The following is a 144,179-nucleotide window of genomic DNA, read 5'->3' as shown; positions in this document are numbered from 1 at the left end:
CCAATTTATTTTGCTGAAGACGCGGTGCTCCTGACCGGGAGGGCGTGTCCTTGTGCCGGACTCAGCAAGCCGGCTATACTCCACTACCAAGGCTCACTAAATTGAAAGCAAGTCGGACACAGCTCCGGAATGTAACACCAGCATTTATTCGAGCTCAACAGCGCTTGCATGCAGTCCGTGAAACGCTTTGGCAGACGCGTTTCTGGCCGGAATGGCCGTCTTCAGTGCCGGTCTCAACGGCTGACAGCTTTGCCATGGAATGAGAGTCCACTCCTAAAAACAGTCTCTCAGCTCCTCCTTCATGACCAGGTGGAAATCATTAATGCCGCTGGGTTCAGGTGAGCTGCATGCTGGAACTAGTAGTACAGCGTGGTGCCTAAAACAGTGGTATAGGTTCCCAGACAATCCAGTGATGCCCCAAAATTCATGGCGCTGAGATACACGTTACCGCAGCCTTCCTGACAGAGTTGATACTGCTCTTGCCGATGTTAAAACCTTATCAGGCAACTCCTCTCTAGTCGCCTCCTCTCTCCCCTCGCGCACATCACAGCCTGGTGGCAGTAGTTTCCGCTTGGGGGGGCACCGCGTTTACACTCCTCGTGTTACACCAATTTATTTTGCTGAAGACGCGGTGCTCCTGACCGGGAGGGCGTGTCCTTGTGCCGGACTCAGCAAGCCGGCTATACTCCACTACCAAGGCTCACTAAATTGAAAGCAAGTCGGACACAGCTCCGGAATGTAACACCAGCATTTATTCGAGCTCAACAGCGCTTGCATGCAGTCCGTGAAACGCTTTGGCAGACGCGTTTCTGGCCGGAATGGCCGTCTTCAGTGCCGGTCTCAACGGCTGACAGCTTTGCCATGGAATGAGAGTCCACTCCTAAAAACAGTCTCTCAGCTCCTCCTTCATGACCAGGTGGAAATCATTAATGCCGCTGGGTTCAGGTGAGCTGCATGCTGGAACTAGTAGTACAGCGTGGTGCCTAAAACAGTGGTATAGGTTCCCAGACAATCCAGTGATGCCCCAAAATTCATGGCGCTGAGATACACGTTACCGCAGCCTTCCTGACAGAGTTGATACTGCTCTTGCCGATGTTAAAACCTTATCAAGCAACTCCTCTCTAGTCGCCTCCTCTCTCCCCTTGCGCACATCACAGCCTGGTGGCAGTAGTTTCCGCTTGGGGGGGCACCGCGTTTACACTCCTCGTGTTACACCAATTTATTTTGCTGAAGACGCGGTGCTCCTGACCGGGAGGGCGTGTCCTTGTGCCGGACTCAGCAAGCCGGCTATACTCCACTACCAAGGCTCACTAAATTGAAAGCAAGTCGGACACAGCTCCGGAATGTAACACCAGCATTTATTCGAGCTCAACAGCGCTTGCATGCAGTCCGTGAAACGCTTTGGCAGACGCGTTTCTGGCCGGAATGGCCGTCTTCAGTGCCGGTCTCAACGGCTGACAGCTTTGCCATGGAATGAGAGTCCACTCCTAAAAACAGTCTCTCAGCTCCTCCTTCATGACCAGGTGGAAATCATTAATGCCGCTGGGTTCAGGTGAGCTGCATGCTGGAACTAGTAGTACAGCGTGGTGCCTAAAACAGTGGTATAGGTTCCCAGACAATCCAGTGATGCCCCAAAATTCATGGCGCTGAGATACACGTTACCGCAGCCTTCCTGACAGAGTTGATACTGCTCTTGCCGATGTTAAAACCTTATCAGGCAACTCCTCTCTAGTCGCCTCCTCTCTCCCCTCGCGCACATCACAGCCTGGTGGCAGTAGTTTCCGCTTGGGGGGGCACCGCGTTTACACTCCTCGTGTTACACCAATTTATTTTGCTGAAGACGCGGTGCTCCTGACCGGGAGGGCGTGTCCTTGTGCCGGACTCAGCAAGCCGGCTATAATCCACTACCAAGGCTCACTAAATTGAAAGCAAGTCGGACACAGCTCCGGAATGTAACACCAGCATTTATTCGAGCTCAACAGCGCTTGCATGCAGTCCGTGAAACGCTTTGGCAGACGCGTTTCTGGCCGGAATGGCCGTCTTCAGTGCCGGTCTCAACGGCTGACAGCTTTGCCATGGAATGAGAGTCCACTCCTAAAAACAGTCTCTCAGCTCCTCCTTCATGACCAGGTGGAAATCATTAATGCCGCTGGGTTCAGGTGAGCTGCATGCTGGAACTAGTAGTACAGCGTGGTGCCTAAAACAGTGGTATAGGTTCCCAGACAATCCAGTGATGCCCCAAAATTCATGGCGCTGAGATACACGTTACCGCAGCCTTCCTGACAGAGTTGATACTGCTCTTGCCGATGTTAAAACCTTATCAGGCAACTCCTCTCTAGTCGCCTCCTCTCTCCCCTCGCGCACATCACAGCCTGGTGGCAGTAGTTTCCGCTTGGGGGGGCACCGCGTTTACACTCCTCGTGTTACACCAATTTATTTTGCTGAAGACGCGGTGCTCCTGACCGGGAGGGCGTGTCCTTGTGCCGGACTCAGCAAGCCGGCTATACTCCACTACCAAGGCTCACTAAATTGAAAGCAAGTCGGACACAGCTCCGGAATGTAACACCAGCATTTATTCGAGCTCAACAGCGCTTGCATGCAGTCCGTGAAACGCTTTGGCAGACGCGTTTCTGGCCGGAATGGCCGTCTTCAGTGCCGGTCTCAACGGCTGACAGCTTTGCCATGGAATGAGAGTCCACTCCTAAAAACAGTCTCTCAGCTCCTCCTTCATGACCAGGTGGAAATCATTAATGCCGCTGGGTTCAGGTGAGCTGCATGCTGGAACTAGTAGTACAGCGTGGTGCCTAAAACAGTGGTATAGGTTCCCAGACAATCCAGTGATGCCCCAAAATTCATGGCGCTGAGATACACGTTACCGCAGCCTTCCTGACAGAGTTGATACTGCTCTTGCCGATGTTAAAACCTTATCAGGCAACTCCTCTCTAGTCGCCTCCTCTCTCCCCTCGCGCACATCACAGCCTGGTGGCAGTAGTTTCCGCTTGGGGGGGCACCGCGTTTACACTCCTCGTGTTACACCAATTTATTTTGCTGAAGACGCGGTGCTCCTGACCGGGAGGGCGTGTCCTTGTGCCGGACTCAGCAAGCCGGCTATACTCCACTACCAAGGCTCACTAAATTGAAAGCAAGTCGGACACAGCTCCGGAATGTAACACCAGCATTTATTCGAGCTCAACAGCGCTTGCATGCAGTCCGTGAAACGCTTTGGCAGACGCGTTTCTGGCCGGAATGGCCGTCTTCAGTGCCGGTCTCAACGGCTGACAGCTTTGCCATGGAATGAGAGTCCACTCCTAAAAACAGTCTCTCAGCTCCTCCTTCATGACCAGGTGGAAATCATTAATGCCGCTGGGTTCAGGTGAGCTGCATGCTGGAACTAGTAGTACAGCGTGGTGCCTAAAACAGTGGTATAGGTTCCCAGACAATCCAGTGATGCCCCAAAATTCATGGCGCTGAGATACACGTTACCGCAGCCTTCCTGACAGAGTTGATACTGCTCTTGCCGATGTTAAAACCTTATCAGGCAACTCCTCTCTAGTCGCCTCCTCTCTCCCCTCGCGCACATCACAGCCTGGTGGCAGTAGTTTCCGCTGGGGGGGCACCGCGTTTACACTCCTCGTGTTACACCAATTTATTTTGCTGAAGACGCGGTGCTCCTGACCGGGAGGGCGTGTCCTTGTGCCGGACTCAGCAAGCCGGCTATACTCCACTACCAAGGCTCACTAAATTGAAAGCAAGTCGGACACAGCTCCGGAATGTAACACCAGCATTTATTCGAGCTCAACAGCGCTTGCATGCAGTCCGTGAAACGCTTTGGCAGACGCGTTTCTGGCCGGAATGGCCGTCTTCAGTGCCGGTCTCAACGGCTGACAGCTTTGCCATGGAATGAGAGTCCACTCCTAAAAACAGTCTCTCAGCTCCTCCTTCATGACCAGGTGGAAATCATTAATGCCGCTGGGTTCAGGTGAGCTGCATGCTGGAACTAGTAGTACAGCGTGGTGCCTAAAACAGTGGTATAGGTTCCCAGACAATCCAGTGATGCCCCAAAATTCATGGCGCTGAGATACACGTTACCGCAGCCTTCCTGACAGAGTTGATACTGCTCTTGCCGATGTTAAAACCTTATCAGGCAACTCCTCTCTAGTCGCCTCCTCTCTCCCCTCGCGCACATCACAGCCTGGTGGCAGTAGTTTCCGCTTGGGGGGGCACCGCGTTTACACTCCTCGAAATATATATATATATATATTTCTTCCAAATCCTTTATTTTCAATAAGCAGAAACCGGCATTTGCATTCTGATTATTTTCTTGTCTGAAGCTTTCGGAGCACCCAGCTCCTTGTCCACAAGCTTTATGAAACTTTGCAGTTGCACTAACCAACAACTTTTTCTGCATTCTTAAATACTTGTATTGCTCTCTGGTGGGCCTCTCAGGTGAGATCAGCATTAACATGCATTCTGGGACTTGTGGTGCTTTTTAGTCCAATTCTTACCCTCTAGTGGGTTCTGCTCCGTCACATAGTATTTATTATATTTTTCATAGACATCCAGTGGGCCTCAGAATACAATTGCCCAGTTTATTTTGTTTCCTAATCTGCTTTTTCTGCTGACATGCTCCGATCAGTTTCAAGCCTTGCGGCCCCACATTTCAATTCAGTGGTGGTGCAATCTCCCCAGCTGGACTGCCGTGATTTATTGTTTCCAAGTTGCCCTCAAAATTGAAAATGCACTCCACTCATGCCTTTACAACGAAATTAGTTTTAAAGGCATACGTGGTAAAGGCACATGCGTTGTAAAATCCTGTGTGGTAATGGTAATGAGTGGTAATGGAACTAGCATTGTAACAGCCACGTTGTAAAAGTAACGTGTGGTAACATCTGTTTTCCTGAGGAAACTAGTGGAGGGTTTCTTGAGTTTAGGATGAAAAAATAAGCCCAGCAGAACTACTTTGAGAATTCGTTAGCGTACAGCCTGTCCCGGTCTACCGCAACTCAAGGATTCAAAACCAGTATGAGAGGAGCAATGGGCCGGACCAGAAAATATGGAACAGGTTGGTATTCAGGAATGTACAGCGAGGGCACACATCCACGGCTCTTGGATATATTTTAATAATCCGGGCAGGCATAAGGTAGGCCTGGTTCAGGATATTAAATTGGATATATTTGAAATGGGAGCCACCAGATACCTTGTGGGGATATTCCAGTATCTTATCCCATTCGGAATCATGCAACTGCCTGGCCACATCTGTATCCCAATTAGCCCGAGAGAGACCCTTGCTTGGTCTCCCTGTTGCATGAAGGCTCTGCACAAGTATTTTATCAATTTGCCGCCAGTCCCTGCTGTGGGAGGTGTCTGGAATGCCTTGGTGGGGTTGGTGCAAGATGACAGATTCGAAATAGGGTGTTTAGTTACTGTCTGATATGTTCTTAAGTGAGGAACTGACCCGGGGAAAGACCGTAGTTTGCTATAAGCACCAGGAAGTCTAGCAACTTATAGTTAACAAACAGATCCCCAGTGGTGAAAATCCTGCGGTCTTCTGGAGTTCTCCGGAATGTAGCCATCTCATGCAAGTGGGGAGGTCCAGCAGGGTGATAAGGGGAGCATAGAGGGTTGTGGCTTTGGTAAACATATGGGTTCTCGTGAGACAGGACAGGGTCATGCAAAACAGGCCGATGAGGCGTCGAATAGGATGAGTGGTGAGGAATAATGAGTAGTGTGGTAAGCCGTCTTTGAGAGTAAACCCCATCTGGGACAGATATCATCACGGTAGTCAACAAAGGTGGGGGCCTTGACATTCATAGTTCTGCCCTCTGGCTCTGAAATCTATTCTGAGTTTTCCGAACACCAGCGTAAAGAAAAACAGAGTTATAAAAGGGTAGTCAGAGGCTGAATAAACTGGAGTATACCACATGGCCTTCGATTGGGTGGGATGCTCATTAAGCTCAATCATTAAGAAGAAGTCACACTTGGAGCGAAACATCTGGCGTGTAGGGTGATTGGTTTCCCGCATCACCTTATAGCCCCAGACAACTTGGAGTTAAAAGAAAGAGGGAGCACGGAGCAGGTTACCTAGTTCATTCAGAGTCTCAAGCCAGATCTTTCGTACATATACAATAAATAAACTGAAAATTTACATATAATGGCATTCAAAGGGATTATTTGCAAGTTTCTAAGTCACTCTTGAACCTAACCAGATTATACTATCTGGTGGTTTGATAAGTCCAGCTGTAGTGCACAGAAGCAAACAAGTGACATCATGGACAAATTTAGAGTTTGGGTGTGTTCATCAGGGAAAAGTGGTTGATTGAGCACATATTTGGGATGTTTGAGGTTGGGGTTTACTGACTTAGAGAAGGTGCTTTGAGTATTTTTTAAAGCCCATCTGCTTGCAATTACACTGAGAAGAGGATGGCTCAGACTGAACGTCCTCCAAGATCATTTGCCTTGTTTCTTGAGTTAGAGGTGAGAGGACGGTTATTCTCTTCTGGCAAAGATGAGTGATTGTGTCTGCCATTGTGTCTGATGACTCAGTGAAGATTGTGTTATGTCTGATACAAGGCAAGTTTTAACCCAGATTTGTTAGTGATTTGAGTCAAAAGAGATGAGTGACAGTGGGCAAGATGGTGTCCTAGGAATTGGCCCTTTTTAGACTACTTGTTAAATTTTATTTGGTTGATAGTGCGCAGTGTCTGATCCATTGGGGCCTAAAAGTGGTAGTGACAACATTTGTTTGTGTTTGTCGCTGGCAAGCACTTTGATCAGGCACTATGTACATATGTCAAAGGCCAACTGTGTTGTTGCTGCTAGTCTTGCTGGGTTTTGTGGACTTTGTGGCATATCAGTAGGAAGAGGTGGTTCTGTAGGAGGCTTTGAATGCTGGCAAGAATATAGCCAACTCTAGTCTACGTTGATTGGCCAGTCTACAGTGATTGGCCAGTGTATGGTGATTGGCATTCCAGTAGAGAGGTTTTATGAAAGAGAAGCATCTGAAACCCGGCCTACTGTGGGAATGCCCCAAGGACGGAGAGGCTGTGTTAGATTAGTGAGTGAAGGTGGTAGCAAGGTGTGGTGCAAGATGGTCTTTGTTGGATTGATTTGAAGATTAGGGCAAATACTTGTTATATTCTTAGTAGTGGGCCATGTTCCAGCCTGCTGATTGTCGGTAGGAAGAGGCCAGTGTGTATTTGGCATGGCTAATGAAGTTGAGAACTTGCTCGCAGGGCAAGTATTGGGTGTCTTGGAGGACGAAGAAAAGACTGGTGAAAGTTTTAAGTATGCAGAGGGCTACAGATTAGGGTTTTTCGACAATTACAATAAATTGTAGAGGCGAATATTTAGATGTTGAGAATGTATATGTTGGGGTGATGAAAATGGAAATACATGTGACAATGGATATGAACCTCAGGACTTCCCTCTGATGAGAAGGGAGTAATGAGGACAGAGGAATGAGATGAGAGGTGAAAAGGTCTTTGGAGACATCGATGACAAGCAGTAAATGATTGATATCTCAACTATGTTCAGCATGAAGACCTTCTGTGCAGTTCAGGGTCAAATTGCTTTTAGGATGCTTGTAGTCTGCTGCTTGAAATGAAGGGAGGATGGAAATGGAGAAGATCAGGGTATTGTTGGTGCAGAGGTGGTAATACAGTGCAAAGGTACCCAGTGAAGTGAAGGAAAAAGAGAAGAGTAGACTGAAAGGTACAGCCTTAGGATGCCTGTGCACGGAGGCAGGCGTGGAGTCAGCTGAGCACCAGGAGTAAAACGGAGACAGAAGGCAGATGGTATTCTAATCTGATGAATATTACGGCTTCTGTGACAGTTCTGAGGTGCACTGGTTGGAGGAGGAGTTTGAAATTTGCATCAGAGATTAAGGTCGCTATAGAGATTCGAGTACCACTTCTGATGGTGTATGAAAAAAATATTGAGTTGGAAATATCTAATGCAGAAATATCAGGAAAAAAATATTGTGACACAACAATATCATGATGCAGAAATATCGCTGTCAAGAATATCATTTTTTTTTTGCTAAGTAATATAGTTTTCAAGAATATCGTAGTGGTAAATATTGTTTTCAATAATACAGTTGTGAAAAATATTGTTTTTCATTTATCTTTTTGTGTGTTAATTTATATATACATTTTTGGGGTTATTATTATTGTTTGTATAATTGGTAATAATAGTTTTAAATATAGTTTGTAATGTTAAGTGATATTATAATAATATTAAGTTATATTGTCAAAGCGGGTAGCTAGGTTTGTAGGGGTGTAGGTTGGCAAGTTAATTAAGTATCATTAACTAATAATTAATTATTAATTTATTAATAATTATATAATTGATTATTCATTATGTAAATTGTGTAATAATTATATTTGTAAGTTATTTGTTAGGTGCAGGTTACTGGGATTGCAGGGCTATAGGGTGGGGCATTAATTAAGTAATAATTAATTAACAATTAATTAGCAATTTATTCATATTAATTTCATTGATTATTAATTATGTACATTTTGTAATAATTATATTTTTTTAATGTATTTGTTATGTGCAAGTTGGCAGGTTTTTAGGAGATGAGGGTGGGAAGCAAATTATTAATTAATAAATGTATTAATAAATAAGTATTCATTGATTAATTAATTAATAGTAATAAATAATTGATCGATTAATCAATGAATGATTAATTATTAATTGATGTTTGATTCGTTTTTAGTTATGCTAACTATGTTACATTTATTTCTTTTAGTTATATTTTAAGTGTTGGCTGCCAGTTTTGTGGTGGCATGGTGTGGTAAGTTAATTACGTAATGAATAATGGGCATTTAAAAAAAATTATATTGAATTTTTAAATAGTTTACTAATTATGTTGATTTTTAGTTTTGTTGGGGTTCATTTATAAAGTTTATATTATGAGTTTAATATTTGTATTAAATTAATAGGGTTATGTTTCATATATGTTATGTGTTTGAAGTGAAATTCTTTCCCTACTGTTGCATGGACTCGAGTGTGTATAGCACATTTTACCCCTCCAGACTCCAACGCTCTTCGTACTGTTGCAAAGACTGGAGTAGGAAAAAGTCAATTGTACCCCTACGGAGTCCAATGCTTTCCCTACGGTTGCACAGACGCAGTGGGAATAGTAAATGTTTATTTTATTTTTTTAAATGTTACTTCTCCAGAGTCCAGTAGGGAAAAACAGTTGCACAGACTGGACAGATTGGAGTGGACATATTAAATTTAACATCTCTGAAGTCCAGTGCTTTCCATACAATTGCAAAGACTGGAGATGGAATAGTAAATTTAACCTCTCAGAAGTCCAATGCTTTCCCTACTGGTGCACAGACTAGAGTAGGAATAGTAAAAAAAAAAAAATCGAAGTCCAACGCTTTACACAGACTAGAATAGGATTAGTAAATGTTACCTCTACAGAGTCCAACACTTTTTCTACTGTTGCAAAGATTGGAGTGGGAATAGTACATTTTACCCCTCCTAAGTCCAGCGCTTTCCCTACTGTTGCATAGATTGGAGTGGGAATAATATAGCTATTATTTAAGGACTTCAATACGTTTTAAAATATTGTTTAAATATATTTAATATTATAATTTGTTTATTTGTTTAATTTTACATTATTTGTATCATTTATAAGTACCTGTCTTTATTGTGTTTTTTAAATGTAATTAATGTGGTAATTTATAACATGTTTTCCATTTGATATGTTAACATTTTTTATGGGTATATATAAATATATATATATATATATATCCAATTCGCCAGTAATATGCACACTCGGAGTCACAGGTATTTCAAATAGGCAGTAGTTTAATGTTCGTAACGCGTATCAACCGAAGTCTTGTTCACACGAACGTACAAACACTTTACATCGATATAAATAAAGTTTGTTGAGGTGAATTCACCCAAAGAAGTGACAACAGAAATAGGACTATACTTTAAGGTAATCTGTTTCGATGCTACAATGCGGCAGACATGTTGGAATGTGCAAATCCACGTTTTATAGATATACTTTATCTAGTTGGTTCTATACCGGCATTCATTAAATACTGAATTGTAGACACCACAATCATATTTCTAATTTTGAAACATAAGGGTTGTACAAATCGCCATATTTTTTATAGCTTGATGTAATCTTCTATTGATACATTTGTTACTATTTTATTTGTATAATTACACAATCGCCACCATTGTTGGAAGTTTTGGTTTGCTCATGTTCATTACTTCAAGCTTGTATGGCGACCAAGCAGTTTTTACAGTATCAGAAAACACCCGTTTCATCATATATATACACGCACTAGTGGCTTTTTAATATACATTGAGTGTCCATTGTTAAGAGAAATTTCATCGGTCTAGTGCCTCAAATGCATGTATTCTTTCCTCTATACACTGGTTTTGCACTGGTCAATACTTGTTGCTACAAATAGATATACCAAAATCGTTTTCTAAATTGATATCCTCACCCCAACTCGTGATATGACAAAGTGTAAGAAATTGTAAAAAGAATTTTTTAGAAAACAAATGAAACCAATTGTTTCGTTGAAACCAATAGACATTTCAATATAAAATTCTCTTATCTGTGTTTTAGTGTTGTCCCGAGCCCGGGGAAGAAAAGGTTAGGGAACCTGTGAGATGATCAACCATTGATTGGGCCCCTTCCTTTCCTCCTGTAAAAGACACAAATAAGAGATATACAACCATTACTTCCTATCTCAGAAGGGAACATATTATCCATATAAGCAAAGTATATCCTGTTCATTCCTGTAATAATGCAACACCTCTTCCCAAATTTCCAAACAATTTTTACTCAATATGGAGATGTGAAGCTAGTTCCTCGTCAAGGTTGTGTCCCCCAGGGAATCTAGTTTCCAAATCTAATATCCATTTCGATTCCCGTTGTCTTAGTCTAAGGTCTCTATTACCGCCTCTTAGCCCTAGAGCTATTTGTTCAATGGCAAAATAACGGAGCAAAGAATTATTAGATTGGTGGAATTCAAGAAAATGTCTCGCAATTGGGTACTGTACATTTACATTCGTAATTGCTCTCAGATGTTCCATAACTCTTTTCTTTACCATGCAGGTAGTGCTTCCTACATACCTACGTTTGCAGGGACATTCAAGTACGTACACAATAAAATTGCTACTGCATGTCAAAAATTGGTTAATTTTCCATTCCTTGTTTCTTCCCGGGATATTAAATCCCTTAACGGAGTGGCTGAATTTGCACGCTCTACAGTGCCCACAGGGGAAGAACCCTTTAAGATCATGAAAACTATTGTTTTTCAGTTCGGTTATATCACCTCTTTACCAGTATATCTTTAAGGCTTCTACCTTTCTGATAGGTAATTAGGGGTCTTTCTCCTATTTCTTTCCGCATAATAGCATCTGTCTGGAGAATCTTCCAATTGTCTGCCAACAGTTTGCTTATTTTCTGTGACTCCGAGTGTGCATATTACTGGCGAATTGGATATATAAAAAATTGCCGGTTTTGGGCGTACCGGCACCTTGCACCAACGGACAACGGGCTCGGTCTCGAAATGACCCGCTTCAGGAAATGAATATATATATATATATATATTTATACATGCACAAGAAGCTCCTTCCGGAATACTGGGACCCTAGGGAAGGTGGCATACACTCCGGCGGAGCGTGCCGGTAATTAATATCCAACCAAGGCAAAAGTTCATATTGTACACTCTCAGGAAGAACCAGGCAACAATCCAGTATAGTGATCCAAATTTAATACCACACAACGCGTTTCGGCGACAGCCTTGTACACGTGAACAAGGCTGTCGCCGAAACGCGTTGTGTGATATTAAATTTGGATCACTATACTGGATTGTTGCCTGGTTCTTCCTGAGAGCGTACAATATGAACTTTTGCCTTGGTTGGATATATATATTTATATATGCTTTTTATAGTAGTAAATTGAAAAATATATATATAATGTCATTTTTTTAATAATAGTGTTACATTATATATGTATATATAAACATAGACACATATATGTTTATATATGTTTAAAAGTATATATAGTATTACATGTTATTTACATGTATTTAATTTACATTAAATAATTGTTATGTATTAAAATATTTAAGTTTTACTATTTAAAACTAAATATCTATTAAAAAATGATATTTTTGTATGTTTTTTAACAATATTAGTATGAAACAATATTTTTGAAAAATATTTTTGTAATTATCTTTATGAGTATAGGAAAATGAAATTGTTGTGATCAATATTTTTGACACGATATTTATGTATCACGATATTGTGGTCAATATTATGTCAGCGATCGATTTCTGATGTGTTGCCTGGTGAGTTGACCATTAAAAAAGGGACACCAATTGATTTTATTTGGATAGAGTTAATTGGCAGAAAGAGTTTTGATTTATAGTATTCTGTTCTGTCGATTAGTGATTCGTGATTGAAACATGTTTTTTCTGTCAGTGGCACAGAGCCAGTTGGATTGACAGTGGCCAAGACATCAAGAAGCAGTAGAGATGCATTGTCTGGACCTTGTATGACTCATCAGACATATGTATCTATGTGATTTGTTAAGCACAAACCTTGCATCGTACCGGGTCAACTACAGGTAAGTAGGGCCTCATTTATGAGGTTTTTCCATAGGGCAGCGCAGCAGGCCTTCCTGTTGCCCTGCCCTACGGCAAAAGAAAAGGGCAGGAATGCGCTGTATCTATCATATATGGTGCATTCCTGTCCTTTTGCCCTGCACTGGCGCACAATGGGCTGCAGTGCACCAATGCAGGTACCTTTGCACCATGATGCAAGGGTGCCAGCACTGCGGGATGATTATTTTTGTGCAGGAAGGGAAGCCTTCCTGCACAAAAACAATCACAAGAGGCTTTTTCCTCTTTTTATGTGTTCTGCATAATGCAGCACTCATAGAAAAAGTAAAAATGAGGAGAAATAAAGATATTTCTCCTTGATGTGCCTCCCTTACGCCTCCCCTGGGGAGGCATACGTTTTTGATGCTGCCTCAGATTTACGATTTCTCGTAAATCTGGAACAGTGTCAAAAAGCCATGGATGTTGCTGGGAACGCGCCCAACAACACCCATTGCACGCCCCTTTAACGCAGAAAACTGTGAAAGGGAACAATATTTACGAGGCAGCATTAAGCCAAAAAAAGTGGCTTATTACTGCCTCGTAAATAGGGAGCAGGCTCTTGCGCCACGGAACATCACAAAAAGTGATGTTCCGGCGGCACCAGGGGCCTCATAAATGAGGGCCATAGAGTTAACAAGTGATTGCAGAAGCAGCTGGGTTATCTGAAGTGGAGAGGGATCAGGCACTCCTGATGGATTCAGTGATGTTATTCCAGATCCTGCGTGCAGAGATGGAGAGCGCCTGTTGCCTTGTCAAATAACCCACGCCACGCTTACTTGATGCATCATGAGGAATTATACATGACTTGGTACTGTTTTATCATTTAACACAGGGCTGCATGCGGAATGCCCCATTGTTGCCTAAAGAGTCTTACGGTAAAAAGAAAACAGACAGAGCATCCTTTAGGCAGGCAGTGGGTAAATGCAAACACCTTGTTTGAGGGACTGTCATTTTTATAGACCATTGGGCCTTGTACTCAGACTGTGTTTTAGGGTCTGTAGTGTTATGAAGTGGAAAGTTCACGGTGCCTGAGTCTAAGAATGTAAAAAAAATTGGTAGAGCTGCTGGAGAAAATATTACCATGGAGGCCCATGTTGGCCGCCATTTCACAGCTCCATTTATAGAATCTTTCTTACTTGGCAGCCACACGCTCGGACCTAAGCCAGCAGCATCGACCCCTTGATTTATTCCCCTGCTATTCATCCCGCTGGAAGTAAGTACCTTACTGCTTCACTATGGCATCGTCCATTAGACATTAACGCTGCTTCTCCCCTCACAGACCTACGTTGGATTTCGTCTAACTCACCTTCTCGATCCCACCCAAATTGCACCACCGCCCGGTCAGTTCTGCCCCTGTGGCATCAATCCAGTAAGTTCTCCTTCACCTTGACCCCTTCATTTTTGCACCGCCACCACGGGCAATTAATTAATTCAGTGTTTTAATTCCCACAGCCCGCCGCTTCCATACGGGACGTGTTTCCTAATTGATTTCCCTGCGAATACTTCCTACGGCGATTTAATTTCCCGGCACAGGCCGGTTCACCAGTAAGTCATTGCACCTTACACACCTTCCTTCCATGTGCCCCGCTTTAATCCTCGCCGCATTCCTCTCTCCCTCTACGCCTGCCTCCCCTGCAAGTTCACCGTTCCTCCTGTGCTAGACACCCCACTTTACATCCTTGTGCACTTGCACGTTCCACCTCGCAGCCTGGGCAGTCCTCCACCGCGCTTGACTTTTACTCGAGCCTTCTCGCAACCCCTCGACATCACTCATTCTTGAGCACCGGTTGTCCTCTCGTGCGCTCTCCTGTCACGGCTGCTCGATCCTTCACGCACCACTGTTTGCCTGAATTGCAACTTCACTCCAACTCTTGCGCAGCTACAATTATTGTCTCCATCCCCCTAATTATGTGCAGTGCAACCCCAGCCACCGGTATTCCTACCTCACTGCCATTGCTCCTTCACTCCTCTGCTATCGCGCTACGCATTAATTAATTGGGTCGCTCTCATCCTTGAGTTCTATAATTTTTTTCAATGGACACGGGTTTACTTTATGTTTTTCCTCATTTTAGATTCAACGTGCTCTCACTTATATGTCCTGATGATGATCTTAATTTGAATAGATCGAAACGCCGTCGACCTCATAATCAGAGCTCCTAGACTGTAATTAACTAATTGGGAGTCTTTGAATATTGTTTTCAATGCAATGTAAAGTTTTATTGTCACTAAGCACTCTCACTTCATGCACTGTCACGTATTTATGTGTGAGCACCAGAACTTCTTTTAAAAATGGATGATATTCCTTTTTATGATGTTAATAAAATGTGATGTCATTCAAAGAAACCTTGTGTCCACACATACATTGCTTACTGTGTCCAATCCGGATCCAGTATTTACTAACTTAATTTGAGTAATACTTAGTCTAGTAATTAGTAGCCTTTGCTACCGGAGGACCTCTTCCGGCCTCACCAAGACCACTGTTTTCCTAAACCCTAGTGACAGATAGTGCAGCCCATGTGCATTGCACGTCGGTTACAACAAATGTTTCCAGGGCAACACTGGTAATTTTCAAAGGATGGAAGGAGGAGCTGCTCACAGTGTGGAGAGTGACCCTCGCACGGGCGTCTTCCCTGGTGCTAGCGCCTGAGTGCAAGGCTTGGTCAGGAATCGGGGGTAGCCACTGCTACCCCAGACATGCCTTTAGCTACCCCCTGCACATGCTTTATTCCCACACTGCTCCTGGCACTTGGGTGAATTGATACAATTTATGGGGATAACTTCAGTGCATGTAAAGTGGGCGGGGCTCACAGCACATTGCTCCGCCCATCTCTTCACCTACTCACACCAGTATGTGGGGGAGAGTATTTTTAAATTCATGTCTACTCTACAAGCAGCAGCTGAGAGGAGCGCACAGTTCAAGTCTAGGCGCTAGTGTTCTTTCTGCCCGGAAACTGGGGTGGCAGAGAGCTACGACTCCCGTGTTTTGTGAGTTTATGTGAGCATGTAATATTACAAAATTAATATACGTTTATATAGAACGTTGTGGTTGTTTATTTACATATATATTGTGCTTGGTTGGCAAAAGAGGCAAATGAACAAAAGCATGCCGGGTAGTTGAATAAATGCCTTTATCGTGTAAAAATATATTATATACATTTTTAAAAAAATACAGCAAGGTATTTATTATTGTGCTCAAGATTTTCGTATGTTTTATACCATAAATGTATGTATTCATTCATGTCTGGTAGTTGGATAAAATAACTAAATAAAAACTTTGATAAAAAAACAACGTTTTATCCAAATTGCATAAGTTTTTTTTTTTACAAAAGTTTTTGTTGCGTGTGCGAGTGTTTGTATATAGGTATGTTTGTGTGTCTGCACAATTTGTGCACAACAGCTGAGAAAGCATTGGGTCTCGCTACTCTGCGAGGTGCGTAATTAACAAATAAAAGTGTGTGTACGCGCATTTGTGTTTGTGTGTGTATATGTGTGCGTGCGTGAGAGACCATGTGAAAGCGTTTGTGTGATCGACCTGTGTTCACATGGATGTTGTGTGAGACAGGCTGGAAGAGAAGAAAGACCAAAAGTGAAAACAAAACAGGAAATTGGAATGCATGGGAGGGGAGAGAGAGACAGAGTGAAAGAAAGTGAAAGCGAAACAACGTGGACGAAACGATAGGAAGAGGGAGCACTAAATATAAAGAAATACGAGAAATTAAGCAATGAAAAAGGGAGGAGAAAAAGAAACGTCTATAAGCGAGTGAGGTATAGAAGGAAGGAAAGATCTACGAGAAAGGAGAGGGAGAGAGGAGATAAAAGAGAATGATGAAATGGGAGGGAAAAGGAAATAGAAATAATAACAGGAGATGAGAAAGGAGGATAGAGGAAGCAAAATAAGGGAGGAATGCGTGTGTATGAGTGTGCGTGCGTGAGAGAGGGTGAAATGGCAAGGCAGTGAGACTTGGGGCATCTGCAGACACTTGACAACTGTGATCAGCTGTTTTAAAGAATGCGCTGACTCTGCTTTGGCTTGATAACGGCCTGCGCAAACACAAAAGTGCCTTCAAGGTCAACAAACTGGGAAGGGCACCCTGCCCTGAATCCGTCAAGATGATAAAACGGAACTGGCAACGGGTTTTACTAATTTAAATACATATTTGGTAAAGCACTGTGCTTTGACTGCAAAGACAACAAACCTGACCATAAACAACCAAGGAGTTCAGCCAAATGGGGTGAAAAACCCTTACCCGGCAGTCTGATCACAGGCCCAGAAAAACACTTGTCAATAAAAATGTTTATAAAAGACTCTTTGCTGGTGTCCGGCGCAGTGCGTCTCTTGCCTAAGCTTAGCTTTCCTTCCCATGAGGCGAAGGGGCAGCAGAGTGCCATCTGCGTGTCCTGTCTTAGAAGTGGAAGAGCGCGAGCTGTCCCTTATTACTCACTGTGCCAGGAATGTGCTGTGGGAGGGGAAGGCGCTACTTCCCCGAGCACCGGTTTATTTTGGTGAGACAAGCGCTGCTCCGGTGCATGCCGGGGACTGTAGTTGTGCGACTTGCCTCCCTACTGATTTCTGAAGGTGGGTGAACTACAAGACCCATTAAAGATGCGGTAAGAGCCCGCCTTTACCACTGCGTGCGATAGGAGGCAAGGGGAAGATGATGAGGTCGAGAAGGCGGTTCCGGGCAGCCCTCATCTAGTTCAGCTGCATGATGGTGCAGCTCTGTTTTCGCCTAATAAACTACTCAGATGGAAAACCCTATTGGTATCATGGGTGGAGGCCCTGCGACAAAGGAAAAGCGACAGCTCACACTTAATTGCTGTGTACATTTCTGTCCCATTACCGTAGCATGGGTTTGTTAGTTTGCTCCGGGTGCTTAATGTGATTAAACAAGAGCCTAGGGAATGTGTGAAAATAGAATGCTGTCCATTCACAAGCTGGTAAATGGAAGCAGCTGACATCAGATTGTCCGGGTGGGCGGGGCCTAAGGGAGACATGGTGGTCACCAACCCCACTTCCAAAAGAAAACCGACGACAATAGATCTCGCAAGTGCGCAGCACATGTGCTGCGTCGCTAGGCGAGACCCAAGAAAACTCACTAGGTGTAAAGACTTTTTTGACACTCTTGTAATTCTTGATTTTTCATTCTCAATGTATTAATTTTTGGGGAGCGTAATTTAGTTCCTATATTTCTGTCAAATTACCATCCAGGTCCTTATACTAAGGTGGCTTTGCTCACAGTTTCTAATTTCATTCTACAAACTTGTCATCAGTAGCTTTTCCCTGAGCTGGTAGTTTTGAATCTGCTTTTGACCCAGTGAATCTTCCTTCTATCTGCTCCTTATCTGAGGGTAGTTCTTGTTCTGTTCTTTCTTGGTTTTCTTCCTGTCTATCCCGGAATGATCATTTTCTAATCCTGCTCCTTTGCAACATGGAGTTTCTCAAGACTCTATGCTTGATGCATTTATCTTTATTATTCATACTATTATATTCCATGGTATTGATATTTAATCTTCTAGTTTCCACACACAAACACTTACTTCTAAGTAGATAATACTCAGGTTTATATCTCATTCCCTAACTCTACTGCTAGTTTTCATGTTGACCTTTGCCTGCTTATAAAATATTGGATAGCAGATCATTTTCTCCATCTAAATGATACAGAAATAGAAATAATGTTCACTCCAGCAACAAGTTGTTATCTCTGCACCTCCTTCTACTTCTGTTTCTTGTTTTTCTAGTGTTGCTACTAAGAGTGGTCATAATCTTGGTATAATAGAAGGGCCTACCCGTTTTTAGAAACACATTACCTTATCTTTCGTACAATTCTAACAGAACGATGTTTAAAATAAACCAGCGAGACACTTGTGCTCCACAAATCAAAGTCTCATGGTTTACCCCTAGCCTCTTTTGTGCTGGTTCTTGTTTCAGCAGCTGCGACCCGTGCTGGTAACAGCAGTGGGGCCATGTGGGGGTTGGGGGGGAGAGGGGGGGGGGATTTTGACAGACGTCGACACAGGAAAATTAAATAAATAATTAATTTTACCTCCTCGTCGTCTGTCGAAATCCCGCTCCCACCCGGCCCCGCCGCTCTTACCTGCACGGAACGCAGTTGTGTTTCAGGTTACTTCTTTGGATCTAAAACTTTGGACTATCTGACCAGGTTGGTTGAAAGTCCCCAACTTTCACTGTGGTTAATTCACATTTGAAGGATCATTTGCTGGACCTGGCCTTACGTGTAATATAATGCTTCCTTCTAGTTGTTTTGCCTTGTGTAGGTTTTCAAATTATTTTTCTCCTGTTTCTCATTTTTATTTTGTACTGAATATATGTTATAGCAGTGCTTTGGATAAAAAATATAAATGTAAATACAGAAAGTCATAAATACACTTTACCTCGGGCCATTGTTCAGTGGGTCATGGGCCGGGTGCTCAGTCCCTGTCATCTTCCTTATTGTAAAGACCCAGAGTGCTTAGGACTTAGGACTAGGCCTGGGCGAAGCACTACGCTACGCTCGCGTAGTTTGCGAAGTTCGCGCTACTTCGCACTACGCGAACTGCACGTAGCACAGTGCGAACACGCGTAGCGTAGTGTTGCGTAGTGCTGCGGTCATTTTTTGCTTGCTCGCGACCGCGAGCAAGCAAAATGACATCCTGGCGAGACTTTTTCCTTGTTCGCGATCGCGAGCATGGAAAATAAACCTCCCGGCGAGATTCCCAACGCGAGAAGGTCAGGTTTCTCATTGCGAGGGGTCGCGTATGCTCGCGACCGCTCGCGATGAGAAACTACCAGTTCGCGTTGAGAAAGCTGCAGCTCGAGTAAAAATCTACTCGAGCAGCAGAAAACTACAGCTCGCACTGTGCAAGATGCCATTTTCAATGATTGCACAGTGCCGGTTGCTTGCCCGCACTGTGCAATCATTGAAAACAACATCTTGCACAGTGCGAACATGTTACTTCGCAGTTCGCGAAGTGCTACGCGTAGCTCGCGTAGTGCGAACTTCACTTTGCGTAGCTTCGCGAAGTGCTACTTCGCGAACTATGCCCACCCTTACTTAGGACCTTCTCAAACACCCACCTATGTGAGTAAACTTACTCGGTTATGTATGAGGCTATTATGAGGTTGAACAACGAAAAACAAACGCACTCGAGTTTGTGAATGAGTTCAATATGTAAAAAACAGGTAGGTGGTGCTGGTGGGTTAATCCTCCTGAGAGAAAAGATAATAGTAAAGCAACTATAGCTCTATCCTCCGTAGAGGGGCGTCCCCCATACGCACTCAGGTGATATAGTTTTCAAATGTGATTAACTTTCATGACAAATTGTATTTCTTGTATTCAAATAAAGTTTTATTCACTTTAAACTTTTGACTTTTTTTCTTGTTCTTCAAAGAAGTCACATTTGTATTTCTGTGATCAATACATGATTATAATAATCCAAGAATCATGGCGATGTTGCAAAAGATCAAGTATGTTTCAAACAGCCCAATGCATTTCGGGCTGTAGCCCGTCCTCATGATAAGTATTTAACCGACGCGTAAAGTTTTGCGAATGACCACTCACCGGAAGTCTCTACCGTGTTCACCGTTTCGAGGATTCTCCTTAGACATTAGACATTGATATACGTGATTTATTGGTCACTCGCAAAACTTCGCGCATCGACAATTTCTCCATGTTCGATATGCAGTAGTGCAAACCTTTTCGCTCCGAGTTGCAACCACCCACCTTTCAACTGATCACGAATGTGAAATGAGATATGCAAGGGAGAGTCCATCTCCACAGTTAATGTGGCATCAGGGAGATCAAGTAGCAGTCTGTTGGATACCTGCCTGCAACTCTCAATGTCAGCAGCCTGCAGAAGCACATATACGTTGGTAAACATTGACAGCTTACACTTAGTGAAAAGTTACCACCAGTCCTCAGTAGATGTTAACCATTCAAAATTTGGAATTCTGGAAAAGGTTAATGTACACTTGTGCATACCACTCGAAGGAGGGGCACACTTTTGCTGATCTCTTTCCCCTGTGACTTGCAAAGGCTCATAAAATGTGAATCGTGACTTGTAATGTCAGTTATTAATTGCAACGTAAACTTTTGTGCATGGTAAATTGAACTTTCCATTTGCAAAGTCAGTGGCATTGGCTTTCCAAATATTCCCTGTATCACTGAACTCAGTGCCCCTGCCTCATATTTCCCTTTGCCGGTCACTCGTACTCGGTGAACCCATCTCATGTTCCCTGCTTCCAGCCTCCTGGACTCAGTGACCCTGGCGGATATCACATACATTCCTGGATCCCATGTTGACACCTGTTATGTGCTGTTATGTTGATTTGTATACCGCACTCATCACCCAAGAGGGTATGCAGGCGAGAGGCTAGCAAGGCCTCTGTCACCGGGTCTAGGGTCTGTATAAGACGGATGGCTATTTTGCTGCATGGCTTAGCTTTACATATATGATCGTTTTACCAATCATGTCTCTTTCCTCCCTTGCACATTCACCACCACTGCAGACACTCTGCCACTCACTGTGAGCCCCAGGATAATCCAACTCCCACAAAGATCACCCATTTAAAAGCATCCAATACCCAATTATGTATATTTGTTCACGTAACAACGTGCACAATACCGAGCTACGTCAGTGCCTCAGGACTGTTCCTACTGCATCCCAGAGCTTTGCCAAAGCATACCCTCAGGTACCGCAGGACATGCAATAATGCACAATTTGGATACCCAAAACATGCATAGGTCGTTGGCCCACAAACATTAAGATGCTGTGTGACAGGTATGTGTGACGTTGTAGCCCCTGTCCAGTAAAAGGAAAACCTGCACTAGGGCTGGACTGTAATTTAAAACCATGCCATGCTCGCTCTCATTACCTCCAACCTGACTATGCAAAAAGCCTATACCTCGGCGCACCTATATCATGATACAGAAAATACAAATAATTCAAAAAGCTTCTGCAAGGTTCCTCCTTCTCAGCCTTCACTCAAGGCAAAATGCACCACTCCAGTCCTGCAGCCACTCCACTGGCTTCCTAAAGCCAGAAGGGTAATAATGTTAAAGGCACTCTGCATTGTCCACAGAGCCTCCCAAGGAAAATGACCGCTATACCTCTAAGTTAAATTCAAACAATATAAACAAAACTGGACACTGCTCTGCAGCCTTGCACCACAAATCATCATACCACCTTATCATATCAAATCCGTAAGAGGCAGTACAAGCCGCCAAGCTCTGGGTATTTCTAAGATAACTACATCATCCCACAACCCTGGGATTGAGCCCAAAAAGATAATTGCACCTTCAAGTTCAATCTACAGATTACTACCCACAGATATGTAACAACCCAACCAGCACATTACTTTCTATATGAAGGTAAGCTAAGAAAGCTGACCGATGGTGAGCCTGGGTATTATAGAGTATTGTCAATTCATATATAACTCTGCTGCCCCACATTAATACTAATACCGTAAAACCCAGCAGCCAGTAGCCAAGTACAACTTAATCAGTTTACACTCAAATAGGACATATATGCTACGGGTCTTGTCCATCATTCAGTACTCTATCACACAGTAAATCAGTCATGACTAGCTGAACAGGCTGGAATAACTGAAGAGACCTGTCACACACTGCTGGCCAACCGAAGAGCTGTAATCTAGTCACCACTGCAGGTTCCAACAAGCTGCACACTATGACCGATACTTTACATCTTACAATGACATTCAGACATGGGATGATAAGAACAATGTCCTCTCCGCAGATCTCCTTTGCAATTTCTCTTCAAGTATGCCAGTTCAGGACCAAAACAAACATTTTAAACATAATAGCAGGTTGGACAACCTAGAGCATCAACTAAGTAGTCAATTATTATAACAAATACCTTAAGTGGACCCGTAGAGCTGTTCAAAGCTGCCAGCCAACTGAAAACCACAAACAACACGTTTCTCTCTCACACTGCTAACTGCTGCATCCTGTAACACAATCACCGCATCTCAGTGGTCATCACATGCGACATGGAAACACTTCCTACATAGAATCAAAAAAATAAAGTCAACATCCCTCTAACCACACACTCATAGGCATAGCTTGCTGTCCGTCCAGGCAACAGATTCAGCCCCCCAATGTAGGGGTGGTAAGCGCAAAATAAATTCTGCAATACAACACAATACAACATGTAAAGCTATGCACTGCGGCTGTACTACAAGCAAAGCTGTTCAGTAAAGACATGAGCTGGAGTAGAATAATAAGTAATGTGTTGCACCGGAGTACGACCGCAAGCAAAGACTTGCACTGGAGTATGACCGCAAGCAAAGCCTTGCACCAGAGTATGACCACAGGCAAAGCCTTGCACCGGAGCATGACCGCAAACAAAGCCTTGCACTGGAGTATGACCGCAAGCAAAGTCTTGCACCGGAGTATGACCGCAGGCAAAGCCTTGCACCGGAGTATGACCCCAAGCAAAGCCTTGTACCGGAGTATGACCACAGGCAAAGCCTTGCACCGGAGTATGATAATAGGCAAAGCCTTGACTCGGAGTATGACCACAAGCAAAGCCTTGCACAGGAGTATGACCACAAACAAAGCCTTGCATCGGAGTATGACCACAAACAAAGTCTTGCACCGGACTATAACCGCAATTAAAGGCTTGCACCGGAGTATGACCGCAATTAAAGCCTTGCACCAGAATATGACTACAAACAAAGCCTTGCCCCAGAGTATGACAGTAGACAAACCTTGCACCAGAGTATGACCACAAGCAAAGCTTTGCACAGGAGTATGGTCACAAATAAAGCCTTGCACCAGAGTATGACCACAAACAAGCCTTACACCGGAGTATGACCGTAGGCAAAGCCTTGCACCGGAGTATGACTACAAACAAAGCCTTGCACCGGATTATGACCGCAAGAAAAGTCTTGCACCGTATTATGACCACAAACAAAGTCTTGCACAGGAGTATGCCCACAAACAAAGCCTTGCATCAGAGTATGACCGCAAAGCCTTGCATCAGAGTATGACTACATGCACTGGGGCTGGAATAGAAGTAAAGCCATGCAAGTGCTGAAATAGAGGTAAAGCCATGCAAGGGGCTGGAATAGAAGTAAAGCCATGCACTGGGGCTGGACAACAAGTAAAGCTGTGCAATGGGGCTGGAATGCAAGTAAAGCTGTGCACTAGGCTGGACTACAAGTAAAGATATGCACTAGGGCTGTACTACAAGTAAAGCCATGCACTGGGGCTGAACTACAAGTAAATCTACATACTAAGGATGAACTACAAGTGAAGCCATGCATGCGCTGCATCGCATTTGGCGATGCAGCGCGCGCAACGAAATTCGTTTTATTAATTTTTTTCGTACCTTTCCTGAAATCGGCCGTTTGCCTCATTTTGCAACCCCCCACCCTGCCCCTCCTCTGCGCCACGTCACCGCCCCGGTAAAGCGCCCTACACGGGCCGTCACTGGCAATGGGAACCGACTACATGCATGGATATGCCCGGGGGCTGGACTACAAGTGAAACCATGCACTGGGGCTGGACTACAAATGAAGTCATGCACTGGGGCTGGGCTACCAGTGAAACCATGTACTGGGCCTTGGACTACAAGTAAAGCCATGCACTGGGGCTGGACTACAAGTGAAACCATGCACTGGGACTGGACTACAAGTGAAGCCATGTACTGGGCTGGGCTACCAGTGAAGCCATGTACTGGGGCTGGACTGCAAGGAAAGCCATGTACTGGGCCTGGGCTACCAGAGAAGCCATGTACTGGGGCTGGACTACAAGTAAAGCCATAGTCTGGGGCTGGACTACAAGTAAAGCCATGCATTGGATCTGGGCTACAAGTGAAGCCATGCACTGTGGCTGGACTGCCAGTGAAGCCATGTACTTGGGCTGGGCTACCAGTGAAGCCCTGAACTGGGGCTGGACTGCAAGGAAAGCCATGTACTGGGCCTGGGCTAGCAGAGAAGCCATGTACTGGGGCTGGACTACAAGTAAAGCCATAGTCTGGGGCTGGACTACAAGTAAAGCCATGCATTGGATCTGGACTACAAGTGAAGCCATGCACTGGGGCTGGACTACAAGTAAAGCTATGTACTAGGGATGAACTACAAGTAAAGCCATGCACTGGAACTGGACTACAAGTGAAGCCATGCACTGGGGCTGGCCTACAGGTGATGCCATGCTCTGGACTAAATGTAAAGCCATGTACTGGGGCTGGGCTGTCAGTGAAGCAATGTACTGGGGCTTGGACGGCAAGTAAAGCCATGCACTGGAGCTGGACTACAAGTGAACCATGCACTGGGGCTTGGACTACCAGTAAAGCCATGCACTGGGGCTGGATTACAAGTGAGTCCATGCACTTGGGCTGGACTACAAGTAAAGCCATGTACTGGGGCTTGGACTACAAGTAAAGCCATGCACTGGGGCTGGACTACAAGTGAAGCCATGCACTGGGGCTGGGCTACTAGTGCAGCCATACACTGGGGCTGGGCTACTACTGCAGCAATGCATTGCGGCTGGACTACCAGTGAAGCCATGTACTGGGGCCAAACTACTAGGGCAGCCATGCACTGGAGCTGGAGTACCAGTGAAGCCATGCACTGGGGCTGGGTTACCAGTGAAGCAATTTACTGGGGCCTAACTACAAGTAAAACCATGCACTGGGGCTGGGCTACCAGTAAAGCCATGCACTAGGGATAGACTACAAGTGAAGCCATGCACTGGGGCTGGACTACAAGTGAAGCCATGTACTGGGGCTGGGCTACCACTGAAGCCATGTACTGGGGCTGGACTACAGGTGAAGCCATGCACTGGGGCTGGACTACCAGTGAAGCCATGTACTGGGGCAGGGCTACTAGCGAAGCCATTTACTGGGGCTGGACTGCAAATAAAGCCATGTACTGGGGCTGGACTATAAGTGAAGCCAAGTACTGGGGCTGGACAACAAGGGAAGCCATGCACTGGGGTCGAACTACTAGACAGCTGTCTGGGAATCTGCCGGTACCTTGCTCGATCTTCGCTTGCAGCCATCTCCGCTGGACGGTTACTTAGCTGCTGCTGCGTCCTACTTGTAGGTGGATTAAATGTTTATATCCACTTTGGACATTCCGTCACGCATCTTTTGGGCCCCACATTTGAGTGGAGTGAGTGGCCCCCACGAGGACCGACTATATACTTGGAATATATATGGAATCTTCCAGCAGTTAGCCTTGGTCCTAGTTTCTAGGGCGCTGAGATTATTGTTTCTCGATTTGGGAATCCGGCTGTACTATTTCAGTTGGCTCGGGCCTAGAGCCCACCGAGTAGTCGTGTTCTACCTAATCCTTTGCTGCCGAATTCTCGCGGTCATCTATTCCAGGCACGTCCATCCTTGTTTCTGTACATTATCAGGGCGCCCTAAAGAAGGTGAGAGCCACATTGGGGTCAATCACCGAAACGCGCGTCGGCGCTGGAGCTCTTCTAGGAAATGTGAAGTTCTCTCTTGTCCCCCCCCCCTCCTGAGAAGGAATTGTGATTTAAAACATGAATTGTACCATCAACTGATTAATCCTTTCATATGTTTATTTAACTAATTTATCTTACCCACTGTATCTATTGTCGATATCACAAAGTTATATATTCATTTACATCCTGTGTGGGGGTATCTGCTTGTGTGTATATATATATATATATCTCTTGCTAAATATTTAACCCTGATTTTGTAGGACATACGAGTATGTGTGGGTATGTTTCTGTTTGTTTGAACGAATGTGTGAGTGTGATGTAGGATGTGCTTGGATTGTTGGGATATCATTTTTATTATGTTTTTAAATAAATTGCAAAAATACAATAAATACATACATTTTGATATGTTTGGTATTTAACCCTTTCAGTGCTCATGACGGAATGGTTCCGTCATGAGCACAAGTTCTAGTGTGCGCATGACGGAACCATCCGTCATGAGCACATGCTCCGGAAATCCCTCTGCTGCAGACAGCTCAGGGATTCCCCTTTTTTTTGCCTGGGGAGGTGGGTAAGAGCTTCCCCAACCTCCCCCAGCCGATTTTTGCATTTCATTAAAATGACAATCGCACTCATGGCGCGCTATCGTCATTACAATGAAATCGAAACCGAAACTTAGTTTCAGTTTCTCAGTTTTGGTGCTTGTGGGACTATTCTCAGCCCCCCGAGCACCGAAAAAGATGGGAGGGGTATCGTTGGAAAGGGGAGAATCTCCCCTTTCCAATGGTACCCTTCCCTAGTGGATCCCTGCTTGAGGATCACCCCAGGAGGGTGATCCCTAAGCAGGGATCCACCCACTAGCACCAGAGAGAGGGGAGTGGCCCCTTGGGCAAGGGCCTTTGCTCCCTCCATTTTCTTTTGGGCACAACAGTCTTTCTGCCCCCCCCCCGGGGGGCTAATGTGGGCAGTAGACCCCAATCTGCCCCCCGGGGGCAGGAAGCCCACTCAAAACCAGGGATTTATTTTTATGACATTGGGGTGGGGGCTGCCCAAAAAGGGCATGCCAATGCCCCTCAGAGAAATGTCAGTCTTTCTGCCCCCAGGGGTCAGACAGGGCAGTAGCCCCCAATCTGCCCCCCTGGGGGGCAGAAAGGCCACTAGACACCAGGGATTTTTTTTATTGTTGTTGGGGTGGGGGCTGCCCAAAAAGGGCATGGCAATGTCCCCACCCCCCTCCACAGAAATGTCAGTCTTTCTGCCCCCCCTGGGGGGCAGATGGGGGTAGTAGCCCCCAATCTGCCCCCCCGGGGGGGCAGAAAGCCCACTAGTCACCTGGGATTTTTTTTTATTGACGTTGGGGTACGGGCTGCCCAAAAAGGGCATGGCAATGCCCCCCACAGAAATGTAAGTCTTTCTGCCCTCCCGGGGGGTAGATGGGGGCAGCAGCCCTCAATCTGCTCCGGGGGAGGACAGAGCCCACTAAAAACCAGGGATCCTTCAAAAAAGTGATGCAAAGGCGGCGCAAATCTGGCGTAAGGGGCTTATAAATTTGCCCCTCAGTCCTATACACTGATTTATACACGTATGATTGATTGTCTCTGTGTAATGTGGGTGTGATGCAAAGTTCTCGGACACCCTACACTGGTATGAGTGGCGCTATATAACTAATTCAATGCATCTGAGAGAGTGTGGGTATGGAGACTTGATCACTGTTAAAGGGTGCTCGTGAAAGAATCCGTGGTGGAGGTGGTCACTGGGGGGGGGGCAACAAACATTGTCGCACAGGGCGCCACCAGCACTAAAGCCGGCCCTGATAGAATGCACCTCACTGGTACCAGTTTAACACCTAAATATGGCAATAAGCAACAGAAAGGTGACCAGTCAACCTCTGCAAAAGACCACTGTGAATCAACAAATGTTACTGTCTTTTTAGTAGATTTTGAGCTAGAAACCTTTTTTTTTAATCGGCAGAGTTTGCAGAAAAAATTTATTATGTGGCAAATACATAACGATGAGAAAAACACAGCATCCGCACAATCACATAATTCCAGTAGACCTGCCCATAGGTCACTGCGGAAGGAATTATTCTATCACTTGTGACCATCTACATAGTTATGAATGTTGTATGAATTAATGTGATGATTTGTAGAATGTTCTTTCATTTGCCAATCACAAGCTAAAACCTTTCTTTTGTAAACATTTCCCATTAATTTATATTTCATGTAATGCTGCAAGTTAGTAATAGCCTCAAAGCGGGAAGAAAATAAAACAGACCTGAGTAAATCCATATCCTAATTATATACACATTTGTACTCACTTTTCAGGGAGAAGGAAATCCTTTGTAAAGCGTTTCTGTTATGTCACTGTTTTCAGCTTCTAGGAACCTTGTGATGGGAGCCTGCAGCCTCTTTAGTGTGAGTGAGTGAGAGTTCACAATGTCCATGCTGTTCATTTGTACATCATAGCAGCTAAAATCCTTGCAGAATTTCACACCACTCCCCAGGTCTGAAACTTAGGTATCTCAATGGTGTTAATATTTAAATAACACGAAGGCACAGCCCACAGGGATTCACTCCCAGTGAAACATTAGGGTGAAAAACGTGTGTTTTTCAAATCGGAATAGTCTAGGGTGGTCCAGGGTATTCCCGCGACAGGCAAGGGCCCAAAACGTATTGAGGAGACATCAAAATGACCTATCACAAAACAACCTGGTTTTGCAAGAAGGGTCACCTGGGTTTTTGGAACCAGGCTCGGCGGTCATCTTGGCAAACCACCAAACCCACGCATTTCTGAAAACTAGACACCCGGGGGAGTCCAGCCAGATATGGCTTGCGAGGGTCCCCAAACGTTTTCCTACTGTGAGAAGTTGGCCTGGTATATGATGTTCACTAGTTAAAGTGACCACCTTGTACCATGCCAAGCAACCCTTATGGTGTGGTTGTAAGTCAACCTTTTCGGACTAGCTGCCCTAGTGGTAGCGTAGGCTAAGCAGTCTTTGAGGCTAAACTCGTGAAGCGTGTTAAGCCAGCTGTTTTACCAAATGCAACCCCCTTTTATACCAATGAAAGGACACCACACAGATATATATTCAAAATATATATGTATTTATTTCTCAAAGTAACCCCTAGTCTCTTTATGAGCACAGGAGCACAGGAGCACAAATCATTGGAGTCACCTGAGCGATTCCTTTGCCTCCCAAGCCCTGTGTTAAGTCCACTGGGGAGATCCAATGGGGTAAACCCATTGTCAGTCCCCAATAGCCTTAGTTTAGCTGGGCCAAGTATAACACTTGGCACTGGGCTAGTTCTCCCTTCATCATCACTACTTTCTGTATCAGCACCTTTATCACTCTCATCCTCTGTGGTATTATTGCCATCTAAGGGGTGACTATTGGAACTGGGTACCTCTGTAGCATCTTCAGAAGGGGGGCCTCCTGTTCCTGTCCCTAAGGGGGCTAACTGGGAAGCTTTCTTGAGCTCTCTCTGATTCTCATCATTTTGTAAGAGTTCTCTGAGCTCAGCAGAGGTAGGGTTCTTGGGCTGTTTAAGGCCTCTAAGAGTTGCCAAATGCCTGAGCTCATTCTGATTAAGGGTAGCAAAGATGGATGGTGCCCTCTGGGGGTCACTCTCAACAGAGATGGGTACAGTGGACCCCTCTGCCCCAGCCATTGCTCTTAAGTGTGGGTGGATGTGTTGCAATCTACCTACACTTGGGTTTACCTACTAAACCTATCTAGTAGTTGTAGTCAGGGTGTGCTACTCCCTTTGCTCTACAACAACTAAGTTCAGTAGAACCTATGTATATCTAATCTTGTTTTATATGTACCTACAGGGACCTATGTGATCTTTCAATTGGTAACCAAGAGATTACAATGGTAAAACACAGCAAGCTCAAATCCAACCGCTGCTCACCAATGTGAGAAGTTGGCCTGGTATATGATGCTCACTAGTTAAAGTGATCACCTTGTACCATGCCAAGCAACCCTTATGGTGTGGTTGTAAGTCAACCTTTTCGGACTAGCTGCCCTAGTGGTAGCGTAGGCTAAGCAGTCTTTGAGGCTAAACTCGTGAAGCGTGTTAAGCCAGCTGTTTTACCAAATGCAACCCCCTTTTATACCAATGAAAGGACACCACACAGATATATATTCAAAATATATATGTATTTATTTCTCAAAGTAACCCCTAGTCTCTTTATGAGCACAGGAGCACAAATCGTCAAACAAGATTACAGTTGAATACACAGAAGTTGCACTTTATATGGATAGGCCCTGGTGGCCGCTCAAACCATATACTAAAATAGTGGTATAAGTACCACGAACAGAAAGGGGAAAAGGCCTAGGGCCTCTAGAATCGCTGGGCCTACAAGGAGCTAACTTCAGTTAGTGACCAGGAGGTCCACGGGTTGCGTGTGCAGAGCAAATAGTCACACGCGTGCTCCCATAGGTTTTCAATGGGTGCGTAAAAGTTACAAAGTTACTGCAAAAAGGATCTTCCGGATGGACTATGAACTCAAGATTGGAAACACAGACACTAGAGATGATTCTCTACACTTGGGCACCGGAGTGCCAGCTTTACCTCACCCACAGGAAGCGGGTGCATAGGCCTCGAAGTGCGTCGGGTTTCTTCTATCTGTTCAATGGAGCCTGTGGATAAAGATGCTGCAGGCAGTCGGTCCGGAAGGGATGCGTGGATCCAAGGGTGGATCGGAGTTGTAGAAGACCTGTAAGCAGAGGGGACAGTGTTCACAGTCACTAGCCAGTGACCAGCGTGGCACCAGGTGGGTACCAGGCGATGTCGGGTGCAAACAGGAAGAAAGGTGTAGTTTGTCTCTGCAGCCACGTGGTCCCTGAAGGTCGACGACGTCCAGGAGTCGGTTCACGAGCTGTCCCACGCAGGCTCTCGCAGTCGGCGGTGTCAGCGACTTGATTGAAGCAAACAAGCCTTGGCAAAAGCAATTGTTGTGGGAAACGAAATAAGCTGATGGTTCTGACCAGCAAGGTCAGAGGGACTGCTCCTTTGGAGGGGAGCAAGGGCCAGTCTGGAGCAACCAGACCAGTGGTGTAGTTCTTGAAGTTCGTCGCCAAGATGGCCACTAGCCAGCGGGCCAGCAACCGGTTAGGCGCGTCGAGTGGCAAAATGCAGAAGGGCCCCACGCAGATCGTGGAGATGCTGGAGGGCTCACCTTTGGTGCAGATGCTGCTCGGATGTTGGGCTTCTCAGATCCCAAAGCACAACTTGGAGGGAGCCTCGGTTGTTGCGCTTGCAGCTTGTCGTGGTCTTTTCAAGATGGCTGGCTCCATGTGTCTCGGTGCCTCCACGGGTCTCCTCTTTTCAGGGACTGTGGATCGGGCGGTGAGAGGTCTGGAGGTCCAGATCTTGTCAGTCTCTGGGCTCGGGCTCCGGCGGGAGGCGGCGGCAAAGCAGACATTGATTCGCTGGATGGTGCTTGCGTTAGCAAGGTGGTCACTCCCTGACCACAGGGGAGATTTCCTTCAGTCTTCTGTGCAGCAGAATGTCAAAGTTCCCGTCTTCTTCTTAGTTTCAAGTTGATTCCAGGATGTCCGAAGTCTTAGGACACAGCTCCTACCTTTAAGCGGATTCTAGGGGCCGGACTACCTGCTAGGTCCCTCCCTAAGGGTGGGACCAGGAAGGGGGGTGGTTACACCCCCAATCCTTTGTCCAGCTCGCCCCAGGCCCGGGACTGGTGTGCCCCAGGACCGGATTGAACTGGCATATGCACCGAGGCTCCTTGTGAGCCACAGGCATGTCTGGTTTCTTTCAAGCCCTACCTGACCAATACACAAAATCCTGTCTGGGGTGGTGCACGCACCTCCCCTGGCAGGAAACCCTTTGTCCACACCTCCCAAGCTGGAAGGACTCCCAGCAGCAGGAGGGCAGACTTGTGTCTGTGGTGGCAGCATCCATTTTGTGGAGCTGAGGCTATGTCTGATTTTACCCGGGTTTCAGGTACTGTACATGTCGTGTCCCTCTAGAAGGGTGGAATGCTAACCCCGTCGCCAGAATTGGCGAGGGGTTAGTATTCCAATTGGTATGACACCTTACTCGACATGTTTTGATAAAGCCAAACCAAAGATAGCATTTAACCGCGAGGTTCATAATGCACTTAAGAGTATATGGTATGACGATATCTGGAAACAGTAGAAGGAAGTGGTTCCGACCACTGCAGACAGGCTCAGCTCATGCCAGAGCACCATCTCACATGGAACCAAGCACTCTGCCTTCAGGATTGTTAAGGCCTGCCATAGGAGTGACTTATAGATTACCAGGTGTCCCATTTAAGGTTAGGTATAGGTATACTACACCTAAGTAAGAGGTGGTTACACCAACTTACCCCAGCTGAGTGATCAGCCAGTTGTGTCACATTTGTTAGGCCAGGCCAGGGGTGGCACAATACATGCTTCAGCCCCTGGTAGGCCTTAGATACACCAATGCCCTGGGTACCTAGTGTACACTGGTACAGGGGCTCACAGGGTGATCCACTTCCAATTGGTTATGCACCTAGGGTGCATAGTGTAAATTTAGTAGAGAGAACAGCAGGCTGGGGGTCTGATTGGCAGGCCCACAGCCTCAATATGTCGAAAACCAGTGAAGCAAAAAGCAAAAATTTGGGGTGACCATAGGATAGCAGACCCTACTCTCCTACACCTACCCAGAATGCCCTGCAAACCTCAAATTTAGCTGAAAAAACTAAATTTTCCACATATTTTTGGGTGGAATCACCGTGCCGGCACAAATGTCCTACCTCACAGCGTTCCCCTCAGTCTCCCAAGTAAAATGATACCTCGCTTGTGTGGGTGGGGCAAGGACCTGTGACTGGGAAGAGCCCAAAACATAGGGAATAAAGGTATAGCAACGAGAATTCTAAGCGCTACATTTAAAAAAAAATAAGTTTTTAGCCAATTCTGCATTGGACACCCACACAAGTGAGATATCATTTAACTCGGGACATAAGGAGAACTCTGTGGGGTAGGACATTTGTGCCGCCCGGTGATTCCACACAAAAATATGTGCAAAATGGGGTTTTTTCAGCTAAATTTGAGGTTTGCAGGAAATTCTGGGTAGGGAAACGGTAGGGGATCCACACAAGCCATACCTCCTTGGACTCCCCAGGGTGTCTAGTTTTCAGAAATGTGTGTGTTTGGTAGGTTTCCCTAGATGGCGGCAAACACGGGGCCAAAACCCCAGGTGCCCCCCCAAAACCAGGTAGTTTTGTTATAGGTCATTTTGAAGTCTCAACAGTACGATTTGGGCCATTTCCTGTTTCAGCCACTATGCCTATCCACACAAGTGAGCTATCATTTTTATCGGGAGACCTGTGGGAATGCTGGGTGGTAGGAAATTTGTGGATCCACTCAGATTTCAGAACTTTCCCACACAGAAATTTGGGAAAAAAGTGATTTTTTCAGCAATATTTGAGGTTTGCAGCGGATTCTGGGTAGGAGAATATTGGGGGACCCATGCAAGTCATACCTCACTGGACTCCCCTGGGTGTCTAGTTTCCAGAAATGTGTGGGTTTGGTAGGTTTCCCAAGATGGCCACCGAGCCCTGGGCCAAAAACCCATGGGACTCCCCTTGCAAAACCAGGTTGGTTTGTGATAGGTGATTTTGATGTCGCCTCGATAGGTTTTGGGCCCTTGCCTGCCGCGGGTCCTTGACCCACCCACACAAGTGAGGTACCATTTTTATTGGGAGACCTGAGGGAATGCTGCGTGGGAGGAAATTTGTGGATCCACACAGATTCCAGAACTTTCCACCACAGAAATGTGAGGAAAAAGTGTTTTTTTTTAACAATTCTTTAGGTTTGTAAGGGATTCTGGGTAACAGAACCTAGTCAAGTCACCCTATCCTGGATTCCCCTGGGTGTCTAATTTTCAAAAATGGTATAGGTTTGCTAGGTTTCCCTAGGTGCCGGCAGGGCTAGGGTTAAAAAACTACAGCTAGGCACTTTCCAAAAAAAGGGTCATTTTTGACTGTGAAAATGTGGCGTGTCCACGTTGCGTTTTGCACCGTTTCCTGTCGCGGGCACTAGGCCTACCCACACAAATGAGGTACCTTTTTTTTCGGAAGACTTTGGGGAACGCGGGGTGGGTGAAATTTTGTGGATCCACATAGATTCCAGAACTTTCCACCACAGAAATATGAGGAAAATATATTTTTAGGTTTGCAAGGGATTATGGGTAACAGAACCTGGTGAGAGCTTGTCAAGTCACCCCATCCTGGATTCGCCTGGATGTCTAGTTTTCAAAAATGTATAGGTTTGCTAGGTTTCCCTATGTGCCGGCAGAGCTAGGGTTCAAATACTACAGCTTGGCACTTTGCAAAAAAAGGGTCATTTATTTTTATTTATTTATTTATTTATTTAGTTAGTTTTATAGAGCGCACAGCTACCCACCTAGGGTTTCCCAGCGCTAAAAAACCAGACAGAGGACCCTGAAAGTAAAGAAGAGTAATTATTGATTAAATAGCCAAGTTTTTACAGATCTACGAGAGTTCAAGAAAGAGGGGTCCGTGCGAATGGCAATTGGAAGAGAATTCCAGAGTAATGGATCTAAGTAGGCAAAGGAGCGGCCACCCATTCTAGTCAATTTGACTCTGGGCACCATAAATTGGCCCTGGGAGGCCGAGCGCAGTGCCTGAGAGGGTATGTAAGGATGGACCAAAGATTGTAAGTATTTAGGCGACGAGCCACTTTTAATTTTATGCATAAAACTCAGGGCGATGAACTTCACACGGTTAGCAATCGTAAGCCAGTGAAGTTTGTGAAGAGCACTAGAGCAGAGGTCTTCAAACTTTTTGATGCCGAGACCCCATGTCAAAATCTTTTCGGCGTAAGGATCCCCTGCGGACAAAAATTTCTAGAACTTGATACACCTCATCATTGACAACTATCGATAACCATAAACGCCCCCAATTCCCACAACAAATTATATTTACAGTGGGAAAATATTAAACAGTGTTTAGCATAGCAAAGGTTAGTGATCGTGGGGGCGTGGTCAAAGGTGTGGCTAAAAACAAAGGGCCTCATTTATGAGGAATTGGCGTAGGGCAGCGCCGCAAGTCTTCTTGCTGCGCTGCCCTATGCCAATGTGAAAGGGCAGGAATGCACCATATTATTAAATATGGTACATTCTTGCCCTTTCCCCCTGCGTTGGCACACAAATTTCTGCCTTGTGCCAACATAGGCAGGATTGTTTTTGTGCAGGAAGGGGCACCTTCCTGCACAAAAATAATCCAGCGAGGGACTTTCCTCTTTCTGTGCGTGCTGCAGAATGCAGCACACATGGAAAGTGGAAATAATGAGGAGAAATTAAAACAGTTCTCCCTGTTATGCCTGCTGTGTGTAGGCGTAAGGTTTGGGCGCTGCCCCAGGTTTACATGGTTTTGTAAATCTGGGGCATTGTCAAAATCCATTGGCGTTGCGTGGGAACACCCACCGCAATGCCAATGGTACACCTACTTGACACAGAGTAAGGCATCGCAGCAACTTGCACTGCTTTGTCTTACTCCATATCTATGAGGCCATGCAAAGCCATGCTGGGTGACTTTGCAGTGCCACATAGTTATAATTGAGAAGCTTGCGCTGCCGGAGCTTTATAAAGTGATGCTCCAGCGGCACAAGCGTCTCGTAAGCCCCAAAATATTTTTAAGTCATTTTTTAAATAATATTTTAGGATAAAATGGAGCTTTCAAAATGTAGATTTTAGTAATACCAGTACATAAGTGATGCAATTTGTTTTTTGTTTTTTTGCATAACTGTCCCTTCAACCCTCCTCAGGGGTACTAAACACTGTGTAAATACAGTTACAATTAAAAGCACGATTTCACAGCCCAGGTGTTAACTCTTCCTACTACCAATGAAAAAAAAACAAATCTTTGCAATCACAATGCTTGGAGTGATTACTGCTCCCAAGCACCCTTTACGTTTGCATTTTAACACATAGCTGCATTTGCATCTTCAGCCAAGCAGGCCTCCTGGTGTGAAGGATTGTTTTACTTGTCTACCTGGCCTCTATTTTTTCACAGCACAGGAGACGCAATTAACTTCAGCAATTAACTTCAGCAGAAGCATTTTCAGAATGAAGCACCCGGACCGTTTTCTTTTTCCAAACGGAAAAGCACATTTTGGATTTCAGGCAGAAGTGAGGCCTGGAAATGTGCGACCCCCTTTCCATGACTCCAGGGCCCCCCTGTGGGTCGCGCCCCACAGATTGAAGACCTCTGCACTAGAGGTAGAAGAGATTTTGGGGAGGTGGCATAGAAGCCTAGCTGCAGAATTTTGAATCACTTGAAGCTTTCGAGTAACATCTTTATTTGATCTCAGATAAAGAATGTTTCCATAGTCCATTCTAGAAGTCACAAGAGCCTGGACTACGGTTTTCTGGACGGAAACCGGAAGCATCCAAATGATTTTCCTCAACCATTTTAAAATAGTGAAACAAGTGGCCGCCACCTTCACAGCCTGATGTTTCATAGAGAGATTATCATCAATCAAAACTCCCAAATTGCGGACTAAAGCAGAGGGCTGAGGAAGATCACCCATCTCACATGGCCAGTGCTGAGGACCCCAGAGATTTTTATTTTTCCCAAAAATGAGGACGTCGGTCTTTTCGCCGTTCAGCTTAAGAAGATTGTCATGCATCCATGATGCGATGTTTCTTAGACCAGTCTGAAGGACTGAAGAGTCGCCAATCTGGCCCGAAGAAAGGGAAAAAATGATCTGGGTGTCGTCCGCATAAGAAAACAGAGACAACCCAGATTCCTCAGCTATCGTTGCCAAAGGTTTAACATACAAGTTAACTAAAAGGGGACTCAGGATGGAGCCCTGAGGCACCCCATGGGCAGCAGGGTAGATTTTAGAGGAGGCCCTAGCTGAAAAAACTTAAAATGTCTGCTTAGCAAGAAAAGATGTAATCCAATCCAACGCAGTGCCCGTAATGCCAAAAGATTGCAAGGAATTTAATAATACAGAGTGGGACACCGTATCAAATGCCGCGCTCAAATCGAGCAATATCAGGGCTACGGTGTCACCACTATCCAACCGCTGACGTAGTACCTCTGATACTCCAAGCAGAGTTCTCAGTGGAGAAACCTGCCCTAAATCCAGACTGAGACGGATGTAGAAGGTTAGGAGCATCTACAAACAGATTAAGTTGTGGATTGACATGTTTCTCCAAAATTTTGGAGTAAATAGGAAGCAGGGAAATGGGTCTGAAATTAGACAGCTGTGCGGGGTCAGCATTTGCCTTTTTCAACAAAGGGAGGACCATCGCATGCTTCCAATCTGAGGGGACAGTTGCTTCTAGAATAGAGGCATTTAACAGCTGCATAATGAGCATCAGAGAGAGTTGATCCAATTGCTGAAATACATATGCAGGAATAGAATCGCAAGGGGAACCAGATTTAATACTGTTAAGAATTTTTTTTAAAGAGTTAAAATCCGGCAATGTCCAGGTCGCAAGTATATTGGGGTCAGTAGCTCTATGCTCGAACCCAAATTTAAGAGAGGATGTAACAGATGCCACTGTCTGAGCAGTTTGCATTGCAAAATATATTTGTTCAACTTTATTCACGAAGTAACTAGCAAGGTTGTCACACTGTTGTTCATTAAGGACAGAAGGCTTTGAGTGTGTATCTGACCCAGCAAGTTTTTTAACCATACTGAAAAGTGTACGTGGGCAATTTGAGGCGTTGGAAATAGTAGAGGATACATATTCCTTTCTGGCCAATTTACAGAGAGCTTGATATTGTTTTAAAGCTAATTTATAATTGGATTTTGATTCTTGTGAATAGCTCCTTCTCCTGCTCCTTTCCAAATTTTTACACTTTGTTTACTCAGTCCTTAATTGTTCCGTAAACCAAGGAGCTGGGGGAAGATGGATATATTTCTTTTTTGTACCTAAAGGAAGACAACAATCAACAGCAGTTAAAATCCATTCAACAATCACGCCAGCTGAATCCGTTGATATATGTTCAACAGTAGGGATATTATTAGTAAGGGTCCTGTTAAACAATGTAAAATCCTATTTGCTCCAATTTCGAATTCCTTGAGGATTACTCACCGGAGTTATGATAGGAAACTGATAAAAGGAACACTGAAATTTGGTAGCGAAATGATCAGACCAGCATAAAGGAAGAGCGGAATCACATTGAATGCAGGCCAAAATAGAAAAAATAGGATCCAGCAAATGACCAGCGACATGCGTGGGGCCACTGTTACTAAGTGAAAGATTTAAAGCTGCAAGATCCGTGATCAGTGTGCGGCTAGTCGTACAGTTCAAATTTTCGAGGTGTAAGTTAAAATCACCCAATAAGATAAAATTTGACGTATTAAGAAGATATGGCGCCACTAGCTCAGGTAAGGACAAAGCCCAAGCATTAGCAGGTCCAGGGGGGCGATAAACAAGAATCCCTGACAAGGTAATTTGAGGTGTCAACGTGATTTTGAATAAAGCTGCCTCAGAGTTTAAAATGACTAAGTCTTCTCATTTACAATGATATGACTTATCATAAATTATCGCAATTCCTCCACCCTTTCCACTGATCCTGTCTCTTCTAGCTATGGCGTAATTGGACGGTAAAGCCACGGCCACGTCAGGGCCCGAGCTGGAGTGTAGTCAGGTTTCAGTAAGAAAGAGTGCATCAGGATGTTCACTATTTAAGAGGTCAAATATGTCCATCTTGTGTTTAGGTAGTGAATGACAGTTCACATGCCAGAATGTAAAAATTTTGGTGGCAGGGTTCCTACCCGACAGCCGAGCAGTCTTTCTTAAATAAGGGGGAGGGGGAGAACTGAATGGAGTGGCACAGCTTCTATCTATAGGAAGCGACGTGCAAAATGAAAAATTACAATAGCGACAACAGAAGGCATCATTAAAAGCAGAGTGAATAGTGCAATTTGAATCAATGCATGGGCGATATTTTAAACTTTTTTTCACTGTGAAAATGTTGTGGTTCCACATTGCGTTTTGGGCCGTCTCCTGTCGCGGGCACTAGGCCTACCTACACAAGTGAGGTACCATTTTTCTCGGAAGACTTTGGGGAACGCGGGGTGCATGGAATTTTGTGGATACAGTTAGATTCCAGAACTTTCCACCAAAGAAATGTGAGGAAAATGTGGGTTTTTTGACAAATGTTTAGGTTTGCAAGGGATTCTGGGTAACAGAACCCGGTGAGAGCCAGTCAAGTCACCCCATCCTTGATTCCCCTGGGCGTCTAGGTTTTAAAATTGTATAGGTTTGCTAGGTTTCCCTGGGTGGCGGCAGAACTAGGGTTAAAAAACTATAGCTAGGCACTTTGCAATAAAAGGGTCATTTTTCACTGTGAAAATGTGGTGTGTCTATGTTGCGTTTTGGGCCGTTTCCTGTCACGGGCACTAGGCCTACCTACACAAGTGAGGTACCATTTTTCTCAGAAGACTTTGGGGAACGCAGGGTGGATGGAATTTTGTGGATCCACGCAGATTCCAGAACTTTCCACCACAGAAATATGAGGAAAATGTGTTTTTTTTAAACACTTTTTTAGGTTTGCAAGGGATTCTGGGTAAGAGAACCTGGTGGGAGCCAGTCCAGTCACCCCATCCTGGATTCCCCTGGGTGTCTAGTTTTAAAAAATGTATAGGTTTGCTAGGTTTCCCTAGGTGCCGGCAGAGCTAGGGTTAAAAAACTACAGCTAGGCACTTTGCAAAATAAGGGTAATTTTTCATTGTGAAAATGTGTTGTGTCCACGTTGCGTTTTGAGCCGTTTCCTGTCGTGGGCACTAGACCTACCCACACAAGTGAGGTACCAGTTTTATCGGGAGACTTAGGGTAACACAGAATTGTAGAGCAACTGTTATTATCTATTGACTTTCGATGCATTTCTGCCTTCCAAATGAAAGACAATGTGTAAAAAATAAGTCATTTTGAAAAATGAAAAGAAATGTAGGTGGTACCAGTTCCTAAAGAGAAGTAAAGGGACAGCAGCCTGTTACGGTTGCAGCGAACAAGGAAAAGTAATGGGTGTTTCTCCACAAGGGGTGAAAAGTATAGCGGTGGGAAGTGGTACTCCAATATATGTGTGCCCTCACACACCTTTTCAGGTGTCGAGCGTCATCATTGGGCACTGCTCCTCGTGGGGGTGGCGCTGCAGTCCCTCATGGGCCCTACAGGAGGGCTCTCTGTCGGAGATCTTTTAAGGAGTAGCCGCAGTTGTGCTTGAGGGTGTGTGGGCCAAGTGGTGATAGTGAGTGTTGTTAAAATAACCCATCGGTACCCTAGTCGGTTTATTGGTGAGCCCTCTGGGTTAGGTTAAAAAAACAGTGCGGGGATGGATATGCACTTTATGCCAGTTTGAGAGGGGATTCAGCAAATATAGTCCCTCTACACTCAACCCGTGTGGTGGTGTTCTAATAGAGATAAAAGGTAAAAATGGTCGACATGTTTCGCGCTCTACATGGGTCCCTAATGGATCCCGCAGCGCTTCATCAGGACCGTCAACAAATGGTGAGAGAAAGGTAGAATCAGGGAAAGACACCCTGTAATGCTACTAAACCTGTAGATGAGGTAGCGTAAACCTAGATAGGTAATGAGTAATGTATTATGCGTATACTCTGTTTTCAAACCTGGTGGAGACAAAAAAAGGGGGGGGAGAGAAAGGACATAACTAATGTCAATAGCAAAGTAAAAGAAAACATGCTAAGGTACATCAAAGACTGCACGGAGATACGGAACTATCAGTAGCGTCCAATGTGATGGGTGTATGGGTGTTAACAAGCGTAGTCGGAACGTAGATGAAAGAGAATCGCTCAAATGCTCGCACACACCCTAATGTGGATGCATACACATGGATTGCTGCCAAGGTGTGTTACAACGTGATAGAGTCTAGGTGTGTCAGGCTGGGGTAGTGCCCTTGAATAGTTTGCACAAAAAGATCTCCTGCATGCGTGGCGTGCTAGGAGAGATCGCTGCCCATTGGAATACCAAGGTATCTGATTGTTCATAACATAAGGAGCGCAGGTAGTGCTGGACTGTGAGGGAAGGATATCAAACTGACAGGTGGATACGTAAGTAATCCAAGGTGATGGTGCCCCAGTATGATACTTAAATGGAACGATACAAGGGAATGCTGTCAGGGGTGAAAAGAACTCCGACTGAATCCGATACCATGTAGTGTGCGAGAGTAAAGAAGGGAAAGCTCTAGGCTTGTTACACCGTAAACAAAAGCGGTATTGGTTTTGTAGTCGTAGGGGCTGTCTATACAGTATGTAAAGCTGCAAGTAGGTGGGAAGGATGTTGAATCCTAGCACCACGAAGTGGTGCCTGGGCAGGGGTAGACAGTCCGTCAGTAATGGTGAGGTGGGTATCAATGGCAGGGGTTAACATTCGAACAACAGCCCGAGGCGCCGTGAGAGGTGGGACCCACAATGGAGCAGGAGTAAGGCACTAAATACGTGCAGTGAAATGGCACAGATGAATAAGTGCAAGTGAGTGGGTAATTACAATAAACACAGATCATACCAATCCCAGGATAGGGTAAGGATTCGTCGGCGTAGAGAGGTAGAGTGGGGCGGGAAAGCTGTGAAGGGAAAGGGAAAGGGAAAGGCAGAGCGAAGCTGCGTTGGTTAGGAAGCAACAAGTATGTCGTGCTAGCAACGGTATGGCTTACCGATTCTTCGTGGGATAACAATCCTCGGTCGACTTACTTATCACCACTCATCCAAAGCCTGGAGACCTAACAGCTTTCCAGTCCGCCGGTAACAGTCTTCGTGTTAGCCCCTGTAGGAGAGTAGGGTCTGCTATCCTATGGTCACCCCAAATTTTTACTTTTTGCTTCACTGGTTTTTGACATATTGAGGCTGTGGGCCTGCTAATCAGACCCCCAGCCTGCTGTTCTCTCTACTAAATTAACACTATGCACTCTAGGTGCATAACCAATTGGAACTAGATCACCCTGTGAGCCCCTTGTACCAGTGTACACTAGGTACCCAGGGCATTGGTGTATCTAAGGCCTACCAGGGGCTGAAGCATGTATTATGCCACCCCAGGCTTGGCCTAACAAATTTGACACAACTGGCTGATCACTCAGCTGGGGTAAGTTGGTGTAACCACCTCTTACTTAGGTGTAGTATACCTATACCTAACCTTAAATGGGACACATGTTAACCTATAAGTCACTCCTATGGCAGGCCTTGACAATCCTGAAGGCAGAGTGCTTGGTTCCATGTGAGATGGTGCTCTGGCATGAGCTGAGCCTGTCTGCAGTGGTCGGAACCACTTCCTTCTACTGTTTCCAGATATCGTCATACCATATACTCTTAAGTGCATTATGAACCTCGCGGTTAAATGCTATCTTTGGTTTGGCTTTATCAAAACATGTCGAGTAAGGTGTCATACGAATTGGAATACTAACCCCTTGCCAATTCTGGCGACGGGGTTAGCATTCCACCCTTCTAGAGGGACACGACATGTACAGTACCTGAAACCCGGGTAAAATCAGACATAGCCTCAGCTCCACAAAATGGATGCTGCCACCACAGACACAAGTCTGCCCTCCTGCTGCTGGGAGTCCTTCCAGCTTGGGAGACGTGGACAAAGGGTTTCCTGCCAGGGGAGGTGCACGCACCACCCCAGACAGGATTTTGTGTATTGGTCAGGTAGGGCTTCAATAGAATCAGACATGCCTGAGGCTCACAAGGAGCCTCGGTGCATATGCCAGTTCAAACCGGTCCTGGGGCACACCAGCCCCGGACCTGGGGCGAGCTGGACAAAGGATTGGGGGTGTAACCACCCCCCTTCCTGGTCCCACCCATAGGGAGGGACCTAGCAGGTAGTCCGGCCCCTAGAATCCGCTTAAAGGTTGGAGCTGTGTCCTAAGACTTCAGACATCCTGGAATCAACTTAACTACAAGAAGAAGACGGGAACTTCGACGCTCTGCTGCACAGAGGACTGAGGGAAATCTCCCCTATGGTCAGGGAGTGACCATCTTGCTAACGCAAGCACCAACCAGCTATTCGACGTCTGCTTTGCCGCCGCTTCCTGCCGGAGCCCGAGCCCAGAGCCCAACAAGACCTGGACCTCCAGACCTCTCACCGCCCGATCCACAGTCCCTGCAAAGAAGGAACCCGTGGAGGCACCGAGACACGTGGAGCCAGCCATCTTGGAAGACCGACGACAAGCTGCAAGCGCAACGACAGTGGCTCCCTCCAAGTTGTGCTTTGAGTACTGAGAAGCCCAACACCCAAGCTGCATCTGCACCAAAGGTGAGCCCTCCAGCATCTCCACGATCTGCGTGGGGCCCCTCTGCACTTTTCATCTCAATGCGCCTGCCCGGTCCCTGGCCCGTTGGCTAGTGGCTATTTTGGCGACGAAACTTGAAACTAACGACACTGGTCTGGTTGCTCCAGACTGGCCCTAGCTGCTCTCCAAAAGAGCAGCCCCTCTGACCTTGCTGGCAAGAACAATCAGCTTTCCTCTCTTTCCACGACTCCTGCCTTTGCCAATGCTTGTTTGCTTCTTTTGAGTCGTCGACACTGCCGACAGCGAGAGCCTGCTTGGGACAGCTCGTGACTCGACTCCTGGATGTCGTCGACGTCCAGGGACCACGTGGCTGCGGAGACAAGCTACACCTAACCACCTGTTTGCACCCGACATCGCCTGGTACCTACCTGGTGCCACGCCGGTCACTGGCTAGTGACTGTGAACACTGTCCCCTCTGCTTTCAGGTCTTCTACAACTCCGATCCACTCTTGGATCCAACGCAGCTCTTCTGGACCGACCGCCTGCAGCATCTTTGTCATCAGGCTCCATTGAATCGATGGAAGAAACCCGACGCACTTCGAGACCTATGCACCCGCTTCCTGTGGGTGAGGTAAAGCTGGCACTCCGGTGCCCAAGTGTAGATAATCATCTCTAGTGTCCTTGTTTCAAATCTTGAGATCGTAGTCCAACCAGAAGACCCTTTCTGCAGTAACTTTATAACTTTTACGCACCCTTTGAAAACCTATGGGAGCACGCGTGTGACTTTCCTCACTGCACACGCAACCCGTGGACCTCCTGGTCACTAACTAAAGTTCGCTCCTTGTAGGCCCAGTGATTCTAGAGGCCCTAGGCCTTTTCCCTTTCCTGTTCGTGGTACTTATACCACTATTTTAGTATATGGTTTGAGTGGCCACCAGGGCCCATCCATATAAAGTGCAACTTCTGTATATTATAACATTGTCTTGTTTAACGATTTGTGCTCCTGTGCTCATAAAGAGTCTAGGGGATACTTCGAGAAATAAATACATATATATTTTGAATATATATCTGTGTGGTGTCCTTTCATTGGTATAAAGGGGGGTTACATTTGGTAAAACAGCCTGCTTAACACGCTTTACGGGTTTAGCCTCAAAGACTGCTTAGCCTACGCTACCACTAGGGCAGCTAGTCCGAAAAGGTTGACTTACAACCACACCATAAGGGTTGCTTGGCATGGTACAAGGTGGTCACTTTAACTAGTGAACATCATATACCAGGCCAACTTCTCACATTGGTGAGCAGCGGTTGGATTTGAGCTTGCTGTGTTTTACCATTGTAATCTCTTGGTTACCATTTGAAAGATCACATAGGTACCTGTAGGTACATATAAAACAAGATAGGTATACTTAAGTTCTACTGAACTTAGTTGTTGTAGAGCAAAGGGAGTAGCACACCCTGACTACAACTACTAGATAGGTTTAGTAGGTAAACCCAAGTGTAGGTAGATTGCAACACATCCACCCACACTTAAGAGCAATGGAGGGGGCAGAGGGGTCCAAGGTACCCATCTCTGTCGAGAGTGACCCCCAGAGGGCACCAACTCTCTTTGCTACCCTAAATCAAAATGAGCTCAGGGAGTTGGCAAATATCAGGGGCCTTAAACAGCCCAAGAATCCTACCTCTGCTGAACTCAGAGAGCTTTTACAAGCTGATGAAGATCAGAAAGCTCTCAAGAAAGCCTCCCAGTTAGGCCCCTTAGGGACTGGAACAGGAGGCCCCCCTTCTGAAGATGCTACTGAGGTACCCCTTTCCAATAGTCACCCCTTAGATGAGATTCATACTACAGAGGATGAAAGTGAGAAGGGTACTGATACAGATGGTAGTGAGGATGAAGGGAGAAATAGCCCAGTGCCAAGTGTTATACGTGGCCCAGCTAACCTAAGGCTACTGGGGACTGACAATGGGATCATCCCATTGGATCTCCCCAGTGGACTTAACCAGGGGCTTGGGAGGCAAAGGAATCACTCAGGTGAATCTAATGCTTCTCATGCCTCTAGAGGCTCTCAAGGTCACTCCAGGAGAAGGATGACCACCCCTCAGAGGAGGGAACATGAGGCCAGAATGCAGGAAGCTCAGCTGAGAATCAGGAAACAGGAGCTAGAAGTAGCTCTGATGGAAGAGAAACTGAGTAAGGCTAGGCAACCTAAAGAGAATGGGTCTATACCCACTGGTGGCAGCATTGTCCCTAAGGACAAGGATAGGGTCTTTGACAATAGGAACGTGTCCAAGGTTGTGCCCCCCTACAAAAGTGGGGATGACATCCACAAATGGATGACTGCTCTTGATAGAGCCTGCAAAGAGCAGCAGGTTCCTGAAGACCAGTGGGCAGCAATCCTCTGGCTCTCCTTCGAAGGAAGAGGCAGAGACAGACTCCTCACTGTTAGGGAGGAGGATGTCAGAAACTACAGAGTCCTGAAGAGTGTCCTAGTTGATGGGTTAGGCTTAACCACTGAACAGTACAGGTTAATGTTCAGAGACACCCAAAAGACACAGACTCAGGACTGGTCTGAATACATTGAATGTGCCACTAAGGCTTTGGAGGGTTGGTTGCTGGGAAGTAAGGTATCTGATTATACAGGACTGTACAATTTGATGATGAGAGAACAGATTTTAAATAACTGTCAGAACCAGCAACTGCATCAACACTTGGTTGACTCAGATCTGACCTCTCCCCAAGAATTGGGAAAGAAGGCAGACAAATGGGTCAGAACCAGGGTTAAGCAAAAGAACCAGAACCAGGGCCAAGGGGGTGATCAGAAGAAAACAGACCAAAAGGGTGGAGATCAGAAATCTAAAGACCAGAAGTCTTCAACAGGGCCCCAAACTAGTACTAACGAGGGTGAGTCCCAGCCAAAAGGGAAAAAGAAAGAAGGTCCAAAGAAACCCTGGTGCAAACATTGAAAGAATACAACTCACTGGACTAGTGATTGTAGGAAGGGTGGAGCCCCCAACACTGTTGCCCCTAAGGCACCTGCTCCCAGTACTACTGTTAGCAGTGTTGGTCCCCAAACAAAGGGTGTAGTGTAGTGGGAATCACTATGGGAACTGAAGGAGATTCTGACTTAGACAGAACCCTGACACAGGCAGTCTTGATCTGTGATGGGGACATGGATTTGTCCCTGACTGTGAGCCCCAGTAACCTGGGCAAGTACAGACAGACTCCTTTAATTAATGAAAAAGTGGCTCAAGCCTACAGGGACACATGTGCCAGTGTCACTATGGTGACACCAGGCTTTGTGGATCCTGGACAGTACATACCAGGTGAGAATTACCTGGTGACCAATGCCAGCAATGCCACTACTTCACATAGTGTGGCAGTTGTTAACTTCTCATGGGGAGGGGTAACTGGCCTAAAAAGGGTTGTGGTTAGTGCAGACCTCCCAGTAGAATGTTTGTTGGGCAATGACCTAGAGAGTTCTCTATGGTCAGAAGTGGAGTACAGGACACATGCAGAGATGTTAGGTATATCACCACATGTCCTTGCTGTGACCAGGTCACAGGCCAAAAAGTGCCTCACTGAACCTCAGGTCTTGGATCCTGGAACAATGGACCAAGCACCTACCAAGAAGAAGAACAGGAGGGTTAAGGCTGTGCCTTCCCCCCTGCCTCAAGGTGATGATCAGCCTTCCCAGGAAGATGATCTAGAGGACCCTGAAGGAACTGTCCCTGAAGAGCTTGAACCTGATCAGGTTGAGTTTCTGGGGACAGGGGGACCTTCCAGGGCTGACCTGGGGCAGGCTCAGTTAACCTGTCCATCTCTTGAACCCCTCAGACAACTGGCTGCTGCTGAGGCTGCTGGGAATGCTCAAGGTACCCATAAAGTGTATTGGGATAAAGGGCTCCTTTATTCAGAGGCTAGAGACCCAAAACCTGGTGCAACCAGGAGGTTGGTTATACCTCTGCAATTTAGGGGCTTCCTTCTTACCTTGGCCCATGATATTCCTCTAGCAGGACACTTAGGCCAGAACAAGACTTGGGACAGGCTTGTCCCTCACTTTCAATGGCTTCACATGAATGAAGATACAAAGGAGTTTTGTCGCTCCTGTGTGACCTGCCAAGCCCGTGGCAAATCAGGTGGCACAACAAAGGCCCCCCTAATACCACTACCTGTGGTGGGGGTCCCCTTTGAAAGAGTGGGAATAGATATAGTGGGTCCCATGGATCCTCCCACTGCATCTGGGCACAGATTTATACTGGTGGTAGTGGATCATGCCACCAGGTATCCAGAGGCAATTCCCCTTAGGACCACTACAGCTCCTGTTGTGGCCAGGGCCCTGCTGGGAGTATTCTCCAGAGTGGGGTTTCCTAAGGAGGTGGTTGGCTACAGCCCCTTTGAATTGTTGTTTGGGCACCCTGTAAGAGGCCCACTGTGTTTGGTGAAGGAAGGATGGGAGTTACCTCTCAAAAAGCCTAAACAAGACATAGTGGACTATGTACTTGGTCTCCGCTCCAGGATGGCTGAGTATATAGAGAAGGCATCCAAAAACCTTGAGGCAAGCCAGGCCTTACAGAAAGCTTGGCATGACCAAAAGGCTGTCTTGGTTGAGTTTCAGCCAGGACAGAAGGTATGGGTGTTGGAGCCAGTGGCCCCAGCAGCACTCCAAGACAAATGGTCTGGACCCCATACAATCCTGGAAAAGAAGGGAGAGGTCACCTACTTGGTGGACCTAGGAACTCCCAGGAGTCCCCACAGGGTACTCCATGTTAACAGGTTAAAAGCATATGTTGACAGGGCAGACATGGGCTTGCTCATGGCTACAGATGAGGGACAGGAGGAAGAGAGTGACCCTCTCCCAGACCTGTTGTCTCAGAACCCTGAAGATGGTTCAGTTGAAGGAGTGACCCTTGGAGGCAACCTCACTGAGCATCAGCAGATTGAATGTAGACAGGTTCTACAATCATTTCGACACATGTTTTCCTTGATACCTAGTCAAACTGACTGGTGTACCCATGTGGTGGACACTGGTGACAGTCTGCCTGTAAAGAACAAACTTTACAGACAACCTGACCACGTCAGGGACTGTATAAAGGCTGAGGTACACAAAATGCTGGAACTGGGTGTCATTGAACCCTCAGAGAGCCCCTGGGCTAGCCCAGTGGTTCTGGTCCCCAACCTCACACCAAAGATGGCAAGAGAGAGATGAGGTTCTGTGTGGATTACAGAGGACTCAATGCTGTCACTAGGACAGATGCACATCCTATTCATAGGGCAGATGAGCTCATAGACAAACTAGCTTCTGCTAAGTTTTTGAGCACATTTGACTTGACAGCTGGCTATTGGCAACTCAGATTAGCTGAGGAGTCTAAGGCCAAAACAGCATTCTCAACCCCAGGAGGGCATTATCAATTTTTGGTGATGCCCTTTGGTCTGAAGAATGCACCTGCCACCTTCCAAAGGTTGGTGAATCAAGTCCTTACTGGGTTGGATAACTTTTGTGCAGCATATCTTGATGACATTGCTGTCTTTAGCCCCACCTGGGAGGATCACCTGATCCACCTGAAGAAGGTACTTGAGGCTCTGCAAAAGGCAGGCCTCACTATCAAGGCTACTAAGTGCCAGATAGGGCAGAGTAAGGTTGTGTATTTGGGCCACCTTGTGGGTGGAGGCCAAGTTCAACCACTGGAGAGTAAGATACAATCCATCAAGGACTGGTCCCCTCCAACCACCCAGACTCAAGTTCGAGCTTTCTTGGGCTTGACTGGGTACTACAGGAAGTTTGTTAAGATCTATGAGTCCATTGTGACTCCTCTTAATGATCTGACATCCAAGAAGATGCCCAAAAAGGTTCAGTGGACAGTAAGCTGTCAAAAGGCATTTGATGACCTGAAGAAGGCCATGTGCTCTGCACCTATCCTGAAAAGTCCCGACTACTCCAAAGAGTTTATTGTCCAAACAGATGCTTCTGAGTTGGGTGTGGGAGCTGTGCTGTCACAACTTAATGTAGATGGTCAAGACCAACCCATTGCTTTTATTAGCAGAAGGTTGACCCCCAGAGATAAGAATTGGTCAGCTATTTAGAGGGAGGCCTTTGCTGTGGTGTGGGCCCTGAAGAAGCTGAGGCCATACTTGTTTGGCACTCACTTCAAGATTCAGACCGACCATAAGCCCCTCTTGTGGCTAAATCAGATGAAGGGTGAAAACCCCAAACTGCTTAGGTGGTCCATTTCCCTACAGGGTATGGACTTTACAGTGGAGCACCGGCCAGGTACAGACCATGGGAATGCAGATGGTCTCTCCAGGTACTTCCACTTAGGACATGAAGACGAGACTGGTCAAGGCTAGTTTAAGGTCCCTGCGTTTGGGGGGGGGGGGGTTGTGTAGGAGAGTATGGTCTGCTATCCTATGGTCACCCCAAATTTTTGCTTTTTGCTTCACTGGTTTTTGACATATTGAGGCTGTGGGCCTGCTAATCAGACCCCCAGCCTGCTGTTCTCTCTACTAAATTAATACTATGCACTCTAGGTGCATAACCAATTGGAACTAGATCACCCTGTGAGCCCCTTGTACCAGTGTACACTAGGTACCCAGGGCATTGGTGTATCTAAGGCCTACCAGGGGCTGAAGCATGTATTATGCCACCCCAGGCTTGGCCTAACAAATTTGACACAACTGGCTGATCACTCAGCTGGGGTAAGTTGGTGTAACCACCTCTTACTTAGGTGTAGTATACCTATACCTAACCTTAAATGGGACACATGTTAACCTATAAGTCACTCCTATGGCAGGCCTTGACAATCCTGAAGGCAGAGTGCTTGGTTCCATGTGAGATGGTGCTCTGGCATGAGCTGAGCCTGTCTGCAGTGGTCGGAACCACTTCCTTCTACTGTTTCCAGATATCGTCATACCATATACTCTTAAGTGCATTATGAACCTCGCGGTTAAATGCTATCTTTGGTTTGGCTTTATCAAAACATGTCGAGTAAGGTGTCATACGAATTGGAATACTAACCCCTCGCCAATTCTGGCGACGGGGTTAGCATTCCACCCTTCTAGAGGGACACGACATGTACAGTACCTGAAACCCGGGTAAAATCAGACATAGCCTCAGCTCCACAAAATGGATGCTGCCACCACAGACACAAGTCTGCCCTCCTGCTGCTGGGAGTCCTTCCAGCTTGGGAGACGTGGACAAAGGGTTTCCTGCCAGGGGAGGTGCATGCACCACCCCAGACAGGATTTTGTGTATTGGTCAGGTAGGGCTTGAATAGAATCAGACATGCCTGAGGCTCACAAGGAGCCTCGGTGCATATGCCAGTTCAAACCGGTCCTGGGGCACACCAGCCCCGGACCTGGGGTGAGCTGGACAAAGGATTGGGGGTGTAACCACCCCCCTTCCTGGTCCCACCCATAGGGAGGGACCTAGCAGGTAGTCCGGCCCCTAGAATCCGCTTAAAGGTAGGAGCTGTGTCCTAAGACTTCAGACATCCTGGAATCAACTTAACTACAAGAAGAAGACGGGAACTTCGACGCTCTGCTGCACAGAGGACTGAAGGAAATCTCCCCTATGGTCAGGGAGTGACCATCTTGCTAACGCAAGCACCAACCAGCCATTCGACGTCTGCTTTGCCGCCGCCTCCTGCCGGAGCCCGAGCCCAGAGCCCGACAAGACCTGGACCTCCAGACCTCTCACCGCCCGATCCACAGTCCCTGCAAAGAAGGAACCCGTGGAGGCACCGAGACACGTGGAGCCAGCCATCTTGGAAGACCAACGACAAGCTGCAAGCGCAACGACAGAGGCTCCCTCCAAGGTGTGCTTTGGGTCCTGAGAAGCCCAACACCCGAGCAGCATCTGCACCAAAGGTGAGCCCTCCAGCATCTCCACGATCTGCGTGGGGCCCCTCTGCACTTTGCATCTCGACGCGCCTGCCCGGTCCCTGGCCCGTTGGCTAGTGGCCATTTTGGCGATGAAACTTGAAACTAACGACACTGGTCTGGTTGCTCCAGACTGGCCCTAGCTGCTCTCCAAAAGAGCAGCCCCTCTGACCTTGCTGGCCAGAACAATCAGCTTTCCTCTCTTTCCACGACTCCTGCCTTTGCCAAGGATTGTTTGCTTCTTTCGAGTCGCCGACACCGCCGTCAGCGAGAGCCTGTGTGGGACAGCTCGTGACTCGACTCCTGAACGTCGTCGACCTTCAGGGACCACGTGGCTGTGGAGACAAGCTACACCTAACCACCTGTTTGCACCCGACATCGCCTGGTACCTACCTGGTGCCACGCCGGTCACTGGCTAGTGACTGTGAACACTGTCCCCTCTGCTTTCAGGTCTTCTACAACTCCGATCCACTCTTGGATCCAACGCAGCTCTTCTGGACTGACCGCCTGCAGCATCTTTGTCATCAGGCTGCATTGAATCGATAGAAGAAACCCGACGCACTTCGAGACCTAGGCACCCGCTTCCTGTGGGTGAGATAAAGCTGGCACTCCGGTGCCCAAGTGTAGAGAATCATCTCTAGTGTCTGTGTTTCAAATCTTGAGATCGTAGTCCAACCAGAAGACCCTTTCTGCAGTAACTTTATAACTTTTACGCACCCATTGAAAACCTATGGGAGCACGCGTGTGACTTTCCTCACTGCACACGCAACCTGTGGACCTCCTGGTCACTAACTAAAGTTAGCTCCTTGTAGGCCCAGCGATTCTAGAGGCCCTAGGCCTTTTCCCTTTCCTGTTCGTGGTACTTATACCACTATTTTAGTATATGGTTTGAGTGGCCACAAGGGCCCATCCATATAAAGTGCAACTTCTGTATATTATAACATTGTCTTGTTTAACGATTTGTGCTCCTGTGCTCATAAAGAGTCTGGGGGATACTTCGAGAAATAAATACATATATATTTTGAATATATATCTGTGTGGTGTCCTTTCATTGGTATAAAGGGGGGTTACATTTGGTAAAACAGCCTGCTTAACACGCTTTACGAGTTTAGCCTCAAAGACTGCTTAGCCTACGCTACCACTAGGTCAGCTAGTCCGAAAAGGTTGACTTACAACCACACCATAAGGGTTGCTTGGCATGGTACAAGGTGGTCACTTTAACTAGTGAACATCATATACCAGGCCAACTTCTCACAGCCCCGTATATGTAGTTGCGATTAATGAGGTAGGAGAACGTCATAGAGTATGCGACTACGGGGTAATAGGGAGGGTCTGTAAAGGGGATACGGAAACCAGCGGCCATCTTGGAAGGGTGTATATTGTGGGTTGAGAAGTCAGTTCCTATGTAAGTCGTAATGACACGTCGTGATAGCACCTTGAATAAACAGGTGAAACGGAACCGGCCAGTCACAAAGGAGCTATTGAGTGCTAGTAATCTTAAGGTGGTCGGGCAGAGAGAAGGATAAGTGTGTCATACCAACGTAGATACTTTGATCCCACACACTTATCCTTCTCTCTGCCCGACCACCTTAAGATTACTAGCACTCAATAGCTCCTTTGTGACTGGCCGGTTCCGTTTCACCTGTTAATTCAAGGTGCTACCACGACGTGTCATTACGACTTACATAGGAACTGACTTCTCGACCCACAATATACACCCTTCCAAGATGGCACCTGGTTTCCGTATCCCCTTTACAGACTCTCACTATTACCCGTAGTCGCATACTCTATGATGTTCTCCTACCTCATTAATCGCGACTACATATACGGGGCTAACACGAAGACTGTTACCGGCGGACTGGAAGGCTGTTAGGTCTTCAGGCTTTGGATGAGCGGTGATAAGTAAGTCGACCCGAGGATTGTTATCCCGCGAAGAATCGGTAAGCCATACCGTTGCTAGCACGGCATACTTGTTGCTTCCTAACCAACACAGCTTCGCTCTGCCTTTCCCTTTCCCTTCACAGCTTTCCCACCCCACTCTACCTCTCTACGCCGACGAAGCCTTACCCTATCCTGGGATTGGTATGATTTGTGTTTACATACTGTATAGACAGTCCCTAAGACTACAAAACCAATACCGCTTTTGTTTGCGGTGTAACAAGCCTAGAGCTTTACCTTCTTTACTCTCGCACACTACCTGGTATCGGATTCAGTCGGAGTTCTTTTCACCCTTGACAGCATTCCCTTGTATCGTTCCATTTAAGTACCATACTGGGCACCATCGCCTTGGATTACTTACGTATCCACCTGTCAGTTTGATATCCTTCCCTCACAGTCCAGCACTACTTGCTCTCCTTATGTTATGACCAATCACATACCTTAGTGTTCCAATGGGCAGCGAACTCTCCTAGCACGCCACGCACGCAGGAGATCTTTTTGTGCGGACTATTCAAGGGCACTACCCCAGACTGACACACCTAGGCTCTATCACGTTGTAACACACCTTGGTAGCAATCCATGTGTATGCATCCACATTAGGGTGTGTGCGAGCATTTCAGCGATTCTCTTTCGTCTACGTTCCGACTACACTTGTTAGCACCCATCCATCCATCACATGGGACGCCACTGATAGTTCCGTATCTCCGTGCAGTCTTTGATGTACCTTAGCATGTTTTCTTTTACTTTGCTATTGACATTAGTTATGTCCTTTCTCTCCCCCCCCTTTTTTTGTCTCCACCAGGTTTGAAAACAGAGTATACGCATAATACATTACTCATTACCTATCTAGGTTTACGCTACCTCATCTACAGGTTTAGTAGCATTACAGGGTGTCTTTCCCTGATTCTACCTTTCTCTCACCATTTGTTGACGGTCCTGATGAAGCGCTGCGGGATCCATTAGGGACCCATGTAGAGCGCGAAACATGTCGACCATTTTTACCTTTTATCTCTATTAGAACACCACCACACGGGTTGAGAGTAGAGGGGCTATATTTGCTGAATCCCCTCTCAAACTGGCATAAAGTGCATCTCCATCCCCGCACTGTGTTTTTTTAACCTAACCCAGAGGACTCACCAATGAACCGACTAAGGTACCGACGGGATATTTTAACAACACTCACTATCACCACTTGGCCCACTCACCCTCAAGCACAACTGTGGCTACTCCTTAAAAGATCTCCGACAGAGAGCCCTCCTGTAGGGCCCGTGAGGGACTGCAGCGCCACCCCCACAAGGAGCAGTGCCAAATGATGACGCTCAACACCTGAAAAGGTGTGTGAGGGCACACATATATTGGGGTACCACTTCCCACCGCTATACTTTTCACCCCTTGTGGAGAAACACCCATTACTTTTCCTTGTTCGCTGCAACCGTAACAGGCTGCTGTCCCTTTACTTCTCTTTAGGAACTGGTACCACCTAAATTTCTTTACATGTGTCTTTAGGAGCATTGGTCCAGGACCTCTTTCTAACAAGCTCCTTGTCCCCCTCTCTTCAATTGTGATTACATTTTGAAAAATGACCTATACTTCTCATGCTTATATGGGTATTCCCAATTTCGGAAATGTGCAAATATCTACTATTTCTAAACTCTATATTTTGTTCCCATTTCAGAAATACATAGTTGTCTGTCATACCGATTTTTCCATGTATACATTTTCCCAGAATAATTGCTATATACCTGGTACATAATAAAAAACCATTGCAAGTCGCTGCTCAGTTATTGGCTCTGGGTTCGTCGGGTTCTTGGTGAACCTACAAATCCTATATGTCTCCACAACCAGAAAGGTCCAGTGGATGTAACGGTATGTTGCTTTCAAACAGCTTTCATAATTAGAAGAAGTTACAGGTAAAAAGGTTGACACCTATGGCTGTTTTTTTCAACTAATTTATAATTTTTCCTATAATCAACGGTTAGTTTCTATGAAGAAACCTTGAAGGATCCACACAAATGACCCCTTGCTGAATTCAGAATTTTGTCTACTTTTCAAAAATGTATAGCTATCCAGGATCCATTATTGCTTTCATACCCATTTCTACCATTAACTGGAAAGCACAAAAAATAGCAAAAATAGTCTGTGTCCCAGACAAATGCCAAACTGTGTAAGATATTTTGATTTTCTGACAAAGGTCTTATTGTCCCTGAAAGCTGGGAAGATGGTGATTTCAGCACCACAACCCATTTCGATGCCATTTGAAGGGAAAAAAAACAGACGCTTTCATCTGTAGCCCTTTTTTCCCCCAAAAAACAAAATTTATCTGTATTTTGGATACTTCCTGGGTCCCCTCCAGGGGAATCCACAAACCCTAGGTACCTTTACAATCCCCATGATGTAGGAAAAAAAGGACGCAAATTTGGCGTGGATACCTTATGTGGTCAAAAAGTTACAGTGGCCTAAGAGGGAACTACCCCAAATAGCAAAAAAAGGTTTAGCACGGGATGGGGGGGGGGGGGGGGGGGGGAGGCCTGGCATCGAAGGGGTTAAAGTTTTGCGTATTATATTCTGGAAATCCAGTGTTTCAGGTGTGTTGAAATGTATCAGTGACTATTAGCACTATATGACTCTGTACACAAGCAGAGAATTATTGTTATGAGTGGCTTTCTGTTTTTCTCCTGTTTTCTCTGTCTGTTATTTGCTTCAGGGGCCCCCTTCCGTGTGAGTGGTTGAACTACTAATGCAGCCACGCACTGGAGCTGGACTACCAGTGAAGCCATGCACTGGGGCTGGGCTACCAGTGAAGCCATGTATTGGGGCCGAACTGCAAGTAAAGCCATGCACTGGTGCTGGGCTACCAGTGAAGCCATGCACTGGGGCTGGACTACAAGTGAAGCCATGCACTGGGGTTGGGCTACCAGCGAAGCCATGTACTGGGACTAGGACTACAAGTAAAGCCAAGAACTGGGGCTGCATTACAAGTGAAGCCATGCACTGGGGCTGGACTACAAGTGAAGCCATGCACTGGGGCTGGGCTACCAGCGAAGCCATGTACTGGGCCTTGGACTACAAGTAAAGCCATGCACTGGGGCTGGACTACCAGTGAAGCCATGCACTGGGGCAGGGCTACCAGTGTAGCCATGTACTGGAGTCAAACTACAAGTAAAGCAATGTACTGGTACTGGGGTTGGGCTACATGTAAAGCCTTGCATTGGGGCTGGGCTACAAGTAAAGTCAAGCACTGGGGCTGGTCTACCAGTGAAGCCATGTACTGGGGCTGGACTACAAGTAAAGCCATGCACTGGGTCTGGGCTACGAGTAAAGCCATGTACTGGGGCTTGGACTACAAGTGAAGCCATGTACTGGGGCTTGGACTGCAAGTAAAGCCATGCACTGGTGCTGGGCTACTACTGAAGCTGCATACTGGAGATGAACTACAAGTAAAGCTATGCACTGACGCAGGTGTAACCAATTGACGGCCTGTGTATCCACGAGGCACAGTTTAAAGCTTGGCTTTTTGGCAGAGTTCAAAGAAACAAGGACATACCGGGTGAAACACTAATATTTGGTGAACATTAGTTGAAGACCACTACACTAGAGCTTCCTCGCTAGTGAAGCGCCTCTCCTTCGATGCTGTGGAAATTCGTGTGGATTGGCCCAGCTGCAGAGTGTGACTTTCCACACCTGGACCTGGTGTTACAGTCTCAAAATGCCACCCAGATATTTTTTTATCAAATCTCTCTGGCCGTCACCTTGATTGAAGTCCTACAAGAGGAAAAGACTAGTCCAAAAATACAAACAGAATGCATCAGACAGAGCCTTCCCCCCGTTAATCCAACCCAGCACAGAGGATATATATCACTTACTACCTGCCCACTTCTCTGGACACGTGGCATCTAGACGAATAGAACCTACAGAGATAGGGTTATACTTTTTAGTAAGGTTTAGATCCGTCCAGTTTAATGCAGGTTTCTCATGCAGGTTTGCCCAGTAGCGTCCTCCATATATGGAGTTCGACTAGGGTCTTAGGAGCAGGGGTGGTCACCGTGAGCTACTACACACTTAAAGAGACAGAGGTTATTCAATTCATTTTGTTCCAGAAATGGCGTGCAGCTTAAGCATTTTTCTCACGGCAGTGAGCAGTAGAATGTGTCTGCAGACATGTTATCGGGCACAGAGAATTTTGAAAGTAGAATTTCTGGTGACTGGGAACGAGGTGAAGGCTTTCTGCGCAAGATGGATGTGGCTTTGAGAGTCTATGAGAAGGAGTTGTAATTACCCTGGAAACTGAATTCTTTGGAGGCGGCTCATACCTGAAATTGATACTCCATGGTACAAACCATTGCCATAATCGGTTGTGACACAATAACGGAAGTAGTTGCCTGGACTTTCTGAGGGAATGTCAGGTGTGGGACAATATCTCCTAGACGCCTCATGGTAGGATATGTTGCTTTTACTACTTGACTTACTAGTGATGTCATAGATAAGGCTGAGTGTTTTTACTTTCGTTGAGGTTGTTGGAGGTGTTCCTAATACCTCAGAAGGGTTTGTTAACGGGTCATAGGATTCCCACTCTCCAACCATTAGGATCTCAGTTTTGGAGGTGCCAAGTCTGAGATGATTTGTTAACATCCAGCGGACAATGACTTTAAGGCAGTCACCTAGTTTTGAGGTTCCAAGCGCGTTCTGGTTTTCCATTGTGAGAATGATCTGTGTGCCTTTTGTGTAGTTATAACATCTGAGTAGAAAGGAATTGATGAGTTCGGATGTTATATAGTTGGCTACCAAGAGGCTCCAAGCCATGAAAACCAAGTTAGATCACACAAAAACATACCAATTTTACAGAACTCCTTACACACACCCGAATGCAGCCCTGATGGATCCAAAGCTTCCTGATGACTCCGAAGATTCTATGTCTTGAATGACAACTTGCTCATGCCATTTTAATAGTAAAACCGATCTCAGAGTATCTTTAGGCCGCAGGGAAACTGGAAGATAACTCTCCTAAGAAATGCTCAACCATATCAGTAAAGCACTCCGCCATCATTGTCTCTAACACTGGAATCACGCGCCCGCAGACCAATGATTTCAAATCCCCTCCAAACTATTAAGACCACAGAAGATCCTGTGACAATAATCAATCATTGTGGCTACAAACTGCCTGCTTGTGCATCTACACCCAGTGAAATGGCACTGTTATATTGTTATGTTATCTGTATTTGTAATGCACCATAACCCGCGAGGGTATCCTGGCGCTGAGCAGGTGAGTGTGCCTAGCCATCCCTATGGTAGGTTGGTTAATTCAAAAGCCTGGTCTTCGGAGTCTTGCAGAATTCGAGCGGAGGAGGCTCTGATGTGGAATTGGAGGCTGTTCCACTCTTTAAGTGTGATGTAAGAGGAAGCTCGCCCTCTTGATTTGGTTCTGTGTATGCGTCAGATGTGTGTTAGTAGGAGTCCTGTGGAGCGGACGTGTCTGGGTGGTTGGTGGAATATCTGACTATTCATGGAGGTGGGGTGTGAGGGTATAGTGCCTTGAATGTGTGTGAGGAGTTTGAAATGAGCGTTTTTGTGTATCAGGAGCCAGTGGAGATCCCACAGGTGAGATGTGAGTCCTGTGTAGGAGGTTGAGGATGAGTCTGGCTGCCTGGCAACAAGTAGAGATGCTACCACCTAGCAATGGGGCTGGAAACTCCTATCCAACCTTGTAAACAATCAATGTCATGTGTAACCCCTGCTGCTGTTGGACACACTTTATGTCCTCTTGTGGATATGCTCTGAGCCGGGAGTTGCTGCACACATACCTCAGCTTTCTGCTTCCTGCCAGAGGGTGTGAACTGAAATAATATCCCTGCTGTAGGTCTTCCCACCTTCCACACCAGGGGCCACTTCCAGGGAGCCTGGGCCCCTGGCCCAAAGATAAAGTGTAGTCTGGGGGTCTTCTGGGTACTTGGCAGCGTTCTAGGGGCAGTGAGTTAGCTGTGCTGATCCTGTGAGGGGTCCAGCCATCCCCTCTGCATCGACCACCGGAAAACAAAGCGGGTCTGTCCCCAGCTGCAGTGACCCGCAGGGTGCCCGGCTGCGTGGGCAGAATCCACCGCTCAAGATAGTGCCAAACCCCTGCTGAGCGTTGCCCCGGAGGCCTGCGGTGCCCACTTCGACCCCGAACTCCTGTTTCAGCCTGGCATGGGCACCCCTGCCCTCTTACACTGCACAGCGACAGTGGCCCCGGAAGGCTACGGGCGCTGTGTCGTGCTGGCTGGGGCTTTTCTCTATCGCCCCCTTGGCTTGGAGCACTCGACGCGGGCAGAGGGCGATGGTGGCCCTGGCAGAGGTGGAGGGGCACAGGTGCCATTGGCAAGGTCGCACTTTTCGAGAAAGGGGCCGGGTGGACTAGGGACTGCGCTTCCCAAGGATGGACTAAGTTTCCCGGAGGAGAGCTGGGTGCGGTGCGCGAGTACCCGCTGGAAAGGGTGGTGGGTCCACTCCAGGCCTGGATCCAGGAATGTTTCTCTGGGTCGGTGTGAGAAGTTGGCCTGGTATATGATGTTCACTAGTTAAAGTGACAACCTTGTAAATATGCCAAGCAACCCTTATGGTGTGGTTGTAAGTCAACCTTTTCGGACCAGCTGCCCTAGTGGTAGCGTAGGCTAAGCAGTCTTTGAGGCTAAACTCGTTTAAGCGTGTTAAGCAAGCTGTTTTACCATAGGTAACCCCCCTTTATACCAATGAAAGGACACCACACAGATATATATTCAAAATATATATGTATTTATTACTCAAAGTATCCCCTAGACTCTTTATGAGCACAGGAGCACAAATCGTTAAACAAGAAAGTATCACAATATACAGAAGTTGCACTTTATATGGATGGTCCCTGGTGGCCGCTCAAACCATATACTAAAATAGTGGTATAAGTACCACGAACAGGAAAGGGAAAAGGCCTAGGGCCTCTAGAATCGCTGGGCCTAAAAGGAGCTAACTTCAGTTAGTGACCAGGAGGTCCACGGGTTGCGTGTGCAGTGAGGAAAGTTACACGCGGGCTCCCTTAGGTTTTCAATGGGTGCGTAAAAATGTAAAAGTTACTGCTAGAAGGGTCTTCTGGTTGGACTACGAACTCAAGACTTCAAACCTAGACACTAGAGATGTTACTCTACACTTGTGCACCGGAGTGCCAGCTTTATCTCACCCACAGGAAGCGGGTGCATAGGTCTCGAAGTGCGTCGGGTTTCGTCTATCTGTTCAATGGAGCCTGATGACAAAGATGCTGCAGGCGGTCGGTCCAGAAGAGATGCGGTGGATCCAAGGATGGATCGGAGTTGTAGAAGACCTGTAAGCAGAGGGGACAGTGTTCACAGTCACTAGCCAGTGACCGGCGTGGCACCAGGTAGGTACCAGGCGATGTTGGATGCAAACAGGTGAAGAGGTGTAGCTTGTCTCTGTAGCCACGTGGTCCCTGAAGGTTGACGACATCCAGGAGTCGGTTCACGAGCTGTCCCACGCAGGCTCTCGCAGTCGGCGGTGTCGGCGACTCAAAAGAAGCAAACAAGCCTTGGCAAAAGCAGGAGTTGCAGGAAGTGAAGAAAGCTTGTAGCTCTGACCAGCAAGGTCAGAGGGGCTGCTCCTTTGGAGGGAAGCAGGGGCCAGTCTGGAGCAACCAGACCAGTGTCGTAGTTTTCAAAAAGGGTCACCAGGATGGCCACTAGCCAACGGGCCAGGGACCGGTTAGGCGCGCCGAGTTGCAAAGTGCAGAGGGGCCCCACGCAGATCGTAGAGATGCTGGAGGGCTCACCTTTGGTGCAGATGCTGCTCGGGTGTCAGGCTTCTCAGGACCCAAAGCACAACTCGGAGTGAGCCTCTGTTGTCGCGCTTGCAGCTTGACGAGTGTCTTCCAAGATGGCTGGCTCCACGTGTCTCGGTGCCTCCACGGGTTCCTTCTTTGCAGGGACTGTGGATCGGGCTGTGAGAGGTCTGGAGGTCCAGTTCTTGTCGGTGTCTGGGCTTGGGCTCCGGCGGGAGGCGGCGGCAAAGCAGACGTCGATTCGCTGGTTGGTGCTTGCGTTAGCAAGATGGTCACTCCCTGACCATAGGGGAGAATTCCTTCAGTCTTCTGTGCAGCAGAACGTCGAAGTTCCCATCTTCTTCTTAGTGTTAAGTTGATTCCAGGATGTCTGAAGTCTTAGGACACAGCTCCTAACTTTAAGAGGATTCTAGGGGCCGGACTACCTGCTAGGTCCCTCCCTAAGGGTGGGACCAGGAAGGGGGGTGGTTACACCCCCAATCCTTTGTCCAGCTCGCCCCAGGTCCGGGGCTGGTGTGCCCCAGGACCGGTTTGAACTGGCATATGCACCGAGGCTCCTTGTGAGCCTCAGGCATGTCTGATTCTATTCAAGCCCTACCTGACCAATACACAAAATCCTGTCTGGGGTGGTGCTCGCACCTCCCCTGGCAGGAAACCCTTTGTCCACGTCTCCCAAGCTGGAAGGACTCCCAGCAGCAGGAGGGCAGACTTGTGTCGGTGGTGGCAGCATCCATTTTGTGGAGCTGAGGCTATGTCTGATTTTACCCGGGTTTCAGGTTCTGTACATGTCGTGTCCCTCTAGAAGGGTGGAATGCTAACCCCGTCACGAGAATTGGCGAGGGGTTAGTATTCCAATTCGTATGACACCTTACTCGACATGAATTGATAAAGCCAAACCAAAGATAGCATTTAACCGCGAGGTTCATAATGCACATAAGAGTATATGGTATGGCGATATCTGGAAACGGTAGAAGGAAGTTGTTCCAACCACTGCAGACAGGCTCAGCTCATGCCAGAGCACCATCTCACATGAAACCCAGCACTCTGCCTTCAGGATTGTTAAGGCCTGCCATAGGAGTGACTTATAGGTTAACATGTGTCCCATTTAAGGTTAGGTATAGGTATACTACACCTAAGTAAGAGGTGGATACACCAACTTACCCCAGCTGAGTGATCAGGCAGTTGTGTCAAATTGTTAGGCCAGGCCAGGGGTGGCACAATACATGCTTCAGCCCCTGGTAGGCCTTAGATACACCAATACCCTGGGTACCTAGTGTACACTGGTACAGGGGCTCACAAGGTGATCCATTCCAATTGGTTATGCACCTAAAGTGCATAGTGTCAATTTAGTAGAGAGAACAGCAGGCTGGGGGTCTGATTAGCAGGCCCACAGCCTCAATATGTCAAAAACCAGTGAAGCAAAAAGCTAAAATTTGGGGTGACCATAGGATAGCAGACCCTACTCTCCTACACAACCCCCCCCCCCCCCAAATGCAGGGATATTAAACTAGCCTTGACCAGTCTCGTCTTCATGTTCTAAGTGGAAGTACCTGGAGAGACCATCTGCATTCCCATGGTCTGTACCTGGCCGGTGCTCCACTGCAAAGTCCATCCCCTGTAGGGAAATGGACCACCTAAGCAGTTTGGGGTTTTCACCCTTCATCTGATTTAGCCATAAGAGGGGCTTATGGTCGGTCTGAATCTTGAAGTGAGTGCCAAACAAGTATGGCCTCAGCTTCTTCAGGGCCCACACCACAGCAAAGGCCTCCCTCTCAATAGCTGACCAATTCTTCTCTCTGGGGGTCAACCTTCTGCTAATAAAAGCAATGGGTTGGTATTGACCATCTACATTAAGTTGTGACAGCACAGCTCCCACACCCAACTCAGAAGCATCTGTTTGGACAATAAACTCTTTGGAGTAGTCAGGACTTTTCAGGATAGGTGCAGAGCACATGGCCTTCTTCAGGTCACAATGGACCCATAGTTCTTAACAAACTTCCTGTAGTACCCAGTCAAGCCCAAGAAAGCTCGAACTTGAGTCTGGGTGGTTGGAGGAGACCAGTCCTTGATGGATTGTATCTTACTCTCCAGTGGTTGAACTTGGCCTCCACCTACAAGGTGGCCCAAATACACAACCTTACTCTGCCCTATCTGGCACTTAGTAGCCTTGATAGTGAGGCCTGCCTTTTGCAGAGCCTCAAGTACCTTCTTCAGGCGGATCAGGTGATCCTCCCAGGTGGAGCTAAAGACAGCAATGTCATCAAGATATGCTGCACAAAAGTCATCCAACCCAGTAAGGACTTGATTCACCAACCTTTGGAAGGTGGCAGGTGCATTCTTCAGACCAAAGGGCATCACCAAAAATTGGTAGTGTCCTCCTGGGATTGAAAATGCTGTTTTGGCCTTAGACTCCTCAGCTAACCTGATTTGCCAATAGCCAGCTGTCAAATCAAATGTGCTCAAAAACTTAGCAGAAGCCAGTTTATCTATGAGCTCATCTGCCCTTGGAATAGGATGTGCATCTGTCCTAGTGACAGCATTGAGTCCTCTGTAATCCACACAGAACCTCATCTCTCTCTTGCCATCTTTGGTGTGAGGTTTGGGGACCAGAACCACTGGGCTAGCCCAGGGGCTCTCCGAGGGCTCAATGACACCCAGTTCCAGCATTTTGTGTACCTCAGCCTTTATACAGTCCCTGACATGGTCAGGTTGCCTGTAAAGTTTGTTCTTCACAGGAAGACTGTCACCAGTGTCCACCACATGGGTACACCAGTCAGTTTGACTAGGTATCAGTGAGAACATATGCTGAAATGATTGTAGAACTTGTCTACATTCAATTTTCTGATGTTCAGTGAGGTTGCCTCCAAGGGTCACTCCTTAAACTGAACCATCTTCAGGGTTCTGAGACAACAGGTCTGGGAGAGGGTCACTCTCTTCCTCCTGTCCCTCATCTGTAGCCATGAGCAAGCCCATGTCTGCCCTGTCAACATATGCTTTTAACCTGTTTACATGGAGTACCCTATGGGGACTCCTGGGAGTGCCTAGGTCCACCAAGTAGGTAACCTCTCCCTTCTTTTCCAGGATTGTATGGGGTCCAGACCATTTGTCTTGGAGTGCTGCTGGGGCCACTGGCTCCAACACCCATACCTTCTGTCCTGGCTGAAACTCAACCAAGACAGCCTTTTGGTCATGCCAAGCTTTCTGTAAGGCCTGGCTTGCCTCAAGGTTTTTTGATGCCTTCTCCATGTACTCAGCCATCCTGGAGCGGAGACCAAGTACATAGTCCACTATGTCTTGCTTAGGCTTTTTGAGAGGTAACTCCCATCCTTCCCTCACCAGACATAGGGGGCCTCTTACAGGGTGCCCAAACAACAATTCAAAGGGGCTGTAGCCAACTCCTTTTTGTGGGACCTCTCTGTAAGCAAACAGAAGGCAGGGTAGAAGGATGTCCCATCTTCGCCTGAGCTTTTCAGGTAATCCTTTGATCATACCCTTTAGGGTCTTGTTGAATCTCTCAACAAGCCCATTGCATTGTGGGTGATAAGGGGTGGTGAACTTGTAGTTGACACCACATTCCTTCTACATAGCTGTCAAGTATCCTGACATGAAGTTGGTACCTCTGTCAGAAACCACCTCCTTAGGAAACCCCACTCTGGAGAATACTCCCAGTAGGGCCCTGGCCACAACAGGAGCTGTTGTGGTCCTAAGGGGAATTGCCTCTGGATACCTGGTGGCATGATCCACTACCACCAATATAAATCTGTGCCCAGATGCAGTGGGGGGATCCATGGGACCCACTATATCTATTCCCACTCTTTCAAAGGGGACCCCCACCACAGGTAGTGGTATTAGGGGGCCTTTGTTGTGCCACCTGATTTGCCACTGGCTTGGCAGGTCACACAGGAGCGACAAAACTCCTTGGTATCTTCATTCATGTGAGGTCAGTGAAAGTGAGGGACAAGCCTGTCCCAAGTCTTATTCTGGCCTAAGTGTCCTGCTAGAGGAATATCATGGGCCAAGGTAAGAAGGAAGCCCCTAAATTGCAGAGGTATAACCAACCTCCTGGTTGCACCAGGTTTTGGGTCTCTAGCCTCTGAATAAAGGAGCCCATCATCGCAATACACTTTATGGGTACCTTGAGCATTTCCAGCAGCCTCAGCAGCAGCCAGCTGTCTGAGGGGTTCAAGAGATGGACAGGATAACTGAGCCTGCCCCAAGTCAGCCCTGGAAGGTCCCCCTGTCCCCAGAAACTCAACCTGGTCAGGTTCAAGCTCTTCAGGGACAGTTCCTTCAGGGTTCTCTAGATCATCCTCCTGGGAAGACTGATCATCACTTGGAGGCAGGGGGGAAGGCACAGCCTTAACCCTCCTGTTCTTCTTCTTGGTAGGTGCTTGGTCCATTGTTCCAGGATCCAAGACTTGAGGTTCAGTAAGGCACTTTTTGGCCTGTGACCTGGTCACAGCAAGGACATGTGGTGATATACCTAACATCTCTGCATGTGTCCTGTACTCCACTTCGGACCATAGAGAACTCTTTAGGTCATTGCCCAACAAACATTCTACTGGGAGGTCTGCACTAACCACAACCCTTTTGAGGCCAGTTACCCCTCCCCATGAGAGATTAACAATAGCCACACTATGAGAAGTAGTGGTATTGCTGGCATTGGTCACCAGGTAATTCTCACCTGGTATGTACTGTCCAGGCTCCACAAAGCCTGGTGTCACCATAGTGACACTGGCACATGTGTCCCTGTAGGCTTGAGCCACTTTTGTATTTATCAAGGGAGTCTGTCTGTACTTGCCCAGATTACTGGGGCTCACAGTCAGGGACAAATCCATGTCCCCATCACAGATCAAGACTGCCTGTGTAAGGGTTCTGTCTAGGTCAGAATCTCCTTCAGTTCCCATAGTGATTCCCACTACACCCTTTGTCTGGGGACCAACACTGCTAACAGTACTACTGGGAGCAGGTGCCTTAGGGGCAACAGTGTTGGGGGCTCCACCCTTCTTACAATCACTAGTCCAGTGAGTTGTATTCTTGCAAGATTTGCACCAGGGTTTCTTTGGACCTTCTTTCTTCTTTCCTTTAGATTGTTGGGACCCACCCTCATTAGGACTAGTTTCGGGCCCTGTTGAAGACTTCTGGTCTTTGGATTTCTGATCACCACCCTTTTGGTCTGTTTTCTTCTGATCACCCCCTTGGCCCTGGTTCTGGTTCTTTTGCTTAACCCTGGTTCTGACCCATTTGTCTGCCTTCTTTCCCAATTCTTGGGGAGAGGTCAGATCCGAGTCAACCAAGTGTTGATGCAGTTGCTGGTTTTGACAGTTATTTAAAATCTGTTCTCTCATCATCAAATTGTACAATCCTGTATAATCAGATACCTTACTTCCCAGCAACCAACCCTCCAAAGCCTTAGAGGCACATTCAATGTATTCAGACCAGTCCTGAGTCTGTGTCATCTGGGTGTCTCTGAACATTAACCTGTACTGATCAGTGGTTAAGCCTAACCCATCAACCAGGACACTCTTCAGGGCTCTGTAGTTTCTGACATCCTCTTCTCTAACAGTGAGGAGTCTATCTCTGCCTCTACCTTCAAAGGAGAGCCATACGATTGCTGCCCACTGGTCCTCAGGAACCTGCTGCACTTTGCAGGCTCTCTCAAGAGCAGTCATCCACTTGTGGATATCATCCCCACTTTTGTAGGGGTGCACAACCTTGGACAGGTTCCTATTATCAAAGACCCTATCTTTGTCCCTAGGGACAATGCTGCCACCAGTGGGTATAGACCCACTCTCTCTAGGTTGCCTCGCCTTGCTCAGTTTCTCTTCCATCAGGGCTACTTCTAGCTCCTGTTTCCTGATCCTCAGCTGGGCTTCCTGCATTCTGGCCTCATGCTCCCTCCTCTGAGGGCTGGTCATCCTTCTTCTGGACTGACCCTAAGAGCCTCTAGAGGCATGAAGGGCATTGGAGTCACCTGAGTGATTCCTCTGTCTCCCAAACCCCTGGTTAAGTCCACTGGACAAATTCAATGGGGGGAACCCATTGTCATTCCCCAATAGTCTTAAGTTAGCTGTGCCAAGTTTAACACCTGGCACTGGGCTATTTCTCCCATCAGAATCACTACTACTATCAGACTCATCCCCTTTGCCATTCTCGTCCCTATGCTGATCCTCATGATCTGTATTCTGATTCTCATCGAAGGGGTGACTGTTGGGAAGGGGTGCTTCAGTAGCATCTTCAGAAGGAGGGCCTCCTGTTCCAGTCCCTAAGGGGCCTAACTGGGAGGCTTTCTTGAGAGCTCTCTGATCTTCATCAGCTTGCAAGAGTTCTCTGAGTTCAGCAGAGATAGGGTTCTTGGGCTGTTTAAGGCCCCTAGAATTAGCCAACTGCCTGAGCTCATTCTGGTTTAGGGTAGCAAAGATGGATGGTGCCCTCTGGGGGTCACTCTTGACAGAGATGGGTACGTTGGACCCCTCTGCCCCAGCCATTGCTCTTAAGTGTGGGTGGATGTGTTGCAACTACCTACACTTGGGTTTTCCTACTAAACCTATCTAGTAGTTGTAGTCAGGGTGTGCTACTCCCTTTGCTCTACAACAACTAAGTTCAGTAGAACTTAAAGTATATAACTATCTTGTTTTATATGTACCTAAAGGTACCTGTATGATCTTTCAATTGGTAACAAAGAGATTACAGAGGTAAAACACAGCAAGCTCAAATCCGACCGCTGCTCACCAATGTGAGAAGTTGGCCTGGTATATGATGTTCACTAGTTAAAGTGACCATTTTGTACCATGCCAAGCAACCCTTATGGTGTGGTTGTAAGTCAACCTTTTCGGACCAGCTGCCCTAGTGGTAGCGTAGGCTAAGCAGTCTTTGAGGCTAAACTCGTTTAAGCGTGTTAAGCAAGCTGTTTTACCATAGGTAACCCCCCTTTATACCAATGAAAGGTCACCACACAGATATATATTCAAAATATATATGTATTTATTACTCAAAGCATCCCCTAGACTCTTTATGAGTACAGGAGCATAAATCGTTAAACAAGAAAGTATCACAATATACAGAAGTTGCACTTTATATGGATAGGCCCTGGTGGCCGCTCAAACCATATAATAAAATAGTGGTATAATTACCACGAACAGGAAAGGGAAAAGGCCTAGGGCCTCTAGAATCGCTGGGCCTACAAGGAGCTAACTTCAGTTAGTGACCAGGAGGTCCACGGGTCGTGTGTGCAGTGAGGAAAGTTACACGCGGGCTCCCATAGGTTTTCAATGGGTGCGTAAAAATTTAAAAGTTACTGCTAGAAGGGTCTTCTGGTTGGACTACGAATTCAAGACTTCAAACCTAGACACTAGAGATGTTACTCTACACTTGTGCACCGGAGTGCCAGCTTTACCTCACCCACAGGAAGCGGGTGCATAGGTCTCGAAGTGCGTCGGGTTTCGTCTAGCTGTTCAATGGAGCCTGATGACAAAGATGCTGCAGGCGGTCGGTCTAGAAGAGATGCGGTGGATCCAAGGATGGATCGGAGTTGTAGAAGACCTGTGAGCAGAGGGGACAGTGTTCACAGTCACTAGCCAGTGACCGGCGTGGCACCAGGTAGGTACCAGGCGATGTCGGATGCAAACAGGTGAAGAGGTGTAGCTTGTCTCTGCAGCCACGTGGTCCCTGAAGGTTGACGACATCCAGGAGTCAGTTCACGAGCTGTCCCACGCAGGCTCTCGCAGTCGGCGGTATCGGCGACTCTAAAGAAGCAAACAAGCCTTGGCAAAAGCAGAAGTCGCAGGAAGTGAAGAAAGCTTGTAGCTCTGACCAGCAATGTCAGAGGGGCTGCTCCTTTGGAGGGAAGCAAGGGCCAGTCTGGAGCAACCAGACCAGCATCCTAGTTTTAAAAAGGGTCGCCAAGATGGCCACTAGCCAACGGGCCAGGGACCAGTTAGGCGTGTCGAGTTGCAAAGTGCAGAGGGGCCCCACGCAGATCGTGGAGATGCTGGAGGGCTCACCTTTGGTGCAGATGCTGCTTGGGTGTCGGGCTTCTCAGGACCCAAAGCACAACTCGGAGGGAGCCTCTGTTGTCGCGCTTGCAGCTTGACGAGTGTCTACCAAGATGGCTGGCTCCACGTGTCTCGGTGCCTCCACGGGTTCCTTCTTTGCAGGGACTGTGGATCGGGCTGTGAGAAGTCTGTAGGTCCAGTTTTTGTCGGTCTCTGGGCTTGGGCTCCGGCGGGAGGCGGTGGCAAAGCAGACGTCGATTCGCTGGTTGGTGCTTGCGTTAGCAAGATGGTCACTCCCTGACCATAGGGGAGAATTCCTTCAGTCTTCTGTGCAGCAGAACATCGAAGTTCCCGTCTTCTTCTTAGTGTTAAGTTGATTCCAGGATGTCTGAAGTCTTAGGACACAGCTCCTACCTTTAAGCGGATTCTAGGGGCCGGACTACCTGCTAGGTCCCTCCCTAAGGGTGGGACCAGGAAGGGGGGTGGTTACACCCCTAATCCTTTGTCCAGCTCGCCCCAGGTCCGGGGCTGGTGTGCCCCAGGACCGGTTTGAACTGGCATATGCACCGAGGCTCCTTGTGAGCCTCAGGCATGTCTGATTCTATTCAAGCCCTACCTGACCAATACACAAAATCCTGTCTGGGGTGGTGCTCGCACCTCCCCTGGCAGGAAACCCTTTGTCCACGTCTCCCAAGCTGGAAGGACTCCCAGCAGCAGGAGGGCAGACTTGTGTCGGTGGTGGCAGCGTCCATTTTGTAGAGCTGAGGCTATGTCTGATTTTACCCGGGTTTCAGGTTCTGTACATGTTGTGTCCCTCTAGAAGGTTGGAATGCTAACCCCGTTGCCAGAATTGGCGAGGGGTTAGTATTCCAATTCGTATGACACCTTACTCGACATGTTTTGATAAAGCCAAACCAAAGATAGCATTTAACCGCGAGGTTCATAATGCACTTAAGAGTATATGGTATGGCGATATCTGGAAACGGTAGAAGGAAGTTGTTCCGACCACTGCAGACAGGCTCAGCTCATGCCAGAGCACCATCTCACATGAAACCAAGCACTCTGCCTTCAGGATTGTTAAGGCCTGCCATAGGAGTGGCTCATAGGTTAACATGTGTCCCATTTAAGGTTAGGTATAGGTATACTACACCTAAGTAAGAGGTGGATACACCAACTTACCCCAGCTGAGTGATCAGCCAGTTGTGTCAAATTGTTAGGCCAGGCCAGAGGGGGCACAATACATGCTTCAGCCCCTGGTAGGCCTTAGATACACCAATGCCCTGGGTACCTAGTGTACACTGGTAGAGGGGCTCCCAGGGTGATCCATTCCAATTGGTTATGCACCTAAAGTGCATAGTGTCAATTTAGTAGAGAGAACAGCAGGCTGGGGGTCTGATTAGCAGGCCCACAGCCTCAATATGTCAAAAACCAGTGAAGCAAAAAGCAAAAATTTGGGGTGACCATAGGATAGCAGAACCTACTCTCCTACAGTGGGCCATAATGAAGCATAGGTGGGCCATGAAGAGTAGTTCCGACATATTTTAGGTGTTGGCATCTGTCATCTGTCATCTTTTGACATTTTTAACACAACAACCACCACCCAAAGAGCTTCCTTGGGAAAGGGGGAGGGGAAGGCACTCTCTCCCTCTGAAATATGTAAAATATCACCATCATGGCATTCCCGAAATCACTTGGCAGAGCTTTAACATTGTCACGGTGACTAGGATTAAGTGGAATGAAGGGCCAAACTATACACGTCTAAATTATGCAGCAAAAATGGTAGTTATGCGGCACGTTGCCCAGTATTATTTTCATCCATCTCAGAAACAACATTTTTGATGAACTCTGCAAATTTCGCACATTGTGGCAAATCCAAAAAATCCATAAAGATGTGGTAAACGCTACAGCCAAAGGATTGCCTAAATCTATTGACCCTCACCATTAATGTTTCAGTTGGTTTTTATTAATCATTTGTTCAAGAAATTTGAAAAAACCTAAAGATTCTAATTCCCTTCAGTGTCATTTTTAGCTGCACTTATAAGTAAACCGCCCTTGTAAGCTAACTACACAAAAATAAACTAGTAATATAAACAATAAATAACAGTACCAGGACTTAAAATGTTCCTGTATTGCCATTTTATTGTTCTAATGACGTTTACAAACCACTCAGTCTTCCGTTCATGGCTTATGATGTCACCAGAAAAACTCAATGGCAATATTGGACCATATTACATAGTTACCTAATATGTATCCTATATAGATATTGTATATAATCTATTTTGGGCCAGACATTTTCAATGTTTTAATGAAGTCTACCACATTTTGGCTACCATCCAGGGATGTACATTTGGTTACATACACAAAGGTAGGTGAAACTTAATCAAATATTTCATAGTTTATATGATGAAGACATTTTTTAAACTATATATACATTGTATTGAGTTTATTTCTATGTTCATTCAAACAATTGGTGAATTTTACATGATATCACAAAAGGAAAATATGGAGTCCCTGCAAGATGTCCATATTGCAGTAATAAAATATGGAAATAATGCAGGCAAAATGTAACAATAATCCACACGTACAGTTTTAAGCGGTTTCATCTATGAAATATTACTTGTAGGATACATTTTTTATTTCTCACAAAGACTAAGCATTTAGCTAACAGCACTATGGTACAGGACTTCCCACTCTTTTCACTTAGTCAAGTCCATTATATTCCTCTCCTAGCCCCCAAGATTGTTTTCAAATTTCTTAGGACATCCTCTACCTTTATGTACCACCCTGGCCTCTCCTATGCACCAGTCCATACAATGTCTTGTGGTGGTGGGCCGCCCATCATTGTGCTATCTCTCTCTTTGCTAGTGGTACTCCTAGCATCTTCTCAACTTACACCCAGTATTTTTCTATAATCGAACAACTCCCCAGCGTGTGTGCAAAAGCAGCTTCATGGACACATTATGTTATTAGTTCACCAAACTTTGCACAGCTGAACCCTTGTTTAGTGTGCTGGAGCGGGTTATGCCAAATTTTGTATACCCACCCCATTTTGCATGTTGTTTATTAATAAGATTAATTAATTCATTACAATTGAATTAATGGATTGGAGTGATGTGGAAAATACTTACCAACCTTACTAATATATGAATTATATGTGGGATTTGCATCTGCATGGCTTAATTAATTACGTAAACTAAACCTTGTACGCATATTAATGAGAGACAATTGGGATATTGCATGATATATGTCGCTTTTGTGATGTAATTGTGATTCGTGCTTTATTTGGTAAGTATAAACTGCACTGAGGTGCCGATTCCGATCCTGTAAAACCCGGGTACGAATGGTCGTACGGAGCGTATTCTCCGTACGACTCGTACCCGGGAAATGCTCCTTACAAACCAGCAAGTACGATTCGTACAGAAATACCATTTCCATACGAATCGTAAAAAAGTACGTGCGACGAAAAAATACCCACAATTCCGATCTGGGACATCGCGAACGTGACTTCCGGACGGAGTCAGGCAGCGTTCTACGGACCAGCAAGTACGATTCGTGCCTACGTCACTCCGCACGGATCATTTTTTACGGCAGCCAAAAACACCTGGGAAATTGAGGACGACGCGAAGAAGGAGCAGCGGTATGCGACGGACAGGCATGGACCCCATCCTACGTGTCATCCCGGCCCTCCTAGCCTACGACCTGGTGCACCGAAACCGCCGCGCATGCCACAGAAGGTCAGCACAACACCCAGGGGCAAAGGAGGGGCGAGGGGCAGGAAACATAACCTCTACCTAATTTTAAAAATACCATATACTGTCCATACATTACCTCCAGGGTCTGGTCACTTCAGGGGGCGTGTCCACCAATCCCCGCGTATGCGTACCCGTCACCACTACAATGGTGGTACGGCCCGTAACCACGCCCTCAAAGCATGGGTACGGCCCGTACCACCATTGTAGTGGTGATGAAGGGGTACGCGTGGTACGGGCCATACACACGCTCTGAGGGCATGGGTACGGTGCATACACCTACATCACCACTACAATGGTGGTACGGGCCGTACCCACGCTCTGAGGGCGTGGGTACGCCCCGTACCACCATTGAAGTGGTGATGTAGGGGTACGCGTGGTACGGGCCGTACACACGCTCTGAGGGTGTGGGTACGGCCCGTACCACCATTGTAGTGGTGATGTAGCGGTACGCGTGGTACGGGCTGTACACACGCTCTGAGGGCGTGGGTACGGCGCGTACACCTACATCACCACTACAATGGTGGTACGGGCCGTACCCACGCTCTGAGGGCGTCGGTACGGCCCGTACCACCATTGTAGTGGTGATGTAGGGGTACGCATGGTACGAGCCGTACACACGCTCTAAGGGCGTGGGTACGGCGCGTACACCTACATCACCACTACAATGGTAGTACGGGCCGTACCCACGCTCTGAGGGCGTGGGTACGGCCCGTACCACCATTGTAGTGGTGATGTAGGGGTACGCGTGGTACGGGCCGTACACACGCTCTGAGGGCGTGGGTATGGCCCGTACCACCATTGTAGTGGTGATGTAGGGGTATACGTGGTACGGGCCGTACACACGCTCTGAGGGCATGGGTACGGCCCGTACCACCATTGTAGTGGTGATGTAGGGGTACACGTTGTATGGGCCATACACACACTCTGAGGGCGTGGGTACGGTGCGTACACCTACATCACCACTAAAATGGTGGTACGGGCCGTACCCACGCCCTCAAAGTGTGGGTACGGCCCGTGCCACCATTGTAGTGGTGATGTAGGGGTATGCGTGGTACGGGCCGTACACACGCTCTGAGGGCATGGGTACGGCCCGTACCACCATTGTAGTGGTGATGTATGGGTACGCGCGGTACTGGCTGTACACATGCTCTGAGGGCGTGGGTACGGCGCGTACACATACATCACCACTACAATGGTGGTACGGACCGTACCCATGCTTTGAGGGCGTGGGTACGGACCGCATCACCTGTACCTCTATGGCACCAGTACATTAGTGATACAAGGCTTACACACGCCACAAATGTTGGCTAAGGGCCTGGTGCAGCATATAACCAGTTTATTGGGGTGTGCTCATAGCCAGGACAGCAGTGTACAGCACCAAGGGTGCGGGTGGGTGGGTCGGTGTCTGCCTAGGAGTCCCAGCAGTGGACAGAGACTTGTGAGGGGTGGGTGCAGAGGAATACCAGCAGTGGACAGAGACATGTGAGGGGGGGGGTGAAGAGGACTCCCAGCAGTGGACAGAGACATGTGAGGGGTGGGTGCAGAGGAATACCAGCAGTGGACAGAGACATGTGAGGGGTGGGTGCCTATCACTCCCAGCAGTGGAGAGAGACATGTGAGGGGTGGGTGCATATCACTTCCAGCAGTGGACAGAGACATGTGAGGGGTGGGTGCAGAGGACTCCCAGCAGTGGACAGAAACATGTGAGGGGTGGGTGCAGAGGAATACCAGCAGTTGATAGAGACACGTGAGGGGTGGGTGCCTATCACTCCCAGCAGTGGACAGAGACATGTGAGGGGTGGGTGCATATCACTCCCAGCAGTGGACAGAGAAATGTGAGGGGTGGGTGCCTATCACTCTCAGCAGTGGACAGAGACATGGGGTGGGCGCCTATCACTCCCAGCAGTGGACAGAGACATGGGGTGGGTGCCTATCACTCCCAGCAGTGGACAGAGACATGTGAGGGGTGGGTGCCTATCACTCCCAGCAGTGACCAGAGACATGTGAGGGGTGGGTGCATATCACTCCCAGCAGTGGACAGAGACATGTGAGGGGTGGGTGCATATCACTCCCAGCAGTGGACAGAGACATGTGAGGGGTGGGTGCCTATCACTCCCAGCAGTGGACAGAGACATGTGAGGGGTGGGTGCCTATCACTCCCAGCAGTGGACAGAGACATGTGAGGGGTGGGTGCAGAGGAATACCAGCAGTGGACAGAGACATGTGAGGGGTGGGTGCCTATCACTCCCAGCAGTGGACATAGACATGTGAGGGGTGGGTGCCTATCACTCCCAGCAGTGGACAGAAACATGTGAGGGGTGGGTGCATATCACTCACAGCAGTGGACAGAGACATGTGAGGGGTGGGTGCATATCACTCCCAGCAGTGGACAGAGACATGTGAGGGGTGGGTGCAGAGGAATACCAGCAGTGGACAGAGACATGTGAGGGGTGGGTGCATATCACTCCCAGCAGTGGACAGAGACATGTGAGTGATGGGTGCATATCACTCCCAGCAGTGGACAGAGACATGTGAGGGGTGGGTGCAGAGGAATACCAGCAGTGGACAGAGACATGTGAGGGGTGGGTGCATATCACTCCCAGCAGTGGACAGAGACATGTGAGTGGTGGGTGCAGAGGAATACCAGCAGTGGACAGAGACATGTGAGGGGTGGGTGCATATCACTCCCAGCAGTGGACAGAGACATGTGAGGGGTGGGTGCATATCACTCCCAGCAGTGGACAGAGACATGTGAGGGGTGGGTGCAGAGGAATACCAGCAGTGGACAGAGACATGTGAGGGGTGGGTGCATATCACTCCCAGCAGTGGACAGAGACATGTGAGTGGTGGGTGCAGAGGAATACCAGCAGTGGACAGAGACATGTGAGGGGTGGGTGCATATCACTCGCAGCAGTGGACAGAGACTAGTGAGGGGTGGGTGCATATCACTCCCAGCAGTGGACAGACACATGTGAGGGGTGAGTGCAGAGGAATACCAGCAGTGGACAGCGACATGTGAGGGGTGGGTGCATATCACTCCCAGCAGTGGACAGAGACATGTGAGTGGTGGGTGCAGAGGAATACCAGCAGTGGACAGAGACATGTGAGGCGTGGGTGCAGAGGAAAACCAGGAGTGGACAGAGACATGGGGTGTGTACATCATGATCAGATGAACACAACTCCATGGGTGTATGTACGCATCCCTAATGTTCGACTATGTTGATAGTGCCATAACAACACATCACTGACAGCAGTGTCCCACTCCCATGAGGATGGATGTCTTTCCCCCACTGCATGACACAACACATGTGGGTGTGAGGAGAAATGACACATGCATACCCACCCCTGGCGGATGCAGCACAATACACACACAGAGATCATGCCACAAGACTGTATACTCATGTAAATGCCCACTAAACTAGGAGAGCCAAAGGGAACACACACTGTCACGCACATCCCAGGACTGATAGGAATGTACAGGTGCTGGGACAGCCACCAAGATGTTGCCTCTCATGGAAGGAATAGGGTGGAGTTCCCACAGATACAATGCCCACAATTGTGAGTCAGGTGCGCAAATACCCTGCAGAACAAGTACCAATTGTGTGCTAGGCTGGGATAACACACATGCATAGTGTGGAAAATGGTGAATGTCGCCATTAAGGCATTACAACATACTCAATACACAAGTACAGTGACTAGCAAGGATAGCACAGACGATGCAGCCGAAGACATTGCTGAGCAGGCATGGCCATAGTTGAAGGGATCCGTCACCAACAAAGGAAATGTACACACAGGTCAGCACAACAATTGTGCAACTCCCTGCAGGGAAGATGTCAGGTGCCACAGAGGAAGGAACACTCCTTGGGACAATGTCTCCAAACACAAATAGCACACACGACCAAAGATACTTTGCAGAGACCTTGTGATGGCAGGCAGATACCATGGTCCACCCCATGAACATCAGACTATAACTTTTTCCTGAAACATAACACATTACCACAACCCTAACTCTTGGACCATCAGCACCCACATCAATACCTGAAATGCAATAGTGTTCAAAGTGAAAAGAAAATGCTTTATTCAGCATTAAATGAAAATTTATAAAAGGACACTATTTACAAAGGCACATGGCCAGTCCAGATCAGAAGTCCTTGGGGGGGGAAACATGGCCACGCATCTCCCCTAGCTTGCCTGCACATTAGAACCCTCAGGTTCGTCGACTGGGGGGGGCATCATGTGGGGAAGGACCTGGCACCGCAGGGACAGGAGGTGGAAGGGTAGGTGTGGTGGGTGCAGGGACAGACGCCTCCACCACAGGGGGTGGGGCAGCGCCAAAGGTGGAGGTCAGCTCGGCGCTGCACACTGCTGCCAGGTCTTCCAGCGTATCCCCTCCACCCGAAGAAAACACAGGTTCAAAGGAGGGGGGGGTCGGAGTGATGGGGTGCAGTGCTACTGGGGGAGGGGGTGGAAAGGGGCTGGACTCAACTCCCCTACCCGTGGAGTGCCGTTCCCGTTTGCGGGCTGGAGAGCCAGAGGGGCTGAGGCCCAGCACAGCCAAGTAGGCCTCCTTGTCAGGTTGTGTGGTAGGGGAGCCGAGGGGAGTGCCATTGGAGGGACTGGGTAGTGCAGCATGCGGACTCGGACTGTGGCTGCGTGTATGCCTGTGTGCCCCAGACCCAGTGGGTGTGCCTTCATCCCCCTGAGTGTGCGTGCCAGGAGGAGTGCGCATGCCCTAACGTGTTGGTGTGCTGCCTGTGTCTGGTGGGGTGCGTGCTTGGGAATGTCTGTGTGTGCTTGGGACAGGCATGGGAGTGGAAAGTGTGGATGGTGCAGGGGTAGGGGGGGACGAAGCGCTGCAGGAGACTCACTGCTGCCATCAGTGAAGAGTCCATGGACCTCAGCAACATCCGTTGGTCAGACATCGCTGATGACATGCCCTCCATGTACGAAACCATCTGTGTCATCATTCTGGTGTGGCCATGGAGGACATTCAGCATCAATGTCTGCCCAACCTGCAACTGCCGCAGAATGTCCACAGACTCTGCAGTGAGGGCAGCAGGGGGGACAGGGGCAGGGGGTGCAGTGCCTGGCACGAAGGAGACACGGTGTTGCCTAGCACGGACAGAAGGGACTGGAGCAACTGGGAGGGCGGTGATGGGAATGGAGGGGGCGGTGACAGATGTAGTGCTGCTGCCAGGTGTTGTAGCAGCCTCCGCCCCCTCGAGGAGTTCAGCTTCGGACCCGTCAGCGTTGTAGTCAGTGTTGTCACTAGACAGGTCTTCCGCCTGACTCCCCTCGCCCTCCGTGCCACTTGCTCCCGCAGACTCGCCAGCAGTGGTGGAAGCGGTGCTGGATCCCTCCTCCACGTCCGTGCAGGTGTCTCCCTCGGTGTCCTCCGATGATGCTGTGGGCAAGGTGAAGATACAGAAAATAATCAGTCACCTGTATACATCTGACACATGAGTCCAAAAAAACAGTGCATATCAGGAAATGCATTATGAGTAACATCTAGAATAGTCCGCACATATGTAACCCTGCACTCCCCAGTTGGTTGACCCACCATGCCACTTGGAAACAATGGAGATTATGACACAACAGCAAATAACTTGATATCGAATTATACTGAGAAGCTAGTGTCTGGGAAAAGTTGAGCACAGCAAGACTATGAAGGCATGCCACCTCTTGTTCACTGTGAACGAAACAGTATTGGTGCACCCAAGGCCAAATAACAGACCTCAATGCTGAAGGTGTCCTCACACTCTGAGACCTGTGAGTACTTTTGAAACCCAAACGAAAAACATTGCGATCCCTTGGGACTCACAACACTTTACACAATGTACATGTATAGAATGTGTGAATGTGCCACTTTGTGAACAGAACACACATCTGCCTGTATAACAGACGTCACACAATGAGGTGCACACAAAACTACATTTATACAGTCATTGTATGAGCTGCCAGCCGAATTCAAATAAGCCACTGTAAATAAGAAATGGGGTAACAGTAAGTACATATACGTGGCACCATGGTAGTCTGGATGACTTGACACTCGTAAGTTGGTATCAGCAACAACCAAGGACTTACCCAAATGCAAACACACTGTGGGAACATGGATATGTAGAATCAGAAAACAAGTGGTAATCGAACTGTGCCTTTCTTTAAAATGTGCCAGCGTGTCCACGGAAAGTGTAAATGTACTTTCTTTTGCACGTCCCCGGGAGACATCTGTCATGCAGGCACATTATTGTCCTTCACAACAAACTAGCAAAGTGAGACATGTTGACAAGTGTAGTGAGTGCCAAGGTACAATACTTCTTGACTAACAACTTGAATCATGCCACCTGTCACATGGCCATCCGTACCATGATGACACAGTTGGCAACACATCTGACCCACTGCCTGTCATGTGGAGTGGCACACATGTCCAAACACAGGACAATGCATTAGCTAATGGGCCTGCAATGTGTTGGGATAAGGAACACCTGCACTGAGGAGACACCCTCATGGCAAGCAAGAATGTCCACACAGATGTCAGCACACACAGACCAAACTACGTAGCATCTCGACCACACACTGGTGGCAAAAATGGATGAGCATGAGCCATCCATTTAAAATTTGAGACATGCTGCAAAGCACAAACATTCAACCCTGCACAACATGACTGGGTCACTGCATGTTGAGTGTCTGTCCAGACAATTATCACACACAGGTCAGACCTGGCAAGGAGACATAAGGTTTGGACATGTAGGCCGTGCCCGCACAAACCCCCCATACCTGAGACAATGTTATTGAGACCGATCAAGAAGTTACACCTCTTAATCTGGGTTTACTAAAATGTGCATCAAGAATTCCTAAATGTACTCCACATCACCTTGTGAGGCTGCCAACACATATTTGTGACAAACAACCATCAACAGATAATTGTACATAGACACACAGGCACTGCCCAGTGTGAGGATGCACAAGCAAAATGGGGTCAGCCTGTACAATGGGCACATGTAGCACACTTCAGATAAATACAAATGAGGCCAGAGAACAATGCCACAGAGGCCAACCTATGCTGAACACACAGAGAATGGGCACAGTGTTGGATGACACACATGATTCCGAGGCAAGGGTGTCTTAGGGGACTGTAGTGGGCACACTGCTCCATGGTCCTGGAATGATCTGACTGTAACATGAGCTACCGTCCCGGCACTATGCATATCTCCCACTCATGCACATCATGTCTGAGGCCACAACATCGGTCATGCATGCTGCAAGTCTGTTCATTTGAAAACTCACATTCCTATGTTGAGACTCAGCATCAGTGCCAACTAATATGGACCCCCAAATGACTGAACAGGACAGGGCACAGGCAAGGTAACAACACATGTCTCAGACCCCCACCCACATGATGCAGAAAGCAATGTGCACTTGGATTAACTGGCAGCCTAGATGACCATGTGCAATATTGATTACACACAGACCAGGGAACACATGTCAAGGAGGGGAAGGGAGGAAGAACAGCACTGTTTGACTTTGGGGAACGGGATATGCACTGCACAAATTAACCCTCACAGTGTATCCAGGCGACTGAGCACTTCCAAAAGCTGGTGACACACAACAAACACACATGTACCTACCCCCTTCATGCTGCTGCAACTCCTGTAACCGCCTATCCAAGTCAGGGAAGACCACCGCCAGGACACGCTTCATCTGGTGGGTCAGGCGTCGGTGCCCGCCGTGCTTGCGTGGAGGTGAGTCCTTCAGCTGGCACCGGGCAATCCTCCGGGTCCAGCACCGGATGTCCTGCCAGCGTTTCCTCACTTGGGCTAGGCGCCGACTGCGACCCTCCACCGATCTCACGGCCCTGACGGCCCACTTCCATATCTCCCCCTTGGCGTAGGCAGTTACCTGTGAGGATGACAAAGTGAGACAACATCACTACACCTGCACCATGTCACACAGACATACATTTGAACATCTTTCATATGTTGAACAGGGCCTAGTATGCTGGCAACAAATAGCACCTTTGTCATAGGGACATTAGCCTCTGTGGAAGCCCCAATGCACTACATGGCATTGAAAGTACACAGGTGGCATGAGGGGTGCAACACACTCCCTGATCATGGCACACACTGTGCATCACATGCAACACCAGGCTGATGTACAGCACCTCAAAGCAGTCACATGCCCCAGGCCACTGATGCAACCTCAGCAGAGTACACACACACACACAGGTACAGATCAATCAGCTGCCATTGGCAACAGCGGATAAAAACCTCACTCTGCACATGTGCCACTTGCCTGTGGGGTGTCACAGGTGTGGTGATAGCTCAGCAAGTCAGACACTCCGCACAGCTTACTTCTCACATCAGATGGGTGGAGCTGTTGCCTCCTCCATGCAACACTCCACATAGACACTCACCCACATGACAAGGAACATTCACACACATCAATGTCCAGGGGGCATACACATCATTTGGACACTCTCACCACTCTCACCACAGCTCCACTCAAATCACACACATCTGTGGGTACAGTCACCTGTCACACTGGGGGGGCTCTAAATCACCTCTGGACTATAGAACAAAAATGTCCCAAAGGATTGGGCAGGCTGAATGTGCCATGCACTATGCAGTGAATGGCAAGGGGCGACCCTTGACCCTGTCACCAGGTAGGTCGCCCCCCTAGCCACCGCGTGGTTCTCCCCGAGCTGTGCGCTGTAGCTGCGGTGTGACCGCTGTTGTTCCTGCATTCCTGGTAACTTGTGCCCTGTTAGTCGTTCCCCCCTCGTTCCCCTTTGCATTCTGTATCCCGTAACTGCTTCCCCCCGTTCCCGTTTGCATTCTGTATCCCGTAACTGCTTTCCCCCATTCCCCTTTGCATTCTGTAGCCCGTGACTGTTCTCCCCCTCGCTCCCCCTTTGCCTTCTGTGCCCCACCGTTTCCCGCCTCGACCTCTGCTTCCTGCCGCTGCTCCCTGCGGCCCCACCCCCCGCCACTCCCATTCGCCACCCCGCTCCTGCCTCCCAGCTGCTCCTCCCTCCCATGCCCACTTATATGGAGGCCGCACGTTGGTTAAGGGAGCGACCCTTGACCCTGTCACCAGGTAGGTCACCCCCCTAGCCACCGCGTGGTCCTCCCCGAGCTGTGCGCTGTAGCTGCGGTGTGACCTGTTAGTCGTTCCCCCCTCGTTCCCCTTTGAATTCTGTATCCCGTAACTGCTTTCCCCCGTTCCCCTTTGCATTCTGTAGCCCGTGACTGTTCTCCCCCTCGCTCCCCCTTTGCCTTCTCTGCCCCACCGTTTCCCGCCTCGACCTCTGCTTCCCACCGCTGCTCCCTGCAGCCTGCCCCCCCGCCGCTCCCATTCGCCACCCCGCTCCCGCGTCCCAGCTGCCCCTCCCTCCCACGCCCACTTATATGGAGGCCGCGCAGCGGACGCGCGCAGCGGGCGCACTGCTGGCGTGCCGAAGGCGCGCCTAAGGCAAGCCCGTCTGCGCCCGTCCGCGTCCGGACCGCGCCCAGCGCCAGGACCCCTGGCCCCCGTCGACGCCAGCCCACATGACGGACCTACGACGCCGCAACCCTCAACGCACTCAAACCCGACCGGAACCCTGTCTGCTACCAAGCCACTCCGAAACGCACCCACGGACCCTTCACCTGCCAAGCCTGCAACTTCACCTGCCTCCGGACCTGCGTCGCACCCACCAAGCCGAACACCAGCTACAACCACCTCAAGTGCATCCTGCTCAACACCCGCTCCATCCACAGACATGCCGTCGAACTCTGGAACCTACTCGACACAACATTGCCAGACGTCGCCTTCCTCACAGAGACCTGGTTGAACGCCTCCTCAGCGCCCGACATCGCCACAGCCATCCCGGACGGATACAAGATCTCCCGGAGGGACTGCGTCAACCAGACTGGAGGAGGCATCGCCATCGTACACAAGAACACCATCCGCATCACGACCAACTCCGACGACACCTTCACCGCCGCCGAACACCTTCACTTCCAGATACCCTCCGACCCCAAGACGACCCTCAGAGGCACCCTCATCTACAGACCCCCGGGACCGCGCACACAATTCAGCGAAGACATCGCAGACTTCATTAACCCGTACGCCCTCCCCTCCGCTGACTACATCCTCCTAGGGGACCTCAACTTCCACCTGGAGAACAACAAGGACTGCAACACCACCACCCTGCTGGACAACCTCGCCAACCTCGGACTCAAGCAACTGGTGAACACCCCCACCCACTACGCCGGCCACACGCTTGACCCCATCTTCTCATCCAGCAAACACATCTCCTTCAGCCACTCCACAGGACTTCATTGGACTGACCACAGCTGCGTCCACTTCAGCTTCAGAAAAACCACGACCCACCACCACCCGCAACAGGTTCCCTGCCGGAGCTGGAGCAAGATCACCGCCGAGCAGCTCACCACCTCCCTCAGCCGGAACCCTCCTGCCAGCACAACGGACCCTAACGAAGCAGCCAGCAACCTCACACAGTGGCTGACCGCCTGCGCCGACGACCTCGCACCACTGAAGAACCCTCCCAGCAGACCCGGCAGCAAGAAAGCCCCCTGGTTCACCGACGAACTCAAGGATTCCAAGAAGAACTGCTGCACCCTCGAGAAAGCCTGGCGCCATGACCAGACAACAGACAACATGACCGCCCTCAAGCACACCACCCACAGGCACCACCAGCTGATCCGCACCACCAAGAAGACAGCATACAAAGAAAGACTGGACAACAACGCCCACAACAGCAAGGAACTATTCAGCATCGTCAAAGAGCTCTCCAACCCCAGCGCCGGAAACAACGACATCACCCCTTCACAAGACCTCTGCAACTCACTCGCCTCGTTCTTCCACCGCAAGATCGCCGACATACACAACAGCTTCGGCACACAAACCACGCACCCAACCGCCGAACCAACGCCCCCCACCACAACCCTCTGTGCCTGGACCCCGGTCAGCACCGAAGACACCACCCGCACGATGAACACCATCCACTCCGGATCACCTGCCGACCCCTGCCCCCACCACCTCTTCAACAAGGCCGACTCCATCATCGCACCCCAACTACGGGAGATCATCAACACCTCCTTCCACACCGCCACCTTCCCGGAGAGCTGGAAGAACGCCAAGCTCAGCGCCCTCCTGAAGAAACCTACAGCGGACCCCACCGACCTCAAGAACTTCCGCCCCATCTCGCTCCTCCCTTTTCCTGCCAAAGTCATCGAGAAGACCGTCAACAGACAGCTCGCTGCCTTCCTCGAGACGAATGGCTCCCTCGACCCCTCGCAATCCGGTTTTCGAGCCAACCACAGCACCGAGACCGCACTGATCGCAGCCACCGATGACATCAGATCCCGCTTGACAACGGGGATACAGCGGCCCTCATCCTCCTGGACCTCTCTGCAGCGTTCGACACTGTCTGCCACCGCACCCTTGTACAGTGCCTCAGCAACATCGGGATCCAAGAGAAGGCACTGGAGTGGATCATCTCGTTCCTCGCCGGAAGAACTCAGAGAGTCCGCCTCCCCGCATTCAGATCCGAGGCCTCCGAAGTCATGTACGGCGTACCACAAGGATCATCCCTCAGCCCAACCCTCTTTAACGTCTACATGAGCCCCCTCGCAGCCATCGCACACCAACACAACCTCAACATCATCTCCTATGCCGACGACACCCAGCTGATCCTCTCCCTCACCAACAACCCCGCCACCGCCAGAACCAGCCTCCAGGAAGGGATGAAAGACGTCGCCGAATGGATGAAGAACAGCCGCCTGAAATTGAACTCAGACAAGACGGAAGTCCTCATCCTGGGATCATCGCCCTCCGCCTGGGACGACTCCTGGTGGCCCCCTGCCCTGGGCGCCACTCCCAAGCCAACGGACCACGCACGCAACCTGGGCTTCATCCTGGACTCCTCCCTCTCGATGACCAGATAAGTCAACGCCATCTCATCATCATGCTTCAACACCCTACGCATGCTCCGTAAGATCTTCCGATGGATCCCCACCGAGACCAGGAAGACGGTCACCCAGGCACTCGTCACCAGCCAACTGGACTACGGGAACACCCTCTACGCCGGAACCACAGCCAAACTTCAGAAAAGACTCCAACGCATCCAGAACGCCTCCGCACGACTCGTCCTGGACATCCTCCGACACAGCCACATCTCCAGCCACCTGAGAGACCTGCACTGGCTACCCGTCAGCAAGAGGATCACGTTCAGACTCCTCACCCACGCACACAAGACTCTCCATGACCTGGGCCCCAAGTACCTCAACAACCGCCTGACCTTCTACACGCCCACCCGCCAGCTACAATCGACCAGCCTTGCCCTCGCCACTGTACCACGCATCCGCAGAGCCACCACCGGAGGAAGATCCTTCTCCTACCTGGCAGCCAAGACCTGGAAGTCCCTCCCCATCCACCTTCGGCTGACCAAGGACCATCTCTCCTTCAGGAGGCAACTCAAGACCTGGCTTTTCGAGCAGTAATGGACCCCTCTCCCCCAGCGCCTTGAGATCCTACGGGTGAGTAGCGCGCTATATAAATGCTATGATCGATTGATTGATTAATTGAATGTCACAGTAAGCACAATGCAAGTGAGGAGTGAACACAGGAACTACATCATGCTCTGCATGGGAGACATAAGCCATTCCCCCCCCGGGACCCACTCTAAACAACATTGCATGTCTGTCACACCTGGACACAATGCCAGAAGTGACAGTCACTAAAAAGGTGCACAGTCAAAGATAGTGGAGTCAGCACTCACCTGCTCCCCTGGTCTCCCATACAGGCTGGTGTACTGTGGGAGAATGACATCCAGCAATGCCTCATTCTCCTCCTGGGTGAATGGCTGGGCCCTCTCCACAGACCTTGACATGGTGCCAGAGGAAGGACAGGCAGCAGCAGTGGTGTCGAGTGAAAGGTAGTGCAGGCAAGTGCCCTCTCATGGGTTCTGGCTGACTTATATCTGCCTTGCTGGGCTGTTTCATTTACAGGAGTACAGAGTGATTGGTCAGTCTCATTTGCATGCTACGTTTCCTCCAATCCCTTTAAACATACACCAGTGAGTGCCTTTGCATGGTTCAAATTTTGAGCATATTGTGAAGTCAACAACCACTTTGCAACATTGTATTGAGTTGCCAACTGCCTTCTACAGGCCACCTGATGGAAAACTTTGAACTAGAAAATCGGTATCCATGACAACCAGCATGCATTTAGGCCCTAATACTTGTCCCTCATGTGTCCCTATGTAATTTAGCAATCCACACACAGGTACGGTGCGTTTCACACTTACCCCTACGGCACCAGTTGCACAGTGCGCTTGACACGTACGTGTACGACCAGTGTGTACACGTACGTGTACTACCAGTGTGTACACGTACGTGTACGACCAGTGTGTACACATATGTGTACGACCAGTGTGTACACGTACGTGTACGACCAGTGTGTACACATACGTACATGTACGACCAGTGTGTACACGTACGTGTACTATGGTCGTACACGTACGTGTACGACCAGTGTGTACATGTACGTGTACGACCAGTGTGTACACTGCCGTAGTACACGTACGTGTACACACCGGTTGTACACGTACGTGTACGACCAGTGTGTACACGTACGTGTACGACCAGTGTGTACACGTACGGCCAGTGTGTACACGTACGTGTACGACCAGTGTGTACACGTACGTGTACTACGGTCGTACACGTACGTGTATGACCAGTGTGTACACGTACGAGCAGTGTGTACACGTGCATGTACGACAAGTGTGTACACGTATGTGTACTACAGTCGTACACGTATGTGTACGACCGTAATACATTTATGTGTATGTGTACGACCAGTGTGTACACGTATGACCAGTGTGTACACGTACGTGTACTACGGTCATACACGTACATGTACGACCAGTGTGTACACATACGGCCAGTGTGTACACGTACGTGTACTACGGTCGTACACGTACGTGTACTACGGTCGTACACGTATGTGTATGACCAATGTGTATACGTACGTGTACGACCAGTGCGTACACTGCCGTAGTACATGTATGTGTACACACTGGTCGTACACGTACGTGTACACACTGGCCATACACATACGTGTACACACTGGTCGTACACGTACGTGTACGACTGTAGTACACATACGTGTACACACTGGTCGTACACGTACGGGTACGACCAGTGTGTACACATACGTGTACACACGGGTAGTACACGTACGTGTGTATGGTCCGTACACACACCTGTACTCCGGCGGGAACAACAATGTAATGATACGGACCGTTCACACGCCCTCAGAGCATGTGTACGCGGTGTTTCACAGCTTACACTGGTGATAGGAGGCGCACACGAAAGGAATGGAGGTGTCAGACTCGTGCACGGCTGTACATCAAGTCATTGTCATTGCAGTCCTTCATGTGCAGGGCCTAGGTGTGTCAAGCAGTGATATGGCACATGTTTCCTCATGTTTTCACATAATAGATGTGTGATGACATGTGTACACATGTCATGTGTGATGGGGCAGTATGTGGCACACTTCCCCTTCCCACTTTGCACATGTGTGCATGTAGTACAAACGTGTCAAGCACTGCATCACTGGTATGGCACAGTCACCAACACCCGCAACTGTCCCCTGATGACAGGGACACTAACACCTGACATATATGTACCAGCGTGCCCCGATGTGACTATGTCCTGTGTGTGTCATGTGTTCCCATGAGCTTGCTGTTGGTGTTCCGTCAACTGCATCTGCTGTTGCTGCATCCAACATGTGTCTGTGTGTAGATGGGCATGGCACACAAATACGCACACCATGCCACATGTGGATTCATACGTTACGTGTGTCTGGATGCTTCGAAGATGATTTTTAGACATGAGGACATATCTGCGCCGAATCCATGTCTGTGTTTTCGTTTTTCACGTGCACCCCTTCATCGCTATGTGTGTGATCTGTACATTTTCTATGACATGTGACCTGTGCATCTAGCTTGCCGCCAGCAGTCTGTATGAGATGACATCCTTCAAATGCAGATATGTGGATGTATGTCACTCCTGTGATGTCTCTGGCTGTTCACTTACACTGGCCCACAGCTAGTTTCGGTGCATGTCATGTAGAACTTGACTATCAACGGGTGTAGCTGGCTTGCCGTAGGAGTATCACCTGGCTGGCATACGTGTCCTGGATGTATTGCACAGACCAGACTCTGTATTTAGCAGATGTGTATTAGCAGTTGAGCATGTGCTCAGTTCATTGACACTGATGTTGTTATGTACTCACTCTTCGTTATTCCTTCCATTTTTCTGCAGGGCACCGCCTCTCCCCCGACCAATGCTAGACTTGGGTGCCATGAGGGAACGTGACTGCATAAGACGTTACCGCTTCTCGCAACAGTTGATTGAGAACTTGACCGCAAATCTTGAACAACACCTCCAACCACGACACAGGTATCCTACTGCGCTGACCCCCAAGATGAAGGTGATGGCAGCCCTAAATTGTTTTGCCACCAGTACGTGGGTGGCATGTCACAGACCATGTTCACCCGTGTCCTGCATGATGTTTTAGAAACCATGTTGGAGCACCTGGATGAATTCATCCATTTTCCAACTTGTGAGCAGTTGACCGGTGTCAAGGGTGAGTTCTATGCCCTGGGTGGGATGCCCCATGTCAGTGGGTCTATTGATGGGACACATGTGGCTTTGGTACCCCTACAGGCACAGGAGGTCGCCTATCGCAACCGTAAACATTACCACTCTATAAATGCCCTTGTGGTGTGTCTTGCTAACATGCTGATTTCCCATGTCTGTGCACGTTTTCCAGGATAAGCACACGATGCCTACATCATGAGGCGTAGCAGGGTGCCAGAAATGATGCTGCGGCTGTACAACGAACGAGCATGTCTTGTTGGTGGGTATACACTTTTTGTTCTTTGTTTAGCGCTATTTTTGTATCTTACGGCATCTCCTGACCCACTTCTTTACATGATGTTTCCATGTAGGGGACTCTGGTTATCCCAACATGCCAAGGTTGATGACGCCTCTTCGCAACCCCAGAACAGCTGCAGATCACCGTTACAACAAGGCACATGGGCAGACCAGGCGAGTGATCAAGAGGACGTTTGGCCTCCTGAAGAGCAGATTCCGGTGCCTTCACAAGACAGGCGGGTCCCTCCCATATGCACCGGTGAAGGCCTGCAAGATCTTCCTCGTGTGCTGCATGCTGCACAACATGGCAGTGGAGAAGGCTGTGCCACTCATCCTGGATCCGGATGAGCAGGAACATCCAGCAATGGCGGATGAAGGGCTTGGTCACGAGGCAAGTGAGGATGAGGAAGAGGAGGAGGACGACATCCAGAGTCAGCTCATACGCAACTTCTTCTCATAATGGTGAGTCCATGGGTCTGAGTGTGCATGCCTGGAGCATTGTGTTGCATGTGTTGCAATGTGTGTGTCCAGCTGCTTGTATGCTAAGTGACTTAGAGGTGTGTTCAGATGTGTCACTCGAGTGATGATGTCCTTCCACACATTTTAGCTTAGACACTCAATTTTAATATAGCATGGTGACACACTTATTCCTGTAGAGTAAATGAGCATGCATGTGGATGACAATCTTTTCCCTGACTTCTTGTGTGTCTGTCATCCCCAGGTAGTTTTGCATGCTGTCTGCTCGTGTCATCGTTGGCCTCCCGCTATTCCTCATGAGTATTGCAACGTGTGCTGAATCAGCGTCCCATGCACGTACATGGTGAAAAGTATTTTTGGTTAAGGATTGCTGCACGGCATTTTAGTGTTGGTAGGTGTTTAGAATGTGTGGGCACTGCTCCTGTGCATGTTGTGTTACTATACATACATGTCGACTCACCATGGGGCACATGACATGTTGCATGACTCCCATGTATTGCTAGTCACCCTTCGTAACAGTCATCTGTAATGGGAATGTGGAGTCTGATGAAGGCATCAATGTGTGTACAACTTCCCTCTGAAACATACGGGATGCTACGGGTGGACATAGTGTGGGACATCCCCATGAGAAGATCAATGGGGCAATTGCAGACCCTCCGTGTGCAGCAGGGGGTGTTTGGCTCACCCCCTTCACTTGTGTGCCAGTTCAATGGATTTACAGCATCTGTTTTGTGAAGGGGGTGTCCAGTGTAGGTCCCACATGTTCAGCCAAATTACCTGTGAGTCTGTTCATATTGATGCATTTCCATAGGTGTGAACCTGAGTAATAAAGGTGTTCCTCACCCCTCAAGGTGCCTCATCTCTGTCAATGCAGGTCTCTTGCCACTTTGCATGCGGCATCTCTGGCATAGTTGTCAAAGATTGTGCATATGAGTCTATGTGTAGTTTAGCAACATGTATGCAGTTCTTCAGGGATTAGAATCTCTATTGTGCATGATGTCCATGGTTGTGTATGTATTTGGGCATGTTGGTGACCACAACAGGCCGGCAACACCTGCTGAGGGTGTGTATCCTGTGCGCAGCTCGTCCTTCAGTTTCATGATCCAGTGTCAGTCATCTTTGGTGATTGTGCATCCATTGTCTCTGGGTGTGCCATGGGAAACCGGACACTCCTTCCTTTACATATGCCTGTTGCAGTAGTCCTTTCTGACATCCTTGTCTTTGTGTGCAACTTTTGGCATAGTTTCCAGGACATGCCGCTTGCTGCTGCGGACCCTGCAGCAAGGGCACACAAAGTTTACAGCAACACCTCAAAGTTGCTCCTCCCTTCCTCTCTCCACCCATTCATTTGGCTGGCATTAGCTTGTCTGTGCCACTGTTGCGCCCACGCGGTGCCAAAGGATGGACCGTCAGCGCATGCAACGTGCACATTGCACGACCCTCATGTCCTTACATGACCCACATCACACTACAGTCTGATGTTGCAGCCACCCTCCAAGCATTGTCCATCCAAAAAGCTACCGCCTGCTCTCAGCATACCCTAGGCAGACACACGACACCTTTGCATGATGAGTGTGCAACTCCAACTGCCTACACAGCGCTGCCCCGCCTTCCAGGCCCTGTCACACCAACCAGGTCATGTCCCTCCTACTCCCCACCGGCTCCGTACACCAGCAAGGCCATGGGAGTGGGACTCAAGCCTTCAGCATGTAGTATAGTGGCATCATCTGGCACATGGCCCAGGTATCATCTCTCAGTGTGTCAATCTTCAATGTGTCCAGGTCCCCCTCTCCGGCATCACATGCGCACAGCACCTCATCATCAGCTTGTATGCCATTGACAGCCAGGTGCTCCTCACCCTCACCAAAAACGCAGACATTGCCAGTTCCAACATTCAAGAAGGCATGAGATCCATTGATGAATGGCTGAACATCAGCCACCTGAGGCTGGACTTGTACAGGACTGAGGTAATCATCTGATGATTGTCCCCTTACAGGTAGGTCAACTGCTTGTGTCCCACCCGCAAGAGCTCTGCACATGCACCCAGTGCCCACGCACACAAGATGGTGTGCATCATGGATTCGTCACTCACATTTGCCATGCTAATCACCAGCATCTGTACCTCAGGGTGCAACACCCTCTGCATGATGCACATGATCAACAGATAGATCCACTCCAGTTAAAGACAGACCAACCCCCAGGCCCACGACACCAGCCGTGTCAACTACTGCCCCGCCCTCTATGGAGAAAGTACATCCTAACTCCCGGGAAACTTGTCCACATCCAGGCTGCATGTGCACACCTCAGCTTCAACATCCCGCGCCCCAGCCACATCAACGTCCACCATAGAGAGCTGCAATGGATCACTGTGTGCTGCAGGATGACCTTCAGACTCCTCACCCACACTCAGGAGGCAGGCCACAACCCCAGACCCCAAAGCAACCATGGCCGTCTGTCATCCGAGACCCCATTGTGCAAACTCTGTGCATCCAACCTTGCCCTGGCCACCATTCTTCACATCTACCGTACTCCAGCATGCAGGACATAGTTCTCCCACCTGGCAAGACATACCTGCTACTCCCTCCCCGGCAACAACAACATGAGCCATGACCTCTACGCCTTCAGGATACTCTTCCCAATTGGTCTGTACGTACAGTAATGCATGCCCCCCTTCAGCAGCTTGAGGCCATCACGGGTGAGTATTGTGCTCCATGTCTGTATAGTATGATACATTGTGACCCATGTGTGTCCTGTCCCAGACTCAGATTTCAGGGTATGGATGGCTGGAGTTAGTTCAACACTCATGCATAGTTTGACATTTCCCCACACGTAGGTTGTGTACTAATTAAGATTTATTCTCGGTGGGGGACCTGTTTAGTGTGGACAAATAGGTGCTATAAAGTGTGCATGGCATCCAAAGTTCACAGGGGGAGATGGGATCCTTGTCATTTGGAGTCATCAGAGTCCAGACCACAGTGTTGGTCATCATTGGTCAGACTGTGACCAGCAAGTCCATGTGGCAGAGAATGTCATTGGATGAGGTGCTGCTGTTGCGCAATAGGGCCAGGTGCCAGGCCAGGTGACCTGGGAGATGTGGATGGTCTGCTGCCTCTCACAGTCTTTTCCGTGGACGACCCACCTTCCTTGCGGGACCCTCAGATGCAGGCCTTGACGATGCTTGGGACTCTCCGTCGGACGAAACCTCCTCCTCCTCCCTCCCTGTGGCTGGTGCTGGTCTTCGCCTGGTGGCACAGGGAGGGTCGCCCATGTTGTCGGCGATCCGACGGAGTGAACGGTTTATGTCCGTTTGCACCGCCAGGAGCTCAGCCAGTCTTGCCTCCATCCGTCCTTGGTGTTGTTGTTGACTGGCGTGTTGCTCGGCCTGCTGGTTCTTAATCTCGTTGAGGGTCCCCACTACCTGGTTGATGCCCCTGGTGTCACGCCGGTATGTCTCCAAGATGTGGCGTATGTGTGACTGTAGGAGAGTAGGGTCTGCTATCCTATGGTCACCCCAAATTTTTGCTTTTTGCTTCACTGGTTTTTGACATATTGAGGCTGTGGGCCTGCCAATCAGACCCCCAGCCTGCTGTTCTCTCTACTAAATTAAAACTATGCACCCTAGGTGCATAACCAATTGGAAGTGGATCCCCCTGTCAGCCCCTGTACCAGTGTACACTAGGTACCCAGGGCATTGGTGTACCCAAGGCCTGCCAGGGGCTGAAGCATGTATTATGCCACCCCAGGCTTGGCCTAACAATTTGACACAACTGGCTGATCACTCAGCTGGGGTAAGTTGGTGTAATCACCTCTTACTTAGGTGTAGTATACCTATACCTAACCTTAAATGGGACACATGGTAACCTATAAGTCACTCCTATGGCAGGCCTTAACAATCCTGAAGGCAGAGTGCTTGGTTCCATGTGAGATGGTGCTCTGGCATGAGCTGAGCCTGTCTGCAGTGGTCAGAACAACTTCCTTCTACTGTTTCCAGATATCGTCATAACATATACTCTTAAGTGCATTATGAACCTCGCGGTTAAATGCTAACTTTGGTTTGGCTTTATCAAAACATGTCGAGTAAGGTGTCATACGAATTGGAATACTAACCCCTCGCCAATTCTGGCGACGGGGTTAGCATTCCACCCTTCTAGAGGGACACGACATGTACAGTACCTGAAACCCGGGTAAAATCAGACATAGCCTCAGCTCCACAAAATGGATGCTGCCACCACAGACACAAGTCTGCCCTCCTGCTGCTGGGAGTCCTTCCAGCTTGGGAGGTGTGGACAAAGGGTTTCCTGCCAGGGGAGGTGCATGCACCACCCCAGACAGGATTTTGTGTATTGGTCAGGTAGGGCTTGAAAGAAACCAGACATGCCTGTGGCTCACAAGGAGCCTCGGTGCATATGCCAGTTCAAACCGGTCCTGGGGCACACCAGTCCCGGGCCTGGGGCGAGCTGGACAAAGGATTGGGGGTGTAACCACCCCCCTTCCTGGTCCCACCCATAGGGAGCGACCTAGCAGGTAGTCCGGCCCCTAGAATCCGCTTAAAGGTAGGAGCTGTGTCCTAAGACTTCAGACATCCTGGAATCAACTTGAAACTAAGAAGAAGATGGGAACTTCGACATTCTGCTGCACAGAAGACTGAAGGAAATCTCCCCTGTGGTCAGGGAGTGACCACCTTGCTAACGCAAGCACCATCCAGTGAATCAACGTCTGCTTTGCCGCCGCCTACCGCCGGAGCCTGAGCCCAGAGACTGACAAGACCTGGACCTCCAGACCTCTCACCGCCCGATCCACAGTCCCTAAAAAGAGGAGACCCGTGGAGGCACCGAGACACGTGGAGCCAGCCATCTTGAAACGACCACGACAAGCTGACAAGTGCAACAACCGAGGCTCCCTCCAAGTTGTGCTTTGGGATCTGAGAAGCCCAACCCTCGAGCAGCATCTGCACCAAAGGTGAGCCCTCCAGCATCTTCACGATCTGCGTGGGGCCCTTCTGCATTTTGCCACTCGACGCGCCTAACCGGTTGCTGGCCCGCTGGCTAGTAGCCATCTTGGCAACGAACTTTACGAAATACACCACTGGTCTGGTTGCTCCAGACTGGCCCTTGCTCCCCTCCAAAGGAGCAGTCCTTCTGACCTTACTGGTCAGAACCATCAGCTTATTTCATCTCCTACAACAATTGCTTTTGCCAAGGCTTGTTTGCTTCGATCAAGTCGCCGACAGCGAGAGCCTGCGTGGGACAGCTCGTGAACTGACTCCTGGACGTCGTCAACCTCCAGGGTCCACGTGGCTGCAGAGACAAGCTACACCTTTCTTCCTGTTTGCACCCGACATTGCCTGGTACCCACCTGGTGCCACGCTGGTCACTGGCTAGTGACTGTGAACACTGTCCCCTCTGCTTACAGGTCTTCAACATCTCCGATCCACTCTTGGATCCACTGCATCTCTCCCGGACCGACCGCCTGCAGCATCTTTGTCTTCAAGCTCCACGGAACAGATAGAAGAAACCCGACGCACTTCGAGGCCTATGCACCCGCTTCCTGTGGGTGAGGTAAAGCTGGCACACCTGTGCCCAAGTGTAGTATTACATCTCTAGTGCCTGTGTTCCAAATCTTGAGTTCCTAGTCCATCCGGAAGATCCTCTTTGCAGTAACTTTGTACTTTTTACGCACCCATTGAAACCTATGGGAGCACGCGTGTGACTATTTGCTCTGCACACGCCACCCGTGGACCTCCTGGTCACTAACTGAAGTTAGCTCCTTGTAGGCCCAGCGATTCTAGAGGCCCTAGGCCTTTTCCCTTTTCTGTTCGTGGTACTTATACCACTATTTTAGTATATGGTTTGAGCGGCCACCAGGGCCTATCCATATAAAGTGCAACTTTTGTGTATTCTACTGTAATCTTGTTTGACGATTTGTGCTCCTGTGCTCATAAAGAGACTAGGGGTTACTTTGAGAAATAAATACATATATATTTTGAATATATATCTGTGTGGTGTCCTTTCATTGGTATAAAAGGGGGTTGCATTTGGTAAAACAGCTGGCTTAACACGCTTCACGAGTTTAGCCTCAAAGACTGCTTAGCCTACGCTACCACTAGGGCAGCTAGTCCGAAAAGGTTGACTTACAACCACACCATAAGGGTTGCTTGGCATGGTACAAGGTGATCACTTTAACTAGTGAGCATCATATACCAGGCCAACTTCTCACATTGGTGAGCAGCGGTTGGATTTGAGCTTGCTGTGTTTTACCATTGTAATCTCTTGGTTACCAATTGAAAGATCACATAGGTACCTGTAGGTACATATAAAACAAGATTAGATATACATAAGTTCTACTGAACTTAGTTGTTGTAGAGCAAAGGGAGTAGCACACCCTGACTACAACTACTAGATAGGTTTAGTAGGTAAACCCAAGTGTAGGTAGATTGCAACACATCCACACACACTTAAGAGCAATGGCTGGGGCAGAGGGGTCCACTGTACCCATCTCTGTTGAGAGTGACCCCCAGAGGGCACCATCCATCTTTGCTACCCTTAATCAGAATGAGCTCATGCATTTGGCAACTCTTAGAGGCCTTAAACAGCCCAAGAACCCTACCTCTGCTGAGCTCAGAGAACTCTTGCAAAATGATGAGAATCAGAGAGAGCTCAAGAAAGCTTCCCAGTTAACCCCCTTAGGGACAGGAACAGGAGGCCCCCCTTCTGAAGATGCTACAGAGGTACCCAGTTCCAATAGTCACCCCTTAGATGGCAATAATACCACAGAGGATGAGAGTGATAAAGGTGCTGATACAGAAAGTAGTGACGATGAAGGGAGAACTAGCCCAGTGCCAAGTGTTATACTTGGCCCAGCTAAACTAAGGCTATTGGGGACTGACAGTGGGTTTACCCCATTGGATCTCCCCAGTGGACTTAACACAGGGCTTGGGAGGCAAAGGAATCGCTCAGGTGACTCCAATGCTTCTCATGGCGCTAGAGGCTCTGAAGGTCACTCCAGGAAAAGGATGACCACCCCTCAGAGGAGGGAACATGAGGCCAGAATGCAGGAAGCCCAGCTGAGGATCAGGAAGCAGGAGCTAGAAGTAGCCCTGATGGAAGAAAAACTGAACAAGGCTAGGCAACCTAGAGAGAGTGGGTCTATACCCACTGGTGGCAGCATTGTCCCTAAGGACAAAGATAGGGTCTTTGATAATAGGAACCTGTCTAAGGTTGTGCCCCCCTACAAAAGTGGGGATGACATCCACAAATGGATAACTGCTCTTGAGAGAGCCTGCAAAGTACAGCAGGTTCCTGAAGACCAGTGGGCAGCAATCCTCTGGCTCTCCTTTGAAGGAAGAGGCAGAGACAGACTTCTCACTGTTAGAGAAGAGGATGTCAGAAATTACAGAGTCCTGAAGAGTGTTCTGGTAGATGGGTTAGGCTTAACCACTGAACAGTACAGGTTAATGTTCAGAGACACCCAAAAGACACAGACTCAGGACTGGTCTGAATATGTTGAATGTGCCACTAAGGCTTTGGAGGGTTGGTTGCTGGGAAGTAAGGTATCTGATTTCACAGGTTTGTATAATTTGATGATGAGAGAACAGATTTTAAATAACTGTCAAAACCAGCAACTGCATCAATACTTGGTTGACTCTGATCTGACCTCTCCCCAAGAATTGGGAAAGAAGGCAGACAAATGGGTCAGAACCAGGGTTAAGCAAAAGAACCAGAACCAGGGCCAAGGGGGTGATCAGAAGAAAACAGACCAAAAGGGTGGAGATCAGAAATCTAAAGACCAGAAGTCTTCAACAGGGCCCCAAACTACTGCTAAGGAGGGTGGGTCCCAACAACAAACTAAGGGAAAGAAGAAAGAAGGTCAAAAGAAACCCTGGTGCAATCATTGCAAGAATACAACTCACTGGACCAGTGATTGTAAGAAGGGTGGAGCCCCCAACACTGTTGCCCCTAAGGCACCTGCTCCCAGTACTACTGTTAGCAGTGTTGGTCCCCAGACAAAGGGTGTAGTGGGAATCACTATGGGAACTGAAGGAGATTCTGACTTAGACAGAACCCTGACACAGGCAGTCTTGATCTGTGATGGGGACATTGATTTGTCCCTGACTGTGAGCCCCAGTAACCTGGGCAAGTACAGACAGACTCCTTTAATAAATGAAAAAGTGGCTCAAGCCTACAGGGACACATGAGCCAGTGTCACTATGGTGACACCAGGCTTTGTGGACCCTGGACAGTACATACCAGGTGAGAATTACCTGGTGACCAATGCCAGCAATGCCACGATTTCACATAGTGTGGCAGTTGTTAACTTCTCATGGGGAGGGGTAACTGGCCTCAAAAGGGTTGTGGTTAGTGCAGACCTCCCAGTAGAATGTTTGTTGGGCAATGACCTAGAGAGTTCTCTATGGTCAGAAGTGGAGTACAGGACTCATGCAGAGATGTTAGGTATATCATCACATGTCCTTGCTGTGACCAGGTCACAGGCCAAAAAGTGCCTCACTGAACCTCAGGTCTTGGATCCTGGAACAATGGACCAAGCACCTACCAAGAAGAAGAACAGGAGGGTCAAGGCTGTGCCTTCCCCCCTGCCTCAGAGTGATGATCAGCCTTCCCAGGAAGCTGATCTAGAGGACCCTGAAGGAACTGTCCCTGAAGAGCTTGAACCTGATCAGGTTGAGTTTCTGGGGACGGGGGGACCTTCAAGGGCTGACTTGAGGCAGGCTCAGTTATCCTGTCCCTCTCTTGAACCCCTCAGACAGCTGGCTGCTGCTGAGGCTGCTGGGAATGCTCAAGGTACCCATAAAGTGTATTGGGATGAAGGGCTCCTTTATTCAGAGGCTAGAGACCCCAAGCCTGGTGCTACCAGGAGGTTGGTTATACCTCTGCAATTTAGGGGCTTCCTTCTTACCTTGGCCCATGATATTCCTTTAGCAGGACACTTAGGCCAGAATAAGACTTGGGACAGGCTTGTCCCTCACTTTCACTGGCCTCATATGAATGAAGATACAAAGGAGTTTTGTCGCTCCTGTGTGACCTGCCAAGCCAGTGGCAAATCAGGTGGCACAACAAAGGCCCCCCTAATACCACTACCTGTGGTGGGGGTCCCCTTTGAAAGAGTGGGAATAGACATAGTGGGTCCCATGGATCCTCCCACTGCATCTGGGCACAGATTTATACTGGTGGTAGTGGATCATGCCACCAGGTATCCAGAGGCAATTCCCCTTAGGACCACTACAGCACCTGTTGTGGCCAGGGCCCTGCTGGGAGTATTCTCCAGAGTGGGGTTTCCTAAGGAGGTAGTATCTGACAGAGGTACCAACTTTATGTCAGGATACTTGACAGCTATGTGGAAGGAATGTGGTGTCAACTACAAGTTCACCACCCCTTATCACCCACAATGCAATGGGCTTGTTGAGAGATTCAACAAGACCCTAAAGGGTATGATCAAAGGATTACCTGAAAAGCTCAGGCGAAGATGGGACATCCTTCTACCCTGCCTTCTGTTTGCTTACAGAGAGGTCCCACAAAAAGGAGTTGGCTACAGCCCCTTTGAATTGTTGTTTGGGCACCCTGTAAGAGGCCCACTGTGTTTAGTGAAGGAAGGATGGGAGTTACCTCTCAAAAAGCCTAAGCAAGACATAGTGGACTATGTACTTGGTCTCCGCTCCAGGATGGCTGAGTATATGGAGAAGGCATCCAAAAACCTTGAGGCAAGCCAGGCCTTCCAGAAAGCTTGGCATGACCAAAAGGCTGTCTTGGTTGAGTTTCAGCCAGGACAGAAGGTATGGGTGTTGGAGCCAGTGGCCCCAGCAGCACTCCAAGACAAATGGTCTGGACCCCATACAATCCTGGAAAAGAAGGGAGAGGTCACCTACTTGGTCGACCTAGGAACTCCCAGGAGTCCCCACAGGGTACTCCATGTTAACAGGCTTAAAGCATATGTTGACAGGGCAGACATGGGCTTGCTCATGGCTACAGATGAGGGACAGGAGGAAGAGAGTGACCCTCTCCCAGACCTGTTGTCTCAGAACCCTGAAGATGGCTCAGGTGAAGGAGTGACCCTTGGAGGCAACCCCACTGCCCATCAGCAGACTGAATGTAGACAGGTCCTACAATCATTTTCACATATGTTTTCCTTGATACCTAGTCAAACTGACTGGTGTACCCATGTGGTGGACACTGGTGACAGTCTGCCTGTAAAGAACAAGCTTTACAGACAACCTGACCACGTCAGGGACTGTATAAAGGCTGAGGTACATAAAATGCTGGAATTAGGTGTCATTGAACCCTCAGAGAGCCCCTGGGCTAGCCCAGTGGTTCTGGTCCCCAAACCTCACACCAAATATGGCAAGAGAGAGATGAGGTTCTGTGTGGATTACAGAGGACTCAATGCTGTCACCAGGACAGATGTACACCCTATTCCAAGGGCAGATGAGCTCATAGACAAACTAGCTTCGGCAAAGTTTTTGAGCACATTTGACTTAACAGCTGGCTATTGGCAAATCAGATTAGCTGAGGAGTCTAAGGCCAAAACAGCATTCTCAACCCCAGGTGGGCACTACCAGTTTGTGGTGATGCCCTTTGGTCTGAAGAATGCACCTGCCACCTTCCAAAGGCTGGTGAACCAAGTCCTTACTGGGTTGGATGACTTTTGCGCAGCATATCTTGATGACATTGCTGTCTTTAGCTCCACCTGGGAGGATCACCTGATCCACCTGAAGAAGGCTCTTGAGGCTCTGCAAAGGGCAGGCCTCACTATCAAGGCTACTAAGTGCCAGATAGGGCAGAGTAAGGTTGTATATTTGGGCCACCTTGTAGGTGGAGGCCAAGTTCAACCACTGGAGAGTAAGATACAATCCATCAAGGACTGGTCCCCTCCAACCACCCAGACTCAAGTTCGAGCTTTCTTGGGCTTGACTGGGAACTACAGGAAGTTTGTTAAGAACTATGGGTCCATTGTGACTCCTCTTAATGATCTGACATCCAAGAAGATGCCCAAAGAGGTTCAGTGGACAGTAAGCTGTCAAAAGGCATTTGATGACCTGAAGGAGGCCATGTGCTCTGCACCTATCCTGAAAAATGTCCTGACTACTCCAAAGAGTTTATTGTCCAAACAGATGCTTCTGAGTTGGGTGTGGGAGCTGTGCTGTCACAACTTAATGTAGATGGTCAAGACCAACCCATTGCTTTTATTAGCAGAAGGTTGACCCCCAGAGAGAAGAATTGGTCAGCTATTGAGAGGGAGGCCTTTGCTGTGGTGTGGGCCCTGAAGAAGCTGAGGCCATACTTGTTTGGCACTCACTTCAAGATTCAGACCGACCATAAGCCCCTCTTGTGGCTAAATCAGATGAAGGGTGAAAACCCCAAACTGCTTAGGTGGTCCATTTCCCTACAGGGGATGGACTTTACAGTGGAGCACCGGCCAGGTACTGACCATGGGAATGCAGATGGTCTCTCCAGGTACTTCCACTTAGGACATGAAGACGAGACTGGTCAAGGCTAGTTTAATGTCCCTGCGTTTGGGGGGGGGTTGTGTAGGAGAGTAGGGTCTGCTATACTATGGTCACCCCAAATTTTTGCTTTTTGCTTCACTGGTTTTTGACATATTGAGGCTGTGGGCCTGCCAATCAGACCCCCAGCCTGCTGTTCTCTCTACTAAATTAAAACTATGCACCCTAGGTGCATAACCAATTGGAAGTGGATCACCCTGTCAGCCCCTGTACCAGTGTACACTAGGTACCCAGGGCATAGGTGTACCCAAGGCCTGCCAGGGGCTGAAGCATGTATTATGCCACCCCAGGCTTGGCCTAACAATTTGACACAACTGGCTGATCACTCAGCTGGGGTAAGTTGGTGTAATCACCTCTTACTTAGGTGTAGTATACCTATACCTAACCTTAAATGGGACACATGGTAACCTATAAGTCACTCCTATGGCAGGCCTTAACAATCCTGAAGGCAGAGTGCTTGGTTCCATGTGAGATGGTGCTCTGGCATGAGCTGAGCCTGTCTGCAGTGGTCGGAACCACTTCCTTCTACTGTTTCCAGATATCGTCATACCATATACTCTTAAGTGCATTATGAACCTCGCGGTTAAATGCTAACTTTGGTTTGGCTTTATCAAAACATGTCGAGTAAGGTGTCATACGAATTGGAATACTAACCCCTCGCCAATTCTGGCGACGGGGTTAGCATTCCACCCTTCTAGAGGGTCACGACATGTACAGTACCTGAAACCCGGGTAAAATCAGACATAGCCTCAGCTCCACAAAATGGATGCTGCCACCACAGACACAAGTCTGCCCTCCTGCTGCTGGGAGTCCTTCCAGCTTGGGAGGTGTGGACAAAGGGTTTCCTGCCAGGGGAGGTGCATGCACCACCCCAGACAGGATTTTGTGTATTGGTCAGGTAGGGCTTGAAAGAAACCAGACATGCCTGTGGCTCACAAGGAGCCTCGGTGCATATGCCAGTTCAAACCGGTCCTGGGGCACACCAGTCCCGGGCCTGGGGCGAGCTGGACAAAGGATTGGGGGTGTAACCACCCCCCTTCCTCGTCCCACCCATAGGGAGGGACCTAGCAGGTAGTCCGGCCCCTAGAATCCGCTTAAAGGTAGGAGCTGTGTCCTAAGACTTCAGACATCCTGGAATCAACATGAAACTAAGAAGAAGACGGGAACTTCGACATTCTGCTGCACAGAAGACTGAAGGAAATCTCCCCTGTGGTCAGGGAGTGACCACCTTGCTAACGCAAGCACCATCCAGCGAATCAACATCTGCTTTGCTGCCGCCTCCCACCGGAGCCTGAGCCCAGAGACTGACAAGACCTGGACCTCCAGACCTCTCACCGCCCGATCCACAGTCCCTGAAAAGAGGAGACCCGTGGAGGCACCGAGACACGTGGAGCCAGCCATCTTGAAACGACCACGACAAGCTGACAAGTGCAACAACCGAGGCTCCCTCCAAGTTGTGCTTTGGGATCTGAGAAGCCCAACCCTCGAGCAGCATCTGCACCAAAGGTGAGCCCTCCAGCATCTCCACGATCTGCGTGGGGCCCTTCTGCATTTTGCCACTCGACGCGCCTAACCGGTTGCTGGCCCGCTGGCTAGTAGCCATCTTGGCGACGAACTTTACGAAATACACCGCTGGTCTGGTTGCTCCAGACTGGCCCTTGCTCCCCTCCAAAGGAGCAGTCCTTCTGACCTTGCTGGTCAGAACCATCAGCTTATTTCATCTCCTACAACAATTGTTTTGCCAAGGCTTGTTTGCTTCGATCAAGTCGCCGACACCGCCGACAGTGAGAGCCTGCGTGGGACAGCTTGTAAACCGACTCCTTTACGTCGTCGACCTCCAGGGACCACGTGGCTGCAGAGACAAGCTACACCTTTCTTCCTGTTTGCACCCGACATTGCCTGGTACCCACCTGGTGCCACGCTGGTCACTGGCTAGTGACTGTGAACACTGTCCCCTCTGCTTACAGGTCTTCAACATCTCCGATCCACTCTTGGATCCACTGCATCTCTCCCGGACCGACCGCCTGCAGCATCTTTGTCTTCAAGCTCCACGGAACAGATAGAAGAAACCCAACGCACTTCGAGGCCTATGCACCCGCTTCCTGTGGGTGAGGTAAAGCTGGCACACCTGTGCCCAAGTGTAGTATTACATCTCTAGTGCCTGTGTTCCAAATCCTGAGTTCCTAGTCCATCCGGAAGATCCTCTTTGCAGTAACTTTGTACTTTTTACGCACCCATTGAAACCTATAGGAGCACGCGTGTGACTATTTGCTCTGCACACGCCACCCGTGGACCTCCTGGTCACTAACTGAAGTTAGCTCCTTGTAGGCTCAGCGATTCTAGAGGCCCTAGGCCTTTTCCCTTTTCTGTTCGTGGTACTTATACCACTATTTTAGTATACGGTTTGAGCGGCCACCAGGGCCTATCCATATAAAGTGCAACTTCTGTGTATTCTACTGTAATCTTGTTTGACGATTTGTGCTCCTGTGCTCATAAAGAGACTAGGGGTTACTTTGAGAAATAAATACATATATATTTTGAATATATATCTGTGTGGTGTCCTTTCATTGGTATAAAAGGGGGTTGCATTTGGTAAAACAGCTGGCTTAACACGCTTCACGAGTTTAGCCTCAAAGACTGCTTAGCCTATGCTACCACTAGGGCAGCTAGTCCGAAAAGGTTGACTTACAACCACACCATAAGGGTTGCTTGGCATGGTACAAGGTGATCACTTTAACTAGTGAGCATCATATACCAGGCCAACTTCTCACAGTGACTTACCGGTTCCCTCAGCTGGCTGGTCAGGTTCGCACCTCCGCCTGCCTCCACTCCCACCACCCCTGCCCACACGAGCCTGGCCTGCCATTGTGGGCACTTAGGATCTACCGGACCCCTGAGGGATGGCATTAGCAGGGTTGTCTGCCTCCTCCTGGGTGGCCGGAGAACCTTGTCCCTCCAGGTCAGACTGGCTCAGTTGTTCTGCGCGGGCAGGGCTCCTAGGTGTCTCCTGGGATGTGGCAAGAATGGGGGTGGTGGTTGGCACAGATGTACCTGACGCAGGTGCTGCAGGGGCTTGGGCACCAGAGGGTCCAGGTTGGTTGGGGTCATCCACAGAGTGCTGAGAGTCGTCGCTGCCGGTGGGATCATCTTCCTGCCGAGCCTGGGCCTGTGATTGTTCCCCCCCAGTGTTGGGGGGAGATCTATGACGTTGCCCTGTGTGTGAGAGAGAGACAATGTTAATGCTGTTTCATGCGACATCTATGTTTCATACATGTTCTGGTTGCCACAGTTCCTACAGGTAGTTGTATGTGCCTAGCATTCACATCAATGTTCACTTGTGGATGGGTATGTTGCAGGGGACTGATTGAAATGTTATCCAGTGTCTTTGACATGTCGCATTTGGCCTTGGATGCTTTTTTGGCTGTGGCTTGATCTTGTTGTGACACATGTCCATTGTGAGAGTGTGTAACTCCATTGGCTGCCCCGGGGGTGTGTGCTTGTGTAAGGGGTGAGTGATCATCCATCAGCCCGACGCTGTTCAACATCCACATGGCCCACCTCACACAAGTGGCCCGCCACCACAACCTCAAAAACATCTCCTACGCCGACGACACCCAGCTCATCCTCTCCCTCACCAAGGACCCTCACACTGCCAAGTCAAACATCCACGAGGGTCTGAGGGAACATCGTCGACTGGATGCGGAGCGGCCATCTGAAACTGAATTCAGAGAAGACGGAGGTCCTCATCCTGGGACCCACACCCTCAGCCTGGGACGACTCCTGGTGGCCGATCGCTCTGGGGACATCACCGACACCCACCAAACACGCACGCAACCTAGGATTGATCCTCGCATCCTCCCTCTCCATGTCCAAGCAGGTCAACGGCGTCTCCTCCTCCTGCTACGACACCCTACGCAAGCTCTGCCGGATCTACTGGTGGATCCCGACTTAAACAAGTAGAACAGTGACACAGGCCCTCGTCAGCAGCTGACTGTACTACGCCACTGCACTCTACGCAGGACTCCCATCCACACACCAACGGCGGCTACAACGCCTCAGAAACGCCTCGGCACAACTGATCGTCAACGCCCCCTGCCACAGCCACACCACCCCCCTCATGAGAGGCCTGCACTGGCTCCACATCGACAAGAGGATCACCTGTAAGCTTCTCAGCCACGCACACAAGGCACTCCACACCGCCGGACAAGCCTACCTGCACATCAGACTCAGCTTCTACACCCCCACCCGCCAGTTCCGCTCCGGCATCGTCGCCCTGGCAGCTGTCCCCCGCATCCAACGTACGCCCGCCTGCAGCAGATCCTTCTCCTACCTCGCCGCCAAGACCTGGAAGACCCTCCCAACCCACCTACGACTGACCCAAGACCTACTTGCCTTCAGGAGACTCCTCAAGACCTGGCTCTTCGAGCAGTGGTGGAACCCCCCCCCTGCGCCCTGAGACCCTGACAAGTAAGTAGCACGCCTTACAAGTTCCCTGATCGGTTGTTGATTGCTTGACGGTGCCTGCTGGTGGGTGTGGTGTGATTTGGCAGTGGGTCTCCCAGGTGATGTATCTGTCCCACCATGGCACATGTTGCCATGTTAGTGAGTGTGAGTTCCTGTCCTAGATTTCTGAGCTTGTTGTGTTTGTGTTCGAGTTTGCAGTTGTCACAGGAGGGCCTTGTGCTGCCTACAGCAGGGCCAAGTGTCAGCTACCTTGTCAGTACTTTGCCAGTCCCTGTGCATTGCGCATGGTGCATGGGTATGTACCTGGGCCATATGGGCTGAGGGCAATGGTGTCTGTTTCTGAGTTGTACAATATGTTTAGTGATCCCCACCCTCCCAGCATCCCGGACATCCTGTCTTGGGTTTGTGGTTTGTGTAGGCTGGGACATGGCATGGCCTTGCTTTGTGAATGGGGCATACTCATGTTAGTGGCATGAGCGTTGTTTAGAGTGTGGTTGTGTCAGGTGAGGGCTTGGGGGTAGGTGAGGGCATTTGTTGTAGTTGGGGTGTGGATACCATTCCCCCCATGTTACGTGAGTTGTTTGTGTACTAACCAGGCTCTCGAACTCCTTCGACTCCGTGTACTCCCACCGGCGGAAGCAGTGCCATCACCTTCTCCTCCCTGGGATGGTAATGTACCGGTCTGCGGGGCAGCCCACCTCCTGTGATGTTACTCTGGGCATATTCCTCGTTCATTTTGCGCTTGACAGCATTCACCCGATCGATGATCCTCTGCAACAGGCTAGTTTTTTGAGATATGCTGGTCTGTCTGACCAATGTTCCAAAGAACTGTGGCTCGACTCTGATGATTTCATTGACAAGGATGTCCAGCTCCTCCCTTGTGAACTTTGGATTCTTGTCTGTGGGCATGGTGTGGGGTGTGGGTGTGGATGGTTGTGGGTGTGTGGGTGTGAATGTGTAGGTGTGTGTGTGTATGTGTAGAGGAGGTCTGTGTGAAGGAGGTTGTGTGAAGGTGTGTAAGTTAAGGTGTATGGGTGCAGTTGTTTGTGTGTGATGTCTGTCAGCAGTGGGTCTGTTGCAAAGGCTCATGGTTTGTGATTGTGGGCCCTTTTATTGGTCCATTTGTGGGTGTGGCTGGGTTTGTTCTTTTGGTGGGTGTGTTATAAGAGGTGGTTGTGAGTTTGGGCCTCTGTTTGACTGTTTGGATGTGCCAGGTCAGTCTTTTAGTTGTTTTTTGTCCTGTAGACGTGTTTTGTGGTGTTATGCGAGTCAAATTGACCCTCCTTGTGCTGTTTTACAGTGTCCTGGTTCAGTACAAGTCGTTTTTGCGTATGTAAGGTGCGTCCATAGCTATGTTGTTGTACAGTGATCACATATGAAATGGTGTTGTACGATTCGTACATACGCGATGCTGGGGTACAGTGTTGGGGTACGGTGCGTCCAAGTACGGGGCTGGGGTGGGGGGTACAGGGCATACATACGCGGGTGCTGGGGTGAGGGGTACGACGCTTACATACGCGTGTGCTGGGGTATGGCACGTACATGCGCGGGTGCTGGGGTGGGGGGGGTACGGCGCGTATATACGCATGTGCTGGGGTACGGCACATACAGACGCGGGTGCTGATGTGGGGGGGTACGGCACGGACATACGCGGGTGCTGGGGTATGGTGTGTACATACGCGGGTGCTGGAGTTGGGGGTACGGGGCGTACATACGCGGGTGCTGGAGAACGGCGTGTACATGCGCGGGTGCTGGGGTGGGGGGTACAATGCGTACATACGCGGGTGCTGGGGTACGGCACATACTGGCACAGGTGCTGGGGTGGGGGGGTATGGAGCGTACATACGGGGGTGCTGGGGTACAGCACGTACATGCGCGGGTGGGGGGGTATGACACGTATATGCGCGGGTGCTGGGGTGGGGGGTACGGGGCGTACATACGCGGGTGCTGGGGTATGGCACGTACATGCGTGGGTGCTGGGGTGGGGGGGTACGGCACGTACATACACGGGTGCTGGAGAACGGCGTGTACATGCGCGGGTGCTGGGGTGGGGGGGTACAACGCGTACATACGCGGGTGCTGGGGTACGGCACGTACTGGCACAGGTGCTGGGGTGGGGGGGTATGGCGCGTACATACAGGGGTGCTGGGGTACAGCGCGTACATGCGCGGGTCGAGTGGAGGGGCCGTACGACTCGTACCCCGTGCCCAAGTGTACCCGGGGTAGGGGTCGTACAAAGTTGGCTCCATACGGGACATTTTCCATACACTTGTGTATTCGGGACGCCGGTACGGATCGGATTTGTGCGCTCGGACTTCAGTTTTACGACTCGTACGTAAAACTGTCCGGGGACATATCGTAGACTTTTCCCGAAGCAATTCGTATGTAATTTTTACGGTACGAATCGTACTTCGCCGTTTGTACGGGACTTGTACGACTCGTACGTAAAAAAATACGGATGCGAGTCGTACGGGAAATAATTTTACCCGATCGGAATCGGCACCCGAGTGTTGCTTTTGCTAGATAAATATACACACATATGGGTATTAGCGAGGGAATAACATTTAATTAGTAATTTCTATATATTAATTACGTTTTTGTGTTTCTTTGCTTAAGTTGACCATTCTGGCCTATCGAAATATGGCTGCCTTTGGTGCCTAACCCGACTGCCAACGCTGAACAAGGCTTTGATTTATGTACTAACACTCTATGTTGAATTACGTTGAGTAATATGTTGTTTGCACGGCTTCTGGGATGTAGGAAGTCGGAAGTTTGTAACGGTTCCGTAGAAGGGCAGAGGTAAGCGCTGCTCTCGGGAAAGACGACATTGTTGTTGCCCTGTAGGTACACAGGGGAAATGTGTGACAATTGAAGTTGCACAACGCATTGTCTGGGTTCGATACGGTAGCATCGTCGTGTGTTGCCATTAGAGACATTTACAGTGTGAGAGAAGTGCGTATGATAGCGAAGGTTACCTGTGAAGTTCTGGTCTTAGGTACCAGGGATCCAACTGGCATTCCGATAACGCTTATCACTGGAAAGGTAATAGGCACTCTCTGAGCTTGTTAGAAGGACAAACGAGAGGTAAGCGCTGCTTTGTTAATGTATGACATAATTCTGTAGCAGGACAGACTGTTCGCTGTTCTCGGGAAAGACAGGATTCTGTGCGAATGTACTACATTTTCTTGTGTGAACGAGTGTGAATGTAAAGGCATTCGGGTTGATGGCGAAACTCTGGGTTTATTTCTCAGGAGCATTGTGTCTCCAACTATGTGTCTTAAATGCTAGAGAAACAATGAGCTAATGCTAGTTAGAAGGGTGAAGTAGAGGGATGTGCTACTTTATCAACGGAAGTAATGATTCCGTAGTAGGGCAGAGGTAAGCGCTGCTCTCGGGAAAGACGGAATTCTCGTGAGAAAGGTCTTTTTGCTGTTCTTTGGTTAGCGAAGCGGACAACGGAGATGTTTCTATGTTGTTACTAACAGAAGTGTAGAAATTGAAACAAAAACGTATTGAGCGGATTTGTAAAGGAGGGGTAGACAGAAGCAGGAGCAGGAGCTGCCGCAGCGGCTGCTGATGTCAGAACGACCGCGCTGGGATTGGATAGTCGGTCAGAACTGTGAAACGCTCTGGATTGGTGCGTTAGTGTACGCCGCGCTACAGTTTTGTAAGAAGGAAGTGCAGTATTTGGGACATAACATTGAGAAAGGACTAAGGAAAATAACCATAGACAGAATCAGAATAATAAAAGGAATTAGAGCTCCCATGACTCAAAGAGAAGTGAGAATGTTTTTGGGAATGGTTGGGTATTGTCGTCAGTGGACAAGCAACTCTTCCTCGATCGCAAAGCCTTTGGTGCGATTAACGAGAAGTGATGTAAAAGATCCCCTTGAATTAAACAAAGAAGAATTGGCAGCATTTAGACAATTGAGAGATGGTTTGTGTGAAGCACCTGCATTAGGTATGCCTGACTATGAGAAAGAATTCGAGTTGTATTGCAGTGAGAGAAATGGATGTGCACTTTCTGTGTTGACCCAGAAGCATGGAAAAATTAGAAGACCAATTGCATATTTTTCATCAATGTTAGATCCAGTAGCTGTAGGTTTACCTGGATGTTTAAAAGCGGTGGCTGCAACATGTCGAAGTTTGGAGCAGAGTGAAGGAATTGTGATGGGATATCCATTGAAAATGTTTGTACCTCATGATGTAGCATAGTCGGCTGACAAAGTATGAAAAGGTCATATTAGGTGCGGCTAATGTGAGTCTTGCAAGATGTGTGAATGTGAATCCTGCAACGTTGTTGCCTGATGCTGAAATTGTGGAAGTGAGAGATGAAGTGGATCATGATTGTCTGGATTTACTTGATTTTTGTACAAAACCACGACCAGATATAAAAGATGCACCTTTGCCAGAAAGTGATTTTGTGATGTTCGTTGATGGGTCATGTTTGAGAACAGATGAAGGAGTGCTGAGTGCAGCGTATGCAGTATGCACGGTCGCAGCAGTAATAGAAGCATCATATTTGAAAGGAGTGAAATCAGCCCAAGTAGCAGAACTTGTGGCTTTGACTAGAGCATGCAAGATTGGGAAGAGTGTGAGAGTGACTGTGATAACTGACAGCCAGTATGGCTTTGGAGTCGTCCACGACTTCGGCCAACTATGGCTACAAAGAGGTTTCCTGACCTCGAGTGGAACTCATATTAAGAATGCAGAAGTGGTTGGAAAGTTGCTTGAGGCGATACAGCTGCCTAAACAATTGGCTGTTGTAAAATGTGCTGCACATAGTCAAGGTGGTGATTATATTGCCACCGGGAATAGGTATGCTAACGACATGGCGCAGTATTGTGCACAAAATCAGAATTCGGTCAATCGGGCTAAGGAAAGAGAAATGTCGTCTTGCTCATTGATGTTCACTAACATTGTGGGAACTTGGGAAGAGGTAAGACAATTGCAGGATGAGGCAGGAGATGAGGAAATGAGACAGTGGGTAAAAGCAGGATGTGCCCCAAGGGAAAAGGATCATGTGTGGGTCTATTGAGATGGAAGACCAGTTATGCCTGATAGCATGATGTCTACCATGGCATGGATGTATCATGGCCAGGGACATATTGGGAGAGATACCATGATCAGGTCATTTAAGCAGACCTGGTACAATGCAAAATTCAGACTTGTAGCAGAAAGTCTTTGTCAGAGATGCTTAATATGTCAGCAGTACAATCCTGGAAGGAAGACAGTAGTGAGTCTGGGAACAATAGGTCGAGAAGGAGGGCCTTTCACCAGAATGCAAGTAGATTTCATTGAGATGCCTCCCTGTAACAGACTGAGGTATGTTTTGGTTGTGGTCTGCCTATTCTCCAGGTGGGTGGAAGCATTCCCAACAAGAAGAAATGATGTGTTGACCATAGCTAAGCTACTGCTGAAAGAGTTCATCCCCAGGTTCGGGTTCCCAGTGACAATTGAGTCAGACCGAGGAGGACATTTCCATAATGAGATTGTAGGATTAATTTGTGAAGCATTGAATGTACAACAAAAACTACATTGTGCCTACCGACCTGAGGCTTCTGGTGTGGTTGAACAGATGAATGGTACTATCAAAAATAGAATAGGGAAAATGTGTTTGGCCACAGGAATGAAATGGCCTGATGTCTTGCCTCTAATACTCATGACAATAAGGTCAATTGCAGACCGAACTACAGGCTTGAGTCCTCATGAAATAATCATGGGACGTGCTATGAGACATGTGTTTATACCAGTCAACAAGCTGATGACAATAACTGATGACATGGTGTTGGAATACTGTAAAGGCCTGGCTGATGCAGTTCATTCTGTGTTTCATCACGTTGGACCAGCTGCCACCACACTTAAAAAGAAGCCAGCCCATGATCCGAGCCCAGGTGATTGGGTAAGGATAAAAGTCCACCGAAGAAGAAATTGTTTGGTTCCAAGGTGGGGAAAACCACGACAAGTCATTCTGACCACGACCACATCTGTGAAGTGTGCTGGACTGAAGAACTGCATCCATGCCAGTCATACATTGAGAATTCCAAATCCGGTGGACAGCACAGCAAAAGAATACTTTGATGAATCAGAATCAAGTACTGAGTCGGATGACGAAGGGTCAAAGACACGAGGAAACTCTGAAAGGGGGGAAATAGAACAAAGTTCAGCTTTGGTCCCCAGAAGTAGCTCTCTGAGAAGAAGATTGCAGATTTCTGAATCAAGTGATTCTGGAAACGAGCAAGAGGCGCAGGGTTCTAAGAAAGAACAGAGAAAGAAAAGAGGAACAAGTACTGAAGACACAATAAAATAAATTCGTGAAAAGGAAGTACCAGATGAGAGACTGAGAGAAATTTCACCTGAAGTAACAAATTTAAGTGAACAAGGGACAGGTACAGAGAGAGAGGGACAGCTTTCTGCGGAAGACCCCCGAGGAGGTGTAGGGAACTGCAACATCCAGTTAGGTGAAGGGACAAGTAGCCAGCAGGAAGATTGCATGTCGGAGAGCCTAGGAGGGACAGAAGTAGGGAAAACAAAACAAGTGGTGGAAGAAGAAGATGCTGAAAAGACAAAGCAAGTTGAGACAGAGTCTGAAGAGAGTGAAAATGAAATAACTGAAGGTCGAGTTCTAAGAAAGAGAGCTTGGAGGAATGAAAAGAATGACAAAGGGAGAAAAGTAAAAAGAGTTGCAAGAGATGATGTTTGGCCCAATAAAATAAGGAAACTGAGATACCGACTGACACGAGTGAATTCACCGCGAGCCAAACAGGTGACTGAAGTGACAAGTCAAGAAAAATCAAAAGAAGACGAAGTAACTGAAGACAAAGAGAGTAGAAGAACAAGGAAACCTAACCAGAAATATAAGTAACCAGACGTACGTGGCTCTGCCTGAAAAGGGAGAAGAGGCAGATAGTCAAGGAAATCCAGAGGAGGCTGTACTGAAAGTGGTTGAGGATGAAATAGAATCGGAAATCCTGAGAGTTCTCTTGTCCGACATTGGAGAAGAAGAAACGGAAGTTCAGGAAAATCCATATTTGGATGACGAGAGGAGGTTAAAGAACGATGAGATACCAAACTGAATCAGTTAAGAAAACTACTGATGAAGAAAACAAAATATTGAATCAATTGATAGAGACTGGTAGAACCAAATAGGTGTTAGAACCTTACGTTAGGAAAACTAGTTGTGAAGTAAAAGAGGCTGAGTCAAAAGACACGGTCTATTTTAGCAAAGATGGCTAACATAGAAAGTAGTAAAGGTAGATGTACATTCATGAAAAGATGGTGTAAAATGTGTTGTTGTTGTACAGGATTATGAATGCTTTTATGGAGCATCCTTGCTCTTGTCATTTCTTTTAAGGCCACTATAGATACATTAGAAGGACATAGTGAGAATAAAACTAATATAGGGAAGATTTCAAAGGTAGTTCCAACTAGAATAGATAATAATTATTTGCATAAAGACAGGTGAATAACAGATTTTTCTAATAATGTGTTTTCAAAATTATTGTATGAATATGTAAAGACAATGGACGTACGGTACTGCTACGTATGTATGCAGTTACCTGCATCTGTTTCTGAAGGAGTGACTTATCCTCACCTCCCAGCAACGTATGGAATAACATGTAGTGTAATAGCTAGTTTATTTTATGAGACAGGGAAATTAGAATATTATTTTTCAGATGTAGATAACATTTTTGCGCAAGTGCCTTCTTATAATAAATTGAATAAAGTAAAGCCTGCTAAGGTATTAGGTGAATTTTTCTTAGAAACTAAGGAACTAACATTAGAATATATTTTTAGAAACAATTTGACATGCAGTTTGAAGAAGGAGGAAAATACATTTTTAGACATGGTTGAAGAAAGGAGATTGAAGATGCAAAGAAAAGCAGCAGAAGGGAAATTTGAGAAAACAGTCTGGGATATAGAGAAAGAAAAACATTTGAAAGGAGAAGCTAGTCCAACTATAGCTTTAGATTGGCCTCAGAAAGGAAAATGTTGCATCCGAAGGAATCAAACTGTGTATGATAATTATTTTCTAGGTAATAGTGAGTGCCATGATACATATCGAATCATGGGTGGATGGGGATTTAAAGGTGGAAGAGATCCAGTCTTTCCTGGATTATATTTTATTTGTGGAACAGAGCATATTATCGTCTGCCAGACCATTGGTATGGCACATGTTACGTAGGCCTGGTCTTTCCGAAAAAGTTTCATATAGATAGAGGAGAAGATGGTGTACATAGCTTAAGTAATCATTGTGAGAAGTTGGCCTGATGTATGATGTCACTAGTTCTAGTGTACACCTTATATCAGTCCAAATACCCTTATGGTGATTGGTTGTAAAGTCAACCTTATAGACCAGCTATCCTAGTGGTAGCATGGACAAGAGCAGTCTTAGGCTAAACTCTGAATGGCATGTGAAGCCAGCTGTGATACCATATATAATCCCTTGAATACCAAATGAAAGGACACCACAACAGATATATATATAAAATAAAGTGTATTTATTCTAGTCAAACCCTCAGCACTCTTTATGAGATTAGAGGTAAGTACAACACAGTCTTATTTAAGCATACATTAAGTCACACAGGTAAGTAATACAGTTAGGCCCTAGGGGCCACGCAAACCATGTACTAAGTAAGTGGTATAAGGACCACTGTCACGGAAATAGGATAGGCCTAGGCCAAGGGAATCGCTGGGGCTACACTATACTACCAAAGGTTAGGAAGTGGGAGGCCCACGGGAGTCAGGTGCAGAGTGGAAACACTCACGCGTAATGTGTAAAAGTCGATAGAAATAGTAGTTGTTAGAAATTAACAGTTTAAGGACACTTCTAAAGCAGCTAGAGAGTCGAGACTCGGAAACTAGACCCTAGGATAGTCACTACCCTTGTGAGCACCGAAGTACCCAAGTTACCTAGCCCACAGGCTGCGGGTGCATAGGTGTGAACTTGCGTCGGGTTTCGTCGTGGACTTCTATGGATGCCTGAAGGAAAGATGCTGACAGGCAGTCAGTGAAGAGTGTCCGGTGGATCCCAAGGCTGGGATCAAGAAGAGAGGAGACCTGCAAGCAGAAGGGACAAGAGTCAAGGTCACTAGCCAGTGACCACGTGGAACCAGAAAGGAACCAGGCGATGTCGTGAAGATTGTAGGTGAAGGTGAAGCTTGTCGCTGCAGCCACGAGGACCAGGGAACATCGAGGACGACCAGGACCAGGAGGCGAGCTGTCCCACGAAGGCTCTTGCTGTCGGCGGCGTCGAAGTTGGACTAGGGCTCACCAAGCCTTGGCAAGCGGAACCCACGAAGAACGGAGGACTTGCTTCTGGTGCAGACCAGGAAGGTCTGGGGTGCTACTCTTTTTCAAAGAAGCAGGAGCCAGTCTGGAGGAGCCAAACCAGCGGTGAAGATTTCAGGATGCGTCGTCACAAAGGCCACTAGCCAGCAGGCAAGCAACCGGACAGATGCGGCAAGCAGGAAAATGCAGAAGGGCCCCACGCAGGACTCGTGGAGTGTGGGGGGCTGGTCTTCGGTGCAGATGGTGCTTGGGGGTGGGGCTTCTCAATCCCCGGTGCACAACTTCGAGGGTGCCTCAGAAGCTGCGCTTGAAGATACTAGCCACTTTTCCCAGGTAGCCGGTCCCACGTCTCTCGTCGCCTCCACGGATCTCAGCTCTGCTGTGGATGTGGATCAGGGTCGGAGAAGTCTGGAAGTCAAGGCTCTGGTCGGGCTCTGCAGTCGGTCCCTCGTAGAACTTTAGCAAAGCAAAGGGTAGTCTCTTGATGGTGCCTGTTTGCACAGGGTAGCCACTCCTTGGCCACAAGGGAGATTCTTCAGTCTTCTTCTTTCGTCGAATGTCGAAGGTCCAGAGTTTCTGTTCAAGTTGCAGGTTCAGGATAATCTAAAGTCTTGAGGCCCAACTCCCACTCTTATACTAATCTGGGGGGCTGGGATACCTGCTAGGTCACGCCTTATAGGTTGGACCTGGGAGGGGGTGGTTACACCCACTTCCCTTTGTCCAGTTTCGCGCCAGAGCTGGGGCTGGAGTGCCCCAGCGCCGGTTTGAACTGGACTATGCAAGGAACACCTTGTGTGCCCCAGGCATGTCTCATTCCTTTCAGCCCACCCTGCCCCAATACACTAAAGGCTGTCTGGGGAGGTGCTAGCACCTCCCCAAGCAGGAAACCTATTGTCCAGGCCTCCCTGGCTGGGATCACTCCCAGCAGCAGGAGGTCAGACTTGTGTCGTGGCAGCAGCATCCATTTTGTGATGCTGAGGCTTTGGTCAGAGGCTAACAGTAAAGTATGATTTCAACATGTCTTTCCCTCTAGAAGGGGGGAATAATATCCTCATGTCCAGAAATGGCATGGGGGTATTATTCCACAGTGTTGGACGTCTTACACGACATGTTTCGATAAAGCCAAACCATAGTTACCATAACCGTTTAAGATTATAAGGCACTTTAAGAGTATATGGTAGGCTATATCATAGAACAGCTATAAGGACATGGTTCCGAAAGCTGCAGACAGGCTCAGCTCATGCTAGAGCACCATCTCACATGTTACCAAGCACTCTGCCTCCAGGATTGTTAAGGCCTGCCATAGGTGTGGCTGATAGGTACACATGTGTCTATATGTAAGTTAGGTATAGGAATACTACACCTAAGCAAGGGGTGATTACACGACCTTGCCCCAGCTGAGTGATCAGCCAGTTGTGTCAAAATAGAAGGCCAGGCCAGGGGTGGCATAATACATGCTGCAGCCCCTGGTAGGCCTAGGGTACACCTATGCCCTGGGTACCTTGGGTACACTGTACAGGGGCCAATAAGGTGATCCTATCCAAATGGGTTATGCACCTAAAGTACATAGTATCAATTTAGAGAGAGAACAGCAGGGCTGTGGGTCTGATTAGCAGGCCCACAGCCACATCTAAGTCGAAAACCAGTAGAGCAAAAGCAAAAAGTGGGGGTGAACATAGAAAGCAGACCCTACTCTCCTACACAACCCCCCCAAACTTAGGGACATTAAACTAACCTTGACCAGTTGAGTCTTCATGTTCTAAGTGGAAATATCTGGAGAGTCCATCTGCATTGGCATGGTCAGTCCCAGGTCTATGTTCCACTGTGAAGTCCATCCCCTGTAGGGAAATGGACCACCTAAGAAGTTTGGGATTTTCACCCTTCATCTGATTTAGCCACAAGAGGGGCTTATGGTCTGTCTGAACCTTGAAGTGGGTGCCAAACAAGTATGGCCTCAGCTTCTTCAGGGCCCAAACCACAGCAAAGGCCTCCCTCTCAATAGCTGACCAACGTTTCTCTCTAGGGGTCAGCCTTCTACTTATAAAAGCAATGGGCTGGTCTTGACCATCTACATTCAGTTGTGAAAGAACAGCTCCCACACCTAACTCAGAAGCATCTGTCTGGACAATGAACTCTTTGGAGTAGTCTGGACTTTTCAGAATAGGTGCACTGCACATGGCCTGCTTCAGGTCATCAAATGCTTTTTGACAGCTTACTGTCCACTGAACTTTCTTTGGCATCTTCTTGGAGGTCAAGTCATTAAGTGGTGTCACAATGGACCCATAGTTCTTAACAAACTTTCTGTAGTACCCAGTCAGGCCCAAGAAAGCTCTGACCTGAGTCTGGTTAGTTGGAGGAGTCCAGTCCTTTATGGTCTGGATCTTGCTCTCCAGTGGTGGAACCTGACCCCCACCAACTAGGTGGCCCAGGTATACAACCTTGCTCTGCCCTATCTGGCACTTAGTGGCCTTGATAGTGAGGCCTGCCTTTTGCAGGGCCTCTAAAACATTCCTCAGGTGGACCAGGTGATCCTCCCAGGTGGAGCTAAAGACAGCAATATCATCAAGTTAAGCTGCACAATAATCATCCAACCCAGTAAGGACTTGATTCACCAACCTTTGGAAAGTGGCAGGTGCATTCTTCAAACCAAAGGGCATTACCACAAATTGATAATGTCCTCCTGGGGTCGAGAAAGCAGTTTTGGCCTTTGCATTCTCAGCTAGTCTGATTTGCCAGTAGCCTGCTGTTAGGTCAAATGTGCTCAAAAACTTAGCAGCTGCCAGTCTGTCAATGAGCTCATCTGCCCTAGGTATTGGGTGGGCATCTGTCCTAGTGACAGCATTGAGACCTCTGTAATCCACGCAAAACCTCATCTCTCTCTTACCATCTTGGGTGTGAGGCTTTGGCACAAGGATTACAGGACTAGCCCAAGGGCTCTCTGAAGGTTCAATGACTCCCAGCTCCAACATCTTTTGTACCTCAACTTTTATGCAGTCCCTGACATGGTCAGGTTGCATGTAGATTTTACTCTTCACAGGCAGACTGTCACCAGTGTCCACCTCATGGGTGCACCAGTTTGTCTGACTTGGGGTCAGAGAGAACATATGTCTGTAGGACTGCAGAACTTGCCTGCAGTCCTGTTGCTGATGGACAGTGAGGCTGTCAGAAAAGACCACACCATCAACTGAGCCATCATCAGGGTTATGAGTCAACAGGTCTGGGAGAGGGTCACTCTCTTCCTCCTGCCCCTCATCTGTAGCCATGAGTAGCCCCATGTCTGCCCTGTCAACATATGCCTTCAATCTGTTGACATGAAGCACCCTGTGGGGGCTTCTGGGAGTCCCAAGGTCCACCAAGTAGGTGACTTCTCCCTTTTTCTCAACAATAGTGTGGGGTCCAGACCATTTGTCTTGGAGTGCTGCTGGGGCCACTGGCTCCAACACCCACACTTTCTGTCCTGGCTGGTAAACAGTCAGTACAGCCTTTTGGTCATGCCAAGCTTTTTGGAGTTCTTGGCTTGCCTCAAGGTTTTTAGAAGCCTTCTTCATATACTCTGCCATCCTGGAGCGGAGACCAAGTACATAATCCACTATGTCCAGCTTGGGTTGTCTGAGAGGTCTCTCCCATCCTTCCCTTACCAAACACAGGGGTCCTCTTACAGGATGCCCAAACAAAAGCTCAAAAGGGTTGTAGCCAACCCCCTTTTGTGGGACCTCTCTGTAAGCAAACAGAAGGCAGGGTAAAAGGATGTCCCATCTTCGCCTAAGCTTGTCTGGTAACCCTTTTATCATTACCTTTAGGGTCTTGTTGAACCCCTCAACGAGCCCATTGCACTGTGGGTGATAGGGTGTGGTGAACTTGTAGTTCACACCACACTCCTTCCACATTGCAGTCAAGTATCCTAACATGAAGTTGGCACCTCTGTCAGAAATGACCTCCTTTGGAAAGCCCACTCTGGAGAATACTCCAAGCAGGGCCCTTGCCACAACAGGAGCTGTTGTGGTCCTCAGGGGAATTGCTTCTGGATACCTGGTGGCATGGTCCACTATCACCAGTATGAATCTGTGCCCAGATGCTGTTTGTGGGTCCATTGGTCCTACAATATCTATGCCCACTCTTTCAAAGGGGACCCCCACCACAGGTAGTGGTATGAGGGGGGCCTTTGTGGTGGCACCTGATTTGCCACTGGCTTGGCAGGTGACACAGGAGTGACAAAACTCCTTAGTATCTTCTGACATATGGGGCCAGTGAAAGTGAGGGACAAGCCTGTCCCAAGTCTTGTTCTGGCCTAAATGTCCCGCAAGGGGAATATCATGGGCCAAGGTAAGAAGGAAGCCTCTGAACTTCAGTGGTATGACCAACCTCCTGGATGCACCAGGCTTGGGGTCTCTAGCCTCTGAATACAGTAGCCCTTCATCCCAATACACTCTATGGGTACCTTGAGCATTGCCTTCAGCCTCAGCAGCAGCCAGCTGTCTGAGGGGTTCAAGAGAGGGGCAGTCTAATTGAGCCTGCCTCAGATCTGCCCTTGAAGGTCCCCCTGTCCCAAGAAACTCAACCTGATCAGGTTCAAGTTCTTCTAGGACAGTTCCTTCAGGGCTCTCAGAATCATCCTCCTGGGAGGGCTGATCCACCACCTGAGGCAGGGGGGAAGGCACAACCTTAACCCTACTGCTCTTTCTCTTGGGTTGTGACTGGTCCATAGTTTCAGGATCCAGCACTTGTTCAGTGGTGCACATTTTGGCCTGTGACTTGGTCACAGCAAGGACATGTGCATCTATCCCCAGCATTTCTGCATGGGTCCTATACTCCACTTTAGACCAAACTGAAGTTTCAAGATCATTGCCCAGTAAACACTCTACAGGAAGGTCTGAACTAACAACAACTTTCTTGAGGCCAGTTACCCCTCCCCAGGAGAAGTTAACAATAGCCACACTATGGGAGGTAGTGGCATTGCTAGCGTTGGTCACTAGGTAATTCTCACATAGTATGATCTGTCCAGGGTCCACAAAAGCAGGTGTCACCATTGTGACACTAGCCCCAGTGTCCCTGTAGGCCTGAGCCATTCTTTGGTTGATAAAAGGAGTCTGTCTGTACTTGCCCAGGTTACTGGGGCCTACAGTAGAGGACAAAGCTAAGTCCCCATCACAGATCAGAACAGCCTGAGTAGGTATTCTGACTAGGCCAGAATCCTCCTCAGTTCCCAGGGTTAACCCTACTACACCCTTTTGCTGGGAACCACCACTTACAGCTGAACTAGGGGGTACAGTTGCCTTAGGGGCAATGGTGGCTGGGGGCTTATCCTTTTTGGTGCACTCACTAAACCAATGTGAGTTGGACTTACAATAGTTGCACCATGGTTTCTTTTGGCCTTCTTTCTTTTTTATCCTTTTTGGGACCACCCTCCCCCTGAGCCTTTTGGGGGCCTGGTGAAGACTTCTGGTCTTTTTGTTTCTGATCATTACCCTTCTGGTCTGCCTTTTTCTGATCACCGCCTTGGTTCTAGGTTTTTCTGCTTAACTCTAGTCCTGACCCATCTATCTGCCTTCTTTCCCAATTCTTGGGGAGAAGTCAGATCAGAATCAATCAGGTGTTGATGCAATAGCTGGTTTTGACAGTTGTTAAGGATTTGCTCTCTCATGATCAAATTATACAATCCTGTATAGTCCTTAACCTTACTTCCTATTAGCCAGCCTTCCAGAGCCTTAGTGGCACAATCTACAAAGTCAGTCCAGTCCTGAGTCTGTGTCTTCTGGGTATCCCTGAACAACAACCTGTATTGTTCAGTGGTTAGGCCAAACCCATCAATTAGAGCACTCTTCAGGACAGTGTAATTATCTGCATCCTCATCTGTGAGAAGTTGGCCTGGTATATGATGTTCACTAGTTAAAGTGACCACCTTGTACCATGCCAAGCAACCTTTATGGTGTGGTTGTAAGTCAACCTATTCGGCCTAGCTGCCCTAGTGGTAGCGTAGGCTAAGCAGTCTTTGAGGCTAAACTCGTGAAGCGTGTTAAGCCAGCTGTTTTACCAAATGTAACCCCCTTTTATACCAATGAAAGGACACCACACAGATATATATTGAAAATATATATGTATTTATTTCTCAAAGTACCCCTAGACTCTTTATGAGCACAGGAGCACAAATCGTTAAACAAGAATACGTTAGAATACACAGAAGTTGCACTTTATATGGATAGGCCCTGGTGGCCGCTCAAACCATATACTAAAATAGTGGTATAAGTACCACGAACAGAAAAGGGAAAAGGCCTAGGGCCTCTAGAATCGCTGGGTCTACAAGGAGCTAACTTTAGTTAGTGACCAGGAGGTCCCCGGGTTGCGAGTGCAGAGCAAATAGTCACACGCGGGCTCCCATAGGTTTTCAATGGCTGCGTAAAAGTTACAAAGTTACTGCAAAAAGGATCTTCCGGATGGATTATGAACTCAAGATTGGAAAAACAGACACTAGAGATGATACTCTACACTTGGGCACCGGAGTGCCAGCTTTACCTCACCTACAGGAAGCGGGTGCATAGGCCTCGAAGTGCGTCGGGTTTCTTCTATATGTTCAATGGAGCCTGAAGACAAAGATGCTGCAGGCGGTCGGCCCGGAAGAGATGCGGTGGATCCAAGAGTGGATCGGAGTTGTAGAAGACCTGTAAGCAGAGGGGACAGTGTTCACAGTCACTAGCCAGTGACCAGCGTGGCACCAGGTGGGTACCAGGCGATGTCGGGTGCAAACAGGAAGGAAGGTGTAGCTTGTCTCTGCAGCCACGTGGTCCCTGAAGGTCGACGACGTCCAGGAGTCGGATCACGAGCTGTCCCACACAGGCTCTCGCTGTCGGCGGTGTCGGCGACTTGATCGAAGCAAACAAGCGTTGGCAAAAGCAATTGTTGTGGGAAACGAAATAAGCTGATGGTTCTGACCAGCAAGGTCAGAGGGACTGCTCCTTTGGAGGGGAGCAAGGGCCAGTCTGGAGCAACCAGACCAGTGGTGTAGTTCTTGAAGTTCGTCGCCAAGATGGCCACTAGCCAGCGGGCCAGCAACCGGTTAGGCGCGTAGAGTGGCAAAATGCAGAAGGGCCCCACGCAGATCGTGGAGATGCTGGTGGGCTCACCTTTGGTGCAGATGCTGCTCGGGTGTTGGGCTTCTCAGATCCCACAGCACAACTTGGAGGGAGCCTCGGTTGTTGCGCTTGCAGCTTGTCGTGGTCGTTTCAAGATGGCTGGCTCCACGTGTCTCGGTGCCTCCACGGGTTCCTTCTTTTCAGGTACTGTGGATCGGGCGGTGAGAGGTCTGGAGGTCCAGGTCTTGTCAGTCTCTGGGCTCGGGCTCCGGCGGGAGGCGGCGGCAAAGCAGACGTTGATTCGCTAGATGGTGCTTGCGTTAGCAAGGTGGTCACTCCCTGACCACAGGGGAGATTGGCTTCAGTCCTCTGTGCGGCAGAGCGTCAAAGTTCCCGTCTTCTTCTTGTAGTTAAGTTGATTCCAGGATGTCTAAAGTCTTAGGACACAGCTCCTACCTTTATTCGGATTCTAGGGGCCGGACTACCTGCTAGGTCCCTCCCTAAGGGTGGGACTAGGAAGGGGGGTGGTTACACCCCCAATCCTTTGTCCAGCTCGCCCCAGGTCCAGGGCTGGTGTGCCCCAGGACCGGTTTGAACTGGCATATGCACCGAGGCTCCTTGTGAGCCTCAGGCATGTCTGGTTTCTTTCAAGCCCTACCTGACCAATACACAAAGTCCTGTCTGGGGTGGTGCACGCACCTCCCCTGGCAGGAAACCCTTTGTCCATACCTCCCAAGCTGGAAGGACTCCCAGCAGCAGGAGGGCAGACTTGTGTCTGTGGTGGCAGCATCCATTTTGTGGAGCTGAGGCTATTTCTGATTTTACCCGGGTTTCAGGTACTGTACATGTCGTGTCCCTCTAGAAGGGTGGAATGCTAACCCCGTCGCCAGAATTGGCGAGGGGTTAGTATTCCAATTCGTATGACACCTTACTCGACATGTTTTGATAAAGCCAAACCAAAGATAGCATTTAACCGCGAGGTTCATAATGCACTTAAGAGTATATGGTATGACGATATCTGGAAACAGTAGAAGGAAGTTGTTCCGACCACTGCAGACAGGCTCAGCTCATGCCAGAGCACCATCTCACATGAAACCAAGCACTCTGCCTTCAGGATTGTTAAGGCCTGCCATAGGAGTGACTTATAGGTTAACATGTGTCCCATTTAAGGTTAGGTATAGGTATACTACACCTAAGTAAGAGGTGGTTACACCAACTTACCCCAGCTGAGTGATCAGCCAGTTGTGTCAAATTTGTTAGGCCAAGCCTGGGGTGGCATAATACATGCTTCAGCCCCTGGCAGGCCTTAGATACACCAATGCCCTGGGTACCTAGTGTACACTGGTACAGGGGCTCACAGGGTGATCTACTTCCAATTGGTTATGCACCTAGGGTGCATAGTGTAAATTTAGTAGGGAGAACAGCAGGCTGGGGGTCTGATTGGCAGGCCCACAGCCTCAATATGTCAAAAACCAGTGAAGCAAAAAGCAAAAATTTGGGGTGACCATAGGATAGCAGACCCTACTCTCCTACATCATCACTAACTGTGAGGAGCTTGTCTCTACCTTTCTCAGAGAAGGAGATCCTCAAGATAGCTGCCCACTGACTTTGGGTTACCTGCTGTACTTTGCAAGCCCTCTCCAAAGCAGTTATCCAATTGTGGATGTCATCCCCACACTTGTAGGGAGGGACAATCTTGCTCAGGTTTCTATTATCATAGTGCCTGTCTCTATCCTTAGGGATATTGCTGCCACCAGTGGGTTCTGACCCACTTAACTTTTGCTCTCTAGCCAGAGCAAGCTTTTCCTTGGCAAGGGCAAGTTCTTCCCTCTGAATCCTCAGATTAGCTTCCCTCATTCTGGCTTCATGCTCCTTTCTCTCAGGGGAAGTCATTCCCCTGTGAGAGGAAACACTAGAGATGCTAGAGACATGGGAGTGGATGGATTCCCTTGAAGGGGATCTGTCCCTCCTGCTTCTCTGTGTAAGCCCACTTGGGGGTCTGTATGGGGGGACCCCATGCAAACTCCCATGTAAGCTTAGGTTAGCCTGGCTAAGTCTTCCTACTTGGCACTGGCTGTCTACCTCTTCATCTGAAGTCCCATCTGACTCATCTGTGGTGGGTAGACCCTCCTTTGTACCTAGGGTACCTGCCTGAGAGGCTTTAAGAGCATCATACTCCTCTAGGAGTTGTCTTAGCTGAAGGAGGGTAGGGTTTGCACCCTGTTTGATTCTTCTGGAGGTACACAATTGTCACATCTCCTGAAAAGTTAGGGTATCATATCTAGAGGGGGTCTTCTGCAGACCTGACCCTCCTGAGAGAGCATCTACTTGATCTCCTCCCAGAGACATGATCTAGTGAGGGTGTGGTGTGTCCACCTACCTACACTAGTTGTTTCTACTAAACCTCTCTGGTAGTTGTAGTCAGGGTGTGTTACTCCCTTCAACCTACAACCACTAAGTCCAGTAGGACTTAAGTATTATAATCTATGTTATATGTACCTAGACAATATCTGTGTGATCTTTCAATTTAGTATCTCAAGATTACAATGGTATTACAACAGCAAGCTCAGATCCCAACTGCTGCTCACCAATGTGAGAAGTTGGCCTGATGTATGATGTCACTAGTTCTAGTGTACACCTTATATCAGTCCAAATACCCTTATGGTGATTGGTTGTAAAGTCAACCTTATAGACCAGCTATCCTAGTGGTAGCATGGACAAGAGAAGTCTTAGGCTAAACTCTGAATGGCATGTGAAGCCAGCTGTGATACCATATATAATCCCTTGAATACCAAATGAAAGGACACCACAACAGATATATATATAAAATAAAGTGTATTTATTCTAGTCAAACCCTCAGCACTCTTTATGAGATTAGAGGTAAGTACAACACAGTCTTATTTAAGCATACATTAAGTCACACAGGTAAGTAATACAGTTAGGCCCTAGGGGCCACGCAAACCATATACTAAGTAAGTGGTATAAGGACCACTGTCATGGAAATAGGATAGGCCTAGGCCTAGGGAATCGCTGGGGCTACACTATACTACCAAAGGTTAGGAAGTGGCAGGCCCACGGGATTCAGGTGCAGAGTGGAAACACTCACGCGTAAAAGTCAATAGAAATAGTAGTTGTTAGAAATTAACAGTTTAAGGACACTTCTAAAGCAGCTAGAGAGTCGAGACTCGGAAACTAGACCCTAGGATAGTCACTACCCTTGTGAGCACCAAAGTACCCAAGTTACCTAGCCCACAGGCTGCGGGTGCATAGGTGTGAACTTGCGTCGGGTTTCATCGTGGACTTCTATGGATGCCTGAAGGAAAGATGCTGACAGGCAGTCAGTGAAGAGTGTCCGGTGGATCCCAAGGCTGGGATCAAGAAGAGAGGAGACCTGCAAGCAGAAGGGACAGAGTCAAGGTCACTAGCCAGTGACCACGTGGAACCAGAAAGGAACCAGGCGATGTCGTGAAGATTGCAGGTGAAGGTGAAGCTTGTCGCTGCAGCCACGAGGACCAGGGAATGTTGAGGACGACCAGGACCAGGAGGCGAGCTGTCCCACGAATGCTCTTGCTGTCGGCGGCGTCGAAGTTGGACTAGGACTCACCAAGCCTTGGCAAGCGGAACCCACGAAGAACGGAGGACTTGCTTCTGGAAGGTCTGGGGTGCTTTTCTTTTTCAAAGAAGCAGGAGCCAGTCTGGAGGAGCCAAACCAGCGGTGAAGATTTCAGCATGCGTCGTCACAAAGGCCACTAGCCAGCGGGCAAGCAACCGGACAGACGCGGCAAGCAGGAAAATGCAGAAGGGCCCCACGCAGGACTCGTGGAGTGTGGGGGGCTGGTCTTCGGTGCAGATGGTGCTTGGGGGTGGGGCTTCTCAATCCCCGGTGCACAACTTCGAGGGTGCCTCAGAAGCTGTGCTTGAAGATACTAGCCACTTTTCCCAGGTAGCCGGTCCCACATCTCTCGTCGCCACGGATCTCAGCTCTGCTGTGGATGTGGATCAGGGTCGGAGAAGTCTGGAAGTCAAGGCTCTGGTCGGGCTCTGCAGTCGGTCCCTCGTAGAACTTTAGCAAAGCAAAGGGTAGTCTCTTGATGGTGCCTGTTTGCACAGGGTAGCCACTCCTTGGCCACAAGGGAGATTCTTCAGTCTTCTTCTTTCATCGAATGTCGAAGGTCCAGAGTTTCTGTTCAAGTTGCAGGTTCAGGATAATCTAAAGTCTTGAGGCCCAACTCCCACTCTTATACTAATCTGGGGGGCTGGGATACCTGCTAGGTCACGCCTTATGGGTGGGACCTGGGAGGGGGTGGTTACACCCACTTCCCTTTGTCCAGTTTCGCGCCAGAGCTGGGGCTGGAGTGCCCCAGCACCGGTTTGAACTGGACTATGCAAGGAACACCTTGTGTGCCCCAGGCATGTCTCATTCCTTTCAGCCCACCCTGCCCCAATACACTAAAGGCTGTCTGGGGAGGTGCTAGCACCTCCCCAAGCAGGAAACCTATTGTCCAGGCCTCCCTGGCTGGGATCACTCCCAGCAGCAGGAGGTCAGACTTGTGTCGTGGCAGCAGCATCCATTTTGTGATGCTGAGGCTTTGGTCAGAAGCTAACAGTAAAGTATGATTTCAACATGTCTTTCCCTCTAGAAGGGGGGAATAATATCCTCATGTCCAGGAATGGCATGGGGGTATTATTCCACAGTGTTAGACACCTTACACGACATGTTTCGATAAAGCCAAACCATAGTTACCATAACCGTTTAAGATTATAAGGCACTTTAAGAGTATATGGTAGGCTATATCATAGAACAGCTATAAGGACATGGTTCCGAAAGCTGCAGACAGGCTCAGCTCATGCTAGAGCACCATCTCACATGTTACCAAGCACTCTGCCTCCAGGATTGTTAAGGCCTGCCATAGGAGTGGCTGATAGGTACACATGTGTCTATATGTAAGTTAGGTATAGGAATACTACACCTAAGCAAGGGGTGATTACACGACCTTGCCCCAGCTGAGTGATCAGCCAGTTGTGTCAAAATGGAAGGCCAGGCCAGGGGTGGCATAATACATGCTGCAGCCCCTGGTAGGCCTAGGGTACACCTATGCCCTGGGTACCTAGGGTACACTGTACAGGGGCCAATAAGGTGATCCTATCCAAATGGGTTATGCACCTAAAGTACATAGTATCAATTTAGAGAGAGAACAGCAGGGCTGTGGGTCTGATTAGCAGGCCCACAGCCACATCTAAGTCGAAAACCAGTAAAGCAAAAGCAAAAAGTGGGGGTCAACATAGAAAGCAGACCCTACTCTCCTACAATCATTGAGCTAGAACCAAGAGAGAATCTTGGGCAGAAATTGTAGGTGACATTTTTCAGGCATTGATACCAGCAGTGGGAATAACTCTGAATGCAAACAAAATTAGAAAATTATCAACAGTAGTGGATCGCTTGTCAACAAGCACCGCTGGAGGATTTTTATTGGTTAACACTGAAATGGTTGCCATGCGTGCTATGGTAATGCAAAATCGACTTGCCCATGATATATTATTGGCAAAAGAGGGTGGAGTCTGTGGAATGCTGAAAGTTCAACATTGTTGTACTTACATTCCTGACGAAAGCAAAGATCTGAATACTTATATTAAGAATATTACTGAATTGCATGATGAACTTGCACCACTGGAGGTTGAAGGTGTTTGGGAGAGAATTGGAAAGAAAATAGCTGCTATTAAGAATTTCTTAGTAAAAATAGGTAGTACTCTTATAGGTAAAATATTGTTTCCATTAACATGTGTAATCTGCATAATTTTAGTGATAAGAGTAGGTTGTATGTGCTGTAGACCCAAGAAAAATAAGAAAAGAATAAAAAGCGAAAATTCTAAAAGAAAAGATAAGAAACAAGAAAGAGAAATTGAGGAAATAGAATTGGAGGAGTGGAAGGAGAGTATGTACGAATCAGTAAAAAGAGAAGACGTTGGTGAAACTGAATTATGATTAAGAGCAAGAAAACATTTTAAAGATTCCGTAAGACAGAACAACATTTTGAGTGGTGTGGTGATAAAATCACCAAAGGGGGGATTGCTGGAGCGGGTTATGCCAAATTTTATATACCCACCCCATTTTGCATGTTGTTTATTAATAAGATTAATTAATTAATTATAATTGAATTAATGGATTGGAGTGATGTGGAAAATACTTACCAACCTTACTAATATATGAATTATACGTGGGATTTGCATCTGCATGGCTTAATTAATTACGTAAACTAAACCTTGTACGCATATTAATGATAGACAATTGGGATAGTGCATGATATATGTCGCTTTTGTGATGTAATTGCTTTATTTAGTAAGTATAAACTGCACTGAATGTTGCTTTTGCTAGATAAATACACACACATATGGGTATTAGCGAGGGAATAACATTTAATTAGTCATTTCTATGTATTAATTACGTTTTTGTGTTTCTTTGCTTAAGTTGACCATTCTGGCCTATCGAAAGATGGCTGCCTTTGGTGCCTAACCCGACTGTCAACGCTGAACAAGGCTTGGGTGAAGTGTGCCTGCGCTGACAACAGATACACAGTGGCCTCAGCCTGACCCCAGATGAACATGTACCCTTCAAGGTTGCTCTGGGATGCAAGCCAGCTTTTCTGAATGAACAATAATGTGCTACTAAAAACCGGATAATTCAAGTACAATGACATCAGAGACTTTATTTTGATGAGAATCCTGTCAGAACATTTGAAGACCCGTTTTTGATACAAATTGTCAATGATTTTTACTATAAATTATGGTAGAATAGAGAGGTGGGCGCGGGTTCGTTTATGGCCTTTCTCGATTTCCTGACGTTATTCTGACGGAGAGGACGGTGACACTGCAGGACAGCTGTTAGCCTGAATCTTTGACGGACTGAATTAATGTCCAAATTCCTGATGAACTGAACTTACAAAATCGATGGGCATAGATTTGCGAGACTGCCAGATTTGACATAGAGGACGACTTTAGCCAGAATAGGTAAATATGAATGGCAACTTGATCAAATGAATGATTTAATTTGCAATATTAATATAAATTTGAATATCTACAGAAATGAGTTGGGTTGTTTATTCATTGAAATGTGTTAATGAAAAGGTTAATTAGGGAATTAGAAATTCACTTACACCTGCAACTAACTGATCCGTCCCGTTTTATGAGAGGAATACTAAAGGTGAAGTTTAGGGCCTAATGAGTATCAGAAGGTTGTGTAGATTTGTCGCTCATTAGGGTAGAAGTGGTATTTCCCTCTCATTTCCAGTGCTTAGAAGGATAATCGCCTCCCACACGGACTGATGGTGAGTGAATGTTGGTGTTATGGGCCCCACCAGCGAATGTATGGATAGTGTGTGTATGTGAGATCTTTGGTCCGTGACGGTAGGGAGGATTTATTTTTTTTGCACTCTGCACTGGAGCAAGTGCACTCTGGAAAGTGTTCATTTGGACCTAGGGAGATCAGATCATGCTGGTAACCCTCTGGGTTGTAGGTAAGTGCTTCCTCGTATAATGCCTTTTGTATTGGGCCTCTCTTTCTCCCATCTGGCTTTGAGTCTGTCTCAGTCTTATTGTCTGAGATATTGCTTCTTTTGGCCATTCCATCCTCTGGGAGCCTTACCTTTAGTGGTGTGTAAATGGTGCTCAGCATGTACCAAGCGAACTGACAATTAAGGAAGCTTTATTCATTCAAGAAAACAATACTGCTGTGCCCTATACTAAACAAACATAAAAAGCATTTATGCTTAGAATAGACAACACTATACTGTGCACTACGGAGCTCTACTTAGACACTAATTCAATCTGAAGTTTTCAGCACGAGTTAAGGGCACAAGGGTGCACACTATGAATCTTAAAACCCATATCTTAAATGTAATGAAATACATCAGATAAGTTGCTTTAAAAAACATATTAGTGCTATAAAGAAATGTTTACGTAATTCTGAATGTTCATCAGTGTTACACAATACAAGTTACTGTATTATTGATAGTATTATAATGCCTTTTCTTTTTAAAAAACACTTTAACTATGTTACAGTAATGGTTAGATTTTGTTCCTTAAATTTCTGTTTTTTCCTTGTGTGCTGTAGCCTGAGGCAGCTATAACGTTAAGGTCTGTTGAAAGCCACTTGTTTTTGTGTGGAATCTGCTACCTCATATTTTGCCACAAGTATTCCCATTAGTCAGCTATAAGACACCCATTTATCAGCCTCATACGAATGAAATCCTGAGGTGACTATGCTGAGAATCATTAAACTGTCTTGCTGGTTACACATAGGTAAGGCCACTGGAATTATTTGGCAGATGAAGGTTAAATTGTAGGTCAGGGTTGATTAAATTATGCGGCAAGCAAAGGCTAATTATGTGGCATGATGCAGCACATTTTGTGATAGTATTATTCAATTATTTGTACACTTGTTAACATTGTCTGGCATAGAATGCACCTCACTGGTACCAGTTTAACACCTAAATATGACAATAAGCAAATGAAAGGTGACCAGTCAACCTCTGCAAAATACCTTCCACTGTGAATCAACACCTGTTACTGTCTTTTTAGTAGATTTTGAGCTAGAAACTTTTTTTTAATCGGCAAAGTTTGCAGAAAAAATGTATTATGTGGCAAATCCATAACGATGAGAAAAACACAGCATCCACGCAATCCCATAATTCCAGTAGACCTGCCCATAGGTCACTGCGGAAGGAATTATTCTATCATTTGTGACCATCTACATAGTTATGAATGTTGTATGAATTAATGTGATGATTTGTAGAATGTTCTTTCATTTGCCAATCACAAGCTAAAACCTTTCATTTGTAAACTTTTCCCATTCATTTATTTTTCATGTAATGCTGCAAGTTAGTAATAGCCTCAAAGCGGGAAGAAAATAAAACATACCTGAGTACATCCATATCCTAATTATACACAAATTTGTACTCACTTTTCTGGGAGAAGGAAAATCTATGTTAAGCGTTTCTGTTATGTCACTGTTTTCAGCTTCTAGGAACCTTGTGATGGGAGCCTGCAGCCTCTTTAGTGTGAGTGAGTGAGAGTTCACAACGTCCATGCTGTTCATTTGTACATCATAGCAGCTAAAATCCATGCAGAATTTCACACCACTTCCCAGGTATGAAACGAAGGTATCTCGATGGTGTTATTATTTAAATAACACCAAGGCACAGCCCACAGGGCTTCACTCCCAGTGAAACATTAGGGTGAAAAACGCGTGTTTTTCAACTCTGAATAGTCTAGGGTGGGCCTGGCCCACCTGACCCACCCTCTAGAACCGGGCCTGGCCCCCTCGCTGAAGAGTTCGAACCTCTCCAAGTGCATGCTGGGGGCATACGGAGAGGGGATGAAATTTGAAGGGCAGCCCAGGCGTCACCTTTCCAGCTGAATGATGACAGTCAGTAACACCGTTCTAACAAGAGAGCCCGCGCTTCTCGCACTGGCATGTCCTTGGGTGGTGGGTTCAAATGGGGAGGGCACTATTCCCTCCCCCCCCCTCACCCAAGGAGTGGTGACAACCTGAGCTCAGTGCTAACGGAGGTCACAGCATTCTCCCAGCGCACATGGGGGGAGGGCCGAGGAAGCAACATTCCTGACAGACAGCCAAGGCCGGTGTTCTGAGGAGCTGTGCTCCCCCATCGTCCTACGTCACAGGGGAGCTGACAAATACAGCATAAATCTAACGAGCTGTGCTCCCCCATCAGTATGTGCTCCCCCTACGTCTTAGGGGAGCTTACAAATACAGCATAAACCTAACTATATGTGCTCCCCCTACGGGGCTTACAAATAGAGCTAATACCTTGCTTGTTGGTGCCTGGCCGTATGTCTATGCCTCCCCTAAAGCGCTGCAGCTATTTTACCTACCTGACAGAAAACTGTTATGGCAAGAGTAAAGTTGTCAAACAATTACTTTTTTAACCCCTTCAGCGCAGCGCGGATTACCGCAAGGGTTAAGCAATACTTTTGAATATATTTTCATATGTAGCATATGCATAAGGCATTGGAAAAATTTTCTTTTCTCAAAATCTTTGGTATTTAAAGTATTTTTAGATTTTGAAAAAAGGAGTTTATTTTGTTTGAATAGTGCCATAATTTTTTACAAATATGTATATATTTATACCTAAATATAATAGGGCCTTTCCCCACCCCCCTGTGCTCATCCTTCTTTTTTTTATTTTTGTGTTATTTCGCACTTAGGCCCTTGTAACTTTTTTTCCACATAAGGTATCAATTTTAAATTTGTCCTCTTTTTCCCAACAACCTGAGTATTCGAAAGGCACCCGGGTTTTTTTAATTGCCCTGCAAGGGACCCATACATTTTCTAAATATTTTAATGTTTTGCCATTTTAAATAAAAAACTTCTATATCAGAAAGCATCTGGTGTGTTTCATGTAAATGGCATCCACAATGTGTTTGTGGTGATAAAATCACCATCATCTCTGATTTCAGGGGCAAGTAAACTTTTGACAGTAATCAAAATTTTCTTTGAAGTTTTTAAATTTTAATGTGTTAGGAATGGGTTTCAAAACAAAAATGGAGGCCCGAAAACTAGACATTTCTGAAAACTAGACAGAATTATGAATTAAGTAATGGGGACATTTGTCTAAATCCTTTAATTATTTCCTATACAAATTTACAATTGATAATCGAAAATATTGCACTAATGTTGAAAAAAAATAGCCAATTGTGTCAACGTTTATACCTGTAATGTAAAGTATGCCAAATAATATAACATTTTAATCTGCATAACCCTTCTTTTTTTGGGATATGTAGGACTTCTAGGTTCCCCAAGAACCCGCGGAACACAGATCCAAAAATTGAGCTGCATCTTGTACTTGTTTTTCATTGTGTACTGTGTTTATCGCAATTCATTTGGTAAATATAAACAGATATATATAGGTACAAAAGAAAGCCAAATATTTCTTAAACAAAACATAGATTTTAGAAGCAGTGTGTATTGCACATCTCCTGTAAGCAGCACCCGCCGCAAAGCCAAAGTGGCATGTCTTGCATTGCCATGCACAACGTAGCAGGCACCTCTTGGTGCCTGCCACCTTGTAGATGACAATGAGGGGGGTACCATAGGTAGCCCCCAAGTGCAGCCCCCCACCCCTCAAACCCCCAGACCCCCAAAGCAATTCCCGCCAGCCTTTCCATGGCGGTGAAGCCGTCATGGAAAAGTCTTCTAATTACACCATCCTAATATGGATGGTGGTGCCTGCTAGGCACCTCCATCATATTAGGGGCCAATTCTGCCCAGTTGGCATTTGGAATGATTGCCGGATGGCAGAAAAGCATCAGACGCACTTTGCATCCGCTGGGAACCCCCCGCCATTGTAATATGACGGGAGGTTTAAGTCGTTACGATGTGGTGGTGGTCGCCACTGCAGGCTCGGCGGTGTCGAACGTTACGACATACTAATGAGCCCCCAAGTGAAATCCTGTATGGGGTCACTTCTGTGGCTCTCTTCAGGTTCTGTGTCCCAGAATCCCTTGCAAACCTCAAACTTCTAAAAAATTAAACACATTTTCCTCTTATTTCTGGGATGGAAAGTTCTTGAATCTGCCTTGACCCACAAAATTCTACCCACCCTGTATTCCACAAGTCTCCTGATAAAAACGGTAGCTGACTTGTGTGTGTCGGCCTAGTGCCTGCAGCAGAAAATGTCCCAAAATGCAATGTAGACACACCACATTTTTAAAGTGAAAACTGACCCTTATTTTTCCAAGTGCCAAGCTTTGGATTTTGAATCCTAGCTCTGCCTGCACCTCGCGAAACCTAGCAAATTTATAAATTTTTTAAAACTAAACGTTTCTCAAAACTAGACATCTGGGCGAGTACAGGGAGGTATGGCTTGCGTGTATCCCCCCACAAATATTCCTGACCTGAATTCCGTGCAAACCTCAATTTTAGTTTAAAAAATCACATTTTCCACATATTTTGTGTGTGATCACCATGCTGGCACAAATATCTTACCACACATCGTCCTCCTTAGTCTTCCGAGTAAAATGATACCTCACTTGGTCGGGTGTCCAATACAGAATTGGCATAATTGTTTTTTTTACGCCTCTAAGTTAGCCTGAATGACCGTTTGAATTCCATTACAACTGCTATCATGAAAATGAGGCACTCGTAAAGTAATCTTACAGGCATATTACGATGCAGCTTTAAAGGCTCTGATGAATGGTCGGAGGCTTTTACAGCTGCATGCTAATCATCCCTTAAATAATCTTATATTTTTAAATAATATTTTTTAATTTATAACTTGAACCGGAAATACAGTTTTATACATAATATTCTTTTTTTACATACATTATATTTTTATATTTACACATTTTTTTTATTACTTTTGCAACATTTTAACCAAACCATTTTGTATATATTTTTAAAAATGTATGTATATTATAATAATAATTACTATATATTTCTTCATTTTGTCAAACATTTGTATAACATTTTTTTGAAGTGATATCATTTTTTACATATATTTTTAGAATCATATTGTGTTATATTGACTTCAAAGGTACATAATAATTTTCCATTTTTTATTTGGTGTCCAAGTAGATTTTTTCATCTATACCTGTTTATGTTTGGACGCATTTGGGGAGAGAAGCTTGCATTTAGTAGCTACGGTTATCGGTTAAGGTTAGTTTTAATTTTAGTTAATTTAATATTAGAGGGGAGGTAGTTAGGTTTTCTATATTGTTTGTATTGTCTTTTTGAGCATTTTAACCCCTTCGCTGCTAGGCCTTTTCCCCTCCTGTACTAAGCCTTTTTTGGGCTATTTGGGGTAGTGCGCGCTTAGGCCCCTGTAACTTTTTGACCACATTAGGTATCCACGCCAAATTTGCGTCCTTTTCTTCCAACATCATGGGGATTCTAAAGGTACCCAGGGTTTGTGGATTCTCCAAGAGGGTTCCCAGAAATTAGTCAAAATACAGCAAAATTTTGTTTTTTTGGTGAAAAATGGGGAAAAGTGGCTGCCAATGAAAGCGTCTGGGTTTTTCTCTACAAATGATATCAAAAAAGGGTTTGTGGGGCTGAAATCACAATTTCTCCAGCTTTTATGGAATGACAGATTTTTGTCAGAAATCCAACATTTTTTACACAGTTTTGACATTTTTCTGGGACATACCCTATTTTTGCTATTTTTTGTGCTTTCAACCTCCTTCCAGATAATGGTAGAAATGGGTAGAAAAGCAATAATGGATCCTGGAAAGCTATACATTTTTAAAAAGTATACAAAATTCTGAATTTAGCAAGGGGTCATTTGTGTAGATCCATCAAGGTTTCTTTATAGAAACTAACAGGTAAATATAGGAAAAATTAAAAGTTTGTTGAAAAAAGCAGCCTTTTGAGTCAACATTTTCACCTGTAACTTCTTCGAATTATGACATCTCTTTGAAAGCAATGTACCGTTACATCCGGTGGACCTTCCTGGTTGTGGGGATATATAGGACTTGTAGGTTCACCAAGAGCCCAATGAACCCAGAGAAAAAAACTGAGCAGGATTTTGTAATGGTTTTTTTGTTCCGGGTATATAGCAATTATTGTGGGAAAATGTATACATGGAAAAATCGGTATGAAAGACACCTATGTATTTCTGAAGCGGGAACAAATTACAGAGTTTAGAAACAGTGCATATTTGGACATTTTCGAAATTGGGAATACTCATACTTGCATGACAATTATTGGTCATTTTTCAAAATGACTTTTTTTTTTACACAGTGTCTTTCATTTGGAAGGGAGAAATGCATCAAAAATCAATAGGTAATAACAGTTTCTTTACAAATCTGAACTACCCTAAGTCTCCCGATAAAAATGGTACCTCACTTGTGTGGGTAGGCATAGTGCCCACGACAGGAAGTGGCTCAAAACCTAAGGTGAACACACCACATTTTCACACTGAAAATTTACACTTTTTTTGCGAAGAGTCTAGCTGTAGTTTTTGAACCCTAGCCCTGCCGGCACCTAGGAAAACCTAGCAAACCTATACATTTTTGAAAACTAGACACCCAGGGGAATCCAGGATAGGGGGACTTGACTGCCTCCCACCATGGTCTGTTACCCAGAATCCCTTGCAAACGTAAAAAATTGACAAAAAAAACACATTTTCCCCACATTTCTGTGATGGAAAGTTCTGGAATCTGCGTGGATCCACAAATTTCCACCCACCCCGCGTTCCCCAAAGTCCTACGAGAAAAATGGTACCCCATTTGTGCGGGTCGGTATAGTGCCCGCGACAGGAAACGGCGCAAAACGCAACGTGGTCACACCTCAATTTTGCAGTGAAAAATGACCCCTTTTTGGCAAAGTGACTAGCTGTAGTTTTTGAACCCTAGCCCTGCCGGCACCTAGGGAAACCTAGCAAACCTATACATTTTTAAAAACTAGACACCCAGGGGAATCCAGGATGGGGTGACTTGACTGCCTCCCACCATGGTCTGTTACCCAGAATCCCTTGCAAACGTAAACAATTGACAAAAAAAACACATTTTCCCTATATTTCTGTGATGGAAAGTTCTGGAATCTGCGTGGATCCACAAATTTCCACCCACCCCACGTTCCCCAAAGTCCTACGAGAAAAATGGTACCTCACTTGTGCGGGTCGGCCTAGTGCCCGCGACAGGAAACGGCGCAAAACGCAACGTGGTCACACCTCAATTTTGCAGTGAAAAATGACCCTTTTTTGACAAAGTGACTAGCTGTAGTTTTTTAACCCTAGCCCTGCCGGCACCTAGGGAAACCTAGCAAACCTATACATTTTTGAAAACTAGACACCCAGGGGAATCCAGGATGGGGTGACTTGACTGCCTCCCACCATGGTCTGTTACCCAGAATCCCTTGCAAACATAAAAAATTGACAAAAAAACACATTTTCCCCACATTTCTGTGATGGAAAGTTCTGGAATCTGCGTGGATCCACAAATTTCCACCCACCCCGCGTTCCCCAAAGTCCTACGAGAAAAATGGTACCTCACTTGTGCGGGTCAGCATAGTGCCCGCGACAGGAAACGGCGCAAAACGCAAAGTGGTCACACCTCAATTTTGCAGTGAAAAATTACCCCTTTTTGGCAAAGTGACTAGCTGTGGTTTTGAACCCTAGCCCTGCCGGAACCTAGGGAAACCTAGCAAACCTATACATTTTTAAAAACTAGACACCAAGGGGAATCCAGGATGGGGTGACTTGACTGCCTCCCACCATGGTCTGTTACCCAGAATCACTTGCAAACGTAAAAAATTGACAAAAAAAACACATTTTCCCCATATTTCTGTGATGGAAAGTTCTGGAATCTGCGTGGATCCACAAATTTCCGCCTACCCCGCGTTCCCCAAAGTGCTACGAGAAAAATGGTACCCCACTTGGGCGGGTCGGTATAGTGCCCGCGACAGGAAACGGCGCAAAACGCAACGTGGTCACACCTCAATTTTGCAGTGAAAAATGACCCTTTTTTGGCAAAGTGATTAGCTGTAGTTTTTGAACCCTAGACCTGCCGGCACCTAGGGAAACCTAGCAAACCTATACATTTTTAAAAACTAGACACCCAGGGGAATTCAGGATGGGGTGACTTGACTGCCTCCCACCATGGTCTGTTACCCAGAATCCCTTGCAAACGTAAACAATTGACAAAAAAAACACATTTTCCCCATATTTCTGTGATGGAAAGTTCTGGAATCTGCGTGGATCCACAAATTTCCACCCACCCCACGTTCCCCAAAGTCCTACGAGAAAAATGGTACCTCACTTGTGCGGGTCGGCCTAGTGCCCGCGACAGGAAACGGCGCAAAACGCAACGTGGTCACACCTCAATTTTGCAGTGAAAAATGACCCTTTTTTGACAAAGTGTCCTAGCTGTGGTTTTTTAACCCTAGCCCTGCCGGCACATAGGGAAACCTAGCAAACCTATACATTTTTGAAAACTAGACACCCAGGGAAATCCAGGATGGGGTGACTTGACTGCCTCCCACCATGGTCTGTTACCCAGAATCCCTTGCAAACATAAAAAATTGACAAAAAAAACACATTTTCCCCACATTTCTGTGATGGAAAGTTCTGGAATCTGCGTGGATCCACAAATTTCCACCCACCCCGCGTTCCCCAAAGTCCTACGAGAAAAATGGTACCTCACTTGTGCGGGTCAGCATAGTGCCCGCGACAGGAAACGGCGCAAGCCGCAACGTGGTCACACCTCAATTTTGCAGTGAAAAATGACCCCTTTTTGGCAAAGTGACTAGCTGTAGTTTTTGAACCGGCACCTAGGGAAACTTGTGTGGGTCGGCCTAGTGCCCGCGACAGGAAACGGCGCAAAACGCAACGTGGTCACACCTCAATTTTGCAGTGAAAAATGACCCTTTTTTGACAAAGTGACTAGCTGTGGTTTTTAACCTTAGCCCTGCCGGCACCTAGGGAAACCTAGCAAACCTATACATTTTTGAAAACTAGACACCCAGGGGAATCCAGGATGGGGTGACTTGACTGCCTCCCACCATGGTCTGTTACCCAGAATCCCTTGCAAACGTAAAAAATTGACAAAAGAAACACATTTTCCCCATATTTCTGTGATGGAAAGTTCTGGAATCTGCGTGGATCCACAAATTTCCACCCACCCCACGTTCCCCAAAGTCCTACGAGAAAAATGGTACCTCACTTGTGCGGGTCGGCCAAGTGCCCGCGACAGGAAACGGCGCAAAACGCAACGTGGTCACACCTCAATTTTGCAGTGAAAAATGACCCCTTTTTGGGAAAGTGACTAGCTGTAGTTTTTAAACCCTAGCCATGCCGGCACCTAGGGAAACCTAGCAAACCTATACATTTTTGAAACCTAGACACCCAGGGGAATCCAGGATGGGGTGACTTGACTGCCTCCCACCATGGTCTGTTACGCAGAATCCCTTGCAAACGTAAAAAATTCACAAAAAAAATACATTTTCCCCATATTTCTGTGATGGAAAGTTCTGGAATCTGCGTGGATCCACAAATTTCCACCCACCCCGCGTTCCCCAAAGTCCTACGAGAAAAATGGTACCTCACTTGTGCGGGTCGGCATAGTTCCCGCAACAGGAAACGGCACAAAACGCAACGTGGTCACACCTCAATTTTGCAGTGAAAAATGACCCTTTTTTGGCAAAGTGACTAGCTGTACTTTTTGAACCCTAGCTCTGCCGGCACCTAGGGAAACCTAGCAAACCTATACATTTTTGAAAACTAGACACCCAGGGGAATCCATGATGGGGTGACTTGACTGCCTCCCACCATGGTCTGTTACCCAGAATACCTTGCAAACGTAAAAAATTGACAAAAAAACACATTTTCCCTACATTTCTGTGTTGGAAAGTTCTGGAATCTGCGTGGATCCACAAATTTCCATGCACCCCACGTTCCCCAAAGTCCTACGAGAAAAATGGTACCTCACTTGTGCGGGTCGGCCTAGTGCCCGCGACAGGAAACGGCGCAAAACGCAACGTGGTCACGCCTCAATTTTGCAGTGAAAAATGACCCTTTTTTGGCAAAGTGACTAGCTGTAGTTTTTGAACCCTAGCTCTGCCGGCACCTAGGGAAACCTAGCAAACCTATACATTTTTGAAAACTAGACACCCAGGGGAATCCAGGATGGGGTGACTTGACTGCCTCCCACCAAGGTCTCTTACCCAGAATCCCTTGCAAACGTAAAAAATTGACAAAAAAAAACACATTTTCCCTACATTTCTGTGTTGGAAAGTTCTGGAATCTGCGTGGATCCACAAATTTCCACCCACCCCACGTTCCCCAAAGTCCTACGAGAAAAATGGTACCTCACTTGTGCGGGTCGGCCTAGTGTCCGCGACAGGAAACGGCGCAAAACGCAACGTGGTCACACCTCAATTTTGCAGTGAAAAATGACCCTTTTTTGGCAAAGTGACTAGCTGTAGTTTTTTAACCCTAGCCCTGCCGGCACCTAGGGAAACTTAGCAAACCTATACATTTTTGAAAACTAGACACCCAGGGGAATCCAGGATGGGGTGACTTGACTGCCTCCCACCATGGTCTGTTACCCAGAATCCCTTGCAAACGTAAACAATAGACAAAAAAACACATTTTCCCCACATTTCTGTGATGGAGAGTTCTGGAATCTGCGTGGATCCACAAATTTCCACCCACCCCGCGTTCCTCAAAGTCCTACGAGAAAAATGGTACCTCACTTGTGCGGGTCGGCATAGTGCCCGCTACAGGAAACGGCGCAAAACGCAACGTGGTCACACCTCAATTTTGCAGTGAAAAATGACCCCTTTTTGGCAAAGTGACTAGCTGTAGTTTTTTAACCCTAGCCCTGCCGGCACCTAGGGAAACCTAGCACACCTATACATTTTTTAAAACTAGACACCCAGGGGAATCCAGGAAGGGGTGACTTGACTGCCTCCCACCATGGTCTGTTACCCAGAATCCCTTGCAAACGTAAAAAATTGACAAAAAACACATTTTCCCCATATTTCTGTGATGGAAAGTTCTGGAATCTGCGTGGATCCACAAATTTCCACCCACCCCGCGTTCCCCAAAGTCCTACGAGAAAAATGGTACCTCACTTGTGCGGGTCGGCATAGTGCCCGCGACAGGAAACGGCGCAAAACGCAACGTGGTCACACCTCAATTTTGCAGTGAAAAATGACCCCTTTTTGGCAAAGTGACTAGCTGTAGTTTTTTAACCCTAGCCCTGCCGGCACCTAGGGAAACCTAGCAAACCTATACATTTTTGAAAACTAGACACCCAGGGAAATCCAGGATGGGGTGACTTGACTGCCTCCCACCATGGTCTGTTACCCAGAATCCCTTGCAAACGAAAAAAATTGACAAAAAAAACACATTTTCCCCACATTTCTGTGATGGAAAGTTCTGGAATCTGCGTGGATCCACAAATTTCCACCCACCCCGCATTCCCCAAAGTCCTACGAGAAAAATGGTACCTCACTTGTGCGGGTCGGCATAGTGCCCGTGACAGGAAACGGCGCAAAACGCAACGTGGTCACACTTCAATTTTGCAGTGAAAAATGACCCCTTTTTGGCAAAGTGACTAGCTGTGGTTTTTGAACCCTAGCCCTGCCGGAACCTAGGGAAACCTAGCAAACCTATACATTTTTAAAAACTAGACACCAAGGGGAATCCAGGATGGGGTGACTTGACTGCCTCCCACCATGGTCTGTTACCCAGAATCCCTTGCAAACATAAAAAATTGACAAAAAAACACATTTTCCCCACATTTCTGTGATGGAAAGTTCTGGAATCTGCGTGGATCCACAAATTTCCACCCACCCCGCGTTCCCCAAAGTCCTACGAGAAAAATGGTACCTCACTTGTGCGGGTCAGCATAGTGCCCGCGACAGGAAACGGCGCAAAACGCAACGTGGTCACACCTCAATTTTGCAGTGAAAAATGACCCCTTTTTGGCAAAGTGACTAGCTGTGGTTTTGAACCCTAGCCCTGCCGGAACCTAGGGAAACCTAGCAAACCTATACATTTTTAAAAACTAGACACCAAGGGGAATCCAGGATGGGGTGACTTGACTGCCTCCCACCATGGTCTGTTACCCAGAATCACTTGCAAACGTAAATAATTGACAAAAAACTCACATTTTCCCCATATTTCTGTGATGGAAAGTTCTGGAATCTGCGTGGATCCACAAATTTCCGCCTACCCCGCGTTCCCCAAAGTCCTACGAGAAAAATGGTACCCCACTTGTGCGGGTCGGTATAGTGCCCGCGACAGGAAACGGCGCAAAACGCAACGTGGTCACACCTCAATTTTGCAGTGAAAAATGACCCTTTTTTGGCAAAGTGATTAGCTGTAGTTTTTGAACCCTAGACCTGCCGGCACCTAGGGAAACCTAGCAAACCTATACATTTTTAAAAACTAGACACCCAGGGGAATCCAGGATGGGGTGACTTGACTGCCTCCCACCATGGTCTGTTACCCAGAATCCCTTGCAAACGTAAACAATTGACAAAAAAAACACTTTTTCCCCATATTTCTGTGATGGAAAGTTCTGGAATCTGCGTGGATCCACAAATTTCCACCCACCCCACGTTCCCCAAAGTCCTACGAGAAAAATGGTACCTCACTTGTGCGGGTCAGCATAGTGCCCGCGACAGGAAACGGCGCAAGCCGCAACGTGGTCACACCTCAATTTTGCAGTGAAAAATGACCCCTTTTTGGCAAAGTGACTAGCTGTAGTTTTTGAACCGGCACCTAGGGAAACTTGTGTGGGTCGGCCTAGTGCCCGCGACAGGAAACGGCGCAAAACGCAACGTGGTCACACCTCAATTTTGCAGTGAAAAATGACCCTTTTTTGACAAAGTGACTAGCTGTGGTTTTTAACCTTAGCCCTGCCGGCACCTAGGGAAACCTAGCAAGCCTATACATTTTTGAAAACTAGACACCCAGGGGAATCCAGGATGGGGTGACTTGACTGCCTCCCACCATGGTCTGTTACCCAGAATCCCTTGCAAACGTAAAAAATTGACAAAAGAAACACATTTTCCCCACATTTCTATGATGGAAAGTTCTGGAATCTGCGTGGATCCACAAAATCCACCCACCCCTCATTCCCCAAAGTCCTACGAGAAAAATGGTACCTCACTTGTGCTGGTCGGCATAGTGCCCACGACAGGAAACAGCGCAAAACGCAACGTGGTCACTCCTCAATTTTGCAGTGAAAAATGACCCCCTTTTGGCAAAGTGACTAGCTGTAGTTTTTGAACCCTAGCCCTGCTGGCACCTAGGGAAACCTAGCAAACCTATACATTTTTGAAAACTAGACACCCAGGGGAATCCAGGAAGGGGTGACTTGACTGCCTCCCACCATGGTCTGTTACCCAGAATCCCTTGCAAACGTAAAAAATTGAGAAAAAAAACACATTTTCCCCATATTTCTGTGATGGAAAGTTCTGGAATCTGCGTGGATCCACAAATTTCCACCCACCGCACGTTCCCCAAAGTCCTACGAGAAAAATGGTACCTCACTTGTGCGGGTCGGCCTAGTGCCCGCGACAGGAAACGGCGCAAAACGCAACGTGGTCACACCTCAATTTTGCAGTGAAAAATGACCCCTTTTTGGGAAAGTGACTAGCTGTAGTTTTTAAACCCTAGCCATGCCGGCACCTAGGGAAACCTAGCAAACCTATACATTTTTGAAACCTAGACACCCAGGGGAATCCAGGATGGGGTGACTTGACTGCCTCCCACCATGGTCTGTTACGCAGAATCCCTTGCAAACGTAAAAAATTGACAAAAAAAATACATTTTCCCCATATTTCTGTGATGGAAAGTTCTGGAATCTGCGTGGATCCACAAATTTCCACCCACCCCGCGTTCCCCAAAGTCCTACGAGAAAAATGGTACCTCACTTGTGTGGGTCGGCATAGTTCCCGCAACAGGAAACGGCACAAAACGCAACGTGGTCACACCTCAATTTTGCAGTGAAAAATGACCCTTTTTTGGCAAAGTGACTAGCTGTACTTTTTGAACCCTAGCTCTGCCGGCACCTAGGGAAACCTAGCAAACCTATACATTTTTGAAAACTAGACACCCAGGGGAATCCATGATGGGGTGACTTGACTGCCTCCCACCATGGTCTGTTACCCAGAATACCTTGCAAACGTAAAAAATTGACAAAAAAACACATTTTCCCTACATTTCTGTGTTGGAATGTTCTGGAATCTGCGTGGATCCACAAATTTCCACGCACCCCACGTTCCCCAAAGTCCTACGAGAAAAATGGTACCTCACTTGTGCGGGTCGGCCTAGTGCCCGCGACAGGAAACGGCGCAAAACGCAACGTGGTCACGCCTCAATTTTGCAGTGAAAAATGACCCTTTTTTGGCAAAGTGACTAGCTGTAGTTTTTGAACCCTAGCTCTGCCGGCACCTAGGGAAACCTAGCAAACCTATACATTTTTGAAAACTAGACACCCAGGGGAATCCAGGATGGGGTGACTTGACTGCCTCCCACCAAGGTCTCTTACCCAGAATCCCTTGCAAACGTAAAAAATTGACAAAAAAAAACACATTTTCCCTACATTTCTGTGTTGGAAAGTTCTGGAATCTGCGTGGATCCACAAATTTCCACCCACCCCACGTTCCCCAAAGTCCTTCGAGAAAAATGGTACCTCACTTGTGCGGGTCGGCCTAGTGCCCGCGACAGGAAACGGCGCAAAACGCAACGTGGTCACACCTCAATTTTACAGTGAAAAATGACCCTTTTTTGGCAAAGTGACTAGCTGTAGTTTTTTAACCCTAGCCCTGCCGGCACCTAGGGAAACTTAGCAAACCTATACATTTTTGAAAACTAGACACCCAGGGGAATCCAGGATGGGGAGACTTGACTGCCTCCCACCATGGTCTGTTACCCAGAATCCCTTGCAAACGTAAACAATAGACAAAAAAACACATTTTCCCCACATTTCTGTGATGGAAAGTTCTGGAATCTGCGTGGATCCACAAATTTCCACCCACCCCGCGTTCCCCAAAGTCCTACGAGAAAAATGGTACCTCACTTGTGCGGGTCGGCATAGTGCCCGCGACAGGAAACGGCGCAAAACGCAACGTGGTCACACCTCAATTTTGCAGTGAAAAATGACCCCTTTTTGGCAAAGTGACTAGCTGTAGTTTTTTAACCCTAGCCCTGCCGGCACCTAGGGAAACCTAGCAAACCTATACATTTTTGAAAACTAGACACCCAGGGGAATCCATGATGGGGTGACTT

General features: G+C 47.8%; 1 pseudogene; it reads right to left on the bottom strand.

The window, feature by feature from the left end:
* Window positions 1-58,092: 58,092 nt before the first annotated feature.
* On the bottom strand, window positions 58,093-130,504 carry LOC146769250 (uncharacterized; annotated as a pseudogene).
* Between the last annotated feature and the right edge of the window lie 13,675 nt (window positions 130,505-144,179).

This window comes from Triturus cristatus, unplaced genomic scaffold (genome assembly GCF_964204655.1).
Source record: "Triturus cristatus unplaced genomic scaffold, aTriCri1.1 SCAFFOLD_159, whole genome shotgun sequence".
Lineage (NCBI taxonomy): Eukaryota > Metazoa > Chordata > Amphibia > Caudata > Salamandridae > Triturus > Triturus cristatus.
Note: the sequence above shows the minus strand (reverse complement) of the source record. Positions and strands in the feature narration are given on the sequence as shown.